This window comes from Leopardus geoffroyi, chromosome B2 (assembly GCF_018350155.1).
Source record: "Leopardus geoffroyi isolate Oge1 chromosome B2, O.geoffroyi_Oge1_pat1.0, whole genome shotgun sequence".
In the NCBI taxonomy this organism is placed as follows: domain Eukaryota; kingdom Metazoa; phylum Chordata; class Mammalia; order Carnivora; family Felidae; genus Leopardus; species Leopardus geoffroyi.
Genome location: NC_059332.1, coordinates 18,599,087 through 18,743,265, shown reverse-complemented (window position 1 = coordinate 18,743,265; position 144,179 = coordinate 18,599,087). Strand labels below are relative to the sequence as shown.

At 40.2% G+C, this 144,179-nt stretch overlaps 1 protein-coding gene, 1 long non-coding RNA gene and 1 pseudogene across 2 annotated transcripts in view; 1 reads left to right on the top strand and 2 right to left on the bottom strand.

The window, feature by feature from the left end:
* Positions 1–43,289, bottom strand: part of LOC123609868 — a 225,929-nt gene extending 182,640 nt beyond the window's left edge. The window contains exons 1-6 of the mRNA XM_045500895.1: positions 43,206–43,289; positions 37,189–37,255; positions 36,713–36,889; positions 16,201–16,287; positions 9,241–9,321; positions 5,155–5,300 (exon numbers count right to left, since the gene is read on the bottom strand). Coding sequence (XP_045356851.1) covers positions 5,155–5,300; positions 9,241–9,321; positions 16,201–16,287; positions 36,713–36,889; positions 37,189–37,255; positions 43,206–43,217 — 570 coding nt within the window. The 5' untranslated portion in view covers positions 43,218–43,289. The remainder of the gene's footprint in view (positions 1–5,154; positions 5,301–9,240; positions 9,322–16,200; positions 16,288–36,712; positions 36,890–37,188; positions 37,256–43,205) is intronic.
* Positions 12,282–15,025, top strand: LOC123609349 (annotated as a pseudogene).
* Positions 43,290–79,255: 35,966 nt separating the features above from the next.
* LOC123608055 lies at positions 79,256–139,262 on the bottom strand. The gene is made up of 4 exons (XR_006717066.1): positions 138,985–139,262; positions 138,587–138,795; positions 96,421–96,583; positions 79,256–79,656 (listed from the first exon to the last, which is right to left on the bottom strand). It is a non-coding gene; the product is annotated as an uncharacterized LOC123608055 (long non-coding RNA).
* Positions 139,263–144,179: the final 4,917 nt, after the last annotated feature.

Sequence of the window (144,179 nt, the reverse complement as noted above, 5' to 3'; positions counted from 1 at the left end):
ATAAGTGAAATATGCCAGACAGAAAAGGACAAATAGTGTATGGTATCTCTTATACGCGGAATCTAAAAAAACAAAAACAAAAACAAATTGTCAAATTCATAGAAACAGAATAGAATGGTAATTGCCAGGGGTGGGGAATATGAGAAGTGGGGAAATGTTGCTCAAAGGCACAAATTTCCAGTTGTACGTTGAGTAAGTTCTAAAGGTCTAATGTACGTCATCGTGACTATCATTAATAGTATATTGTACATTTGAAGTTTGCTAAGACAGTAGATCTTAAGCACTCTCATGAAAACAAACAAAAAGTATACCAAATCATTACAGTACACACTTTAAATATACTACAATTTCATTTTTCAATTATACCTCAATAAGCCCATAAGACATAAAAACTATTTTTCTTTATCCTACAACACAAATATTTTTCAATATAATTGAGATGATATGCATGAAAGAACCGAATCCTAACACTCCACATAATGACATTAGACTGTATTAGAGAAAATTAATATCAGAGAACATCTCTATGCTAATGATATCCATGATAATTTTGCCCTATTAGTTATCGACAGCACTCACTCATTTATTCATTCATTCATTTAAAAATAAGAGTATACTGGGGCCCCTGGGTGGCTCACTTGGTTAACTTCTGACTTTGGCTCAGGTCGTGATCTCATGGTTTGTGAGTTCGAGCCCTGCATCAGGCTCTGTGCTGACAGCTCTCTCTCTCTCTCTCTCTCACACACACACACACACAAATAAATAAAACATTAAAAAAAATTTAACAAGAGTATACTTTATGTTTTCTGCCAGGCTCTGTACTTGGTTTTGAAGATTAGAAAAAAATGACCCTCTCTGTACAGGAGATCATGGAATAAAGCATATCTTGACATATTTGTTGAAGTACTATTTTGAGTGTTAAATATCATGTATGGGGTTCCTTTCCTTTGAACATAATGTACTATTCTCATTTCTGTCTCATTCAGCACAAATTTTCATTTGCTGATATATAATTGAAGGCTGAGTTTCTGAAGGAAATTTGGTTAGACAAGGAACTTTACATGAGAATGGGGAGAGTTGGGCAAAGAAAAGAATAGAATTATTAAATAATGTGTCAAACTGATCCTATTTTGTTTTAAAAATAGACATTAAAAAAATCATGTTTTGTGATTGATTTGCATCAATAACTTTGTTTCAGAAATGTTGATCTGTTTTACTACAGGTAAAAGGATATCTGGTCAAAATGCTAATACAGCCACTTGGAACTTGCCTTGAACTCTGAGGAAGCCTGATTGTTATTGGTGGTGGACTATATATTAATAAAAGACAAAGGGGAATGAATGGCTAGAGATGTCAGGAACCACTTTACTACAATTTTAACTATTCGAATGTAGAAAAGGATCTAGAAGATTCATAGAACGTGACAACCTACCAAAGATTATTCAGCTCTCCTACTTTGTCTTTTCCTATGTACATATAGTTGTATCAGCACATATGAACCTGTCCTCCAAATCATGGCACTTTCTCCTTCCTTGACTCAATTCCATACAGAAGTGGAGTGGCTTCCTGTTCTGGAGCATGTCCTAGTAGGCTCCTGGATTTTCATAGGGGCACAGAAACCATACCCTATGACTTACTCGAATACTAAAAGAAACGCATCTGAAATCAAGAATTTTGCACTTTAGATCTGTATACCATAACAGAACCTCAAACTTTCTGGGAGTTTAGAGATGCTAAATTTTCATTTCTAAGAAATTATGTTCATGGGGATTTTTTTTTGAAGAATGACCAGCCTACTCAGTCTCTAGATATCTAAAACGCTATCCTTAGACCATGTCCAACACCTGAGATAGATGTTCGGATCGTCCAATTTTGCCTGATTGCAGAATTAGTTGTCTTTGTCCCTCTCAGGTGGCTGTTCCGCTACGTGTCCACACATTTTTTAATGACATAAATTTCTCCAGTGACCCCACTTGCCTAATAGATCCTACTATTGGAAAGGAGGAAAGAAAAGATGGAAACAATTTTATCTTTTAGTGGGAACTAAAACTAAAATACTATCAATCACAGCAAAAAAAAAAAAAAGGGGGGGTAATATATGAAATAAATCTCCATGAAAAAAAAGTAACAACTAATAACATGTTTTCATTTTGCAAATCTCTTTTCACTTGGAGGTGCTGATGGAATGTGAACTGACAGTAAGTAAATCAACAATTGATTGTGACCGCATTAGATAAAGATTTTTCAGAGCAAAGATGACATCAGTGGAATGTGTTTACTCATTCTACATGGTAACCTGTTTCTCCTTCAATGCTAGTCAGCTTTGACAAGAATGCCCCCATCTGAAACCTTTTGTTTCCTGGGATGTTCAAAAACGTATGCCAGGTAACTAATGAGGAAAAAAACGAAATACGTACAATGGAGGCTAAAGAAGGAAACATGCGAGTGCCATAAATTGGACAGTAAATTTTTCTCATGTAGATTTAACCAATCCCTTGAATTAACATGTGGAAAGTCACCACTGCTTTTTTTTTTCTCACCATGATATGATGTTTGTGCTCTTGTATTGTTTACCTTTATAATTTTATTCATGATATCTTAATTTATATTTAATATAATATTTAAGGAGTGATACATAAGCGACTGTATTGGTTCAAGTAATCATGTAGAAGTTGAGCTCATGTAAATGTCCTTAGAGATTTATAAAAATCCATTTTAGGGGCGCCTGGGTGGCTCAGTCGGTTGAGAGGCCGACTTTGGCTCAGGTCATGATCTCATGGTTCATGAGTTCGAGCCCCACATTGAGCTCTGTGCTGACAGCTCAGAGCCTGGAGCCTGCTTCAGAGTCTGTGTCCCCCACCCCCACTCTCTGCCCCACCCCTGCTTGTGCTCTATTTCTGTCTTTCAAAAATGAATAAACACCTAAAAAAATTTTTTTAAATAAATAAAAATAAAAATCCATTCCATCTCCAAAACTTTTTCCATATTAACTACAGAGGTAAATACAGTCCGGCCTACAGAAAATATACTGGTTAATCTGTTAAAGTGCCTTACGAAATCCGTCTTTTATTTATGGAGATTTCATTATGGATTTTACACTTCTACATTTTTGCTCGTATTTGGGGAATGAGGGTTCAGACATGACTTTCACTCATGCAGAATACTAGATTTGATTCAGTCCCGTTGCCAAATGCCAGTCAGTTGTAAAGAATTTAGAAAAGGGGGTGGCTCAGTGGATTGAGCATCCCACTCTTGATTTCAGCTCAGGTCCTGATCTCACACTTTTGTGATTTCCGGCCCCGTGTCAGGCTGTGTGCTGAGAGGGAAGAGGCTGCTTGAGAGTCTCCCTCTCTCTCTGCCTCTCTCCCCTCTCTCAAAATAAGTCAATAAACTTAAAAAAAAAAAAAGGATTTAAAAAAGTAAGGGTAGCTAATACACCCTGATAAGCTTTTTTTAATGTTTATTTATTTTGAGAGAGAAAAAGAGAGCACCCTAGTAGGGGAAGGACAGAGAGAGAGAGGGAGGAAAAGTCGTAAGCAGTCTCTACACTGTCATTGGAGAGTCTGACACAGGGCTTGATCCCAGGAACCTGAGATCATGACCTGAGCCGAAATCAAGAAGTCAGATGCTTAACCAACTGAGCCACCCAGGCACCTTACACACTGATAAGCTTTTTAGAATGTGCCCCTGGAAGATGCTTGGTTCAAACTAGCATATTATTCCTCCACTACCCCAAATCCAACATTTGATTTATAAAATCAAGCCAAAAACTTAAAATAATTTTCCTTATTATGGCATATTACACATAAATCGTGGCTTAAAACCTCCCGAAAGCCTGGTGACTTAATTGAATAAACTAACCCTACGAATTTTTATGAAGACGTTTTCTATCTCCTAGACATTAGAAAGCTTGTAGGAAAGGCATGAAATGACTTAGGTCTGAGAATTACCCAGCCAGAAACAAAACCAATCAATTAGGTGCATAGCTTTAACAAACTTGATCACAGAAGAAATTCGGGGGCACAACAATACCTTGTTTTTCCAATAAGTATTGAATGAAAAATAAAATAATTTTATTTTTAAACTCTCTTCCTGGACATTTCCTATCATTTCTTGTATATGATGTACCTGTTCTTAATCAGTTGCAGATAACTAGGTTTTCCCCTGGGAAGAACGCCATTCTTTCTTTCCTGCCATTTAAGGAGTACCTCCTTTGTGTTGGATATTTTATGTATGAGTCATCTCCTTCTGGTGATATAACTTGTCTCTGGTGATATTTTTTTCCTTTTTGGCCTGAATCCGCTTACCTTTCACAAACAACAACAACAACACACACACACACACACACACACACACCCCTCTGGAACTACCCATGTGTAACGCTTCTCTCTCTGGTGGATCTGAGCACATATTGTTACATTAGGGATCAACAGAAACACATACAGAAAACAGGAAAGTGTTTCCAAAGTCAACACAATCCCTGGGCTACAGACGGCCTTGTGGGGCAGGAGTCACAACAGTTAAAATGTCCAAGTTCCCTTTTAAACGGTGACTTCACAAATACCGGATTATTCACGTGTCATGCAAAACAGATCCAAGTACTTTCTTAATTGTATCCAACTATGTTGATGCTGTTTTCAGATTTCATTACAGACCGTTCATAATATGCTACCTGTTAGCACGCTTAGCATGAAGTAAAACCGGATGAAGTAAAACTAAATTGTGTGAGGGCTGGGATTGATATTGAGAAACAGCATGAGTTCTGCGTGATACAACGTGTACGAAAAATGAGGGAAAAGATTTGGGTGAGTCATGAATCATGCGTTCTAGACAGGCATGGGTTGGAAAAATCAAGAGACAATGGGCAGGACCGACATTTCAACTGTTACCTTAGAAAAAGATTATCTTTGGGCACCCGGGTGGCTTAGTCAATTGAGTGTGGGACTTTGGTCCAGGTCATGATCTCGGGGCTCGTGAGTTCGAGCCCCACATGGGGTTCTCTGCTGTCAGCCTATCAGCACGGAGCCCACTTCAGATTCTCTGTCCCCCTGTCTCTGCCCCTCCCCCACTTGTGCTTTCCCCAAAATAAATAAATATTTTAAAAAAAGGAGAGCGATTATTTTAACATTTATCGATGTATATTTGAATGCTGACCTGTTCCAAAGAAGAACTTCCAAGCAGAATTGTATTTTTCTGAACATATCCTTCAGATGCCTTGCTGCCCTCTTTGTGGGATTCCGGTCTCTTTCTGGAATTCACTGTCTCTTCAGAATCCAAAATCTCCTCCTGGCGGCTCCCATCTATTCGCCCCAAAAGGATCACACGAAACTTGACTTTCTCTATGTCAATTTAACGTTGGCTTAACACACAGTAATCTAACCACTTTTTTTTTCTTATAGGGGATAAAGCTTGGTTTTCCGTAATCTACAGTTTAAGCAAATTATTTTCTGTCTAATGTACCAGGAAATCGCTAAAGCCCGGAGCAAGTTGTAAGGTTAAAACACAACCACAATGCCAACAACTTTTGTTCCTCTTCCTGTGATGCTCACAAAGTGGGTAAAGTATAGGTTCTGCATCCCAGCCTTTTTTCCCACTTACCAAATAGATCCTGAAGTGTAGATACCCTGTGTTTCTGCGCCTTAATATTACATGTTGTTTACCACAACATCTAGCAGTTCTTCTTGTTTTGTTAAAACCAACTTAGGAGATGAAGAGGTTCAGAAGAGGCCAGTGCACTTGGGTTCATTTTTCTTTTCTTTTCTTTTAATGTTTCTTTATTTTTGAGAGAGAGACAGAGACGGAGCATGAGTGGGGGGAGGGGCAGAGAGAGGGAGACACAGAATCTGAAGCAGGCTCCAGGCTCTGAGCTGTCAGCACAGAGCCCTATGTGGGGCTTGAACTCAGGAACCTGAGCCAAAGTCAGACACTTAAGCAACCGAGCCACCCAGGCGCCCTGGGTTCATTTTTCAAGTGGGGAACACTGAGAACAGTTCCCAAGCTATGCAAACACAGAGGGACTTTATTTGGGTTGCCCTGTTTATTTGCATAGAAATGCCTGCATGTCTATAAACGCTGCATGTACGTTATTTCTCTCTCGATCATCTGAAAACAGTAGCATCTACAAAAGGCATTTCTTCATCTAGCTGGATGGACACTGTAAATATAAAACAAATGTCTCTCTTCCAGGCTCGGAAACAAAAACGCCAGAAGATAAAATATGGGATTTTCCACGCCTTCCAAAGTTAGAATTTTAACAAAAATCTAGGCACTTTTTTTTTTCAACGTTTATTCATTTTTGGGACAGAGAGAGACAGAGCATGAACGGGGGAGGGGCAGAGAGAGAGGGAGACACAGAATCGGAAACAGGCTCCAGGGTCCGAGCCATCAGCCCAGAGCCTGACGCGGGGCTCAAACTCACGGACCTCGAGATCATGACCTAGCTGAAGTCGGACGCTCAACCGACTGCGCCACCCAGGTGCCCCAAATCTAGGCACTTTTAACCAAAGGAAGAGAGCTTGGTTTCCAGCAGGACGTGAGGCGGGGAACTGAAGAGAGAGAGCACTGGACTACAGTGTCCAGAGTCCTGTTGGCCTTTCTTCTTTGTTCACGGATACACTGTCTCGCCTTGCACGAGTCTTTAAACCTTCTAGAGCTCAATTATATCCTTGTGTATAATATAGCTGATGAGGAGCCTGACTATTCACTCTGCAAGTTCCATAAGCCTTTTGTAAGCTCACAAATGATTTCGAAAGCCTGTTAGGTGCTACCTGTAAACGTGTACCTGGGTGGCTTCCAGGATCCAAGTTGCAAAGACGTGTCAGAATCGAAGGGACATGATAGATAGAAAAGTGCATTGCTCAATGTTTAGCACACACACACAAAAAGGTATTCAATATCTATTTGCTGACTCAGATATTAGACTAAAAATATAGAAGTCTCACTTACTCAAACACAACCATTTATGTTTAATTTTATGTGTCCGCTTGGCTGGGCTGTGGCGTCCTGTTCTTTGTTCACATTCGGGTCTAGATGCTGCCATCCAATGTGTTTTTTAGATGTGATTAACATTTAAAAGGTCAGTAGACTTTGAGCAACATAGATCACCCTTCATGATGTGGGTGGGCCTCACCCAGTCATCTGAAAGCCCTAAGACTAAAAGATCGGGGTGTCCCAAAAAGGCAGGAATTGAGTCTCAAGACTGCAAGCTAGGAAATGTGGCCTGAGTTCTTGGCCTGCTGGTCTGCTCTGTGGATTTCCATCTCACGACTGTACCTCTATCTTACTTGAATCTCCAGCCAGCTGTCCTGTGAGATTATGACTCAAGCCTTCAACTCCTGCCTGAATTTCATATCAACTCTTACCTGAATCCCCACCCTACCAGTGTGTCCTAAGGATTTCAGACTTGCCAGCCCCCATAAGTCTCTCTTTCTATTGGTTCTACTGCATTCTGCTTTCTGGGGGAGTCCTAATTGATTATTCAAGTTAGGATTTCTCAAAACGAGGGATCAAGCTGGCTTGAAAAATGAGTTTGTTTGGTTTATAAAGAGAAAATGAAATAAAAAGTTACACAATCTGATCATTAAAAAGCAAAGGGGATGGGGCGCCTGGGTGGCGCAGTCGGTTAAGCGTCCGACTTCAGCCAGGTCACGATCTCACGGTCCGTGAGTTCGAGCCCCATGTCAGGCTCTGGGCTGATGGCTCAGAGCCTGGAGCCTGTTTCCGATTCTGTGTCTCCCTCTCTCTCTGCCCCTCCCCCATTCATGCTCTGTCTCTCTCTGTCCCAAAAATAAATAAAAACGTTGAAAAAAAAATTTTTTTAAATAAAAAAATAAAAAAAAAAAGCAAAGGGGAGATGTATCTAGGCAGGAATAAAATTTTTAGGGGATGCTATTCTGTAAATGGGGATTTAAAAACGGGGCCTAACCTTTAGGATTGTTATCACATTTAAACAAATTAATATTTACACTATTTAGAATAGAATGGTCTTAAGACAGTGCCAGGCACGTAGTAAGAACTCAGTAAATGTTTAGCTGGTGTTAATATTTTCATTATCATCAATTATCTTCACCATCATTTCATCAATTATCAGTTATCATCAGTTATCTTCATTATTATCTGTATGTGCTTATGATGTCTGCCCACATAATAATTAATAATTTAATCCCCGTAGCTACCCCATTGTGGCAAGTATGATATGTCCGTTTCACAGAAGTGGCAAAGAAATGTTAAGAAATTGGCCCAAGGTCACACAGTAAATGGTGAAGATTAAACATACAGTCAATAGAAAAATACCATAAAATATAGAGGGCTTAACCATGAGTCTTGCCTCCTCACATGAATTTTAAAGAATTATTTAAATAAGAAAGACAAGGGGCGCCTGGGTGGCTCAGTCGGTTAAGCGGCTGACTTCAGCTCAGGTCATGATCTCGCGGTCCATGAGTTCGAGCCCCGCGTCAGGCTCTGTGCTGACAGCTCAGAGCCTGGAGCCTGTTTCAGATTCTGTGTCTCCCTCTCTCTGACCCTCCCCCGTTCATGCTCTGTCTCTCTCTGTCTCAAAAATAAATAAACGTTAACAAAATTTTTAAAAAAAAATAAGAAAGACAAAATGATCATTTGAGAAGAACTAAGCAAACACTAAAGAAAAAAAAATAGAATTTTTCCCCATGAATTTGAATTCATGTGTATACAACTGACACTTAATGCTTTGGTAAAAACTCCAGTGTGGTTCTGGCACGAATTTGTATGTGTTAACCTAAGAATTTAGATTTTAGTTTTTAAGGGATTACCTGTAAATTCCTAGATTAATACACATGAGAATTACTTACTTAAAGAGCCTAACATTCATAAATATGAACTCCCATGTTAAGATTGAAGACAATATACTACTTGTCTTCTATCACCCAAAGCACTTACTTAAAAGCTAAAACACACTCTTTAAAAAGAATGGCTTCATATTAGAGAATCCAAATATGCCATATGCCATTGTAAGATCCCGCAATAGTAAGTAAATCATTTTTGCCATTTAGGGTTATAAATTCTATGTACTTATAGAAAATAGGGCCATGTTTAGCTTTCCCCCCAACTTTAGCTATATTTAGGGATTTTCAGCCATCAGAAGCACACATAGGTCACCAATCAATGGTTATATTTAGAAAATACAGATTAGCTTTTGCAAGAAACCGTCTTAATGAATTTGCAACTAATGTTAATACAAAAGGTTGAAAATAATTAGTTTCTTACCTTGGGCTTCTCCTTGTCCTCTCTCCTCAAACAGCTTCATTAATCGATCACTGAGAATTCTAGTATCAACTTGCAGGGGTGCTAAAAGAACATATTTATGGTAACTTTCTCATCAGTTAATTTAATTACAAAAAGAAATTATCAACCATTATGGCTATTTAGTTATTTATAGGTCATAGACACAAATTCTATCCAATATGCTGCCTTGTTCTGAAATTTAAAAAAAAAAACCTTTAGTAAATCAATGATAACTGGAACAAGGACTTTTAAATGTATATCACAGGCTATTCATAATAGGATACTTCTTCTCCATTAAAAGTGATCTAATATTCAATGGAATATGATATATACTACACAAGAGTCATGTCAGAACAAGCCATTATGGTTTGTCAAATCATAGAAAAGAATATTTAAGCAAAATGAATATTTTCTACTAATACTCGCTGTATATCTTATTTTTTACTGAATATATATAGGAAACAACAAACTTGGGTGGTGTTAGGTGGTCTTAGATTCCCATATATATGCTAACGCAATATAATAGCAAATACAAATGCTACTTAGTTCTTTTGTGAACCTAAAGTAACAAGGTTATGTCAGTACAAAAAACACAAACAACCAAAGAATCAAAGAAAAAACACATAATCATAAAAACACGACACTGGAAGAGGGTTTGAAGAATCATCCAGGTAGATTTGCTGCTGGAAAGAACCAAACATAAACGATGCCAATGTGGATGACCACCCCAGTCTTAGAAGTCGAATATACATACATACATCAAATATGTTCCCCTTCCCATAGAAGGCAAGTGAACCAGCTAAACTGTGGTTGCACTTTTACAGTAGTAGTTTTAATCCAGCCCAAGTATTCCTACTACTTATCTCTCTCTTTGCACTCCATGGGTGAGCCAATGCTGAAGATGGTCATTAAACTCTACAACTCACACCTGAAACTCTACCACCAAGTGGTCTAGAAGAGCCTTGAGGGGTCTTCCCTGAGCCAGTTAGAAGCTCCTGAAAATTCCAGGTCTCCCCTTTCTATCCATGCCTATGATCTTTTGAACATTAGTGTTGGGGAAAAAATCCAGTGTAGCCTATACTCATAGGCTTAGGTTGCTGGAGCCAGATAGAATGGTTGAAAAGGCAACCTAAAAAGGTCTTTAAAGTTAGTATCTTCTGCTCATTGAATCCTGCAGATGGCTTTCCCAAGTAGCAGTTGACCTGCAAGCGTTCTTTTCCTGACAAGGGCCAGCACAAACCTCCTACCACCCCAACACTTTGGGAAAATGGAGAGGGGCCATTTCTGGAAGCCATTTTGCAAATTTTGCATCAGGGAAGCATGAACTTGCATTCCAGCATTGCCTGGATCTTTATAACTCTTAGTGGAACAGTTACAAAACTTACAAAGCTGATATATGGCTCATAAAAGAATCTTATTTGGAAGTTAACAGTGAGCAATAGCAAAGGCATAGATGGGGAAATACCTACAGATGTAATAAAAGCTTCAATATAAGGACTTGGTGGTCCTGACACACCGATGGGGGTCACAGACAAGAATAAATGAACATGCATTTGGATGTTAAAACAAATGGATAGCCAAAAGGTAAATGGGATCAATACAGAGATAACATCTTTAGAGAGAGGCAAACCTACGTCCAGATCCCAACTCTGCCACTTACTTGCTCTGTAACCTGAGGCAGATTCTTAGAGTCCCTGAACTCGAATCTCCTTGCCCCAAAGATGAAATGGTTGTGAAGGTTAAGAAGATAACACACATAAAGCACCTCGTTTCATTCCTGGCATAGAGTAGGTACCCAGTAAAGGGCAGCCACCCCCCCCCACCTTTACTTGTTTGTTAACCATTTAGCAAGTGTATGAAGTACATACTTTTTTCAATAGTTTAGATTCTGTGATTCTGAATTAGTGTTTGTGTTTTCACTATGAAGTAATGAATTCTAGACCACTTTTGGGGTGTTGTATGAGAGAAACCTGAATAAGAGACCCCTAACCAATAATTGTTATAGAGGTTCTGGTTTCTTTCCTTACCAGGCAGACCCGGTAGGGAAACCCCCTCAATGATGTCCCAATAAAACCCTGGAGAGTCAAACAGGTTACATAAGACAGAAACTGAAAACAAGAGAATGTCCCCTTCAAACTCAAATTCAACAATTTGGATGAATCTGCTTATTTTCCCCTCCAGAAATTTTCCCAAAGGGAAAGGTAGAGAAAGCCAACAGCACAAATGTAACTCCCAAGGGGAAAGAGAACAGAGAGAGCCAAAGAGGGGGGTCCCCTCCATGCTTGCCAGATCTCTGTGATCTTAAGAAAAATACTAAATCTTTCTAAGCTTGTTTCTTCATCTTAAAAGTGGAAATAATAACAACTACTTTGGGTGATTTTGCATTGGTTGGTCAGAGCTACTATACCCAGCTGAAGACATCCCTTGAGCACTCAGTAAGTCATAATAACCAATGTTTACAGAAGACTTGCCAGGTTTTGGATATTATGCTTAGCACTTCACGTTCATTTAGTCATTTATACATGAACTCAACAAATATTCCTCAAGTCGACTCATATTCTATGCCGTCTGCTGTGGTAAGATTTAAAAATTCATCAGCATGGGGCACTTGGGTGGCTCAGTCGGTTAAGTGTCCAACTCTTGGTTTCAGCTCAGGTCACGATCTCACAGTTTCGTGAGTTCAAGCCCCTTGTCTAGCTCTGTGCTGGCAGGGCAGAGCCTGCTTGGGATTCTCTGTCTCCCTCTCTCTCTGCCCCTCCCCTCACGCTGACTCTGTCTCTCTCAAAATAAAAAAAAAAAAAAAAAACTTAAAGAAGTTCATCAGTGAACAAGGTAAGCAATATCTCTGCCCTCTGTGATCAGAATATGGGGAGAAATACATATCACAGATAACCTCACTAATAAAGAGATTAGTGATCATTCCGTATGAGTGTGATAAAGAAGGTATACAGGGAAACATCACCTTGGTTAGTCAAGGGAGTTGAAAATTGACATTTAAGCCAAAACTTCGGGAAGAGAGTCCAATGGCCAGTAAGGAGGCTGCCCCAGCATCTGGTGAGTGTCTGGTGTCCAGAAAGAGCTCCATGAATATAAGGAACAAAAAGAAGTCCCACGTGGCCAGAGCGCAGTGAGCACGTGGCTGGAACCTGAGATGAAGAAGGACAGTATATCGGTCTTTACTTTGAAAGCAATAGGTAACAATAAGAGAGCATCAACGAGGGAGTGGCGAGACGCTGTGTAGACAACAGATTAAAGGAGAGAAGGCACAGATGTGGACAAAAGCAGTCCAAAATATTCCAGATAGGAGCTGGTGTTCACTCGAGACTGGGTAGGAACAGCAGAGATGCTGAGAGGCAACAAAGAACGAGATCTCATGTATCTTGTGATTCCCGTGTCAGCAAATAAATATTAGGTGCTATATATGAGCCAAACATTACGCTGGAGTCTAAGGACCTTTAAGGTTTAGTGGAAAAGAAAGCTGCTAAAGACATAAGTATAGCGATAAATATGTAAATAATAACTAGGATGCATGTCAAAGGAAAAAAAAGAGTGATGAGAGAAAGAGAAGCATACTTAAAGTCTGGTGATCAGGGAAAACACATTTCGGGTATCAAATCCATGGGCCTCAACACTCTGTAAGGTATTATTATGAATTAGTTATTATTAAATAAATTCAACATGTGATGGTTAACTTGATGTGTCAACTGGGGGTAAGCTGTGGGGCCCAGTGGTTTGGTCAAACGTCTGTCTTGATACTGCTGTGACAGTATTTCTTAGATGTGATTGACATTTACGTTGGTACACTTTGAGTAAAGCAAATTACTCTACAGAATGTGGGTGGGCCTCATCCAATCAGTTGAAGACATAAGGGAAAATGCAGGTTTCCCAAAGAAGTAATTCTCCTCAACACTGCAAGATAGAAACTATGCCTCCATTCCAGTCTGTTGCCCTGATGAATTCAGTCTCAAGACGGCATATCAATGCTTGCCTGAATTTCACATCAACTTTTACCCGAATCTCCATCCTACCAGCCTGCCCTACTGCCCTGCAGATCGACTTGCCAGCCCCCACAGTCACATGAACCAATATCGGAAAATAAAAATAAATCTCCCTTTCTTTTTGTCACTCTTTCTCTCTATCTCTCCCTCTGTATGTGTGTGTGTGTGTATACACACACATATATATATATACATAAAATATAGGTATTATATACATGTATATTATATGTATTATGTAATACATACAAACAAAGAGAGCCTATTTATTGGTTCTGTGCTCTGTTTCTTTGGAGAACCCTGATACGTAAGCTAATATTACCTACATCAAATCATATACACGTGTAAAATAATAAAACGCTGTGCAGCTTTGGAGTGGATGGTATATAGAAGGACTGAGATCTGAAGTCCATATTAAGTAAAGTGTATTTACCAAGAGCCAAGAACCAATTGTCCATTGTTTCTACAATCTTTGTTACATAAAAATTAACATACTATCCTGCCAGGACTTATTGCTAAAAAGAGAAAATGGTGGTGGTGTTGGCAGATTGTTGACACTGAAAAAGAGTCATAAATTCTACGAAACATTGAACGTTGTCTAACATATGTCCCTTTATATTTAAATTCCAGGAAGCACAAAGTAAGATAAGTGCTTGAATATAGGTATAATACTGTCCTCTATTTCTCATACATTTACTTCTCCCTTTTTTGGTGCCCCCAAATCCCTCTTTCATCTATATTTGAACTCTGCTTTCACCATATACACTTACATTTCTATTATACGCTGCCTCAAACTGTTTTGGAAGTAAGTAGAGAACAAATTATAAATAGCTTTGCCACACCTACTGCAAGAATCAAGACGATTCTCAGCAATGAGACTGACAACCTTTCAGAAAATGTCGACATCACTCTGAAGGGAAGCACTGATCTCATGAAGGGCCCCGGAGGAATCCTGTGAAGGGACTTAAATCATGTCAATACAGAACTCAGTCTCTTTGGAAAGAAAAGGAAGAGGTTCTGACTTGACAAATGGTGGGAAACAGAAAAGAACTGGCAGGGCACCTGGGTGGCTCAGTCGGTTGGGCGTCCAACTTCAGCTCAGGTCATGATCTCACAGTTCGTGGGTTTGAGCCCCATGTAGAGCTCTGTGCTGACAGCTCAGAGCTTGGAGCCTGTTTTGGATTCCGTGTTTCCCTCTCTCTCTGCTCCTTTCCTGCTCACACTCTGTCTCTCTCTCTCTCTCTCAAAAATAAAATAAATATTTTTTAAAAATTTTTAAAAAAGAAAAAACTGGCTACTGTTTGCAGCATCCGTAGTCACATACAGACCACGGTCAAGGGCGTTACACTGGGCTTCCGTTACAAGATCAGGTCTATGGATGCTCACTTCCCCATCAACATTGCTATTCAGGAGAATGGTTCTCCTGTTGGAATCCGGAATTTCTTGGGTGAGAAATACATCTGCTGGGTTTAGATGAGGCCCGACATTGTTTGTTCAATCTCTCAAGCCCAGAAAGATGAGTGAATTCTTGAAGGAAACGACATTGAACTTGGATTGAACTCAGTTGCTTTGACTAGGTAAGCTACAACAGTTAAAAACAAGGATGTCAGAAAATTTGGGAATGTTATCTATGTTTCTGAGAAAGGAACAGTTCACCAGGGCTGATGAGTAAGATCTAAGTCGTCCAGCTACAGAAACAGCAAGATGCCGGTGATTTTTCAGACTTATCTGTGATATTTTCAAGATGCGATAAAAGCTGTATTGACTCTGGGGGAAAAAAGCAAATGATAAACAAATGAATATGAGAACAAAGCTGAACCAGGGTGAAGATAGATGGCAAACGATGTAAAGATGGCCACCTGCTTGAAAATGTAGGACCCAGAGGGAAGTACAGGCATTGGACAATCACTGCAGACTAAGGAAGAGTGACTCACAATATTTTATTCTATTACACTTACTTGTCCATGGTTAGAGCCATTCATATCTTATCGAACATCTTATTAAGTCAACTTTCGTCCTTACATTACAAAAATTCCCCCAATGCAACTATATATTGTGATCTCCGAGGAATTAAAACAGACTTCAGGAAGAATCCAACCAATAACTCCTCTCCAGAATTCACTGGGATTACCTTTCATCCCCCAAGTGTATTGGGCAAATAAAAGGCTCGGATTTTTTTTTTCAGTTTTCAGTTCACCTTGCTTTGGGCTACTGCTAAAAACTATCCTGAGAGTAAGTCCTCGCCTTCTCTTGTACATGTCTCTTTTGATGATATCCGTGGATTCTGTATCGTCTAAAATTAGGCATAGTTACTGAAAGCTGTCTTTTCAAAAAATGTTTGCACTGTGTTTGATCCCTTTTATCGGAGGATTTACCCCTCTCTTTCACTAAAAAGTGCAGATTCACTGACTGGCGCCCAACGGTGAAATACGGTCTTTGTTATTTTACAACTGCAACCAGACTCGAGGTTACAGAAGAAGAAATCAGAAGAAGTCATATCACTGCACCTTGTGGTTCAAAACTTAAGTGGTGGTTCCATGCGTTCCAATGAAAGGAATTCAGTAGTCACTAGGCAAGGAAGCTCCATATGCTAGATGAATTTTGCACTGCATCCAAGAATGCTCATTTTAAGCTCAAAGAGCAGAGGCGGCATTTGTAAAGGAATGATGCGCCTCATATACATAACACAGGCCTCATAATGACACCAAACTGCTTAAGGCCCCGTGTCAAATGAAAGCAAATTCTTGCTGCTTCTATCTGACCAGCTGGCTGTCCTTGATCAAAAATTACCTTCGCTGCCCATCACGTTGTTAGTGGTTAAAACTTACCATTTAAATTGTAAGCTGCAAAATCTAAACGGAACTGCATGTGTGATCTTTGTCACCTCATTTTCATGAATGGAAAAGAATATTCTGACACAAAAATTACATACTTAATTCTAGCTCACCCTCTCTGCTGACCTCCATCCCACACTGCCTTGGGTTTATTTCCTCATCCATCAGTGGGTCAAAGTAATTTCTGCTGTATTCATTTCCTGTGGAAAGTACACGAAGTAAGGGTCAGTGATTATTAGAAGCACATGAACCAAAATGTTAATTTTGAAATCGACACCAGCACAGAAGGGCCATTTTAGCTACTTTATAAGCTTAATTTTTGTACAAGTCCTTCCAGGCCTCCTTTTTTGTAATTATCATCTTGCAAAAGGTCAGAAAAGGTAATTCAAGAAACAAGTTCATGCTATCTTTCGGTTGCTAAAAAATTAATGAGAAAATTATCAAATGTAGACTTTAGAATAATAATATAAAAAACTTAAGCAAAATTATGTTTAGGATAGACTCAAAAAATGGACACTGTTGGATTACAGTGATGTTTCAAGTTCACCGATCGTTGTGTTTGCCTGCTTGTATATCGTTCCCAAAGTAAACTGTGTTGTTGTTTCCGGAATTCTGTCATCGACTTACTAGTACCTTCATTATGAGAAACTGTAGAAAATTTCCATGTTGACAGTTGACTAAAAAGAGAGAGAGAGAGAGAGAGAGAGAAAATAGAGAGAGAGAGAGAGAGAAGGAAGGAAGGAAGGAAGGAAGGAAAGGAAGGAAGGAAGAAAAGAAAGAAGGAAGGAGGAAAAGAAGGAAGGAATGAAGGAAGGGAAGGAAAGAAGGAAGGGAGGAGGAAAGGAATGAAGGAAGGAAAGGAGGAAGGAAGGAGGAAAGGAGGGAAGAAAGGAATGGAAGGAAGGAAGGAAGGGAGGAAGGGAGGAAGGGAGGAAGGAAGGAGAAAAGGAGGAAAGGAAGGAAGGAAGGAAGGAAGGAAGGAAGGAAGGAAGGAAGGAAGGAAGAGGGAGAGAGACAGAGAAAAAGAAGAGAAAGTGAGAGATGGTATTGCTTATAGGTCTTTTTTGTTCTGTCAAGTTAAGTTACATGAAGGGAAGGTACCAGTGATGCAGTCAGAAATTTGGTCAAAACACATCAACGCTCTCAACAAACCAAACAAAAACTCTCACTTTATGTTTCCCACTTACCTTTGTCCTTATCTCGATAATCAACCTGCAGCATCGAATATGACTTTGTAAGAGAGAAAAGAGCCTGTTATCAATTTTCCAAATCCAGTTTCATACTTCCTGCAGACCAAAATGTACATGTCCGTTGCTAGTAATTTGAACTCAGTAAAATATAACCTACTCTGACGATAATTCAAGTTGCCTCCAACACTGTCCAAGAAATAAAGCATCATAGTCTGAAAACAATAGTACTTTTGAAAGTATTGTTCACAGGAAAGGGTTAACATATACTAGGCACACGGTGATACTCCACGGTATATTTGATTTAGGATCAAAAATAATCCAACCAGCGTTTCCTTTTCCAAGACTAAATGGAATTTTGATATGAACCGAGGTTTAATTTATATTTCTGGACTGGCACATTTTTGCTGTCAGTCTCTGTTCCATCAACGTAGTAAGTACAAGAACTGAAAATCTGCTTTTCCTTGAGGTCTCAATAAAGGAAAAAAATAAATAAATGAGTTTCATTTTTGTTACTTTATCTGTCAACAACTACTAGGCTGGTATGAATCTTGGCAGTATGTAATCAAAGTCTTGTGTACTGCAATAACACAGCCGTTCTCCCTCACTCACTGTGATTGTTTTTGGTTTTTTTCCCCCTCTACCACAAAGCACTGTGGTACCCTAAGCTCAGCCTTCCATATGCTCGCAAAATAACTCGCCTATATGAGAGCGCAAGGGGTGGTCTATTTCTTACTACTAATGGAAGCGACAGCCGTCAACAATCGGTGCCCAGATCCTGCAATCTCCCCCCACCAAGTACAAAACTCAATTCTTTGTCTCCTGAAACGACTTAGTAAATAACACCGAGAGAATCAAGACCTTGGAGAAAGAAACAGAGGGAAGTCATTTTTAACCAAAAGTCTGGAGAAGTTGATTTGCTTTGTAACCAAATGTATTAGCCAAATTTATTTGGTTCGTAACCATTTTCAATCCCTGCTGTCAGTGGAAAGATGAGGGTCCCGCCCAGCTGTGCCAGGGGGCCTGCCCCCTGGGATTGCTGGGAGACTCCATTTCCACCCCCCCCCCCCGCCCCGCCCCGAGGGTCCCCTCAGGGCTGGGTGCTTCCGCAAGCCCCTGGGAGGTGGGCCCCTCAAAGGTCCACGTATGGTTTTGACATCTATGCAAATCGTTCCTCCCACATTCATTCTGGGCAGAGGCACACATGTAAGTTATAAATGCCATGCCTGGAGTGATTTATGTTGTGCTCCGCATTCTGGGAGAGGACAGGTAAACGCTAATAAGGAATCTTTACAAAGTAAGACAGGCAATCCACGGGTTCCCTTTTAGCATCCCCAAATTTTAGCTTATCTTATCTTTCTTATCTTATGTTATCTTGTTATATTAATGTTATGTAACTCATATAGTTTATATAATTCATATCTTTATATAATTCATGTATTTTATATAATTTATATATCATTATGTAGTTCATATAATTTATGTAATTAGTATATTTTTGTATATTTCATAACTTCATATATTTTGATATAATTCATATACCTTCATATAATCCACATATTTTATGTAACTCATATATTTTTTGTATTTCATATATTTTATATAATTCACATATTTTTTCATATATTTTATATAATTCATATATTTTATGAATATATATTTCATGTATTTTATATATTTTATAGAATTCATTATTTCTATTTCATATATTTATATAATTCATTTTTTATATAATTCATATATCTTAATTCATATGTCTTTATAAAATTCATATATGTTGTATCATTCATATATTTTTACAATTTGTGTATTTTCCACTATATTTTACATCATGTTGTACATTGTGTTACATATACAATATAATATATAACATATATTATACTTGATCTATGATATTATGCTTGTTTATTGTCTGCCTCCCTTACTAAAAAAAAAAAATCAAAACCTAAAGAACATGTTTTCAGACTAACCTAAAATAAAATTGTTCCATGGGGACAATGACATTATCTCTTTGTTTACTGCAGCCCCCTCGGGGTCTAGAAGTGTGCCTGGCACACAGAGGTACTCATAACATCTGAATTCATTTGTTAAATCAACCCTTCTCGGAAACCTACTGCAAATTCTTCCCTGTCTGAGATGATTTGTCTTGATTAACTGAACGACTTTTTTCCCACTCTTTATTCGTCTCTTCCTTTCTATTCCCCACCCCCTCTATCTTTTCTTCCAAGATCCCTCTTCCCTTTGCTCTTTAACTAAGTGCTTTCTAGGAACAAAATATTATGTTTGTGGATTTTAATAAGGAGCAAACAAAGCACCATGGCCTCTGCCTTCAGAGCACAATGAGTTCAGAGAACAAGGAAGGGAAACTATGCAGTCTGGTAAGATTTAATACTGTGGTAAAGGAGTTCTGTTCTAGCACATAGCAGGAACATCTAACCCATAACACTGGGGACTTAGAGAAGACTCCGGAGAAATTGCTACCTGACGTTAAGTTTCAAAATGTGATCGGGAATTAGCCAAATCTAAAACTACAGGGGAAAGGAATTTTTCATGGAAGGGGAAGCATGGGCAAAGGCGAAAAGATACAAAGAGCGTAAAGACGTGAGAAGCATGTTTCGTTAGCAGATGCTGTTCGATTTTGCTCAGTCCCCTGAAGTTACAATATCGTAAAGTAAGTAATGGCGTCCAGACTTCCTTGCTAGTCCCAGAATGGAGTTTAACTCATGTTTTTGTTCAAATGATTATTACGTTTTTGCACTTTCTGCTGGTATGATGTTTCCTATCTATTCATTCGACCAGTATTTATTGAGTGCTTTTTATGTGAATATGTCAGTAAAGTAAAATGCTCAAATATCCTTCCCCTCCCAGAGCTTACATTCTGGGAGTGGAAGAATAAAGGCAAACAAATATGTATATTTTATAGGTTTTGTGGGGTTTTTTTTTTTGATGGTGATAAGTGTCATGGGAAAAAATGAGAGCCAGATAAGGATGATGACGCAACTCAAGGACGAGTAAGGGTCATGTGTTTTGCATATGCCTTTGTTTCACACTAAGAATTACGCTCAAGATCAAATCACTATATTCTCAAGACTATAGAGATAGTGAAGCCATACTGCAATACTTATAACCTATTATTTATAACGTCTTATGATTTTGCCAAGTTCTTGCTATACAATAAATCAGCCTATGAGTCAGATAAGAACCTACACTTAAATGACAGAACAATTCCTCCTCTTTACGGTTATGTCTTGCCCTGATAAACCACTAACCTGAATACAGTAGGCTAAATCCAGTAGTCTAACACAGTAAAGCACAGCAAACCTATGATACATTCGGAAACAACAGACTTCATCCTAACACTACTAGCTCCTTTGCTCGAGTTTCATTGGATAGTGTGAGGATATAATAAAGTGGGATGGCTTTTGAATAGGGTGTAAATTACCAGAAGGTAGGTTGCTAATAGGATAAATTTCTGAAAGTGCCCTAGTCATTCAGAATATGCATTTGGATATATCTAAAATCATCTCACAGGAAAATTAATAGACCCACTGAGAAATTCAAAGTAGGGCATCTAGCAACATACATACAACAGATTCTAATTTCGCTGGCATTTAACTGTTTGTTATATTCAGATGAGTAATCTGAGAGCCCCACGTGTAAATATATATCTTACAGGATGCATTGAAGCAACTGGATGTGATACATAAATTAATAAAGCAGGACACTGGTCTTACAGGTACTCTTGGTACTCTATTTTTGTTTCCAACTTCCTAGAATTAGCCGTTCAATGTTTAGAATCAGCCTCAGTTGATTCATTTCTTGTGCTATTTTTTTACTGAACGGGGGGTGGAGAACACATGTACTTGCCTCTGCCCTTCCACACATATCAGGTTTTCCTATCATTTAACTCAGAGCAGCACAGAATGTAATCAGGGCTTTTACTTAAATTACAGTGTACATGAACTTTGGTCAGGAAATACTCCAGTGTGCACCCATGCAGTTCCTTGGGGGCTGTAAGAGCGAGAACGAAATTGCCCACCAGAGGAAGGTTAGCGTGAATCATGGCAGTGTCTTGGCTCAACGAGGCAATCACTTCCTTTCAAATCAGCTCCATTAGCTGCCGAGGAAGAAAATCTGAAGGCATCTATCTGTTCCTTGGGAGGTTTTTATCGACTCCATTCTTGTCCTTTTCCTGTGAATCCACCTGTTTCAGCTCAGCCTTTTATCACCAACCATCATGTTTTCTGTGATATACTGTCAGTGAAATAAAAATAGGAGAACTGCATGCAAACTAAATCACTAACTAAACGGTTTACATTCTATGATGCTAGCCATGCACCAAAATTTCACAAACTAGGATATTCTCCCGAACACTATTCCTTTTAAAGGCATGAAGGCCACGTAAGGATAATGAAACTGAATTGCTATGCACTTTATGAATACATTTGGGAAACCTTCCTAGTTTCCCCTCTTTGAAAATCCAGTATGAAGAACTCAGGTTTAAATGTCCACAATGCCAGTTTACATATACATATGTGGAAATCAGGGGCTGTAATAGAATATAGAAAGTGAAAACTATGTCCAACTTATACATGCCTTACCATACTAAATCAATCCAAATACTGTTTTATAAGGTTGATTTACACACATTTTATATATACATATACATATATATGTGTGTGTGTGTATATATATATGTATATATGTATATATTATATATGTATATATAATATAAATAATAAATATAAGTAAATATATAATATCTAATATTGTAATATATAAATACAATATTATAATATATATTATGTATATAATAAATAATATAATAAAATATAAAATATATGTGTGTATATATATATATTTTTTAAATAGGCTTCATGCCCAGCACAGAGCCCAACGTGGGGCTGAGATCAATGCCTGGGCTGAGATCAATGCCTGAGCTGAGATCAAGAGTCAGATGCTTGGGGCGCCTGGGTGGCTCAGTCCGTTGAGGCTGAGTGTCCGACTTCGGCTCAGGTCATGATCTCGCGGTTCGTTATTTCGAGCCCCCCATCGGGCCCTGTGCTGACAGCTCAGAGCCTGGAGCCTGCTTTGGATTCTGTGTCTCGCCCTCTCGCTCCCCCTCCCCTGCTCGCACTCTGTCTCTCTCCCTCTCTCTCTCTCTCTCTCTCTCTCTGAAGAATAAATAAACTTAAAAAAAATTTTAAATAAAAAAAGAGTCAGATACTTAACAGTCACACAGACACCCCCAAACATATTTTACATTTAACTTAAAGGTAACTAAAGATACAAGAATACGTCTTACTGTGATAAAGCATAGTATTATACTAAATATTTAAACAGAACAACACAACCCAAATAAACATCCAAAAATAAAAGTTAATGACAAGAACTCAAAGTATGATTCAGATGTTCACTATCAATACTATTATTCAGCACTCTCTTAGAAACCTTGGCCAAAGCAGTTAGAACAAACATAAAGAGGGGCGCCTGGGTGGCGCAGTCGGTTAAGCGTCCGACTTCAGCCAGGTCACGATCTCGCGGTCCGGGAGTTCGAGCCCCGCGTCAGGCTCTGGGCTGATGGCTCAGAGCCTGGAGCCTGTTTCCGATTCTGTGTCTCCCTCTCTCTCTGCCCCTCCCCCGTTCATGCTCTGTCTCTCTCTGTCCCAAAAATAAATTAACGTTGAAAAAAAAAAAATTTAAAAAAAAAAAAAAAAAAAGAACAAACATAAAGGGGTAGATGAGCTCAAACTATTGAAAATCATTATATCTTATGCAATTATTACTTGAAGATGATATGCTTCCCTACCATGAAAACATAAGAGATGTAACCAAAAAACTTTTAGAACAAAGGAGATATTATTGGCACAATAGCTTGAAAATAACCAGAAAATCGTTAAGAATCATTAACTTTTCTAAATACCAACAATAGCCACTTAGAAGACAAAATGAGTATAGAAAAGAAAAAGAAAACACCCGGGGGCACCTGGGTGGCTCAGTGGGTTAAGCATCCAACTTCAGCTCAGGTCATGACCTCATGGTTTGTGGGTTCGAGCCCCACATCGAGCTCTGTGCTGATAGCACCGAGCCTGGAGCGTGCTTCAGATTCTGGGTCTCCCTTTCTGCCCCTCCCCCCCACACACTTTGTCTCTTTGTCACTCTCAACGAATAAACATTAAAACAATTTTTTTTAAGAAAAAGAACACCCAGAAAAGCTCCAGAGCGCTCTCAAAAATTAAATTATTTATATTAGATTTTGCATAGGAGTCCGTTGGTCGTCATCAAGAGTATTCATCTTACTCAGAAATTCAAACTGAAAGGCATGAATTTCTTTAACAGCCGGGTTAAAAACAGCAAACGGATAATAGTTCTTTTTTCATCTTTACAGAAAAGCTAGCCTGTGCCAATTACTTGACCACTAACCCTGTATTCCAGAACGGGTGCCCTGTTGGGCAAATTCGCCTTCTCAACTGCTCATTCTTACTTCCTTTCCACATCTTGTGGGTATTTGAGATATCAGTGATTTGAAAATCTAAATAGGGTAACAGTAGAAGTTTGCTAACAAGTACTAATTAATTGAGCCATATTCTTTCTTCCCCGAAGGCCCTCCCTCGTGGTAGATTATGAGGCATCTTAACTTTCAAACCACCATAGTGCCGTTGAGTGCGTAATTCCTGCAGGGCATTATCCCACAGCACCTCGAGGCATTAATGCATCCTGTGCTCCCCTGGACCTCAAATCCGCAGCGGTAGAGTGTGTCCCTAAGTAGCTAGCTCCTAAACAAGAAGATCTTTCCATTACTTAAGTAATGGCGATAATTCAAAGGTGAAGTATAAATATACTATTTTTTTTACACATGTTTCAAAGTCCTTCCAAAAATATCAAGGTGGATTTCCTTTTTTTTTTTTTTCTAGCCTGAAGCCTGGCAGCATGATTCTACATGTAAATAAATTGATGTATGTAGCGTGCAATATTGCCTTTCAAATTAGGACCTACCTGAAATTAAACATCAATCACCCTCTAATCTTTTTTTTTTTTTTCCAGAGAGAGAAATAGGGAGAGAGAAAGTGAGCAGGGGAGAGGGGAGGGGGGCAGAGGCAGAGAAAGAATGCCAGGCAGGCTTGCATTGTCAGTGCAGAGCCTAACACGAAGCTCGTTCCCACGACCCAGGGATCATGCCCTGTGCCGAAATCAAGAGTGGGACGCTCAACTCACTGAGCCACCCAAGAGCCCCACCCTGACCTTTTTTATTGCGCCATCATTCATTTAATAATACGTCTTCCTCATGGATCTAAGGCTACTTGTATTTATGCACTATATTTAAGACTTCATTTAGGTAGTAATGTTTTCTTAATTTTTTTTTAATGTTTATTTATTTTTGAGAGAGAGACAGACAGAGTGTGAGCAGGCAAGAGGTAGAGAGAGAGGGAGACACAGAATCCAAAGCAGGCTCCAGGCTGTCAGCACAGAGCCCCATGCGGGGCTCGAGCTCACAAACTCTGAGATCATAACCTAAGCTGAAGTCGGAACCTTAACTGACTGAGCCACCCAGTCTGCCCAGGTAGTAATGTTTTCATCACAGTGCAGCACATTTCAATATGGAAGCAATCAATACCATGGATTATTAGATTTAGTTTAAATAATCTTAATTAATGTTCCTTTCTCTGAAAACTCTGGAAATTTATAGACGACTACACTTTATCTCCTAAAGCAAAGGGTTCAGGACTTCCCCTGGGTTGTTTTTGAAATAAGGTTTTTGGTCAATTTGCTGTTAAATTCTCTCTAATAGAAAACAAAAGTGATCTGAAAGAAACTCTAAATGGAGTTATTTGGAGATGAAGGACTAATTTATATTTAAGAGCATAAAATACTAAGGTCACGAAAAACTCTTCTAACAAAATTGTTCTTAAGATGGAAATGCAACCATTGACTCTAGTCAACATCATGGCTTGCAAAGTTTGAATGTATATGAAACTGCATTGGTATGGTGTAACTTCTTATTCTGATAGGAAGTTATGTCTTTTAAAATTTCACCAACTATTTCAGAGGATGTGGGTAAACAATCCAGTAACACATCCAGCTGCTAAGACGATGATCGCATCGCTAATGTGGCAGAAAACATTGTTCTGTCACATTTTGTTCTGTCCTTTTACTGTGCAGCTGTTTATATTAGGAAAAGACTTGGACTTCTGCAATACCAGCTTTGTGATTTCCAGTCTAGCATTTCCACGATTCTAAGATTCTTAACCATACTTTCCACCCTCGTATACATTCTTATGCTCACATTTTTATGTTAAAGCTATATAAATTTCACCAGCGTATAAATAGATCCAGTGGTTGTAATGTGTGAGCCCATTTCTCATCCATGAACCAGAGTAACAACGCAACATCTCTCAATGTTAAAATCATTCTTAAAAGAATTCTTATCCCAACCAACGATGTACGAACGATTTTATAAAATATTATCTTACGAACACAGTTATCCATTAGGGGTTTTGCTAACATCAACTTGAAGACAACACAGAAAATAATTGTGCTGAATGGTTGGTAAAAAGTGTTACCAATGGTTTCAATTTTAGCATTAACAGAAACAGGAAAAGATAACTCAAATAGATGTTCTCCTAATTTCCTGGGCAAATCTGTCTGATTAACTGTAAGCTGGCAGTTCTTTCTGAAAGGACAATAAATGAAACTTTTCTTATTCAATTGAAATTCTCAAAACTCAAATATCTGATTAAAATGCTCTTTCCCAAACTGAATGTTGTTCTAGAACTCTTACTCCATTAAAAAAAAAAAAAACAGGAAAGTAAACTTAAATTGATGTGTGTTGATTTGTATAAACTGACCAAATATTTTATCTTTCATGTATCTCCATAAAATATTTCTTCATTTCAGAAAGAAGGATACATTCCTGAGTGTTTATTTTTAACCTTTGAGGTCAATGAAGGAGATTCAACTCACTTAGGAGCCAAATGGGGTCTACAGACACAAATCCAGGTCAGTTCAATAAACCTAAAGCAAATGATTTGCCTGTCTATTTCCTTCATCTTAATAACAGTTGAAATGTCTTAAAGCAAAAAGAATATATATTTTTTAATGTTCTATAAATTTAGGGGTGCCTGGGTAGCTCAGTCGGTTGAGCATCCGGCTTCAGGTCAGGTCTTGATCTCATAGTTTGTGAGTTAGAGCCCCGAGTCGGGCTCTGTGCTGACAGCTTGGAGCCTGGAACCTGCTTTGGATTCTGTGTTTCCCTCTCTCTCTGCCCCAACCCCACTCACACTCTGTCTCTCTCTATCTCAAAAATAAATAAACATTAAAAAAATTTAAGTGTTCTATAAATTTCATATAACACTTGTTTCCCATCTTAAAGGGAAAATAGCCACAAGTGAGAGTGATGTAAACAGTTTTATACAACATGACTTCTAAAATAACCTAGGCTATGTGCACTATGGGGAGAAACAATTCTCATCACATATTTGCTCAGACAATTTGAATTATGCACTTTACATGTGCACTACAAGTTATTTTTATTACAAATTTTTGTGTGGGTGTAACTTTAATGGCTACACCAATCTGAAATTAGATTTAGAGTCACATTTATAACCGTAATCCATGATTTCTTTGGCTCAGGCACAACTATTATGGATCTCCTACCCTTATTTCAAACTACCCCTCATCTCTGCTGGAAGGATCTAAGGCCTTAGATCATATATGCCCAAACTAATTTCCCTCAGTGTCTTTAGAACATTTGCCATTTTCTTTCTCTACCGCTCTGCCTTCTGCTTTGCTGCTGCCTATGTAAAGGTTTTTCTACCAACAGAGGAGTTTTTCAAACCACTCTTATCATGGAATCAATGGTGGTGCCTCCATTCTATGAAGCCACAGGAAAACCACTTGTTGTCAATTCCAGAGCTGCCGTTGGGGCCACCTCCAGTGACCACTGTTGCCTCCAATACTAATATTTGCTGGTACCCATTCTAGGCTATGGCACATTCTCTCCAACATCTTCTCTTGTTCTGATCAGACCTTAGACTCGTGCCTCCATCCATCCCATGTGCCATTGTCAATGTCAAGTGAAGGGATATACATAGTCTTTGCCCACAAGGTACTCCTCCACATTATACAAGTTAGCAGGTAGAACCATTGTGGTTCTTCAACAACTGACAGAGATCTCAGTTCTTATTCCAAGACCCTCTCCCAAAATACCAGGAAGAAATGCCTGGGGATTAGATCATGGGATAAGATGATTGGCAAACACTACTGTAATCAAAATTTCCACACCCCACTCACAGCAATGGACAGACCATCTAATCCAAAAATCAACAAGGAAACAATGGCTTTGAATGACACATTGGACCAGATGGACTTAACAGATATATTCAGAACATTTCATCCTAAAGCAGCAGAATATGTATTCTTCCCCAGTGCACATGGAACGTTCTCCATAATACACCATATACTGGGACACAAATCATCCCTAAGTAAGTACAAAAAGATCAAGATCATACCGTGTATATTTTCAGACCACAATGCTATGAAACTCGAAATCAAGAAAGAATTACAAGAAAGAATTTGGAAAGGTAACAAATACGTGGAAACTGAAGAACATCCTACTAAAGAATGAAGGAGCTAACCAAGCTGTTAAAGAAGAAATTAAAAAGTATATGGAAGTCAATGAAAATGATAGCACCACAACCTAAAACCTCTGGGACACAGCAAAGGCAATCATAAGAGGAAAGTATCTAGCAATCCAGGCCTTCCTAAAGAAGGAAGAAATATCTCAGATACACAACCTAACCTTATGCCTTAAGGAGCTGGAAAAGGAACAGCAAATAAAACCCCAAACCAGCAGAAGACAGGAAATTATAAAGATTAAAGCAGAAATTAATGCTATTTAATGCTATCGAAACCACAAAAACAGTAGAACAGATCAATGAACCCAGAAGCCGGTTCTTTGAAAGAATTAACAAAATTGATAAACCACTAGCCAGTTTGATCAAGAAGAAAAAGGAAAGGACCCAAAGAAGTAAAATCAAGAATGAAAAAGGAGAAATCACAACCAACACAACAGAAATAAAAACAATAATAAGAGAATATTATGAGCAATTATATGCCAACAAAATGGGCAGTCTGGAAGAAATGGACAAATTCATAGAAACATATTCACTACCAAAACTGAAAAAGGAAGAAATAGAAAATTTGAACAGACCCATAACCAGTAAGGAAATCGAATTAGTAATCAAAAATCTGCCAAAAAACAAGAGTCCAGGGCCAGATGGCTTTCCAGGGGAATTCTACCAAACATTTAAGGAAGAGTTGAAACTGTTCCAAAAAATAGAAATGGAAGGAAAACTTCCAAGCTCTTTCTATGAAGCCAGTATTACCCTGATTCCAAAACCAGACAGAGACCCCACTAAAAAGGAAAACTATAGACCAATTTCCCTGATGAACATGGATGCAAAAATCCTCAACAAGGTATTAGCCAACCGGATCCAACAATACATTAAAAAAATGATTCACCACAACCAAGTGGGGTTTATACCTGGGATGCAGGGCTAGTTCAATATCCGCAAAACAGTTAACGTGATTCATCACATCAATAAAAGAAAGGACAAGAACCATATGATCCTCTCAATAGAAGCAGAGAAAGCATTTGACAAAATACAGCATCCTTTCTTGATAAAAAACTCTCAAGAAAGTAGGGATAGAAGGATCATAAAAGCCATATACGAGCGACCCAACGCTAATATCACCCTCAATGGGGAAAAACTGAGAGCTTTCCTCCTAAAGTCAAGAACAAGACAGGGATTTCCACTCTCGCCACTGTTATTCAACATAGTATTGGAAGTCTTAGCCTCTGCAATCAGACAACACAAAGAAATAAAAGGCATCCAAATTGGCCAGGAGAAGGTCAAACTTTCACTCTTCGCAGATAACATGATACTTTGTATGGAAGACCCAAAAGATTCCACCAAAAAACTGCTAGAACTGATTCATGAATTCAGCAAAGTTGCAGGATATAAAATCAATGCACAGAAATTGGTTGCATTCCTGTACACCAACAATGAAGCGACAGAAAGAGAAATCAAGGAATCGATCCCATTTACAGCTGCACCAAAAACCATAAAACACCTAGGAATAAATCTAACCAAAGAGGTGAAAAATCTATACACCGAAAACTATAGAAAGCTGGTGAAATAAATTGAAGAAGACACAAAGAAATGGAAAAAGATTCCATGTTCCTGGATAGAAAGAACAAATATTGTTAAAATGTTGATACTACCCAAAGCAATCTACATATTCAACACGATCCCTATCAAAGTAATACCAGCATTCTTCACAGAGCTAGAACAAATAATCCTAAAATTTGTATGGAACCAGAAAAGACCCCAAATAGCCAAAGCAATCTTGAAAAAGAAAACCAAAGCAGGAGGCATCACAATCCCAGACTTATACTACAAAGCTGTAACCATCCAGACATTATGGGACTGGCAGAAGAACAGACACTCAGATCAATGGAATAGAATAGAGAACCCAGAAATGGACCCACAAACGTATGGGCAACTAACCTTTGACAAAGCAGGAAAGGATATCCAATGGAATAAGGACAGTCTCTTCAGCAAGTGGTGCTGGGAAAACTGGACAGCGACATGCAGAAGAATGAACCTGGACCAGTTTCTTATACCATACACAAAAATAAACTAAAAGTAGATGAAAGACCTCAATGTAAGACAGGAAGCCATCAAAATCCTCGAGGAGAAAGCAGGCAAAAACCTCTTGGATCTTGCCCGCGGCAATTTCTTACTCAACATGTCTCTGGAGGAAAGAAGCAAAAGCAAAAATGAACTACTGGGACCTCATCAAAATAAAAAGCTTCTGCACAGCGAAGGAAACAATCAGCAAAACTAAAAGGCAACTGACAGAATGGGAGAAGGTATTTGCAAAGGACATATCAGATAAAGAGTTAGTATCCAAAATCTACAAAGAATTTATCAAACTCAACACCCAAAAAACAAATAATCCAGTGAAGAAATGGGCAAAATACATGAATAGACACTTCTCCAAAGACATCCAGATGGCCAACTGACACATGAAAAAATGCTCAACATCACTCAACATCAGGGAAATACAAATCAAAGCCACTATGAGATACCACCTCACACCTGTCAGAATGGCTAACATTAACAACTCAGGCAACAACAGATGTTGGCGAGGATGCAGAGAAAGAGGATCTCTTTTGCATCGTTGGTGGGAATGCAAGCTGGTGCAGCCACTCTGGAAAACAGTATGGAGGTTTCTCAAAAAACTAAAAATAGACCTACCCTAGGACCCAGCAATTGCACTACTAGGCATTTATCCAAAGGATACAGGTGTGCTGTTTTGAAGGGACACATGCACCCCCATGTTTATAGTAGCACTATCAATAATAGCCAAAGTATGGAAAAAACCCAAATATCCATAGATGGATGAATGGATAAAGAAGATGTGGTTTATATATACAATGGAGTATTACTCAGCAATCAAAAAGAATGAAATCTTGCTATTTGCAACTACGTGGATGGAACTGGAGGGTATTATGCTAAGTGAAATTAGTCAGTCAGAGAAAAACAAAAATCATATGACTTCACTCATATGAGGACTTTAAGAGACAAAACAGATGAACATAAGGGAAGGGAAACAAAAATAATATAAAAACAGGGAGGGGGACAAAACAGAAGAGACTCATAAATATGGAGAACAAACTGAGGATTGCTGGAGGGGTTGTGGGAGGGGGGATGGGCTAAATGGGGAAGGAGCATTAAGGAATCTACTGAAATCATTGCTTCACTATATACTAACTAATTTGGATGTAAATTTTAAAAAAATAAAAGATAAACTTAAATCAAAAAAAAAAAATTTCCCTTCCTCTCTGGTCCTGAGCTGTTGGCATGACATCAAGCTTGTGTGCCTGACTGTCTCTTACTTGGAATTAACCCTTTCCTAGGAGTCATCTTACTTTTTTCTTAAATGGAAATGCAATAAATGAGCCGGCCAAATGGCAGCTAAGAAAAGCTTAGCAACGTTTGAATTTAATATGGAATTTCATTGATAGAGTGTAACTCCTTAATCTGATGGCTAGAAAGTATTTTTTAAATTTCCACCCAATATTTAAAGGAAACTAGGTTTTTAAAAAATGGCATTTCTGTCCAACTGCTAAGATATTGACCAAATCACTGACCTATCAGAAAACCTAAACTTCTGTATCAGTTTTGTCACTAAAAGCTATGTTCATTTTGGGCTCCTTTAAACCACAAATACTCAGACATGCACTGAGTCCTAGACTGAACATACTTGAATCAGCTAAACTGGGATTCCACATACACACACACACACACACACACACACACACACACACACATACACACACTGAGTGGTTCTCTGCCACTCTCCATCTTCAATGACTATTTGGGGGGGTGGTCAAGGGGCAGAGAGGGAGGGAGATAAAGAATCCCAAGCAGGCTCCACAATGTCAGCACAGAGCCCAATGTGGGGCTCGATCCCACTACCTGAGATCATGACCTGAGTTGAAATCAAGGGTTGGACACTAAACCAACTGAGCCACCCAGGTGCCCCCTTTGCGAGTACTATAATTCTGAATTTCCATGGGCTCATCATCATCAGATCAGTGCATAGCTGGCAATGAGCAGAGAGGATGAGCTGGGATTGGAAAAGCAGTCCACACACACAAAGCACAAGTTCTGGGCATGATGGAACAGAGGACATGTGGCCAAAAATAATACCATAAGTCTTACTAATGTTTTTTGTTAAGCATCTAAAAGGTGGAAATACACTGATATTTACTTATAGGATGATAATTTATGCTCATTGTAATAATACCGTGGGGGAAATATCTAATTACCCTTTTGCCTAAGTAATCACATGGGTAGATGATATAAAATTTTCTTTTTTTTAATATTAACAAGAAACACTGTGTTCTATAATATCTCAAGTTTCTAAAATCACATATTTCTTCTTCATTCACTGACCATAAAATTGTACATTTCATTCACAATTGAATCCTTTTTCGGAGGGTCTCTCAAAGGCAGGCAAACAGGGTGGGTTTGAATAGAGATATAGCAAATAACTTGTTTCTTTCTTTTTTTGATTTTTAAAATTATTTATTTATTTATTTATTTATTTTTGAGAGAGCCAGAGACAGTGTGAGCAGGGGAGGGGCAGAGAGAAAGGAGGAAGAATCCCAAGCAGACTCCCTGCTGTCAGAGCAGAGCCTGACACAGAGCTTGAACTCATGAAACTGAGATCATGATCTGAGCCGAAACTCAGACTGAGCCACCCAGGCACCCTGCAAATAATTTTTTTTCTAAATGTTGACCATGTTCCAGAAGACAGATGGTATAACCCCTACCTCTGCAATGCCTGCCTGATTGTGTCAGGATGATAATACATCATTTCTGGATTTTCCATCTAAAGTTTCTTCTTTTTGTTCCTTCCACTCTGCTCTCTCTACCTTTGAGTCACAAAATTTTCTCTCTCCTTCCATCTTCCAGAACCAGGCCAACTAACTGTCACTCATGACAATTACTACCTTCTATCTCCCAGATATGGGAAGAGGCCCATAGTGGCAGGTCTCAACCCACGCAGTCCATCAAAATGCCTTGTAGAAAACTTGGAATGTAGACCTACTCAACAACCATCCTGAAGGTTATGACTGCCAAAGAATCTCTCACTTCTAGATAATTCTCATATATAGCCAGGGTTGATAAACACTAACAGAGGAACATAAATTCTAATTTTAGGCATATGTAAAAGTGATAAAGCAATATATGTTTACCTAAGCAATTATACTCTTCTCGTGGAAACTCCTACATACAAAACCAGCATCAAGGAAGTTGGCCTTTGGTATAGGCCTTCTTTAAAATCATGGAGAAGCTACTATTTCCTGGCACGCAGAACTCACTCAGCCTATGTCCGGGAATACCCTTTGTGTTCAGACTTCTTTAATATCATAGAACTGATATTAGAAACAACAAGTACAATTGAGACCATGTTGGGAATATTATATTCTGGGTCAATATTGGTTAAGCGGCATTTGGGGTGTTGGGATGTTATAGCTCTCTAAGAGTTCTTGAAAATCTACCATGCAGATTTGCACAGCTAAACTTCCAGAAATAGTTAGCTACAATCACATTGCTTAGTATGAGACACCAGCCACATACACCCATGGAGTACTTGAAATAAGGCTAGCCCACGTTAGGATTTGTTGTCAATGTAAAACACACACAGATTTCAAAGACTTCATACCCACCCCCCAAAAGTGAAGTATCTTTAAATGTATACATTGATTATAACTTGAAATATAATATTTGTAGATATTTGTAGCTATTGTTTTAAATAAAATGTATTATTAAAATTAGTTCACGGGGCGCCTGGGTGGCGCAGTCGGTTAAGCGTCCGACTTCGGCCAGGTCACGATCTTGCGGTCCGTGAGTTCGAGCCCCGCGTCGGGCTCTGGGCTGATGGCTCAGAGCCTGGAGCCTGTTTCCGATTCTGTGTCTCCCTCTCTCTCTGCCCCTCCCCTGTTCATGCTCTGTCTCTCTCTGTCCCAAAAATAAATAAACGTTGAAAAAAAAAAAAAAATTAAAAAAAAAAAAAAATTAGTTCACTAGTTTCTTTTTATTAATGTGAACTATTAGAAAATGTAAGGTTGTGTGTGTGGCTCACATTATATTTCTACTTTATAACGCTTACCCATAATTACTTCCGCCCCAACACTTATCACAAATGTCATCCTTTTATAGACCTCATCCTATCCTCTCTCACCAACACTTACTGTACCATAAATGTAATTATTCTCCATGACTGGCTTTATTCAGCTTCTATCAGCCAAGCCATCAAGTTGGTACTCCACTTCTGAATATTCATCAAAAAACTTAAAATTCGGGGCGCCTGGGTGGCTCAGTCGGTTAAGCGTCCGACTTCAGCTCAGGTCACGATCTCACGGTCTGTGAGTTCGAGCCCCGCGTCGGGCTCTGGGCTGATGATGGCCCAGAGCCTGGAGCCTGCTTCCGATTCTGTGTCTCCCTCTCTCTCTGACCCTCCCCCGTTCATGCTCTGCCTCTCTCTGTCTCAAAAATAAATAAACGTTAAAAAAAATTAAAAAAAAAAAAAAAAAAAACTTAAAATTCAAGGTTTCCACATAGGCTTCTAGTCTTCTGGGATCACAGAGAATAAGAATTCCTACTGAAAAAACCCGAACACCTCTGTTGAATATAAATTTGTAAAACAAAACAAAACAAAAAAAGCCTGCTCCAGCCTTCATTTGTCCTAAGGGACACACCTCTCTCTTGCGGTGAAACACCCTAGCTCCATAAGAAAGACTAATTTCCCACCACAGGAACCAAAGACCTAAAAAAAAATCTTTGCACTGAAGGTACCAGAAGTTTTCCTTCAGAGTCCGGGGTTGAACAAGAAGAAGCCAGACGAATGCCATGGGTCCCTAAGTCTCCTTCATGCTGCTGAACATCTGTCACTCTGCCAGAATTTTCTTTGCCAGCTTGGGAGGTCACTGATCTTGAATGTCGGACCCAGCTCTAGAGTCTCCCTTTTGAATATGTCAGCAACTTCTCAAGATGTTGTCTTGATCTTCCTGCACAATGCCCTGTGGCATGTCCCATAAAAAAAGAGGGAAGGTATATGGCAGTGGGGTGAGATGTGGAGATCACGGAGTCAAACAAGACTTGGCTTAAATCCCTTATTCCACCATTTCTTCTCTTTCTTACTTCAGTCAAGTTAAAACCTAGATTTCCTCGTCTATAAAATGAGGAGAGTAATAAAATATCCTAGATGTAGACTCTACCGGTTGGATACAATATACATTCACGAACCCCCCAATTGCAACTGGAAACTCAACTCCCAGGTAACAACATCTTCCGGTCTCTGTGACTAGACTTGTCAGGTGACCGGTTTCCAGCAAGAGGGTTATAAACAGAAACAATACATGTAATTCTGGGTCTGTGACCTTCAGCTTCCTTCCCAGAGCTTGGAAACATGGAGCTGATATCAAGCCATGTTGGATCATGCAGGTGGGAACGAGCTTAAGGAATCCAAAAGAACGAAACAGAAGGTACTAGAGCAAGCCTAAGCCTCTGTTATTGAGGCTTCTATTGCATTAGCTGATATGTATCCTAATATGCCCAAGGAAGTACAAGATGAGAGAAGAGAGTGCACATAAAATGCTTAGCATAGTGACTAACTGATACTAAGCACTTGCAAACGGAGGCTTTTATTTTCATAAGCGATAGCCCTCCATCTAGCCACTTTTCACAGACTTCCAGAAAAATACACACAGACACATGCAAGGAGAATAAGCCAAACCAAATTCACTGATTAGAACACGCATGATACGACGTAGAATGCAGAAATCTAGAGGCTGGTAGAATTTCCCCCGAGCCTTAGGGATCAAAATTGTACAATAAATGCTCTGTACACCGTGCTAACCCATGGGGATCTGGATTGCCTGCTCTGTACAGGTGGAAATCACGATGAGGCTGCTAAGTGGGACCAGCAGAGAAACACATCTGTGCCAGCTCATGCTTCATTACTTCAGACAGCTCCCTTTCCAAAAGCTATCTGGTCATTCAATTCTGATGTCTTTTGTCCTGTTCGATGGATGAAGACGAGAGCAAAGACAGCAAGTTTTAATGACTTCCTTCTCGATAGGTACAGAATAAACAATCTTTCCCTCTTGGCAGCAAAGAGGCCCAAGCTTAGAAGAAGAGCTGTCTCTCTCCCTCTCTCTAGGAGTCCGCCATCTTGTATCAGCCTGATGCTAAGTATGTACGCATTCCCCTTGCTTGGGTAGAATCTTTTAAATAGTTAACTATTGGAAATAGCCCTATGCCAGAAAACGGAGGAAACTGTGGGTGAATGTGGATTCCTGCAGATAAATCCTCACTACTAAGGCATGCTTTCTGCATTTAGCAGATGTTAAGTGAAGCTCCTAGCACAGATGTCTCAACCTATAGAGAAACTGTCCTTTTCCAAAGGAAGGGACCATTGAGGTCTTAAGGCCCCAGAGTGAGAGGCCCGCATCGTTTACGAACATACTGGCACCATGGGATCCTATAAATGGGAGTGTCAGCATTTCATCCCCTATCTGCCCCAGAGTGTGATGTCCTGAGATTGAACCCGTTCCATCTCAGCACCCCGAGACACGACTGGATTCACTGCTCAGCAACCTTCACATATGAGATTATGGCCTGCATACCAATGGCAAAACAGATCCCGTGTGCCCTCCGTGTGGCATCCAGAGCCTCTCAGGAAGCCTGTGCAGACACGCTGGGATGGAATGCCTGATGCCGGCTCCAGGATGCCCAGGTGAGATCAGAAGCACGGCAACTGTCAGCGAGTATGAAGATAATCAGGACTGAAGTCACACCTTTTGGTTCAGCAGAGGCCAGCAGCCTGTGTTTTTGTTGGTGAGCTGCAAGGGTACGATCCAGCGTGTCACGTCTAATAACTTTCCTGTCTGAAGTCTGATGTGCTAAGAGACCCGGGCTGCTCACGCTAAAAGCTGGGTTCCCAATGCCTTCCGTAGCCTCTCTATCTTCTTTGACTAGAGCAAAACAAGGAGGTCAGAAGATCAGTCTAAAGCAAAATGTATTCCAATGACAAGCAGAAAATTCCTCCCAGTAATTCTTGTGCGGAAAGACTCAAGTGTATCATCCTCAAATGTCACCAAAACAGAATTAGGTTAAAATTAACTCTTAAAAAAAAAAAAGAATAAATGATTAAAATAATTACAAATTGCACCCTGACAAGCAAGAGCAAAATTTCGCCCACAGCCATTTGTCTGTAATTAGTTAATTAATCCTTACACAAATTATGAGCAATAACTCATCAAGCAAGGCTCACCCATCAGAAATTCAGCCGACTTGGATTTCTTCTGCTTAGTTTGCTTCAGAGCCTTCTGCCGAAACTTCTGGAGGGAAATTGTTAAATGAATAAATTAGCTAAAGAATGAAGATCATCATTTATGATCCACAACTAACACAGGATTTTAAATATGGGATGGCATTGAAATGTCATTTAATTTACATCTCTCCTAAAGGGGTCAAACACTAATTGAACAACAGAAGTGGAAGAATTAAATAAAAGAGGATAAGAAAAGTTAATACAAATGCCAAATGAAGGTCACGTTCAAATACTTTGTTTTTATCATTTTTAATTAATGCAAAGGGCCCTCAACAAATTAAGGACACTAGCCAATTTGCACAGAGAAGCTTGCACTGCAGGAGTGACAGGAATTCGGACAGTGCTATGATGCCATTTCATTTCGGCGAGATAGAATGATCTTGTAGAAAACGTGCTCAGCGTTGGTGCTTGCTTGTGTCCATATTTGTTTTAAACCGCTAAGTTCCAGCGTGTGAATTAATTCCTTCTTGAAATCTAACCAGGGATAAATATGATCCAACATTTCAGCAAAAGTCAAAATGATGTGAAATGCCAAGAGTTTCATAGTCTCCTGGGACTTACACAAATTTCATAAAATGCCACCTCACTGAAAACCAGAATTCATTACGTGACTGGGAAAGCCATTAATATGAGAATGCATAATAAATGTTCAAAAATGAAAATGAATAGCCAGAAATATTATTAGAGTCCTCAGACTCCTACAAGTTCCAAATGAATCCTTGATAACTGTCAGACTAAATTTTAAAAATATCCGTGGTGGAAATGCTCAAGTTTCAGATTAAATTATAAAATTTCGGTTAGCCATAAGCCAAAGAGCCAGAAAGATAAAGCATGGAGAAATGAGCAAGCCACGGTTACATGTAAAGATGGCCTATCAGACAACACATTAAATCAAGTTTCTGATGACTGGATTCAGAATAACAAAATGTCGTGTCCATTTTACAACCCTGTGTCATTGCTTTTACTAGATCTCCTGGAGCTTCTAACATTGCCATTTTGCGTTACAGTGTTGGGAAAAAACCTGACTTCTTTTTAAAAACCTCTTTCCTTATTCTTATAAATATCATAAAGCAATTAAATCGTAATACAACAGGTTGCATAAATAGCCTGGTATCATAAAAGCATGTTAAAGATTTAGGAGCAAATAGTCCACGTAGCCAACCCAAATGCAGGACCTGTTTTTCTGAGAATCTCCTCTTTGAAACATAAGGCAAATAGTGTGCAATATGTTTAAAACAAAATGTATTTAATGTGACTGTAAACGAAATCAAGGAAAAACATGTACTCCAGAGATCTTTTTTCTAAAAAGGTGGTGAAGAGAGCCCCGCAGGGGTAAAAATCACAATCTCCCCCACCAAAAAAAAATGTCTAGTATTTCGAGATTTTCTTTTAAAGGAAATGCATAATGACTCTTATTTAGAGAAAAGTCCAATAATGGTAAAGACTTTTTTCTTGCTTTCAGGAATTCTGATATTTCTTTTTAACATCCACTGTCAAAGTAGCACGATGTATTCTGTGCAATTGCTCTATTTAAAAGATAAAAATAGCATCGCAACCTGATAGAAATCCTAAGATGTGTAGTATTAGGGTCGTGTATGAAAATGTACGCTGAAATCACAAGAGACAATACATTTCACTAATTTACATCCCTTCTCAACTTTTAAATTAAACGCAGAAGACGACAGGCACTAAAAACTCGATAAACTTTTACAAACAGTAGTTCAGAACTGCAAGAATGTTCCCACATTTAGTAAGACAGGGGGTGAAGTATGATTTTTTTTTTCACAGCCTCCATCTAAAGTGGCAACAGATAGGAGTCTTCTTGACGTGGTTCAGTAATCCTGCGACTTCAACTCCTTTCAGATCCAGTTAAACACGCTTTTAAGTAGATGGATGTGGCCTATTAATAGACCTCATTTCCTTACTAAGGGCTTCAAATGAAATTATGTGCTTTCTCTCGAATGTTTAAAAAGGTCTCAAAGATATTTTTTTCACGAGTTCACGTATTTAAAAGGAAGGCCAAGTCTGATTGTACACACCAGAGATAAATTCTTGGAGGGGATTAGCAAGTGAGGGATTGTATTTTGTGACCTCTTTACTACTAACACATGTTCGAGAGGAAACGGGCAGTGATTTCCCAGTGCTCTCCTTGGCCAATTCCTTTCCGCTTTCCTCTCTACACATGGGCACCTTTAAAGGGGGTAAATTGCACCTTCAACCACCCCACCTCGATTCAGATGCCCTCCCTCCTGATGAGATTTTCTCTCCTCAGCTCCTGCAAAAGAATCTTTTGCTTCTATTTCACATCAATGCCTTCATTCTTTGCCACTGGTTAAGTTAGCTTATTTATGGAACCTTTAATTATTTTTAATAAGCTCACATCAACCTATTAAATATGTATATGGCATTTCAAAAATCAAATCGAGAAACAAAATTTGATCATCAGTACCTTCCTGCTTCTCACTGATACCTACTTAGTCCAGAAGAAAAGCAGAATGTTTAGAAATCTTGACCAAACCAACACAGATAGGCCTGATGTCTTTTATTTTTCCGCCCTTTACGTTGCTATTTCATTGCTATAACCTAACTCTACATCAAATCAAAGCAAGCAGTTTCTGGGAACACGTTTATTTTGCGTGTGTGCTTAAATAGTGCTGAATCTGGTCTTTCAAACATGTTTTGTTAAGGTTTTCCCCCTAAATATGGAATACGTACTGTGGAAGAAAGCAAGAAATACTTTGTGATTTGAACAGAGGGGAAAAGAAAAAAAAGAAGGGAAAAAAAAAAAAAAAAAAACCTGCCTGGAATTGGTAAGACCTGACAGTGTTTTGGACAATACACATCCTCTCCGTCCAAAAGAACAACAAATGCCTTTTCATGCCACATGGTCAACTTGAAAAAATAATAATTGTAATAATACTGCGACAGAGTCGAGAACATGAGCAACAACAAACTCATTTATAACCAGTGGCGAGCCACACGTAGGAAGTTTTTAAAAGAATATGATTGTCGTCGGGAGGAAGGGGGTCCCCCCCCAGCGCAGCGCTCAGCTCGGCTTGCAGTCACAGCCATGGCCGAGGGGCGCGGCCAGCCTGGTGGGCACAGACCAGCAAGAAAGTGAATACTGCATACTGCACAGATCATCGCTCGGTTCAGGGCAGTCAGATTGCATCTGGGATCAACCGATCGTGCGTGATGAAACTGTCAGCCCTCATTTGTGTCTAGCTGTTTTCCTCTGTCCGGCTGTAAACAAGGCCGGCTGGGGGTTGTCGGCCTCCCCTCGCGTGCGCGGGGAGACCTCACAGTCAGACCTCGCCAGGGGCCTCTGCGCGCACCAAACAGTTCCATCTTCCGGACAGCGGTTCCAGAGCACGACCGGCAAGTCACAATGTGAGGCCACTTAGGAATGACAGAGTCAGGGCCTCCTTTCAGAAACATGCCTTAGATTCCTACACATTCTGGCAGGGCACGTCTCTTCCATGAAATTAATTTAGGTGTTCCTGATATGAACAACTGTGTTTTTTCATTGTTGTTGTTGTTTTGTTTTGTTTTGTGTTTTCCAGCAGACTAGCTCAGCAGATTCATCTTGTTGGGGAGGAGGGAGTGGTGGAGATTGTTTTAGTTGTTTCACTGCTGTGGGGCTTTGCTTGGATCAGCCAGAAAACAAAACCAAAAAAAAAAAAAAAAAAAAAGTAGACATGGATAGAAATACTGTGGATCTGGTCCACCTCCAGGAACCTAATCATGCCTGAATTGCTGGGAGGAGTGTAATGATGGTAAACAGGAACAGGTATGTTGGCTTCTGTTCTCATCCACTTGGGCCACATTGTTGCCTTTGCAATAAAGCAAAAGACTGTCTTGAAGGAATGGCATCTCAATCATAAAAGGCAGGGGCTGTTATTGAAGCCATTTTCCTGGGCAAGTGGCATAAAGGTAACATTTAGTATTCACTACACTGAGTTCTCCTAGCCAGCTGGTCGGTCCCTGTTAAGACTTTCATTTATGCAGCTTGAGCTGGAACCCTTTTTGTTCTCCCGGTCTATTACTTTGTCTATTTAAGGGATAACAGCCAAAGTGAAACAGCTTGCAATTTGCACCTGTCTGCTCTGAACATTCCATGTTGGATTATATAGAGAGCAAACTCTTCATTGCTAATGAGAACAAGACTGGGTAAGGCTGAATGCAGTTTTGTTGGGGGACCTAGAGGATATTTTAGTGGGCTTTCTCCCCTTTTCTAAATAACTTGATAGGAACCACCATATTCTCGTGCTTTAGAATTCCTAGAGTAAAAAAAATGCAATTCAGAAAAAAACGCAGAGAAGTTGTGTATTCTTTAAAGGAAAATTTAAATGTCATGTAACTAAGAATTAAATCAGCATTCAATTGTCTCAGATGAGAGAGAAAAACTTTAAACGCTAGGTTATTTCCAAATTGTTGTAAGCACAAAATACCTAGAGAGACCTTTAATTTATAAAATTGGCCATGAAAAAAAAGTTGATAAAAAAAATTGGGGGATGTTACAGGAGAAGGACTGGTTTGGGAAATAATATTGAGTGTCTGAAAGTGAACCAACGCTCTCTGCTTGTATTATGTTTGAACTTTTAATTGACTGGATGGAAAATAAAAATTCAAGTGACTGAGTTCCAAATCATACCTAGATAGATGTATATGTGATATCATCTTGCAAATCACAGAGCACATTCTCCACAAATGCAAAAGTGCCAGCCCATGATTCTCTCCAACCTTTTCTGGAAGTCCTCTGCAGCCCCCTTAGCTCTGAGGAGTTATATCAGTGAGGCACCATCTATTTTTAAAGAATGTAAATTAAGTGAAAGAACTTGAAGTAAGGCTTATGACATTTTCCCAAACCTTGTGGATATTTTTTTAAAAAAATCATAATAATAATGTTCAGATAATTTTCCAAAATATCCTTGAAGACTCTCCAAAATTTAGTAAAATCTATATATGTATAAATTAAATATATACATGCACATATATACACATACACAGAATATATACTGAATATATATGAGAACAATGTAATATGCTGAATATATATAAACTATATATATATATATCCACACACACAGACATATATATATATATATATATATATATAGAATATATATTGAAAATATATTGAAACAGAATAACAGGATATATATATACACATTATATATATATATATACACATGATATGTATATATAGATATATAGATATATATATTTGTGTGACACTTGGATTCCAGAAATCCCTCACATTGGCACCTTCTGTTACAGTGCTAACTGCTACGGCGACAAGCTTAATGAAGCCAAGGTGGTCACAAATATTGTCTCACTCGTAACTTCTATAGTTTACTGTGGCTGCTGGCCCACATCTTGCCTGACAGATAACGTCCCAGCTCGTCAGTGATGGACCTCTCATGCGACTTTAGGAGTTCTGTCAGCCATGGCCGAGTCTGGTCAGGTCAAAGGGTTGAGCCATGTGTAATTCAGAACAGAGGAGGTCCCACGGTCTCGCCACAAAAACAATTACACTACTTATTTCGCTCTAGCCCTTGCCCCAAACTCACAAGCCTCACATTTTCAGGGCAGTCAACCTAATTCTGCCCCTGGGCGATAAGCCACATGAAAATATGTGCTGCTGTGTTTATAAATCTAATCAAAAATAGAAACAGTGGACGGGCTCAGTGAGGTCCTATTATGGATCATGGGAATCCCTGGAAATTCTGAAGGCACTTTTGTTTGACTTCCGTAGACTCTCTTTTGCTATTACATTGTCTGCTACACTTCGTTAATCATCCTCTTTACTCGTGAGTGCTACCAAGGAGGCTAAATTTCTGCTCACTCCTCCTGTACTTTTCAAGTCCATGGGTGATATTATGAAAAATAAAGCTCGAAAGGCTGCTTTTAAAGGGAAAAATCAGAAGAGGGAACTACGGTTATAGCCATCTTACCTCTCTATCCATGTTCTCGGCCCCTTGCCCTTGGCGATGCACAGATTTAAATCAAGTCCCCCTAAAAAAGACAAATAATATGTAAAAAGTAGAATAGGGGCGCCTGGGTGGCTCAGTCAGTTGGGCGTCCGACTTCAGCTCAGGTCATGATCTCATGGTCCGTGAGCCCGAGCCCCGCGTCGGGCTCTGTGCTGACAGCTCGGAGCCTGGAGCCTGCTTCCGATTCTGTGTCTCCCTCTCTCTGGCCCTCCCCCGCTCACACTCTGTCTCACTCTCTCTCTCTCGAATATAAGTAAACATTAAAAAGAAAAAATATTTTTTTTAAGTAAAATAAATTGGTCTGACCAGGAGGGATATGAAGCAATTTGGGGCTGGAGAGCTAGGATGTTAATGGCCCCTTAAACACTCCGTGTCGAGCCAACAGATTTTGATTTGGGGTCCTGTTTTTATTGTTGTTCCAGACTTCTACTAAACTGAGAGTCAGTGAATATTCACAAAACGGTTTACGAAGGTAATGTGTGGGAAAAATTCAGACTTGATTAAGACAGTCCAACCTTCCTGTTGTATGCCAAGAGGTGACTAACTCAGACTGCCCTGAAATTATGCTAAAAATGTGCTGTTGAGGCTTCCGTTAGCTGTACTACATTATCTCTTTAAAAAACAGGATCCTGGGGCGCCTGGGTGGCGCAGTCGGTTAAGCGTCCGACTTCAGCCAGGTCACGATCTCGCGGTCCGTGAGTTCGAGCCCCGCGTCGGGCTCTGGGCTGATGGCTCGGAGCCTGGAGCCTGTTTCCGATTCTGTGTCTCCCTCTCTCTCTGCCCCTCCCCCGTTCATGCTCTGTCTCTCTCTGTCCCAAAAATAAATAAACGTTGAAAAAAAAATTAAAAAAAAAAAAAAAAAACAGGATCCAGGGTCGCAACTGTCAAAAATAGATAACGTCTGATAAAGTCCATGATAGGAATATGCACTTAAGGACCAAGCAGATTAAATTCTGAGAACTTCATCCATCAAAGATGGGTACACAAATTTTCGTGAAAGGCAGTGTGGTATAAGTTATCAGGTTTAATCTGCCAGCGATTACATTTGATATTGTTTCAGTTGAGAAAAATACTGCCCTAGAACACAGTCTGGGACCAGATGATTATAAAAATACGTGGAAATAATAATAAGTGAGAATTTTTTTAACGAGCAATGTAGTCCCGGCATTTATTAGATTATCATAAGCATTTGCCGAAAGAGCCTTTTAAACTTGGAATTTGCCCTTTCAAAATGGTTATCAGTATTTGGCAGTAAAACAAAGTACATCATGTATGAATGATACAGGGGACACATTTTGTTTTTTTTTTTTAATTTGGAGAGCTCTCAATCGTAGTTTTAAAAAGTCACTTCACAATGTGCGTATGAGCTCTTATATGGCTAACAATGTTGAAAAATGAAAGATCTCAGTCCTTCCAGTGTTAATTGTAAAACGTACTCGTTTATGTCTGAGTAACATAAAAGATTCAAAGATTATATTGACTACGTCCTAAAATGAGGGAAGTGCGTATAAAAGTTTTTAAAGGAAAAGAGTCCGCCTCAAAATGAGGAAATTTTAGCCAAATAGCAGAAGTTGGAGTTTGATTTGCTTATTTTTGCCACCGCACAGGGACCAAAGTGTATTCAAAAGCACATATTTCCGAGAACATATGTGGAGTAGCGCTGTTATTCTAAGGGTTAAGATTTGTCTTTAAGATACCTGTGATTTGTAAATTGTCTCATGTTATTGTCATCATAAATGTATCTTGCAGGCATACAATCCAAACTGTACGAGCCAAAAAAACACAAGGTGCCTCTACTCACGTCAAGATAGTGCTCAGGAAACTTTCAAGTAAGGCAAACCTCTTCTCTCCCTTCACAGCAGGCTGCATTTTAGACATCTTTATGCACAGATACTTAGAATGCGATAGAATACAGTACGAGTCAGCAACATCATGAAATGAGGTCAGAATCTTTACATTGTCTCATGTAAAATTATGACGTTAAACCCGGAAAGTGGTTTGATAGGACCAAGTCGTGTGTCACATAAAAAGCAGCTCTCTCTGGAGAAGTAAAACTGTATATTCCCCTGTCTCATGAGAAAAGGGTGTGGCCTGGCATTTCTCTCTGCTTGGGAATCTCTGGGAGCTTAGATCAAGCATGATTTGCAATAAAGAGTCTCAGTCTCTGTGTATCCACGAGCTGGAATGTGGGAGTCAGATCCCTCACAGCTGGGTCAGATCCCTTACAACCTGCAGAATAGAGGCATTGAAGAACAATCGTCACCCCCTCCCCACCCCCCATGCCCCCCGCCCCCCCCAACCCCGCACCAGAGACCTATCAGTGAACATGTGACCAGGCTGTAGGAGATAACAATGATGTGGGCAAGGTGTCATTGCTAGTCTAAATACTGACACACAAATGCATGTTCCCAGTGCAATTTCTAGGAATTTAACTCGCAGGCCTCCAAGATGGGAAGGAATTGTCCAAAGGTCGGTTCCTAAGTGCTGTGGCAAAGGCGGGGGGGGGGGGGGGGGCAGGGGGGTGGTTAGGTGAATGGAGAACTAGGCGTGAGGCAAGTTCTAGGGGCCCCAGATGCTGAATCAGTGAGAAAGATGCTCAGGCAGCAATAATGGACTCTGAGGAACAGGCAGGATTAGGAGTTAAATAGAAAGAGAGAGTTGGAAAAACACTATGAGCACAGAATGGTAAACGAAAGTGAGAATAAGTCCGTAGAACAGCGAGTAGAATCTGTCAGCAAATAATCATTTCAACAAGTTAGTAATTCATGAGTCGCCACCACACCCTCTAAAAAATTGATCACTCGTGTAAGTGGCAAAAAATGGAGCCAATCAAAGAACTGATGTATTTGCTGAACTGTCTGTATATCTACATTTTCAGGAACAGCCCAAAACAGCTTCCTTCTTAAGAGGAAAGGAGAATAAATAACAGTTATAAATACTAGGCATTTACCAAAAACCTTGGATTAGGCCTTTCAGGGGCGTTGGATTTAATGAACTAATGGACGCCATTACAAACTTCTCACGGTGACTACAAATCTGGACCACGGTGTAGCATGTCAGTTGCAACACAAGTGAACGACCGTGGCAATCGATTTAAAAGCCAGTCTCAAACTTGCAAGCAGGTTTATAACTGCACTGCCACCTGCTTATAAGGAACCTGTTGGCTACCTTCTGTTGAGCCTAGGTTAATAACCACCTGCTAATTTGTATGGTCACTGGTGGGTTTTTTTGTTGTTCGTTTGTTTAAGTGCTGATTTTAAAATGGCTTTCCCTGAAATTGTTGACCTTGTATTGCAAATTAAATCCTGGAATTGCCAAATCTCTGACAACTGGTTCATTGCTTCCAGAGAAGGGAATTAACATGGCTACAGCTGTCATTCCATTGCATTTTTCTTCTCAAGCAGACCAGCAAGGGCAAAGATGGTGTTAGACAGAGGTCGCAAGCCAGATTCTGTCTGCAAACGTGTTTTGTTTGACCTCCACAGTGATTTAAAACATATTGAGCCTCTATTTAAAAAATAAGAAAACTGCCGTAAAAATCTGACTCCTGGCTTCTCTTGGAAAATTAAAAAATTTGGCAAGCGAGGGTCAACGTCCATGGTGAGCCGTGGAAGCATGCTCTCTAGGCAGTGCTCTCCTGGTCTACAGTCCACGTTCTCCCTATTGCAATCCACAAACCAACATGTAAGTTCCATAAGGTCAGAACTTACTTAATTCATTGTTACATCCTCAGAACCTAGAACAGAGCCTGGCAAGTAGTGCGTGCTCGAGAAATATTTAATGTCAGATGAAATGATCTCTGGACACACAGGTAACTTGAGTGGGTGGCATTAAAACGATATGCACGTTCCTACGGGCACCTGGGTGGCTCAGTCAGTTAAGTGTCCTGCTCTTGATTTCGGCTCAGGTCACGATCCCAGGATCAGGGCAGTGAATCCTGCATCAGGCTCCTCACTGAGCATGGAACCTCCTTGAGATTCCCTCTCTCTCTCTCTCTCTCTCTCTCTCTCCCTGTGTCCCTCTCCCCTGCTCACATTCTCTTTCTAAAAAACAAAAATAATAATAGTTAATTAATTTTTAAAAAGACAATGGGCACGTCCAGGAATTGTCACAATGCATGTCTCAGTTAAAAACAAAAATCTGTAGGGGCGCCTGGGTGGCGCAGTCGGTTAAGCGTCCGACTTCAGCCAGGTCACGATCTCACGGTCCGTGAGTTCGAGCCCCGCGTCGGGCTCTGGGCTGATGGCTCGGAGCCTGGAGCCTGTTTCCGATTCTGTGTCTCCCTCTCTCTCTGCCCCTCCCCCGTTCATGCTCTGTCTCTCTCTGTCCCAAAAATAAATAAACGTTGAAAAAAAAAATTAAAAAAATATATATATATATAAAAAAAAAAAATCTGTGGGGACACCTGGGTGACTCAGTCGGTTACGCATCTCCTTTGGCTCAGGTCTTGATCTCACAGTTCGTGAGTTCGAGCCCCGCGTCGAGCTCTGTGCTGACAGCTCGGAGTCCGGAGCCTCTTTCGGGTTCCTTGTCTCCCTCTCTCTCTGCCCCTTCCCTGCTCATACTCTGTCTCTCTTTCTCTCTCTCTCTAACAAATAAACACTAAAAAAATTATCTAAAAAATATATGCAGGTCATTGGGGCGCCTGGGTGGCTCAGTTGGTTGAGCGTCCAACTTCAGCTCAGGTCATGATCTCACAGCTTGTGGGCTCAAGCCCCACATCAGGCTCTGTGCTGATGGCTCAGAGCCCGGAGGCTGCTTCAGATTCTGTGTCTCCCCCTCTCTCTGCCCTTCCCCCACTCATGCTCTGTCTCTCTCTGTCTCAAAAATAAATAAATATTAAAAAGATTTTTTTTTTTTAATCTGTGCAGGTCAAATAAATTCTGCCAGTGCTCGGGCAGAAAGACACAAACTACCTGCCTATCATTCTGCTCACCCTGCTGTTTTTCTTATAAAGAAATATTTCTCGGGGCGCCTGGGTGGCACAGTCGGTTAAGCGTCCGACTTCAGCCAGGTCACAATCTCGCGGTCCGTGAGTTCGAGCCCCGCGTCGGGCTCTGGGCTGATGGCTCAGAGCCTGGAGCCTGTTTCCGGTTCTGTGTCTCCCTCTCTCTCTGCCCCTCCCCCGTTCATGCTCTGTCTCTCTCTGTCCCAAAAAAAAATAAATAAAAACGCTGAAAAAAAAAAATATTTCTCTGTATCCCTGCTACTATCAAAAAAGTAGGGCCACAAGCATCAGGGCAAATGAGAGTGAACACAGACCCAGCACATTTCACTCATTTATATTTCTTGGTCTGGCGCCTGCAGGCATCTGGATTTGAAACTTCTGGAACAGAGATAGGAGGAGGTCTCCCACCCATGATACCAAGCTGCTCTTACCACATTCTCCCCTCATCCTGCTCAGTAGGTTCTGCACTATAGCCTACATCTACGTTAGAGAATAAATCAAAAGTGGAATACAAAACCTTCCTTGGAAAGTCACGAAACCTAAAACACACTATTGCTTTAAATAGCATAACAGTGTGGCATGGACTTGTGTTTACAGCTCGAAAGGCATTGGTTCAGCTTTCTTGCTCGTGGAGAAGGTGCTTAACCTCGAAAAGTCTCCAATTACTCTGCATAATGGTTGAGAAAATTTAAAAACTATGCATGTCCGACTTCTGGCTGCCACTTAGGGTATAGAAAGCTGGAAAGGTGTTGCTCCCAAACATAAAGCAGGATATATCTTGAATATCTACAAATTGACAACTTTTCTGAAACCCACCAGAGAGCTGAAGTCATGGCATATGCTCCTAACCCAAAATCTAGGCAAAGGCAGGTGCTCTGAAGGAGTAACAGGATGTGGGTATGTGCTTACTGAGGCACATGCAAGGCCCCCACAGAAGCCGGTAAAAATTCAGCTGCCAATCGCAAACAAGTCTCTAAAGTCTGAATGTGACCTAGTGTGAGAATATAGAACTCAAGGGATTGAGGGATCATCAAACACAAGGGGCATTCACACCCATTCACAGACACTTCTCCGTGGACCTCCTGGGTTCTCAGAAGAAACACTGGGAACAAGGCAAGAGTTCAGAGCAGTGGTGCTAAACGGGGAACAATTATACCTCCAAGAGGAAATTATGCAACATCTGGAGACATTTTTTAAAGTTCATTTTTTTTGAGAGAAAGAGAGAGTCCAAGTGGGAAAGGAGTAGAGAGCAAGAGAGAGACACAGAATCCCAAGCAGGCTCCAGGCCTGAGCTGTCAGCACAGAGCCTGACGTGGGGCTCAAACCCACAAACCATGAGATCATGACCTGAGCCAAAGTCTGATGCTTAACCGACTGAGCCACCCAGGCGCCCCAACATTTTTAATTGACATATCTGGGAGGGGGGGGTGCTCTTTGTACCCTGTGGTTAGAGGCCAGGGATGTTGCTAACCATTGGCTGTGCATAGACTAGCACCCTATTACAAAGAACTACCCAATCCAAAACTGCAGTTGAGAACCACTTGTCCCGAGAAATTCTCCTTTGTTATGGAAAGAAGCCACTGCAGAAAAGCACTAAGCCCCACCTGGATACTCCACCTTTTTCTCCTCTCAGACACAAAAGCCTTACCTTCTGGGAAACAGCAGCAAACGCTTTTGCCCCCCACTTCCCAACAAGGTTATGACCCATTGCAGCTGGGAGAAGAGAACACAAAAATACCCTCTTGCCCTGGGATGGGGGCAAGAAAACATCCTGGCCCAAACTACTAGAAGTGTCCTATCGCAGAAAGAGGGACAGGATCTGAGATGGCCCCACCCTTGGGACCCAGAGACACAGCAGCTTCCAGGGGGGACTACTCACCGCCCCCCCCCAACCCCGACCATCAGGCGACCGGGTGTTGAGCCGCAGGTAACATCAAAGCACAGCGGGGAGACCAGAAAGGATATGAATAGAGATGCTCCCTTGCGTGCAGTCACAAGGGAAAGACTTCGACTTGAAGCTGGAGGAGACACTGAGCAAATTTCAAAAACCACCAACCATTCTAAGCATAAGTTAAGGCCAGAGGAATCCCAAGCCTGTGGGACGCTGATGATATAACCATAACGGCAAAAAAAATGCAAACCCAGTTCAAGTGCTGGCTAGACCGACCAAGCCTCCCACATGGAAAGACCAGCAAAATAAAAGACAGGCCGTTGCCGGCTGCGAATAACATCTGCCTCACTCTCTACCGTCCCGCCCAGGATGACCTACTTTCAAGTAACATTAGGTGGCAAACAGAGAAGCGAGGGAAAATAAGATAAACACTTCTGTCCAAAAGATAAAATGATCAATAAAAAAATGGACTCAGACACAACCAAGATGTGGGATCTGTCAGAGAATTTAAAATAATTGGATCGGGGCGCCTGGGTGGCTCAGTCGGTTAACCGTCTGACTTCGGCTCAGGTCATGATCTCACAGTTCGTGAGTTCCAGCCCCGCATCGGGCTCTGTACTGACAGCTCAGAGCCTGGAGTCTGCTTCAGATTCTGTGTCTCCCTCTCTCTCTGCCCCTTCCCTGCTCATGCTCTGTCTCTCTCGGTCTCAAAAATAGATAAACATTAAAAAAAATTTAAAATAATTGGATAAAGTGACGTCACTGAGATGGCAACATGGGTCATCCCTGACTTCAGTCCCCCTCAGGAAAAGAACAACCAGCAACCTCCGTAGGCAAGACACCATTGTGAAAATCTTAAAACCCAGGGGGTGAGGCCAAAGTACACCCCAGACAACAGAGCCCAAGGATGCCATTAGAAAAATAAGGCGACTGGGTGGCTCAGACGGTTAAGCGTCCGACCTTGGCTTAGGTCGTAATCCCACAGTTCATGAGTTCAAGCCCCACGTGGGGCTCGTTGCTGTCAGCGCAGAGCCTGCTTTGGATCCTCTGTTCCCCCCTTTCTCTGCCTCTCCCCCATGCTCTCTCTCTCTCTCTCTCTCTCTCAAAACTAAATAAGTATTTAAAAAAAGATAAGAGGAGTAATTTCATTGACTTCATCAACCCTCCCCCAGGTCAGCCTAATGTCTAACAGACAGGGATTTCCTGGGCCTGCAGTTTCTCCAGTGGGAAAAAGAGAACCACGGTGGACATCAACTTTTCAAGCATTGAGGGATGTTTCCTGGGAGGCTCACTTAGGTCTCACCTAAAGAGCATCCCTGGGGGAATCTGTGGAGTTCAAACACTGGGGAAATCAGACAGAGATGGAGAAGGGGGTGAGGCTTATCGTCACCATCGCCCAGGTATCAGTGGACTGTGTCAGTTGTTGTATGTTGTTGGATCCCTGTTATGTGTTGTGGATCCCTGTGGCTCCACCTTCCCAGAGATCTCAGTTGGCAGGTCTGCCTGATTTGAATCCGCAGCCAAAGGGCTGTGCTGCCGTGGGGCATATCCTCTGGCCCAACCGGGCAAGGGTGCAAACTTGCAGGCCCACCCAACAGCTGAGCAAAGCCTCCAGTTCTGCCCCACAGGGAAGCATGGCCACAGATGCCTAGAAGGAGCAAATCACATTCTAGGACCTGCCTGGGCAGGAAGCCAAGCCAGCAGCCTTGCCCAATTTTTATTTTTTTAATATGAAATTTATTGTCAAATTGGTTTCCATACAACACCCGGAGCTCATCCCCACAGGTGCCCTCCTCAATGCCCATCACCATCCCCGCCCCATCAACCCTCAGTTTATTCTCAGTTTTTAACAGTCTCTTATGGTTTGGCTCCCTCCCTCTCTAACTTTTTTTTTCTTTCCCCTCCTCCACGGTCTTCTGTTAAGTTTCTCAGGATCCACATAAGAGTGAAAACATATGGTATCTGTCTTTCTCTGTATGGCTTATTTCACTTAGCATCACACTCTCCAGTTCCATCCACGTTGCTACAAAGGGCCATATTTCATTCTTTCTCATTGCCAAGTAGTATTCCATTGTGTATATAAACCACAATTTCTTTATCAGTTGATGGACATTTAGGCTCTTTCCATAATTTGGCTATTGTTGAAAGTGCTGCTATAAACATTGGGGTGAGCATAGCTTCTGGCCCTGCATAATCAAGGAGCCTGAACAGTACCCCCAAGAAGTCGAGAGCCCAACCCACAGTAATACCCAGCCACAGAACCCAGCCTACAATCTCACCCAACAGTGAAGCCCAGCGTATAGTCCCACTTGATTGTTGAATATGAACTGTGACCTTAGCCAGGCAGAGTCCAGGCAATGACCCTGGCCAATCACGGAGAAACACCTGTGGGCCTACCCAACCAGGCATCGCAGACAGTGACCTTGCCCAACTGTAGAGTACAGTCTCCAGCCCCGCATAACTGGAGGTTCCATCTGACCGGAGAAACTGACCAGCAACCATGCCCAACAGCAAAGTACAGCCAGGGGCCTGCTTGATCCCAAAGCCCAGCTTGTAGCCACGCCTAACTCCAGAGTACAGCGGGTGGCCCCAGCTGATCACAGAACACTGCCTGAGGCACCATCCAACCGTAAAGCCTGACCTATGACCCTGTCTGAACAGAGTACCCGTGGTCCCATTCAGTAGAAAAGCATAGCCTGAGGCTCTACACAACCAAGATGTTGGAGCACAACCCACAGCCTTGCCTAGTCTTGGATTCCAACCGGTTGCACTACCCTCTAAGGGATTAGAGCCTGTAACCAACCCAATCAGAGGTAATGCAGAGCCAGGTAGGGGCCCCACCTTACTATAGAAATAGCTAGCAGCTACATCCAACCAGTGACCCACCAAGTAGCCTGGCTTGAATACAGAGCTCAACCCATGAAACCCAGCCAGCGGCACCCCTCCTCCACCCCCCACCTCAGACTACAGACGGTAGGCTTGCCGAACTAAAAACCCAAATAGTATGGCTTGCATGCCCATGTATGCTAGCAGCTGACCAGCCTAGTACCCCAAGCTGAGGTAACAGGTGAAGATCTTTCCCTACTAAAATAAACCTGTAAAGTCTGGAAGAAGAGACTCGTTTATCAAATATGCAGATACTAATGCAAAAATAAAAAGATCTTGGAGAATCAGGTAAACGTCGTGCCACCAAAGGAAACTTAAAAAACTTCAATAACTGACCCTAAAGAAATAGAGATGTATGAACTGTTAAAGAATTCAGAATGTTCTTCTAAAAGAAGTTTAGGGAGACTATAATAGTACACAGACAACTAACTGAAATTAGGAAAACAGTGCATGAATAAAATGAGAACTACAACAAAGAAGTAGAAACCATCAAAACCAACCAAACAGAAATCCTAGAGCTCAAAAATATGACTGCCCTGAAGAGTTCGATGGAAAGCTTCAACAGCAAACTCTACCAAGCGGAATAAGGAACTGGTGAACTCCAAGACTGATCATTTGAAATTATCCAGTTAAAAGAGCAAAAAGAAAAAAGAATGAAAGAGTGAAGAAAGCCTGTAGGGCTAATGAGAAACCAGCACAAGGAGCCATGGACTCATTATGGAAATCATGAAGGAGAAAAGAAAAGGACAGTTTATTTAAAGAAATAATGGAGAAACACTTAAACATGGGGAAGTAAATCGACATCCAGATTCATGGGGCTCAAAAGATCCCAAATAAGTTGAAAGGGCTACACTGTGACACATTATTATTAAATTGTCAAAAGACTGTGACAGTTTTGAAACAACAAGGAAAAAAAAAATAAGACATCATCTGAGAGGGAACCCCCATAAAACTACTGCACAATTTCTCAGCAAAAACTTTGCAGGCCAGCAGAGAGCAGGATGAAATACTCAAAATATTTAAATGAAAGTAAAGCCTGTCGGCCAAGAATACTATACCTGAAGGAGCTATCCTTTAGATATGAAGGAGAGATAAAAACATTTCTCAAAAAACAAAAACTGGAGAGTTCATTACTACGAGATCTCCAATCAAGGAAATGTTAAAGGGTATTCTATGAACTGAAATGGAAATATGTTAATTACATCATACAACATGAATATGTAAAGCTCATAATAAGGTTATAGCTGAAATCAGGTTTTCTAATATTGCAATGGGGATACATAGGTCACAGCTCTAGTTTAAAAGTTAAAAATTGACGTATTAATAATCACCAAAGCTATAATAATTTATTATTGGATACCACAATGATAAAAATTACATAAACTGGAACACCAAAACCCTAAAATGTGACAGGGAAAATAAAAAATATAAAGTTTCTGTATTATATTAAAGTTAAGTTGTTTCTAGCTTAAAATAAGATACTATAACTGTGATATATTTTATATGAGCCTCATGCTAATTGCAAAAGAAAAATCTGTAGTAGACACATTAAAAATTATAATAAAGGAGTCAAAGAATACCACCATAAAAAGTCATCAATCACAAAGGAAGTCAGCTAGGGAGGAAGGAAGAAACAAAGGATCTACAAAACAGTTCAAAAATAACAATGAACAAAATGGCAATAGTAAGTCCTTACCCCTCAGAAATAAAATTTAACATAAACAGATTAAATTCCATAATCCACAGATATAGACTGGGTAAGTGGATTTAAAAAAATAAGATCCCACATCCTGCTACCCACAAGAAACTCAATTTAGTTTGAAGGACATACATTGATTTGAAAGTAAAGGGATGGAAAAAGATATTCCAAGAAATTGGTAAACAGGATGCCTGGGTGGGTCAGTTGGTTAAGCATCGACTCTTGGTTTTGGCTCAGGTCGTGATCTTGCAGTTAGGTGAGTTCAAGCCCCGCCTGGGGCTCTGCACTGGCAGTGTAGGGCCTACTTGGTATTGTCTCTCTCTCTGCTCCTCCTCTACTCACGCTGTCTCTGTCTCCCTCAAAATAAATAAATAAAACCAAAAATTAAAAGAAGGAAAAAGAAAATGGTACCAATAGAAAGACAGAGTAGCTATACTTATATCAGACAAAAAAAAGTAGCCATTAAGCTAAAAATCGCCACAAAAGACAAAGAGATCAGACAATCAATTCATCAAGAAGATATAAAAAATATATTTATGCAGCCAAAATCAGGGCACCTAAATATGAAGCAAATACTAACTGAACTGAAAGGAAAAATAAACATCAATACAATAATAGTTGAGGACTTTAATACTCCCTCTCAATGCTGGGTAAATCGTTCAGACAGAATATGAGAACAGTGGATTGAGCACCACTGTGGGCCAAATGAACCTAACAGACATGTATATAGCATTTTATTTAACAGAAGCAGAATACACATTCTTCCCAAACATACATAAAATATATTTCAGGATAGATCATAGGTTAAGCTATTGATTGTAGTTATAGTTAAATATATGCATTTGTCAAAACTCACAAAACTTTACACTTTCTAGAAAGGGTGAATTTTATTACATATCAGTTATATCTTAATTTAAACGAGAAACACCAGGGCACCTGGATAGCTCAGTTAAGTGACTGATGCTTGATCTCATTTATAATTGATAGCATATTTATATATTATAGGAATATTAAAGAGTAATAAGGTATTGGAATTAATTATATGTTTCTTCATGTTGTTTTTATTTTATCTTTTGACATTTACTCATTTGTGAGAGACTGAGACAGAGCACGACCAGGGGAGGAGCAGAGACAGAGGGAGACACAGAATCCAAAGCAGGCTCCAGGCTCTGAGCTGCAGCACAGAGCCCAATGCGGGGCTCGAACTCAACAAACCATGAGATCATGACCTGATCCAAAGTCCGATGCTTAAACAACTGAGCCACCCAGGTACCCCTCTTTATGTTGTTTTCTTAATGTCGCCATGTGTTATGGGTTGAAATGTATCCCCTCAAAAAATGTTAACATTCTGGGCATCTGGGTGGCTCAGTTGGTTGAACAACCGACTCTTGATCTCGGCTCAGGTCATAATCTAACAGTCCCTGGGATCGAGCTCCACATCAGGCTCTGAGCTGATGGACAGTGGATAGCCTGCTTGGAATTCTCTCTCTCCCTCTCCACCCCTCCCCCCCCCACTCTCTGTCTCTCAAAATAAATAAACTTAAGATAAAAAGGTTAACATTCCAATTCCCCGTAACTATTAATGTGGGCTTATCTGGAAATAGGACCTTGATCCAATATGACTGGCAAATTCATCTAAAAGGGAAATTTGGACACAAAGAGAGATACACACAGAGTCAGGAGGATGTGCCAAGGAACACCCAAAGCTACCGGAAGCTAGAAGAAAAGGAAGAACATATTCTCCCTCCACACCCCACCCCCAGCCCTTAGAACGTACCAACCTTGTTGACACTTGCATCTTGGACTTTTAGCCTCTACAAGTTTGAGAGAATAAATTTCTCTTGTGTAAGTCACCCAATATATGGTACTTTGTTATGACAATCCTAGTAAACCATACACGGCACATAATTAATCTCATTTATTCTATTCCCCTTTTTCCCTTCTCTCTTCATCGCCTCCAACTGGAACTTTAATTGGATATCACCCTTGTCATATATTCTAATGGTTGTATTAAATAATATTGAACATCTATTATTTCATAACCTACAGAAAGAATCTTCTCACTTCCTACTTTTTTTTAAGATGAACATTTTTAGGGTCCACACTCTTCCCACATCTTTCTTCCCATCTTCTGTCTCCAAATCTCTATCAACCGTACCCCTACTCTTCTTTTAATTTTCAAGCTTAAAAATATACATCTTGTTATAATAATTATAAACATTTTGTGCCTTGTCTGTAAACTGATTCTAACAACGAAAGCCTGAGAACAGCTTTATAGTTATGACATATTAATAAAACTTATGGCAAGAACACGCATGTAGTTTGCTAAGTTCTTTTTCTCCTTATTTCAGTGCCATGGCCGTTGTGGTATTTAAATGAGAATGAACCAAGCCTCATTGAATGAACCTTGAGTGAAAATCAAGGTTAAATGGCCCTTTCATCAATTTTCTTTCTTCTTTCTCAATGGAAAGTCAGTTCATCAAATGTTTGATTCCCTGGGTCAAATCTCTACTTCATTTAACTCTCTCGTATCTTCTGAACCTTTGACATTTTTTTTCTACATTCTGGAACATTTCTTTAACTTTGTCTTCTAACTCTTTCATTGACTTAAAGTTAGACTTTTAATTTCTTTTTTTTAATTTTTTTTAACATTTATTTATTTTTGAGACAGAGAGAGAGCATGAACAGGGGAGTGTCAGAGAAAAAGGGAGACACAGAATCTGAAACAGGCTCCAGGCTCTGAGCCGTCAGCACAGAGCCCGACGCGGGGCTCGAACCCACGGACCGCGAGATCATGACCTGAGCCAAAGTCGGCCGCTTAACCGACTGAGCCACCCAGGAGCCCTTAGACTTTTAATTTCTAAGAGTTCTTTTTTGCCATCTGATGTTTCCTTTTTTGGCACCCTATTATTGCTTTAGGGATGTCATACGTTCTTTAATTTCTCCAAGAGGAGTTTGAGTTTTTATTTGTTTTGTTATAATTTCCCTGCTATCTTAAATACCTCCATTTCCCCAGAGTCCGTTTTTCAGTTTGCTTACCACGGTCTTTCTATTTCACGTTTCTGTTTTTCCTCAAATATTTGATGATCCTCCATTGACCATTCGTATTTAACCATAAGAGTATCGAAAGGCTAGCGAACTCTTGTGTATATGAGGGAGTCTTCTTTTTAGGGTGGAAAGGTCTCATTCCAGGTTGAGAAGAAAAGAAATCACCTGCTAACCTGTCCTCCTCCCTGTGAGAAAAAACCACTGGAATCCATAATACGCGCCTAAATGGTCTCAGACAGTTGTTTCAAAATTTTTAAATAAGAAACTCCTCAGTTTTTGCCTTTTAGTAAACGCCTGGCTCTTGGTCATTCTAAGATTTTTAATTATTTTTTGTTCACATATCCCCCCAAAAAGAAATTTGAAAAATAATCTATCTTTAAATGACTTTGAGTTGACATGCAAAATGTTCTATTATACACAGTGGCTGCAAGCATGATTTGTAAATACTTTAATTTTACTTAATCCTTTTACATCACTGTTCCTCTTGTAAATATATCTAGTGGAAGTTAAATGCAATAGTATTTGATACTTCTATTTTCCATTTTCAAAATATATGCCCTAGCTCTTCGTGACTGTTGATCATTTGTAACAGTCTTCTTTTATTTTTTATTTATTTTTTTAATTTTTTCTATGTTTATTTATTTTGGAGAGAGAGAGGGATGCAGAGCATGAGCAGGGGAGGGGCAGAGAGAGAGGGAGACACAGAATCCGAAGCAGGCTCTGGGCTCTGAGCTGTCAGCACAGAGCCTGACACGGGGCTCGAACTCATGAACTGTGAGATCATGACCTGAGCCGAAATCAGACGCTGAACTGACTGTGCCTCCCAGGCACCCCTCTATTGCATATGTCTTATTTCAATCTGATATTTATGAAAAAATGTCCCAGGTTTTAAATGTTGGCAACAAATTCAACCAGTTAAAATTCGTAAGTAGAGCCAATAATGTGGGTCAAACAAAACCCCTAACATGCAGCCGCTGTTCTTCCCCAACCCTCCTTTCATTCTGTTACCCTTATTCATTTCTTACCCACTGATACTTATCCCTGTTAAATGAGTGGGGAGCCTTGGATATTTTCCTATGTCTGGAAAGGGTTTATACATAAGAATTATCTTTCTTTGAAGGACTGGAAGAACTCACTTATAAACCAATCTGAATTTGATGCACTTTTTTTTAACTTCTTTTTTTTTTTTTTTATTTGTCATTGAGAGACAGAGAGAGACAGAGCGTGAGCAGGGGAGGGGCAGAGAGAGAGGGAGACACAGAATCCGAAGAAGCTCCAGGCTCTGAGCTGTCAGCACAGAGCCTGACGCGGGGCTCGAACCCACAGACCGTGAGATCATAACCTGAGCCAAAGTCAGACGCTTAAATGGGGAGCCACCCGGGCACCCCAGAATCATCAAATTACTTTAATAACCTGTGTGTGGCCCCTCAGAATCGTTGCTGCTGCTGGCCTTCCTGGTGATATTTAGCACCAGGACAAGTGGCTACGGGAAGGATGGGGACGGGAGAGGGAGACCTGGCTTCTGAGAAGCGGCTGTGAACACAGAGATGGAAAGGACACCCAGTGGGTTCTAAGATCAGCCTTAGAAAAACAGTACACATAGAAGAGGAGGATCTGGAAATTAATTACTTTAAAGCCATCTGTGCCTGAAAACCTCCCTTCTCTTTTATCTGTAAGAATGATGTCGTTGTGCGTGTGGTGGCCGCGGTGGGAGGGACGTCTGGTTTTGTTCTCACCTTTGAAATAAGCCTTGCATCTGCACCACCCTGTTCTACTGGCCAGCTCTCCAGGGTTGTGCTGGGTCTCCGGGCGCCCTTTCCCCTGCCCGTCCCTCCCGAGCTATCGCTTTAGTTATCCTCCTTCATCGACCAGTCTTAGTTCAACTATTTTTCATTTTCCAAACATTTGTGGTCAGCTTTTAGCAGTGGACACCTTCCCTCTCATCCTACGTGTTTGTTTGTTTGTTTTAACTTTGTTTATTTTGAGAGACAGAGAGAGTGTGAGCACAGGAGGGGCAGAGATAGAAAGAGAAAATCTCAAGCAGGCTCTGCGCGGACAGCCTCCATGCGGACATGGGGCTTGAACTCACACACCTGAGATCATGACCTGAGCCAAAACCAACTTAACCGATTTAACCGACTGGGCCACACAGGCCCCTCATCCTACATGGCTTTATTGGTCTTTTACCAGCCTTTTAATAAAAACTCAAGAGAAATATGGAAAAAATATGTAGCCTGAACTGAAAACTCGTAGAATGATCTTAATCAATGGCTGTCTAATTCACCAGCTAATGTAAACGGAGCATTAAAATCTGTTCTACCCAGAGCAGCAAAGGTCCCGTCAAGTGCCTCTTTGGGGGCAATCAGCTGCTTTCACCAGCGCTCAGCTTTGCCATTTTGATCCTTAAAATGAACTTTGTCTGACGCAAGCTACGGAGCGTTACGCTGATGGTCTGGTTTGTGACTGAAGCATAGTGTTAGGGTCACTGAATAGAATCCCGTTCCCTGCTTTATCCAAGCAAGAATGCAACTTGCAATTTTCCTACCACCGGACAGAAGGGCACTTCCAAACTGCGTTTATGAGGTAGCACCAATAGGGGGGAAATAATTGCCTTTAGCAAGCACAGGACTTGAGAAAACACACCTGTTACTTTGTTATTGATAGCGTGATTAATCGATCCCTAGAATCTGATTGAGAACATTGGGGTATAAATCATGCCATATGCACGGCTTCAGAAACATCACAGTCAGTAATTCAAAGCATATTTCAACTGCCCGTGGCATGTATTTCTGGATTAGTGTCACATATGGGTTCGCAAGAAACAACAGGGGCTATTTGTTTATATGGTCACATTTCTATCCTTCATTTTACTTCACATTCAACTTGACACTGGCTATACATATCAATACACACATCAGTGTGGGTTTACATTTCTTTGTCAGGTGTCTGGGAACAAAACATAGGTTGATTCACAAGTAAAGGGAAGTTAACATCACGAACGGATATTTTTGTTACCAAAAGAAACAAACATTATGACTTATTCAGTGTGCCCCCTACCTGAACTGTTGCTCTAAGCACAAATGTTCTCAGCCAGCAAGTTAATTGCTGGGATATGCTGTATTTATTTCCAAGGTCCACACTGACTTGTCTAGTCTCTCAATCATTCAACACATGTTTATTGAGCACCTACCATATGAAAGACACAGTTTTAAGTGCAGTGGGTGACGGGGATCCCTGTCCCTAAGGCAATTACAGACTAAGATAAGGAAATGACTGGTACACAAAAGACAGGAATATCAAATAGAAAAGCATAACTGATGAGATAAAATTTGCACAGTTCATCACCAAGAGACTACTGAGAAATTGACCAAAGCCTAAAATTCTACCGAGGCAGGGAAAAAAAAAAAAAAAAAAAAAAGGAAATTCATTGGAAGGGTATGTATCAACATCATGGTGAATGACTAGGGACTGAGGTTTTGCATATATGATATCATTTCATCCTTACCACAACCCATGAGCAGGGCTACATTATAGCCCCATTTTACAGATGACGAAATTGGAGCTCCAAGAGGTTAGGTGACATGTCCAAAGCCACCCAGTAAGCAGAGAGCCAACTGCCTAGACTAAACTCTTAGCTGAGTGGCTCTCCCATCACTTCTGGTCTTTGACTGGCATCAAAGCCTATCGTTGCTCCAAATGAGATGGGTAAGAAAAAAAAAAAAATGAAAAGCTTGTTAGGACTGCAAAACATACTGTCATCCTTCTATATAACTGACGGAGATCTAAAACCTCTTACATTGATTCCCGAGTGAATTTTGACTAATATGCATGTTTCTAAGTTCCCCAGTAAAAGTTCTGAACTGGCCCCAAACATTGTATGTGTTCACTGAAATTAGCCGCTGAGAATTCCATGGATTGTAAGGAACTTAAGGAAGTTTCCAGATCTTCCTGGCTCACATAACTTTGTATTCCAGCAGCCAACTGGGAAAACAGGAAAGGCAGTTCACAGCTATTTAAACTGTCTCTTTCTAGTTCTCCAACTATAAAATATTCAGTTTGATTAAACTGTTTCTTTGGTTGCTATTTTGTTATTCCCAAGATTATAACTATACACACACAAATAGATTTTCACGTATATAGATTTTTCACACATATGTGTAGTTTTTTGGTGGCTTGCTGTTAACAATCATGGTGAGGGAAAAGCAGCATTTTTCTATCCTCTGAATACTATCTAAAGGGATATTATTGTCTGAATACTATCTAAAGGGATATTTTTGTTTTGTGCTGTGTTATCTACTTATATCAAAGGATACAACCAAGATCTTAGAATTGTATATATTGTATACTGCATATATTGTATATATAATTGTATATATGTATATATATTGTATATATATCTTAAATACTTTTTTGAATCAATGAAAATCATAAGAATAATGTAACAATGTAACCTTCTCCAACTGTGCTTAATATTTTACACCCACTTTCTATTGTGTTGGTGTCTCCTGCGTCACAGATATTGGCTGTTTATTCTAAGCCAGTGGTTTTCAACTGTTGGTATGCATCCAAATCGTCCAGAAAGCCATTGGGCCAGCCCACGGAATTGACATTACTAACAAGTTTGAAGATGATATTAGTGCTGCAAGTTCAAGGACTAGCATAGGAGAACCAGTTGTAAACCAATCTGAATGAGAAAGAGTGTTGGGCTAAGAGTCAAGAGACACAGCCTCTGATTCTCGACCTGCCACCATTGGCTTGCTGTGTGACCCTAGAAAATTCATTTGACTTCTCTGAGACTCCATTCCCTCATTAAATGACATACTGAAATAATTATAAAAATCTCATAGCATTTTATAATTCTGCACCTGACCCAGAAGTTAGAGTCTACTCTACTGGGCATACAAAACAATTTGAGAGTTCAGATCTTAACAGCTAATACAGTCACCTGTTTCAAGACAAAAAAAAAATGCTATTACCCCACACTGTCAGCTCTGCAATAATGCCATATATGTGTTCTTAAAAATCATCACACTATGCTAAATTGTGAGAAAAACAAAACAAAACATGACTTATGGGGAAAGTGGGATTAGGAATTCAACACTCAAAAATGTCATCAGGGACTCAGAGGGGGGAAAAAAGATAGGAACATAATAAAAACAGTGGCAGAGCTTCATACTTGTTCACTGGTTAAGAAACACATAAATACGTACAAATGATGTGGCACGTTACCTTGAAAAAGACTGGAATTTTGCTGTGGAAATGGGCTGGGAAGAGTCGCAGCTTGTGAGTTATTGCAAAGCAAAGGGAAAAAAAGTGATTTGAAAATAGGCAGGAAGCTGTAACAGCAGATGTGGGTACATGTGGGTCCTCGGTCTCCATTGAGCGTCAGCATAAACATCACAATTCAGTTCAGTAGTCTTAAACCCTGGGACATGTTTTCCTGAATTTGAGATGTTGGTCCTTCAAGACATGCAATTTTAACAGAAACCTGTTCATCAAAATTGAAAATCGGATCCAATGTGTAGGCTCCTTCCTCAATCAACCTCTATATCACTGCTGGAAATTCTTGGGTGGCTTTGTCGTCTGCACTCACAACTTTGCCTAACTGCTGAGGGCTTTGGAAATTGTAATGACATTTAAAACCACTATACCAAGCCACCACTGGCACCTAAAGGGATCACTTCTGCAGAATTAGACAATTTCTGCTTAAGGTCTTTGAATACAAATCACGTTTTCCTGTTGGGTGCACTGCTTGGCAATTTGAACCAGAACATTTAGATTTTTCTGGGATGTTGAATGAGGTGGGCTTTTCTTTTTCTTTAATGTAGAAGAATGTTACAAATGTGAAGAGTAGGAAAAGATAACTAACTTTCAAGGATAATGCTAGCTGGAAGATATTTGAGGTGGGTGCACCTGTGTGTTCTGTGTATTTCTATGTGACTTCATCGCAGAAGAAATGTGCATGAGCAAACTCAAAATTCACTCTGTATTCAAATCATCCCCTGACTTACTCACACTCAATTCCCTAATGTATCATTCATTCCAAAACAAGTGTTTAGCAAGACAATTGTACTCTTTTCTTCTTTTAGGTTTATTTATTTATTTTGAGAGAGAGTAACAGAGCGCTTGTGCGCGCACACAAGCAGAGGAAAGGCAGAGAGAAGGAGAGAGAGAGAATCCCAAGCAGGTTCAGTGACATCAGCAGGGAGCCCAATGTGGGGCTCGAACTCATGAACCGCGCGATCATGACCTGAGCCAAAATCAAGAGTCTGACGCTTAACCCACTAAGCCACCCAGGCACCCCAAGACAATTGTACTCTTGAGGGCAAGTATTAAAGCTTTGATGTTAGAGTTACTAGAGTTGTAGTTAGTAACTACAAAGTTACTAAACTTTGATGTTAGAGTTACTACCAGATGTAGAATATTGGAAATCTCCCATAGTTTCTCACAGATGGGATTGGATACATTTAGAAGTGACGTCAATTAGATGGGAAACGATCCAAGAGAGTCATGATTTTAGTACAATTAGTCAACAGCATATATGAGAATGGAAGGGATACCCTGGACTGTCTTCAAAGGAAGGTGCCAACCCAAGTATTTATCAAGGCTGTGACAATGTTGCCTGAGATAGTTTCTAATGATGTTCAGTGATACAGAACCATGTCCATGAAATCTCCAGTTTTCAACAAAGTCTCCCCCTTTTCTTCTCCTCAGTTACCTATCAGAGAACACGGTGCTTATCTCTTTCCAAACTTTCAAACATGGAAAGCAGTTTCCCACGGATTACCCTTGGGTAAGACCTTTATCAGATTTGTGTCCCTACACTTACTGTAAACATTTTAATAGAATGTAAGAAAAAAAAAAAAAAAAAGAAGAAAAATATGAAGATTTTCAGGAAACAGCCATAGGAAATATGAAAGACGTGGAAACATTTTTCTACAGGTGTAGGAAGAACTTGCTGGGGTAATCGCAGGCACCCAGAAGAAAAGCCAAAAAAAATTTTTTTTTAATTACACTAGAATTTTTCTCGATTCCTCTCTTGCACTTACACCTCCCACTCTGTCCATCAGAAAATCCTTGTTGGCTCTATCTTCAAAATACATCAACATCCCAAAACTTCTCACCACTTCCACTGTCAATACTCTGGTCCAACCCACTGCCGTCTCCCCGCGGGAGTAATAAAACTAAACGGTCTCCCTGCTTTTCTCTTGACCCCTCTCCAGGCTATTGTTGAACAAGCAGCCACTGTTGTCCTTTTCAGCTATCCAATGGCAGCCCATTTGATTCCAGATAAAAGACCATCTATCTCTCCTGCTCCCATGTCACATTGGCCGGTCATGTTCCTGGAACACGCCAGGGACGTCCCACTTCTGCCACAAGGCTGTTGCTCAGATGTCACCACCTCAAGGAGACCCACCCTAACCAACCTATTTAAAAATTGTAAGGTGTTCTTCAACACACACACACACACACACACACACACATTAGCAATTCCATTTATATTGCTTTTTTGTCCCCCACAGCATTTATTTCCTTCGACCGTGCCAGATAATTTACTTTTAACCATGATTATCCATGCCTGTCATCTGTCTTCCCCCTCATAGGTACTCGCGCACCATGAAAGCAGGCATCTTTGTTGTCTCACTAATGTATCAAGAACAGTACCTGGCATATTACAAGGTCTCAATAAATACTGAAGGGACGAACCATTTTTAAGTCAACGGAAGTTAATATGAGAACGAAGTTGGCTGGCTATCCTCCATGAGAGAGAAAACAAGAAACAAAAGGAATGTATAAAAAGAAAATAAAAAATTAAGGAAAAGCTTTTTAGATAGTAAGGGGGAACAAAACTATTAAAATAAGCTACTCGAAGGAAGCTTCTTTGGATTATCCAGGTGCTTTTTGAGAGACAAGAGGGCTTCATGGTTAGGAATCAGCTGGAAAGAAAAAAAATAACAAGCAACATGGAGTAAAATCCTCACTTCTATTTTTTAAAAAAAACGTTTATTCATTTATTTGGAGAGATAGAGAGTGAGCAGGAGAGGGGCAGAGAGAGAGGGAGAGAGAGAATTAGTGCTGTGAGCACAGAGCCTGACGTGGGCCTTGATCTCACGAACCGTGATCATGACCTCAGCCAACATCCAAAGTCGGAAGCTTCCCCAACTGAGCCACCCAGAAGTCCCCTTAACCTCTATTTGTAATGAAAACTAGACATTGGGCACATATTTCTACGAGACGTCTGCTACTTACCTACCTCTCTTTTCCAAAAGGATGTCACTGACTCAGTGGGGTTACGACTTCACGATTAAAGGATTTTCATCAGTCCTGTCAGGGTGGGGCTTAACAGTATTTATGGCATTGTATTTTAAGCCTGAATTCTTGAAAACAGCCTGTCCCAAAAAAACTAAATGGCCAGTTCAAATGCACTGATTATTCACCTATTTTTAGGATGAGGGGGAGATCACTTTTCTAATTACATAGAAATCAAGTAACAACTACAAAATTCCTTACCTTAATGTACTTAAGAAGTCCCCAGTTGAGATTCCAGAGACACATACAAAGATTCTCCCTGCAAATATTCTAAATGCTCAAAAAGAACAAAAATATCAACAGAAATGCTTTGATTTTAGCAGCCATTTTCTAGGCTAAAAAGGAGAAATTCTGCATCAACTATTATCAGGCTGGTGATGAATAGGCCTCATACGACAGAAAGATAAATTAATAACATCAATTATCATCTAAATTGCCATTTTAAAGAATTATAAATAATCAAATGAAAAATTAAGAAAACCAAAATGAATTTCCAAGATTATATATGGCCTTCTTTTTTGAGTGAAATTAATGTGGAAATTCAGATTTAGATAAGTAAATAAGCATAAATAGGCAATCTGAATAATTCTGCCAAACCAACATTTCTCTCATAAGAAAATAGCTTTTAACCGGTAAGGTACAGTTATGTCTTTAGGTTTCAAATAATCTTGGTTGGTATAAAGCCATCCTAAGTGTCTTCAGAAATCAAAATATATCTAAGGGAAGTAAATTATATTCTACAAAATTTATACAAACGATAGCAATGTGGATTTTATTATTTTAACACCTATTCAAAGCAACAACTGTCAATTGAAATAAATAATTCAGGGAGCCTGTGTGGCTCAGTTGGTTAAGCCTCCAGCTCTTGATTTCCACGCAGGTCATGATCTCACTGTTCGGTTCATGGGATGGAGCCCCCATGTTGGGCTCTGTGCTGACAGCTTGGAGTGTGCTTGGGATTCTCTCTCTTCCTCTCTCTCTGCCCCCCCCCCCCCGCCACCATGCTCCCACGTGAGGTCTCTCTCAAAATAAATAAATAAACTTAAAAAAAAATAACTCAAAGCCTATTTCAAATGTCTTTTTTCATAATTTTTACATTTTAAATATAGAAATCTAGAGAGCAGGGGAAGCCATATTACAATAAACTACCTGATTCCAATTGCCCAGACTAAGCAACTGTTAATATTTTGCCATATTTGCTTTATCTCTGAGTGCATCTGTATGTATGGATATTTTTATGTGTAGATTTCAGTTCCAGGTGCGAGTGCCACAAACAAGATGTTTTCCTGCACTTAAAAGGCTTATGATCTGCTGAGTGAAGAGACACACAGAACTAAATGAAACAAAACTTGACGTCAGGAGGTTCTACGATAGATTTGTGTACTGGAAACATCTATATCTATATACATGAGGGTACAAGTAAGGGGTCAATTTAACCTTGGTGAGATAAGGAGGCTGTATCACGGAAGAGGCCTAGGAAAACCCAGCAGAATGCCAGCTGACTGGTTTTGCATGTTCGGCTTGGCAATGCGCATGTTCGAGTGAAGGAAGTGGTTCTGTCATTCCCTGCATCATCTTCCCTGCTTCTGCCGTCTCTTCACCTCCCAACTGGATATACTAATGTCCACTATGGATGTCCTGAGGTTCACAATGTGCAACTCCAATGCCTTCCTATTTCCTGAGTCATGGCAACCCAAGCCAAGAAAAGTAATAAGCTTGAGTATACTGTTGCAAGTTAAATTCTAGATCAGTGGTTATCAGAGTCTTCTGCATACTGGATTCATCCAGGGAGCTCTTCAAAAATACGAGGACTAGTACTAATATTTAAAATTACTGAAAATAACTAGTACTAGTACTAACAATGGGCTCCACTCCTAGAGAATCTGATTTTATTACTATGATGTGAGACACCATGGAAAACTGTAATACGAAACCAAGACTAAGAACCATGAGTATGATTCTCCAACTTTAGAATTCATGTAAATAATCTGAAGATCTTATTACAATAAAAGTTTTGGCTCTAGAGTGAGGCCTGAGATTCTACGTTGTTTTTTTAAGTTTATTTTATGTATTTATTTGTAGAAAGAGAGACAGAGAGTGTAGAAAGAGAGGCAGAGAGAGGGGTAGAGAGAATAGTGCAAACAGGCTTCGCGCCATCAGTGCAGAGCCTGACATGGGCCTCGAACCCATGAACCGTGAGATCATGGCCTGAGCTGAAATCAAGAGTTAGACGTTTAACCAACTGAGCCACCCGGGCACCCCTTAGAGTCTACATTTCTAACAAGCATTCAGGTGACTCTGTGTTGTTTGCCTGAGGACTCCAGTTTGACTAGCAAGATTCTAGATCATAGCACTGACCACAACGGCTATTCCCCAAGCTGTCACAACATCATTTGAACCTAAGGTCTAACTAGTGAGCCAATTATGCCTGTACTACCCCCAATTGTAAATCCACCTTCCTCTTCTATGGTGTACCTAGTCTAGTGGTACTTAAAATGTGGTCCTTGCTGGGGCGCCTGGGTGGCTCAGTCGGTTAAGAGTCCGACTCTTGGTTTTGGCTCAGGTCATGATCTCACAGTGTGTGAGTTCGAGCCCCGCGTCAGGCTCTGTGCTGTCGCTTGGGATTCTCTCTCTCTCCCTCTCTCTGCCCCTCCCCCACTCACTCTCTCTGTCTCTCAAAAATAAATAAATAAAACTTAAAAAATTAAAAAAAAATAAAATAAAATAAAATAAAATGTGGTCCTTGGACCAAGAACATCAGTATCACCTGGAAACGAGTGAGGAATCAAATTCTCAGAACTTACACCCCAGATCTAATAAATCAGAAATTCTGAAGGTAGGGAGAGCAACCCTGCATTATAATATCCAAATTATGTTGATGTATGCTTGAATTTGAAAAATACTGACCTAGACTGTATGTTGGGGGATCTTCCTTGCTCCCCTTTTTATACTTCTGACCAGCTACTCTAGATCAGCGATTTTATCTGATTGCACACTGGAGTCACTTATAATATGCTTATGCCCCTCCCTTGAATCTCTAGAAGTTTCCGTTATGAAAATAGTCTCATAAAATCTCCCCAGGTGACTCTAAAATATACAACTGGGGCTGAGAATCATTATTCTGAATAATCTCCAGGGAGTTTCTCATATGAAATCTTATCTTTTGGCCAATCTCAATCTCTGAAATCTAAATACTCATGATCAAATTTCCCAGATTATCAAATTCGCCCGATTATCCTCCAATATTGTTGGCTGATATCTGAATCCCATTTTATGGTATTCCCGGTGAATATTACTAGGACATGACTCAGAAACACTCAGAGTCCCTTCTGCCTTATTTGCTTAAGATTAGGGTCTAGTAAGTAGAGTTTTTATATACAAACCTTTTGGCTGGTTTCCTGAAGGCTACATCCCATTAGATTTCCCTTTGTATTGTCTATGAATCCTTTTCTTCCCTCTCTTAATGCTTACTTCTTCCCAAGCTATCTTCCTTCAGTTGTCTTAACACCGCATGGCTCCATATCCTTCGTTTGTTTTCCTCCCCTTCAAGGATGTAAACCATTTGAGTGAACGTAGATGTCTTTTCTAGACCTAGGCTTACACCATACCTGGAACATAAAAGTTGTATGGAATAGAAAATAAATATTCCAGTGCTAAATCTTCCACACAATCTTCATGAAATGGTTAGCCTTCAGGCTCTGTGCCTGATTCATCCACTGCTCTTCTTGAGTTGGTTTCAACCGGTATGTTTCTCTATCCCCACTCCCTTGGCCCAAAGTATGAGATCAATTTTGGCCTTATTTCCTTTATAAATGCACTGATTCTTTCAGGGCATCCAGCAGATATCCACCTTCTTAAAACATTTGACCTTGCATGCGTACTGTTTTCAAGCGATTAGACACATGACCAAGTAGGTTTTCAAGAAAAGAAATAGAATTACTATATTTTCTTTCTTCTTCCCCCAAAAAATCAGTTTATATTCTGCAGTTACGATGATTGATATGCTCATCAAGACTACTGGATTTGCTAACTTAGGGCAGCCTTTCCACTTGTTTTGGTATATACAAATTCTGTTCAATCCGATCCAGAAAATTCTGCAAATGCATGCCTATTCATTTAACTGATCATTTGTGTCTCAAAATACTGTATGTATTTTGGATGAGAGCTGTCCGATTAGGGGCTGTCTTTCTAGTTGTCAGGGTGGGGCTGCAAACAAGTTTCGTTTGTTTGTTGCTCTGAGTAAGTTGGTCTTCACACAGACTAGTAATCCATGGGAAAAACAGCCAACACGTGAGGTCACCTCCTGGCTTGGCCTCCCTGGGGTGCCTGCAGATCCGAAGGAGATGGGTTCTACCTTGAACAGCCAGAGGATGCATGCTGTGTCTTGACAAGTATGATTGTGGCTGCACAGGCCTCTCTGAGATAGGTAAGTGTGGTCCTGATCCACATCGAGGGTGACCAGGCTTTCGGCAACTGGACTGACCAGGCGTGTGCACACATGCGCGCTCACGTGCACACACACCCAGAGCTCAAATAAGAACTAAGAGTCAATCTTCTCCTTTCATTTCAAACATAACATTGTATAAACTCAAAATGCTCTGCTACATCATGTTATATCAACCAGCTCTGTGGTGAAGGCCTGTAGCCTTTAATCACTTTTAAGGGGAAACGCTGGTGTCCAAAGAAAGTCTCATTACACACCGGCATTTGCTTGGGGGTGGGTGGTGTGGAGACCCAGGAATGAGGCTGTCTTGGGGATCCTTTCCCAAACCAAATATCTCTTCATCTTGCAGAGTGACGACACTGGTGACCTACATAATTCATATAAGCTCACGTAAAAGTAAACATGACATGATTAAACAGGAAGGCTTTAACCAGGCACCGTCAGGGAGGAAGGTAGAGAGAAGGAATTAAACGGTAACAGAGTCTTAGAAACAGGGGAGAGTAGTACACGTCATTCTTAAACTAATTTTTGTTCCTTGTCTAAAACCAAATGGGTTTAAAAAAACAGAATAAAAATAAAGAACACTCAATGGGTTTAAAGCTTCCCTCTCCACCACAGCCCAGACAAGGTGGTTTGGAGCAGGTGTTATACACAGAATATTTAATCGGTGGCTGCGGTGGCATAGTCAGCCATATGGGAAGTAGCAAAGTGAAAAAAGAAGGATTCCATAAAGACAACAGGGAAAAACAGCAGATAGAAAGCTTGAGAACCCACTACTAGTGGCATTTAAACAGCAGCTCTGTTGTGGTGGGAAGAGGTAGTGAGGCTAGGGGTCTTTATTTACATTTATTAAGTCTACTCAGGACCAGGCACCATGCTAAATGTTGTTAATCTCATTTAACACTAACCACACCCTTTTATATCCTCATGCAAAACATGCAGGGCTAGTACAAGGGAGAACCCTTAAGCAAAGCGAAGCAAGATACCTATGTCCCATGACCAAACTAATCACTTGCGGCAAGGTTCGAGAAAAACGTGCATCCCGGCAGTATCTCTGGCTTTAGCCTCCTTGTCCAGAAATTGTGAAATTTTATTTGCCTACTTTGTCATGGGTCAATTAAGGAATTAAGTTAAAAGGAAAAACCAACCTTTGCCCTGCAGTTTTCTGCATCAGGAGAGCTAGCTGTGTTTGGATGTCAGCTCTGATCCTGAAGTTAGTTAGATGTCACCAAGGGTTCGCACTCTGGGCTTCATTCCCAGGAAGAGCAAATCTTCTAAATCTCAGACTTCACCATAGAGCGTGCCTGTGTGCTGCAGACAAACTCCCTGGGGGCCACCATGGCCACCCAGTGGGCCTTTGTAGGTGTCTTTCCCTGCCCAAGACAGGAAGAATCACATTTTGCCAAAGCACTGAGGGCAGAGTGAGTAATACTGTATTTCACAGGCACTTTGAAACAAACACCCCCAATCCTTTGACTGTTGTCTGTCTCATTGTGTCTTAGAACGTTCATTGTCATATTTTTTGTTTGTTTGTTTTTAAGTTAAGCAAGACCCAGCACATAGGGAGGAGGCAGCTGATAACTTTGCTGTTGTCCTAAAACACAGGCCTTGGAGGAAGGTGCTAAATGACAGGTATCCCCATGTGCTCAGGTAAAGAATCACAAATCAGAAGAGGCTGACATCCTTCTCTATCACCACAGGGAGTGAATAGAGAATCAGAGGGTGAATTCAGGCTGTTCACTCCGTGTGTAAGCTCTTTGCACTTCCCGGAGCCCCTGTCATGGGGGTAGTGCCCATCAAATAAATATTGATGAGTGTAAACAGTCTTTGGTCAGGAGTTCAGAAACATACCCCAGGCCAATGGAAAATCAGAAAGATGGAAAAAGAGAGGGACTCAGGACAGTAATTCCTAACAATATCGTAACAAATAATCAGAGGGGAAGGGACTGTTTTTCCAAACAGAACCTGGCTGGAGGGATGCAGAATTGGGAAATCATTCCTTTCTCAAATGCCAATCATTACCAGGTATTCTTTTCAATTTTATTACGAAGTATTAACAAACACCGGAACAACTGGCGTCTTCCTTCAAAATCCTAGCGCACATCCTGGAAATATCAGCAAGCAACACTTGAGAACTGGGGCAGGACCGCAGCATGAACTCCTTAGGCTTAGTGCTGATGGACAGTCTCCCCTGCCTTCCCCTGATCCCGAGAAGTAATACTAACCACAGAAAGAGCCTAAGGAGAAGGCTCATATTATTTGAATTTCATTTTCATGAAGACTTCTGTCTGACAAGGGATTCTGGGACTCCTTTCCACAGACAAGTGCTTGTATTTTCTCATTCTGTGATAAGGGAACGGTGTAAAAAAAAGACACGGAAGGTAAGTATAATACCATGAGGAAAACGTGGTGTAAATTTTGAAACCTGGAGGGGATCGCGCAGGAACATCCTGCATTTTGAAAGCTCACGGTCTTAGCTGCAAAATTAGGAAAGCATGTCTTGTTTTCTGAAATAAACACAATTCGTTTGTGTAACTATAAAACATTTTCTAAAGTCCTTTCAAAGGCTGGACAAGTTTTGCCAAACTTCCTAAAAACCATTCTGTCACCCAAGGGCAGTGCAACAGAACAGAGAAACAAAATGTGCATAAAACGTTTCATTAAATGAGCTCAATTGGCAAGACCCTTTAACCACCACCTCACGGCACCAGGCACGCCCTCCAAACCAGGCAGAGAATAAATAGGAACAACATGGTGAGGCTTTGCTCCTGTAACACATCTGCTCACTTAGTTGGATCGTGTTTTCTATTCGGGCATAACAAGTTTGGATTGTCTTTATGTACAGTGACAGCAGTGTAATGAATGTTGTTTGAACTCTGAATTGTATAAATACAGAGACATGTTGATTTGAGAAGAGAAAACAAGGCATGTGAAAATTGGCAAAATACCCATTTTAGGCATTATAGATACTCTGCTTAAAAAGAAAAAAAAAAAAATCAAGAAGAAACTCAATTGGCAGACCACCCACGAAGTACCCTTAAGATCTAAACAACATGGAAAAAAAAAAAAGGCGTTCTCTAGCCAGTACAATTGTTGAAAGCATTAACTTTAAAAAGGCTTTAGTTTAATCCAGCGAACTCAAAATATTTCCTAAAATTACAGACTTCTTTTGTGTGTTCAGCAGAAGCCCCCTCGCATATATGAAATGAATTGGGATAACTAGAAAAGGAAAATAATAACGATAGTTGCTATTGTATATAGGACACCCTATACGAATCAAACAGAAGTATGGTATGTATCATCCTCTGTGATCCTATAAAATAAATATTCAATGAGATGTGCCCTCATTCATCAGATAAAGAAACTGAGGCTAAGAGACTAAATAAATTGAATAAATACTAGGGTAAGCAGAAGTTGGATACAAACTCTGGCCCATCTGTTTCTAAGACGTGGGGTCCTGTCACCACCAATGCCCTGACATTCAATAACTCCCGTAGGTATAATTAGTTTACAATGAATCAAACTCATTATTAACAGTAAAAAAGAACACATAACCCTAAATAAGGACTCCATTCTTAGAAGAAATTTCATTGACCTAACCTTCCAAGGAAACAAGTAAGCAATTAAATCCGCAAACGTGCACTCAATTTAAAAGAAACAAAAGAGGAAGACATCCAACAATAATTCAAAATAAATCTGTCTCAAGCAATGAACAAGTAAAGAATAGAGGAATCTAGTGTTTTCTCTGTATAGAGTGAACTATCTGCAGAAATAATAAGCCTACCTGACTTTAAAGAGTCTAATTTAGTATGGAGAAATGGCCCTCGCCTCTATGTTTCTCTGATGATCCCAGACACCAATCATCATTCTTTTTTTCTGCTTTCCTACTGCACTTAATACCTGGATGATTCATCGGCCACTTGTGTTATAAATATCCTTTTATATACATAAATCTCTACTAAGAGATTTAAGTTCCTCAAAAGAGGCAACTGTATCTTGCACCTCCTGTATGTCCCATAATGCCTTGCACAAAATAAGTACTCAACTCATTGTTGGTTTAATTCGTGGCAAGACTTCTGCCACTAAGATTATCTAGACTCACCAAATTTGACCGAGTTAAGAACTAGAAAGTGGTTCTAGTTACCTGGGCAACCGGGTAACATTTTGGTAATATTTTGGCAATGCAGCTCACATTTTCAGCTAAAAGTATTCATTACTTTTGAAGTTACCTTGTAGGTCGATCACTGTGTTTGAGAGCAACAGGTACAGGTGAGGCTCGCTTTTATATAAATTATGGTTTCCAAAGGTTGTATTTTTTTTTTTTTGTATTTCGTTTTAATTTCTGCCATCTGAGAATTCATCAAGGAACCTCTAAGGAGCACAGCAGCTTCCAGAATCCACCACAAAACAGAAAAGATCACGGATGGATTGGTGTAAAGAAGGGAGTGGTTCGGAGCTTGAGAAACATCGCCATAAAGAATAAATGCCTGCGTCGCTCAGTCGGTTAAGCATCTGACTCTTGATTTTAGCTCAGGTCATGATCTCATGATCATGGGATGGAGCCCTGTGTCAGGCTCCGAGCTGACTGTGGAGCCTGCTTGGGATTCTCGCTCCCCCTCTCTTTCTGCTTCTCTCTCTCTCTCTTTCTCTCTCTCAGAATAAGTAAATAAACTTACCCCCCCTCCAAAAAAAGAATAAACCCAGGAAGCATAGGCCCTTCAACCCATAAATCAGAGCCGCTAGAAAAGAAACGACACACACAAAAAAAGAAAGAAAGATGAGGCAAAGGAAACCAAAACTTGAAAATCTGTGAGTGAGAGTTAAGGTTTAAGACATTCTATAAACTGTTATTGAGTGACTGAAGGAATGGATGCATAATACCAGAGTCCCTGCACGTCGTTGCACTTGAGAGAGCAGAAGCATAATGATAGACGGTGAGAGGGGATTGAAGGTCAGAGTCAAGAGGCACTTAAGAGATACAATTAAGCTGAAACAAGCAAGAGTGCTTTGGGAGCTGTACTGAAACACTGAGCATGTTGTATTGCTTTTGAAAACTCCCAAGAAGTTTGGCCAATGCATTAAAGAGTGATGGTCACATTGTGCCTCTCAGAATCATCCAGGTGGCTAGATGAAAGGGGGGCGCACCACTTAGCAAACTATTTCACCAGCTGTCTCTATGTGTGAGTTTCGACGCTGCCAAACTGCACATGAATGGCACGTTGGCCCCTACAGTGGCACCAAGCGCAGTGAGCCACCGACGACAGCAGATGTGCTGGGTCTGACAATATCCACAGTGGCTAGAGGGCAGCTCACTTCCTCAGAGGACGCTGGGTGCACCAGCTGCTGGTGACAGCAATCGAATCAGATAGGTTCTGCCCTGTAGTTTTTAAGTGCTGCCTGCTTTTAAAAGGCAGAGCCTCCAAATAATGCAGGAGCTAACAAGTTTGCAAAGGAAATGCACTTGCAATATGAAAACAAGAGCAGCTGGTTATCCAACTGTGTAAAGAAATACAGAGGGCTCTTCTTTTCCCTCAAACTGATATTACTCACCCGGGTTTTATAGAGTCGAAAGCATATGCTTAAGTATAATTACTCAACAACTCAGACCAATTTCCACATCGCAGCCATATAAATAAGATATCAATTCCACCTAGGCAGTGATTATGTGACTCTTTTGCCTAGGTATTCCAGATGAGAGTATTATAAACCCGTTGGCTCTGGAGGTAACATTTAAAATTAATTTGTAAAATGAAATGTTTCATATGGGCAAATATGTGCAACGCGATACATAAAGTATATAAAACAAATGATGAGTACTCATCACCCAGATTGAGAAAGAACATGACCAGTACAACTCAAGTGTTCCTGGGCAACCCCTTACATTGCTACCCTCAGGACTGGCTACATGGTTTGAGGAACCCAACGGAAACTGACAATGCAAGGTCTCTTGTCCAAACTTATCAAGAATTTCAAGACGGTGAGATCAAGCATAAGGCCTTCCAAACGTGGGTACCGGCACAGCAACACTGGTCACAGGTCCATAAAACTGGCCCTGAAAACTCATCTCTCACCACCCACACAGAGAAATCACTGCACTAAATTTTCCAGGTATGAATTCCATAGTTTCGGGAGGCTTTATTACACAAGCATTAAGTTTGTTCTGGTTTTGTATGTTTGAAGTTTATAAACATGCCTTATGTCCAACATCGTGTTTTTTAAGATTCGTTCACGTTGATCTGTGTTGTCGTTTCTTTCCATTACCTGCATTGTGCCAACTAATTCATTTGTATTTGAAATGAATTTATACATTTTCCTATTGAAGGGCATCTGGGTTGTGTGCAGTTTTCTTGTTTTTTATTTCGTTTAGTTTCATTTCATTTATTTTATTTTATTTTTTTTATTTTTTTTTTTTTTATTTTTTTTTGCTTTGTTTCTAGAAGAAACAATGCTTCCGGGAACATTTTTGCAGCTGTCTCCCAGTGAACATGTACAAGTTCCATATGGTTTAGATGTATTTCTTGTAAAAAGCAAGAACCACGTCTTATATTTATCCAGTCTGACAATCCATCTTGTTGCTGACGAAATTGGTCCATTTACATTTACTGTGTGGTATATTTTCATTCATGTATGTTCTGTTCTTCTGTACATTCTATTTGTCCCTTCTTTTTTCTTCCCTCTATCTTACAGTAATTTTTAGTTCAAATTTTCTCTACTGCTCTAACAGAATTCATACCTGTTCTGACCTTGGAATTTTAGCATACCATATCAAAGTCACAAGTCTTAACACATTGTCTTAACTGTCCAACTAAACAAGGCAGGAACCATAGAATGTTTTCACTCTTGTCACCCATCCCCCCAGACTTAGAAGCCATTGTCACTCAGTATTTTAGTTCTGTCTTGTTTTTCCCCACAAAGTACACATCATTAGTATTTTTTTTTTATTTTGCTGTCAGTGATTAGGCTTAGCTATATGTTTATTAATTTCTTTGTGCATCTTTCTTCTTGTAGCTCAAACATGCCTTCTGGAGTCATTTTTATTCTTGCATGGGAGTATAGTTTTTAGAAGTTTGGGTAGAGCCTTATGATGGTAAACTCTCAGTTTTTGTTTATATAAAAGTATGTCTTGATTTTGGTGTTTGAAATACAGTTTCACATGCTGAACAATTTAGGATTGACAACTAAATCTCAACACGGCATCCATGGTTGCTATCAGTCTAACTATTGGTCCTCTCTTTTCCCCCTGAATCATTTGAAGATCTTCTCTGTCTTTGGTGCTACAATGTGCATAGGGGTATAGGTTTCTTTTTTATTTTTCTTGCTTGGAATCATGTGTGCTTCTAGTTTCTGATGATTCAAGTGTATAATCAACATCAAAAATATATCAGTCACTACCTATCTACGTATTTCCTCTCCTCATTCTCTTTATTATCTTTTTCCAGAACTCCAATTTGAAATGCTACATCTTCCCATGATATGTTCCATGTCTCTTAGCCTCAATTTATATTGTCAATCTCCTTGCTCTACTGGAGTTCATTTCTTCATGTTTTTTTCAAATATAATTTATTGTCAAGTTGGCTTACATACAACGCCCAGTGCTCATCCCAATATTTCTTCATGTTTATCTTCATGGTTACTAATTGTCTCTTTGGCTCTGTTTAGTTACTGCTAAAGTATTCATGAAATTTCTTTCATGAATTTATTGTCACTTCAAGAAGCAATATCACCAAAGCTAAAAACTAAGAGAGATACGTGTTTATTTCCCCCGAGTTCAGCAGCTAACCCCAGTCCAAAAGGAAGCTTCCTGAAGCCTGGATTGCTGAGGAATGAGGCCAAGTGGCCCCCTTATTTGTCCTCCGCTCACCCAATTAGTGAAAACAGCGTTCATCACCTTGTGCTGATGACAATTCTATTGTCTCTGTGTCACAGAGGGACGGGATGCCCTTTGTGCGGTGTGAGCATGATCCATGGTTCTTCTGGATCTGCTTTTGCTTCAGGAATCCCTGAAAACCGGCCAGTGCAGAAAGGACAAGGAAGCAGACCATTGGTGAGGTCTGGGCAGATACAGATAGGTGCTTGTAGATGTCAATATGGATTAGAAAAAGATGTGGACTTCATATAGCCAGGCAACGCGGAGGAGGAAGAAAAGAATTGAGGTGGGACAAAGTGGTGCGCCATTGATTCAAACAACCCAATGACTTTTCCCCATGGTCAGGAAATGAGTCATGGAGTCATTAAACTTAAAACCACCAGGCACGGACTTTTTCGGAGACCTCTCTGTCCTTTTTTTTTTTTTAATTTTTTTTAATGTTTACTTATTTTTGAGAGAAAGACAGAGAGCAAGTGAGAGAGGAGCAGAGAAAGGGCGAGACACAGAATCGGAAGCAGGCTCCAGGCTCCGAGCTGTCAGCACAGAGCCTGATGTGGGGCTTGAACTCACAGGCTGTGAGATCATGACCCGAGCCAAAGTCAGATGCTCAACCGGCTGAGCCACCCAGGCGTCCCTCTGTCCTCTTAGATTGTGTGTGTGTGTGTGTGTGTGTGTGTGTGTGTGTGTGTGTGTTTTATAACCCATTTTATACACATAGCACACATATTTTAAACCTAACCTGTAGGATATACCTCAGTACCACATTTGATATATAATAATACTATATGCTGTGAATACAGTGGAGACAAAACTTGCCAATTATATTTTTCGCAGTCATACAAAGAGTGAATATTTCATGAGAAGCGTAAAAGGATTACTGTTCCACTTTCTTCACCGGGGAAAAAGGCTGTTGTCTGAAGAAGCACCTCAAAAGGGCTGTCTGTATATTGTAAAGAGCGATCGAGTTTCTGATCCATGACATCAATGGAAACTTTTTCAAGTGGATAATGTCCTGACATAAAGGGTTCCGGTTAGGACACCAGACTGCAAGGCAAAAACACAAAACAGCTGCTGCAGCTTTGAGTCTGTACTTAGTGCTCGGTTATTCACAAGAATGTGAAGATCCACCTCACGACCTTCGAACTTGCTGGAGACAAGTGGCTCGGATGATTACGGGCCTAGGGAAGGGGCTCAGAAACAGTCAAGGGCTGACAGCGAAGGCAGAAAGTGTCCAGGGGACACAAGCCTCCCCTTTATGACCAAGTGAAGCGTTGACCCCACAGACCAGGATATCACTGAGGAAAACACGAGCAGCCAACCTACGGAATAAAATGAAACCTTCAACCATAATGCAATCAGCACTCGCGTTGCAGCACAAAGCGGTCCCTGGTGAATCAATAAACAATTTGGTTTCCAGAGAATAGGACTGCAACTTGCCAAAGAGAATCAGAGGGACACGTGTTCTTCTCTCTACCCAGCTTCCTGCTTATGTGTGGTCTAGCCATCCGTCAACATCTAGATCAGCTTCTACTCATCCAGAAAAATCTTACCTCGTTAGCTCCTTTCACCTTCCCACCGCACCTCGAGTGTATCTTTGTTTTCGGTTGTGCCTTTCAATTAGGTGGCACATAATTGCTTCGCTAGTCAAACTTGTCATATAATTAAGTCCGTTAGAGAACTTCCTAGAGATTGCAAGTCTCACGAACATACCACGTCCCCTTTACCATTTTAACCATTCAGTGATGCCAGTGGCAAAACATCGTTGCTGTTACCTCATTGCACGCTCGATACACAGAAAACAATCAGTAAATGCGAGTTCAATGTATTTCCACTTCTTGGACAAAGAAATGAAAGTCCACGGATACTTTCAAGGCTGCACAGTTCAACCGTAAGACCAAGTCCTGGCGTACACCTAGATTTTCTGGCTCCCAATCCAGAATTCTTTCCATTCGCAGGGCCGCCTCTGAGTGCCCGCCTCATTTTTACACACTCACACACACAAGCACATTGCGCGCACACACACGGAGTTTACCTATGGGATTGAGACCTCTTACCTACAACACTGAAACCGAGCTACGTGTGAAAGACTAATGAGAACCAGTTCCTCGCCTTCCCACAGTGAGGCTCACAAGCGAATTGTTTACTGAATTGAAATAAAAGAAATACCAATTCAACGACAATAAACATGCCGCATGTTTCTTATCCAGTGCGGTTATTTCAGCAAACTATACTAAAGGAAAGTCTCTCTTTCCCTTCTTAACGCTCCGTGGTGTCCTGATGAAGAAACGAACAACAAAATAATCAGAGGCAACCAGAAAGGAGGGTATAAGGCAGAAGAAAGAAACCTTTGGGAATGTTCAGCGCACTGCCCTCTGTGCTTATTTGGGAGAATTTTCACTTCCTTCTATGCCAAGTCTTCACAGCTGCAGTCTAAACAGTTGGGGACCACTAAGGGGGGTGACCTTACTCTGAAAAGGATCAGATAAGTTGAGGAGGCAGTGGGGACCTAATGGCATTAGAATGATCTTTCCAACCTCTCAAATCTCCAATCTCTGAATCCATACCACACCCCTGCATCGGGGAATATTCCACCGCCATGGGGGGTGTCACTCCCCACTACACTACCCTAGGAGGTAGCAGGGAATTTTTTTTCCCGTCCCCAGACAATAGCACCTTAAAAAATTAACATTTAAGTGTTTGTTGGTGACGCATAGCATATTGACATCAAAATGCTCAAAATGCACTCACGGTACCAAATCCTGCTGGTTTTCTCCCTGAATTTCTCTAGCTCTTTTGACCCTGGGTGATGAGTATTTTCACAAATATTATTTCTGAGTTGCCAGTTAAATCAACTACTTTGAGGTATCCCAGTCGTCGAACTAGCTGACTGGAGGGCGAGGACAGGTAATGACCCGTTAGGAGAAAAAGGGCAACAAAAGAAACGTCGCCAACTGCCAAGTCCGGAATCAGAACGTTTATGAGGTTCCCCAGGGGTGCACTGACTTCTCCCAAGTGCAGTAACATTTTCCACAACAAAATAAATTAATTAGAAGTGTCCACAGAGCGAGCAAGCGTTACAATTGTTTGTAGGTTTGTTTGCTTTTTTTTCTAAGAGTTACTTCATCACAGACTTGCGTTAATGAGCTTGCAAATACATAAATAAAACAATCCCAAGTTATGAAAGCCCTAAGTTTTTATTCTAACATGTAGCAAATGAATGCCACCCCTTTTTATTTTCGACATCAGAAGCCCCTCACGAGTGGCGTTTATTAAATCAAACTGTGATCCTTCAGGACCACGGGAAGAACCGAAAAGTTTGCAAGATTCATGCCCAGTGGCACCCAGGGTTTGCCCATGAACATGCTTGAGTACTAATCACAAATATCACATCATAAAAGCACTATGACGAGGGATTTATCTCAGTTGGTCCTCACGACAGCACATGAGGTTATTCCCACTTTAAAGCTCAGTTTTAAATTAGTTGTCAATATTTAAATTATTTAAATATTCTTTATTTTATTTTATTTTTTTAACGTTTACTTTTATTTTTGAGACAGAGAGAGGCAAAGCATGAATGGGGGAGGGTCGGAGAGAGAGGGAGACACAGAATCTGAAACAGGCTCCAGGCTCTGAGCGGTCAGCACAGAGCCCGACGCGGGGCTCGAACTCACGGACCGCGAAATCGTGACCTGAGCTGAAGTCGGACGCTTAACCGACGGAGCCACCCGGGAGCCCCTCTTTTTTTTATTTTAAATTCCTCTTTGAAACTCAGCAAATTTGAGAGGCTTTCCAACAACATGAGGCCAGTATGTGACAGAGGCAGCCTGGACGCAAACCATCTGGTCATTTTACATCAAATGTATCTTGGAAGTGATGGAGGGATAAATGGAGTCCCTCCCTTAACCCAGATCTAGTCCTCTATACACACCGCATAGCTGACCAATTAAACGTAGGATCCCCGGGGGGTCATAGATGAAAATAGTGACAAAGATTTTCTCAGGAACAAATGCCATCTCGTTCAAAAGAAATCATAAGGCCATCTCATGTCTAGTCACTTAAGTGTTAGAGGCAGTGGAGGGACAGGAATACTTTCTGGGCCAGATTTGGATCTAAGTATCGGATGCTTAGAGTAGGGTTTCTCAACAGCAGCACTGTTAAAATTTGAGCTAAGATAGCTCCTTGATGTGGGGGAGGGAAGGAGGGGAACTCTCACATGCTCGGATATATTGCAGCATCCTGGCCTATACCCACTAGATGCCATTGGTGATGACCGATAATGTCCCCTGCACTGCCTCCCTGGGCGTCTAAATCAGCCTTTCTCCCCACTGAGAACCACAGACTTAAAGGAAGTAGGCTTTTTTTTTTTTTTTCTGTGCCTCCAAGTTCTATTTTTTCTTAATTACTCAGTGTGCTGAGAAATGTTCCAAACTTCCTTCCGTCATAGAAGAAACTCAAGAGCAGATTGTTCTCCCACTGAGTGTGAAAGAATTGCCTCAATAAATATTACCAATAACGTCTCTCATGTAGCTGATCGTGGCGTCCTGCCCTTTGAGTTCCACCACCGATAAGTCATTCACCACAGAGCATGTCCTGATGACACAAAAGCATGCTGGGAGCAGTGACACACTTGAAAGATGTTGAATATTAAGGGAAACCTTTGTCACTCAATATTTGTAGGTAAAATGTGGAAAAACATATGAGATGCAGTGCTACGGTCACCAGGAAATAGCACTACACATGCGTTAGATTGCCTGAAATTTTGAAAATTGACCATCCAAAGTGTTGGCAAGGATGTAGGGGAACTGCAACTCTCAGTGCTAATAAGAGAATGGGACAAGCACTTTGGAAAACAACGTGGTCGTTTCCTAAAATGTCAAGCTTGGGCAAGTCTACCATGTGACAGAGCCATTCCAATCCTAGCCACCGACCCATGAGAAACAAACAACAAGCAGACAAACAAACGAAAGTCTTCGTGTCCAAAGACTTTTACGTTTCTGGGTATAGCAGCTTTATTTCCAAACACCAGAAACTGGAAACAGCCCCAAACTACGACCTCTCCATAGAGGGTAACACCCAGCGACAAAAAGGAGGAAACTGTCAATATACTCAATACCATGGATACATCTCAAAATCATTACATTAAGTGAAAAGGGACAGTCAAGAAAGATTACGTGCTGTATGATTCCATTCGTTTGAAATTCTAGAACACGCAGACTACTCTGTAGTGCTGGGAAGCGAGTCAGCATTTCCTGAGGTTGGTGGGAACAGCAAAATGGAGAGGAAACTTGTGCTACCCTAATCGTGACGATGACTTCAAGGGTGTGTGCCTGTGTCAAAAGTGCTGATACTGAAAACTTCAATTAGGTGTAGTTTATGGGACTTCAATTATAGATGAATAAAATAGGGGGGAAGAAACACATTGTAGGAAAACACAAAGTTTTATCTACCTAGCAGAACCTGCGACGGAAGATAAAATTCAACCCCCAGCTAATGACCTTAGTAGTGTAGTGACTACTAAAGACAATTTTGGTAAAGTTATATGTTGCATAAACAGCAAATCCATGACATGATATTACTTAGGAACCAGTCTAACTAGTATATCTTGCCTTTCGGGACAGAATTTAAAATAACACATGCATACACACACGCACACAGGCACACTTACTCACCACACAACCATGTTACAAAGCAGAGTTGCTGCATTACAATTATTTCATTCCGTCATCCTTTCTTTATTCGAGGCTATCATCTTGCTCTCATTCTTTGGCTCAAAAAAAAAAAATAGCTAACCTTATTTAAATACGCGATACCATCTGTACATTATCAACTATTTGTGTTGGTATTTGTATTGATGCTTCAACAAATACCAAATGCTACAAAAGTGTAAAATTCTTGGAAATGCATAAGTGAGGCAAATTCTGTGTTTTTATGATTTATGAAAGGAAAACCCCAAACCAATACAAAGTGGTATTAACTTGGTTAGGTGTACGTTAGGTGAAGTATCACATCTTTAAGCAAAGTCAAAGAATACATGCATAGAATATTATCTGAGTCACACAAAAAAGACTAATTAACAACCAAGAGATCACATGTATGTCTCTCTCTGATATTTGATCACTTTGAGCATCTTTCCTTTTCCTGAAGAAAAACCCATCTGTAGGACTTGAATGTATAGGTTAGATGAATTGCATCTTTGAGCTCAGAAAATATTTGACTATAATTCTGTGGTTCACAATCGCATTTTGTGTATCCCTTCGCTTCTCTCTAAGAATGGTAAGTTATATATTATTATGTCACAAATTAGACATCACACGAATTTAGGGTGAGCTGCCTGATTCTGATACGATCTTAGGCTCTTTCTTCAGAAGCTGAGTTATACTACACCTGGCCATATATATTCAGAACAATATATATTATTATTGTCATTGTTGTTGTAATTATTGTTGTAATATATATTCAAAGACATTTTGCCATTTTTATTTTTCACTCCAAGACCAGTTAATGCCTTGATGCAAATAATGTTATAATTCAGAATGGGAGTTAGCATCTAGGAAGCAAAATGAAGCAAGAGAAATAAGACAGGTCAAAATGAGGGGGAAAGAAACATAATACACAAGCAAGTAAGAACCAAGATAAACTTAATGAAAAACTAAATTTAAAACGCTTGCTCATGGATTGGAAAAACAAACATTGTTAAAGTGTCTATATCACCCAATGCAATCTGCACATTTAATGCAATCCTCATCAACATACCACCAGAATTTTTCACAGAACTAGAACAAACAAATCCTAAAATGTGTATGGAACCACAAAAGACCCTGAATAGCCAAAGCAATCCTGAAAAAGAAAAACAAAACTGGAGGCATCATAAATCCGGATTTCAAGCTATATTACAGAGGTATAGTCATTAAGACAGCATGAAACTGGCACAAAAACACATAGATCAATCGAACAGAATAGAAAACCCAGAAACAAACCCATGACTATATGGGCAACTCATCTTTGACAAAGCAGGAAAGAATATCCTATGGAAAAAAGACAGTCTCTTCAACAAATGGTGTTGGGAAAACTGGATGGGAACCAGCAGAAGAATGAAATTGGACCACTTTCTTACGCCATACACAAATATAAATTCAAAATGGATGAATGACCTAAATGTGAGATAGGAAACCATCAAAATCCTAGAGGAGAACACATGCAGCAACCTCTTTGACCTCAGCTGCAGCAACTTCTTACTAGACACGTCGCCAAAGGCAAGGGAAACAAAAGCAAACACAAACTATTGGGACTTCATCAAGATAAAAAGCTTCTGCACAGTGAAAGAAACACTGAACAAAACTAAAAGGCAGCCTACAGAATGGGAGAGGATGTTTGCAAATGGCATATCTGATAAAAGGTTAGTATCCAAAATCTGTAAAGAACTTATCAAATTCAACACCCAGGAAACAACCCAGTTAAGAAATGAGCAGAAGACATGAATAGGCACTTTGCCAAAGAAGACATCCAGATGGCCAACACACATGAAAAATTGCTCAACATCAGTCATCATCAGGGAAACACAAATCAAAACCATAATGAGATACCACCTCACACCTGTCAGAATGTCTAAAATTAACCACACAAGTAACAACAGGTGTCGGCGAGGACGTGGAGGAAGGGGAACCCTCTTGCACTGCTGGTGGGGATGCCAACGGGTGCAGCCATTCTGGAGAACAGTATGGAGGTTCCTCAAAAAAACTAAAAATAGACCCTACAATCTATCAATATCACTATTAGGTATTCACCCAAAGGATACAAAAATGCTTATTCGAAAGGGCACATGCACCTCAACATTTATAGCAGCATTATCAACAATAGCCCAACTATGGAGATAGCCCAAATGTCCATCAACTGATAGATGGGTAAAGAAGATATTGCCTGCGTGTGTGTGTGTGTGTGTGTGTGTGTGTGTGTATGAATATTACTCATTCGTCAAAAAGAACAAAATCTTGCCATTTGTGATGACATGGGTGGAGCCAGAATGTATTATGATAAATAAAATAAGTCAATCATAGAAAGACAAATACCATATGATTTTACTCATATATGGAATTTAAGAAACAAAACAGATGGCAAAAGGGGAAACGTGGTGGGGGAAGAAAAGAAAGAAGCAAACCACAAGGGACTCTAAATGATAAAGAACAAACAGAGGGTTGGCAGAGGGAGGTGGGTGGGACATGGGCTAGAGGGGTGATGGGCATTAAGGAGGGCACTTGTTGCGATGAGCACTGGGTGTTGTATGTAAATGATGAATCACTGAATTCTACTCCTAAAAGCAATATTGCACTGTATGTTAACAAAGCGATTTTTTTCTAAATAAATAAATAAATAAAAATTTAAAAAGCAAGTGGTCCAGATGCAAGTAGACTGAATAAAGATAGAAGTACAAATACCAAGAGTCTGAACAAATACAAATAAATTCACTCTATTTTTTAAATTGTAGTAATGATAGCCAAAGTAAGGAACATACTGTATTTTATTTTATTTTTTTTTTAATTTTTTTTAACGTTTATTTATTTTTGAGACAGAGAGAGACAGATCATGAATGGGGGAGGGTCAGAGAGAGGGAGACACAGAATACGAAACATACGAAACAGGCTCCAGGCTCTGAGCTGTCAGCACAGAGCCCGACGCGGGGCTCGAACTCACGGACCGCGAGATCGTGACCTGAGCGGAAGTCGGCCGCTCAACCGACTGAGCCACCCAGGCGCCCCGGAACATACTGTATTTTAAATACACATACACACACACGTGGACACATCCACACATCATGAAGCAGTAGAGAGATACTTGTTTTATAACTTTCTAGCTCTGTGATCTTGGCCAAGTCCTTGACCTCTGTTCTGTTTCCATTTCCCCTGTTAAGTGGAAAAAACACAACACGGCAAAAGGACTATTACCGTATGAATTAAGTGAGATAATGCTGATTGAGCCCTTCACATAGAGCAAGAAACACTGTAAATACAATAATTTTTAGATGTTATCATAAACTTAATTCAAAGCTATGATGAGGAAAAAATAACACGATGGAGTAACCTATTAGTTATGCTAAAGACAGTTAAAGCACCACATCCCTACATCACAAGTATTTGCAAAAGTGGTAGTAATCATGCAAGGGAAACTGAGAAAATGATTCTAAATAACCCACAATGATTTACTTGATTAAAGTGATTCCTCATAGACACATTACATGAAATGGAAGGGACCTGAAATAAAATTAAAACCTATTTTTCCAAATTGAAAGACTGTAAGAAAGTTGCAATACTGTAAGAGATGGTCCAGAAATCCACCCAAGAACAATTCCAAAAGGAAGGCATCACCTTTTTGCCAATTTTTTAACCTAAAGTATAAAAATCTTACCAGTCGCGAATAAGAGGGAAAGCCTTAAGAATTCAAACATAAAAGTAACGTGGAATTTATTCGCTGAGAGCTTTGAAAAGAAAGCCAAGAGAACTGAAGCTAAGGCCACAAGAACAGTGACTGAGGAAGGACATCTCTGTAAGCACAGGGGCATCTCTTTCCTTCTAAGCCCAATGCGAAACAATGGAAAACAATAGCAAACCAGCAGCAGCAAAGATGAATGGACATCTGAGGATACTTGAAAATTCTTTAAGACAAATAAGAGATGTTTAGGACATTAACAAAAGGAAAGTTAATGATATAACTTTAATTTTTTAATGTTTATTTATTTTTGAGAGAGAGAGAAAGAGAGAGCAAGTGAGTGGGGGAGGGCCAGAGAGAGAGGGAGACACAGAATCCAAAGCAGGCTCCGGGCTCTGAGCTGTCGGCACAGAGCCCGGCGCGAGGCTTGAACCCGCAAACTGTGAGATCATGACCTGAGCCAAAGTCAGACGCTTTACCAACTGAGCCATCCAGGCGCCCTTAATGGTATAACTTTAAATGCTTATGTCAATCAGAGATTAACATAAATTGACAAAAACTGTGTGCTACATGCAACAGAGGACCAGAGCATTCCATAAATCACCTCGTGTCACATGCATTTTGCCCTACTCATTTTTCATTCCATCCCATGACTCTTTTCCTTTGCCCTTTTCCCAGTTTTCTTCTTGTCTTGACCACGGTAAGCTCTCTTCCCACTCAAAGCCTTGAACTTGTTGATTCTTCCACTCTTCTCTCAGACCTTCCCATGCTTGACCCCTCTTTATCCAGACCTCAACTCAAGTTCACCTCTTATCAAGGTTGGTTTTGGTTACCCAAACTGAAGTGCCCTCGTCTCTTTTCTTTGGTTCATAGCACTTATTTGAAATTTCTTGCTATTGTATTAATTTATTTATTACTTTATCATTTTTACTTTAATATTATTTTTAAAGGCTTCTTTAGTGCAGTATTAGGTTCACAGCAAAAGTTAAGAGGAGAGTATAGAAAGTTCCCATAGACTCCCTGCCCCCACACATATACCGCCTCCCTCATTATCAGCACCCCCCACCAGAATGGGACATTTGTTCCCATTGATAAACCTACATTGATACCCTGTGGCATAACATCTTGATTCTACCGGTGCTTTCTTTTTTTTTTTTTTTTTTTTTTTTATTATATGAAATTTATTGTCAAATTGGTTTCCATACAACACCCAGTGCTCATCCCAAAAGGTGCCCTCCTCAATACCCATCACCCACCCTCTCCTCCCTCCCACCCCCCATCAACCCTCAGTTTGTTCTCAGTTTTTAACAGTCTCCTAAGCTTTGGCTCTCTCCCACTCTAACCTCTTTTTTTTCTTTTTTCCTCCCCCTCCCCCATGGGTTCCTGCCAAGTTTCTCAGGATCCACATAAGAGTGAAACCATATGGTATCTGTCTTTCTCTGTACGGCTTATTTCACTTAGCATCACACTCTCCAGTTCCATCCACGTTGCTACAAAAGGCCATATTTCATTTTTTCTCATTGCCACGTAGTATTCCATTGTGTATATAAACCACAATTTCTTTATCCATTCATCGGTTGATGGACATTTAGGCTCTTTCCATGGTGCTTTCAATTAATGAGATAAACATTTGTTAAGAATCTATTATAGGTTAGGCACTCTGTTAAAGATACAGGGGTGAATAATAATTTGTCTCCATCTTCAGAGTTTTTAAGCAAACACATTATTGCTAAAATCATGGTTTCAAAATAAGGAACCCAGTAGTGGAACCAAAGTGAAATTTACCAACTTTGGAGAGTGCTTCAGAGAGGTTTTATAGAGAAGGAGATCTTTCAATCCAGATACTAGATTTCACATGTGGATATAGATGTGTGATTTTGTGTGGAATTTCAAGTTCACTTACTTGCTAATATTTATTGCAAATATATATATATGTATATATATATATATATACATATATATGTATATGTATATATATACATATATATGTATATGTATATATATACATATATATGTATATGTATATATATATATATACATATATATATATAAATACAACAGGTGTATTAAAATACATAAACATTTTTAAATGTTTTTAAAAATAAAATTAATTTTTGACCTAAAGGGAAATGAAGAATTTAATATCCATTATAAAAATGACATAAGTAAAACATTTAGTAAAAGAGAACAATAAAAAAAATTTTAATGAAAAAATTTAAATAAATTTAAATAAAATAAATTTAAATTTAAATGAAGGATAATAAACTTAAATGTAAACAGATTGAAATCCCCCCAAAAAGATGGGTAGAGATGATTGAGCTCAGTTAGGAATCTGACTATATTAGAAATTTGAAGAAAGAATTTTGGACAAGAAATCCTAGGAAAAGGAAAAAATAGAGAATATTCAATATTAAAATATTTGTTTCTATTATAAACTCCAATGGCATTTGGAAGTTTAAAACACCTAACACACACAGAAACTAAATTATTCTATCTTTGGTAAGCAGAATCCAAAAATGGCACCAAAAATTCCCTACTCCCTTGTGTGAGAGACCTGTGACCCTAATGAGTCCTCACTTTTACAGATAGGTTAAGTTATATGGCAAGGGATAAGGGATCTGCAGGTAATTACAGTCCCTAACCAGCTGAGTTAATGAAAATCCAAAAGGAGATTATCCTGGGTTGGACGAACATAATCATGTCGGCTTTAAAAGACAGTCTACGAGGTGTTACAGGAGAAATCAGAAAGAGCTGAGCAGCAGAAGATATTCTCCCATTGGCCTTGAGGAAGCAAACTTCCATGTTGTAGAGAGGGCCCTGTGGCAGGGAACAGCCAATGACCTCCAGGAGCCGAGTGCCTCAATGTAACAACCACAAGGGATCACTGGTCTGCCCACGACCAGTGAACTTGAAAGAGGATATTGAGCCTCTGATGAGATCGCAGCCCCAGTGAACACCTTGAGTGCATTCTTTTGGGATGTTGAGTAGAGAATCCAGGTACCCGTGCCCAGACTCCTGACCCACGGAAACCATGAGATATTAAGTGTGAGTTGCCTTACTGCACTCTACCTGTGGTAATTTGTTACACAAGAATAGAAAAGTAAAGCACTCTCTTTAACACAAGGAGGCTTATTTCTGTTTCCTGATTATATTTTTACTAATCTGCTTAGAACGACGCTTCCTCTTATGTGTTCTTAGCATAAATGATCATTATTTTCTGACTTTAATTGATTAGTATAGAGATTAATATCACGTGAACTAGAGAGATAACATTATTAAGTCACATGAAGCATGCTCAAAGGTAGCCCCCAAAAACTCCTACTGCAGAGCTCAGGCAACTTGCTTTTAGCTGGGACTCATTCTGAGTCCACCAGTCAATAAAGGCCTTTGCTCCTCACAAAATCCCTTACAAAGACCCCTTGAATTACGAAGGTGGAAGTTATGAAAGAAATAGAAATATATATGGCTAAACCTTACAGACATTCCATTAGCCTAAAAAATCAGAACTATGAACTTGGTAGCTTCCTCTGAACTCCTTTTAGAGTCTTAAAGCCAGCTACCCACAGGATCCACAAACCTGACCAAAAGACTACTTGGTTCAACTACTTGGTTCTCCAAATACAGTACTTTGTTCTGTGAGTCAAAGCTTCTTAAGGATTTCACTGACACATTCTCTGTCTTTTGATTTTACATGTGTCACTTGGGCTCAGTGGGTAACTGGATAATCTGTTTCTCATTTTTAAAAGAAGTATAATATTTATCAAAGCATCTAAAATATTTATGAGGCAGAAAAGAACTCAGGAGATCTTTTCTAGTCTCTGGTCTTCAGAGGACTGCAGGTAAACCATCAGAGTGTAGATACTCATCGTCTTTCAAGAAATTTCCACTAAACGGGGCGCCTGGGTGGCGCAGTCGGTTAAGCGTCCGACTTCAGCCAGGTCACGATCTCGCGGTCAGGGAGTTCGAGCCCCACGTCAGGCTCTGGGCTGATGGCTCGGAGCCTGGAGCCTGTTTCCGATTCTGTGTCTCCCTCTCTCTCTCTGCCCCTCCCCCGTTCATGCTCTGTCTCTCTCTGTCCCAAAAATGAATAAACGTTGAAAAAAAAATTAAAAAAAAAAAAAAAAAAAGAAATTTCCACTAAAGAAGATAAAACACAGCTCCATAGAAATGCTGTGTCACAGAATTTACTATCTAACACTCAATTCTGTATAAACTAGTTTCTCAACATTGGCACTACTGATATTGAAAGCTGAATAATTCAGGGGCACCTGGGTGGCTCAATCGGTTAAGTGCCCAACTTCTGCTCAGGTCATGATCTCACAGCTCATGAGTTTGAGCCCCACGTTGGACTCTGGGATGACAACTAGGAGCCTGGAACCCTTCGGTTTCTGTGTCTCCCTCTCTCTCTCTCTCTGCCCCTCCCCTGCTTTCTCTCTCTCTCTCTCTTTCTCTCTCTCTCTCAAAAATAAACATTTTTTTAATTAAAAAAAAAAGGAAAAGAAAGCTAAATAATTCTTTGTTAGGGGAGCAACCTGTGCATTATAGGGTGTTTTGCTACATCCTTGACCTCTAGATGACAGTAGTAACCCCCTTCCCCAGTGATGACAACCAAAAATATCCCAGACATTGCCAAGTGTCCTCTTGGAAAGTAGCCTCCGTCGAGAACTATTGGTAAAAACTCACCAATTTGGTGGCCGAGTCCCCGCATGTACTTGAAGTCATGAGTGATGACCATTTCTATATCTATAGCAATACCCACCTGCTTTCTAGGATCGTGCTTCTCAATATGGTAGCCACTAGCCCCATGTGGCTATCGGCACTTGACACATGGCTAGTCTGAACTGAGATGTGTTGGGAGTGTGAAAAAAATACAAAACCCCAAAGACTTTGATAAAACAAAAATTGTTAGGCATCTCACTAAAAATTTTACGTTGATTACATGTTGACATGAACATATTTTGGATATATTAGGTTAAATAAAATATATCATTATCATCCAGTCCAATTTTCTTTCCACTTTTTTAACGTGGCTCGGAGGGAATTCGAAGTTACAGCTATGGCTTGCATTATATTTCTGTTGGTCTGTGCTGTTCCAGGAAGCCAAAGCGCTTGGCGTGTGAAGTACTTTTGCTCCTCATCAAGCCACCAGTATTTAAAGAATGTCCACTGTGTGTGCCTAGGATTGCATTAGTTGCTTTTGGCTACATCTATCTGAGTTAAGTTCATTTACGTGAAATGGTGTCATTTCGTCTTACAGATAGAAAAGGAGCAGCTCCGGAGATAAATCACCTAAAACCACTCTTCAATTGCAATGCCAGAACCGATTAAATACAACCTATCACTCCTGATCCCCAAATAGTTTTTAGTCACAAGATCTATATGTCCCTAACAGGACAGTGTGTTTCTTCTATAATTATTGTAGAGATAAAAATCAGATTCCAAAGAAAACACTTTCCAGACACCTTTTAAGACAATAAAGCCAGCGTTTGTTTGAAGAGAAAGCAGAAACAAATGGGGGCCTCAAAAGGCATTACTTTGTATAATAATTTAATTAATAGCATGTTGAGAAAAGAAAAACATTTTCCTTTACGTTCTCCGTCACTTTCGATTTCCTTTTGTGGACACTCCTGCAATCTGTTGGGTTTGACGCGAGTCCCTGGCTTTTCTCTGCGTGTTTGATTTGCATAATGGGCCAGGATGCCTCATGGGCACTCGCTTAAGATCAACTGAGTTAATTTGCTTTCTTAACTCAGGTTTAAGTGTTTCATGGGCACTAAAGTCGAGATCAACTGAGTTAATTTGCCGGCTTAACTCAGAAAATTAGAATCACCGTTGCCTCAATTTCTTTTAAGCATAATTGTAATCACGGTCACTTGGCAAAGGAAGAGGTCCAAAATGTGTGCCTACTCTTTCCCGGCTAGACGCAGAACGAAGCACACAGGACAGGAAAGCCCCACAAATGTTTTACCTGTGAACAAGAATGATAAAACTAGTAAATTATGTTGGAGCAGTCATAGTCCAACATTTTCCTAATCAAATGAGCATAATCTGCGAAAAGACTTACCATTTTTTATAGGAGGTCACTATTATAGCCCTTCACAGCACACAGGGCCTCTGAGAAATGCTGCGTGCCTTTGAGAAATTGAAGACAATTCCCCGAGACAAGAAAAATGCAACTGAGATCAGCAGGAAGCAAGACAGCATGGGAGGGCTCATTTTAGAAGAAGGGAGGAGTTTGGGAGAAGCCTCCTAGGACACTTGAATGTGGCATCTCTAAGAGAGACATTGTGCCATCGTCCAGAGCATGCAATTTAAGTAGAAAACAAGACTGCCAGCATGGGTATATATTTACTTATTTATGCTCATTTATTTATCCATTTTTTCTCTCTCTATATGTGAGTGTGTGTGTGTGTGTGCGTGTGTGTGTATCAGGCACTGTGTTAAATGCCCTGGATTTCCTGGTAAAAGGAAGAGACAAGTGGGCAGCAACTGGCAACAGTCAACACCAGACAATTATTCTCTTAAAAAATTATTTTTCAACTTGAATTTGAGCATCTACAAATGGAAACGCTGAGCTATCTATCAGGGCATTATGGTGCAAGTTTTTCCAAATGTCCCTTCACGCTAAAAGAATTATTATGTCCAGCTCCTTGCACTCCAAGTACCAATGATCTAATTCCTATGCCATTCATGTATTCATTCATTCAATAATTCTTTAATTCGATTTGTTTTCCTGAAGATGGTTAAGGCAGTCAGTGTGTCTTCCTCTTTGGTTTTTATACAAAATTCATTAGTAGGAGGCCATCTGTAGGAATTAATAAAAACTCCTTCTTGCTTTTAATGTATCAATTGGATGAATCACATTAATTCATAAATTTGATCTTTTTCACAGTACATTTATGAAAACATATGAGAACTTGATGAATTGTGCCTACTTGAAATTGAATGGTTTATATCAACTCATAAACTTAATTGTTTTTAACATCACACACTCATAGAAACATATGAGAACTTGATGGCATATTTCTAGTTGAAATTCCTAGGGTGTGTATCAGCTTATGTTATGTGTTTTCCGTCAGGAAAGCATCTGACCAAAGTCAGATGATAAGTCAGTGAGTCCATTCCTATCCATCAGATATCTCAGCTTTGCAAACTCGAACAAAAGAGTTTCTTCCACACTTCCTCACAGTGCTGACTTCTCTTTATTCCAATATCCGCCAAACCATTTAAAATTCCATAAATGTTCAAAGAAGCATGTACCCCAAATTAGAAACACTATTCCAGTTTCATTTCTCTAGCAGGCATTTATGGAAGCCAGATTTTACTGTTGTGGTGTTTGTAATTGAGCGTTAGTAATAAGCAATGAAACAACACCAAGTCAAATAAGTCCAAGGTAAGATTTGATCTGCAGGCACAGTGCTTCTTAGAAGTGGGTTCTAGTGAGAAATGTGACTCATGCCAATAAAATTAACTCCAGAATTCAGTGCTCAAGGCTCTACTGCGCTAAAATTCCATTTATTGCAAATTGTACTATTTCCAATTTCTTTTAGTAATAAAATGCATGAATAGCCCAAAAAAAAGGCTATAAAGAGTCAACAATGCCAAGAGCTTTTCATCAGAAGCTCTTGTAGAACGGAGGGACTAGAGCTCTCTGATCCTGTTCTCTCTTCCCTTGGGCGATACTCCACAATAACTCGCTAATCATTAATAATTCCTTTGCCCATTTATTTCAATGAACACATAAATCAACTATTTACTCTAGGATGAGACATGGGAAACTATTTGAAGCCAAAATTCGTTTGGGCATCAACAGTATGTAAATTACATCGTCTTCTGTTTGAACCCTAAGTAAGTGAAGGCAAGGAAGGAGGAAAGAATAAGACTGAATGGTAGGTAATTTGCTCTGTGTCTTTGCTTGTCTAACGCCATCCTTCTAGATGGGTTCCATACTGTGTTGATAACGCAAAAGAAAGTGATACCTACTGATTTTGATGAGGTTGAGTGGCATGGCATGCCATGCGAGAGCAGTTTCTGTGTTTGTCTTTCTTCATTACGCTCTCCCTTTACTTAGGCTGTTCAGTAATTCATAGATTATTTAGATTATTTAGTAGACAGAGACAGCAGATATTGTTTTACTTCCTCAACACTACACTGAACCAACCTAAAAGCATGACATTTGGTAAACAAAAGAATATAACGATTACTTAAGCTTCAGAGTCTCACGATCACCATGGCTTTCTCAAAAAAAAAAAAAAGGTTATTAGAAAGAAGGCAAGATGCCACTGATAATAAAACAGGCTACATAACACCATATAATCTAAAATTTTTAAGGAGAATGACTACTTGTCCCTTCATAACAAACCTAATGATTAAATGACTGGTTTCCTGCATACAGAACTGCAAAATCGAGATTTTTTTCAACTTCAATGCAATGTTAGTGCTACTTTCTGATCTCGGTGGCTTGTAAAATGCCATCTTCAACAAGATCTAACATAGTATAATCCTTTCTGAAAACCCCAGGGGAATTAGGTAATATAAGCAATTCAGAAAAGTGTCAAAGTTTAATTTCTTCTACCCCTAGGCAGGTTCAAAAACGATTCTTAAAAATTCCTCACCGTCACCAAAGTTTAATTTATGACTGAACAGTTGTAGAAAAAACCTACCTGTCTCCCAGTTCCAGGCAGAGTTTTCGTTTTGAAACTGTATCCCTATCTTTACTGTGGTTTCCATAGTGACAATTGGGTTTGAGTTTCATCGTGAGATGGTGTTTTCAATAGAAGCGGAAGTAGCTTCACTGTGGCAATGCACTTCAAGCCTGATAGGGTCCTGTGACATGAAAGAAATAGATGATCTTTGGAAATTATGTCCCTAATTAAACCTTGCTGGAAATGAAAACAGGTATGACTTAGGGAAAAAAAGTTTAGAATACATTTGAATATAAGTTATGTTTCTCTTGAAGGAATAAACCCTCCTTTCCGCCCAAATTATATATATATATGTCTATAGACATTATATATGTATACATATACATATACATTATACATGTATACATATATACATTATATATGTATACGTATACATATGTATATACATATACATATATATACATATACATATGTATACGTATACATATATAATGTCTATAGACATATACATATATAAATTATATATATATAAATATTATATAAATATATATATGCATACACATGAGGTAGTATTTTAGAAACAAAAGGTTGGGAGATGTCTTCAAGATTATCTAATCTGCTGTTGACAAATACACAGTTAAGCAAAGAGAATGTTAAAGAAAAAAAGAACACTTCTTGCTTCCTGAGAATATGCACTACAGAAACATCAACACTACCTACATGAGAAATAAGCAGAGACAGGCATCAAGGAGGAGAATTTTTTTTTTCTCAGTTCCAACACATTGGAGATAAAAATTAATAGGCAAAGTGTATCAAAAAAACAGATGCTCTGCTGAAAAGCCCTTCAGGCAGAATTGCGTCAGCTGGCTTTCTCCGGTGAGGCAGGACTTTACCGACTCACAGAATAATTGCTACATACTCCAGTCAAAGCATTTTACTGTACCTGGCTTTATGCTCAAGCAACCATCCATTGATGGGGATAGGGAGTCCGTGGGGGCTGGAGTGACAGCCAGAAGATGCATGTGATTTTAGATTATGTTGCTTTTCATTTGAAAAGTGCTATCTCTCGACTTCCTAAATGATTAGAAGGCTCAGTAATTGTTTACCTCGTTTCTTAATCTAAGCAAAGCGGTAACAAGCATTATTTTTGCATCTTAGGACTCAAAGAAAAGGTTCACACCTTCACACTTTTAAATATATCATAGGTGGATATGTCAGTAAAACACACACATGCACACACACACACACACGCACGCAGAAGCAACCAGAACGTTGTAGGTAAAAAGAAAATAGATATGATTAAAATTATCTGCACGTAAAGAGAACGTATAATGAAATTAACAAGGCAAGAGAATGCAAGGATGTTATGGAAATTATTTTAACCTAAAAATGACATATTCTTCGTGCCTATCACCTTATAGCAGCATTGCCTGGCACAGTGCTTCTCAAAGTGTGGCCCCTGGACTAGCAAAGCCAACATCACGTGAGACCCTGTTGTAAGTGTGAATTCTCAGTCTCCACCCTAGACTCCCTGGATGAGAAACTCTGGGACCAGCGATCTGTGTCATAACAGATCCTATAGGTGAGGCCCTTGCCTGCTAAATTTGAGAAACTTTGGCCCTAGTACAGTTCTCAAATCCTGGGTGTGCCATAAAGATCACTAGATGCACATTAATAACTCTGATTCAATGAGACTTGCTCCCCAGAAATTTTAACTCAAGAGATATTTTTAATTCTACTCTTGATGATTTTGATGCAGCTGGACATCTGACTACAATTTGCAAATACTGGGTTAATGCTTCGGAGTGTGGTAGTTCCCGTTAAAAGCACAGTATGACCATTTCTTGTCTTTAGGCAAGTCACCCTGAGTCCATTTTCTCATCCATAAATGATATTGCCTATCTCAAATAATGGTAGTGAGGTTTAGGTGAAATAAAGTATAAAATTTGCACAGCAGAGTGCCCAACACAAGTTAAGTGCTTAAGAAGTGATCATCTAAGATGGCTTATCACTTTCCATATTGCTGGGAATTTATTTAAAAACTTTTTTTAATGTTTATTTATTTTTGAGACAGAGAGAGACAGAGCATGAACGGGGGAGGGTCAGAGAGAGAGGGAGACACAGAATCTGAAACAGGCTCCAGGCTCTGAGCTGTCAGCACAGAGCCCAACGCGGGGCTCAAACTCACAGACCACGAGATCATGACCTGAGCCGAAGTCAGACGCTTAACCGACTGAGCCAACTGGGAATTTATTTTAAATGTCTAATATTATCAGTAGTGTCTAACTTAATCCAACATTAAAACACGCCAGCTTATGTAGACATCTTTGGTCTTCCATGAAATTCAAAAACAAAACCGATTCAATACACATCTACCAAGGAACAAGAACTTGACTCCGTCTCAGAAAAACATACAGGTTTCTATTTTTGTGTGACTATTATAAAATATTTATTTCAAATAAAATAAAACAGGGTAGTACGTAATAGCAGAAACTCTGGTTCCAGACTTCCTAAATTCAGACCCTGGTTCTGTTACTCTTTGGCAGTATGGCCTTGATTTAATCCCAGGGACCTCAGTTTTGTCATGAGTAAAATGAGGATAATAAAAATTTCTTACCTCATAACATTGTGGGGAGGATCAGATGAGTTAATATGTGCAGTGGCTTCTGAATAGCACTAACTATAAACCTTCCACAAATGCTCTTATTATTTAACTAGAAAACCACTGAAATGAGTTCTCTATGTATTGAGTATGATACATTTGGAACCAAATTTAAATGTTTTGTTTATTTATTTTTGAGACAGAGAGAGACAGAGCATGAGCAGGGGAGGGGCGGAGAGAGGGGGGAGACACAGAATCCGAGGCCGGCTCCGGGCTCCGAGCTGTCAGCACAGAGCCTGACGCGGGGCTCGAACTCATGGAGCGTGAGGTCACGCCCTGAGCCGAAGTCAGACGCTCAACCGACTGAGCCACCCGGGCGCCCCTTTTTGGAACCAAATTTAAACCTGAACTTTTGTCTCAATGATTAAATAGAAATTAGCAATGCTGTAATTCTGAATAAAAGTAGATTTTTAAATTTACATTATTAATACTGAGTACAGAGGTTCAAAATGAGAGCAGCTTCTTGTTTGCCTTGAGAATGAAGATTTGAGTACAGCCTCGGGTCAAGGGAACTATAATGTTATTGCTTTATCTACTGTTGGGTACTCAAGAGTGATTGGAGTCCCGTTAGCAGATCTGAATAAAGTGTAAAAGCAATTCCTCTCTAAATATATGAGAAACCATCCTGATGACCTAGTTTTTAATTAAAATTTTATTAGATATGTAAACTCTGGGAGAATCAAAGGCACAGTTTAACAACTGAAATAAGTCTCTATTTGATATATTTAAGATAGCTGAAATTTACTGAAATATTCTGACAGTATGCCAACATTAGTGGAAAACAATTTGTAAGAAAAGCAGATAAAGAGAATTGGCCATTATCATGCACTTGCTGAAAACACTATATAAGAACCCACACAACTTAGAAAAAGTTAACCTCACTGTAGTCCAGAAACCCACACAATTTTGAAGGCCTGGCTTGCCTTCAAATACTTCAGACTGCAAAGTCAACATGGTAAATTCTTTCCACGTTTAATTCATAAAAAAAAAGATCCATATTATCCTTGAATTTGTTTCTGATCTTAAAGAAGATATATGCTTAACCTTAAGAAGCTTAGTTCTTTGGGGTTCTTTCTAGAATCAAACAGAACTCTTGCATCATATGCTTTTGGATACACACGAAGCAATACTATCCCAACACCCACTTCCCCCAAAACTCAAAGTCACATTTCATTTCTTTTTGTAATTGATAGCCTTAGAAAAGATAAGATACAAGCAAAGCCTTTCTCTCACCTTTTGCTGAGAACATTGCAGTCATAGCGTTACTTAGGTCTTAATTACTCCGGTCTTAAAATAGGTATATTATGGCCTTTATTGCACGATACAGATTTAGAAAATGCAGCCCATCAACGCTAGATAGCCCACAACATCCTACAGCAGATTCAAAATGAAAGTTAAAAAAAAAAAAAAAATGCAAGGAGGTTTTTATCGACCGGTGAAGTTAAAAAGTTAAAAATAAATATTTGCCTAAGGTCATTTTTCGCTTTTATGGAAGGGTTAGGATAGAACAGGTTAGGATTGGGGACAATAAGAGTATAGATGGAGTCTAGGATAATCCTAGGCAAAATTTCACAATAATTTAAATATCCAATTCCCTTCTTTGGGTTGAACGATAAGGGACTGACATTTTTGTGGGTCAAAAAGAGCGAATACGGCAATTTTACAGGATTCAACCTTGATCTTTCTGGTGCTCTTTCTCTCCCAGCCCCAGGTGCCAACCGCCTTTCTACAGTCCAGACCCCGAGAGCCCAGCTGCATGAAATCACGCTGGTTTGCTCTCCTTCAAATCCTCCATACTCCAAAATCAGCTTTCACCCACTCCAAGTGAAATCTTATGTAGAGGAGTTCAGATAAAGTAAAGGAATTTAGTCCATGAGGGAAATACTTAGGGATAGATGGGCCTTCCAGGACTACTTACGCCAAAACCATACACACAGCCAAACTCTCTACCCCACATACCTATAAAAAGAAAAGAAAAGAATAAAATGAAATAAAATAAAATAAAATAAAATAAAATAAAATAAAATAAAATAAAAAACTTTGCCACAAATACTAATAAGCCTATACAGTAACGTTATTCAAACACATAGCTCTAGAGATCACTTCTTTTTCACCTGAAATCCAGAATGATTGTTGGCCGTTAAAGTACTTAACTCAAGTGTTCTCTGAGTGGTCTTTGTTCCTTTCAGACCTATTTTTCCAAGTGAGCCCAATTCAAACTTATGAACGTGTCATGGATGTAATGTTTTTGACGTCATTCCAAGTCTCCATTTCCTTATCAGTAATCCAGTTCCTCTCTGCCCAACCCTATCTGCCATGATTTTACGTGAGAGTCAATGTAGCATGGCGTCTGGAAGCCTGGAAGCCTGGACGCTGGGCCTGCCAAGGTTTAAGTCTTGGCTCTAACACATAGCAGCTGTGTGGTTTTGGGCAAGTTGCTTAACTTCCTGTTCCTCAGTTTCCTCTTCTACAGAGGAAGGGTGATATTACTTATCTCACAGAGATGTTAGAAGGATTATGTGAATTCAACAAAAGGAGCTCATATTTGTAAGTGCCCAAAAGACTGGCCTACCCTTCAACATTTGTTAAATAAACTGTAGCCACAGGGAAAAAGGGAGAGGACAAGGAAGCTATGATGTAGGCAACTGGTCCACCCCAGCCAAAACATGAAGGGTAAAGTTCACCCTTTCTAGAGGAAAGAGGCCAGACACGTAGGAAAACCCTGTATCATACTGGATCCAAAATCGCGGAAAGGAGAGGAATTTCCTATAGGGTGAGAGAAAAGAGAAAAGCAGAAAGCTGTTTACTCCACTTCCTGTTTGGAGCTCTAGAGGACAATAACCCACCTGCCTAGTGTTACCTCAACAACTTAGAGAAGCCATCATTAGGCATAGAGAAAGCTTAATTTAGCCTTCCTGGGTCAGACTCGGTTCTCAGGAGGTATGCACACACCCTGAAATTTCTGATTGTACCTTTCTGGGGGTGGAGTGCCTTAGTAATGGGGTAAAGGGGCCCTGTGGACATGGGTGATCAATCAGCAATAAATGGGGGACAGGGTATGGCACAGTAAGACAGCACAGTCACGGGAGTTGACCTGGAGCCACATCAACCAAGCACCCTAGTCTTGACCAAGTCGGGAAGAGAGGCCACGAGCCACAATGACAGCGGGAAGCAACTTGAAGAAGACTCAGGAATGCAACCAGACAAACTACACCGCAGTGGATACCAGCTCTCAGACCCCTAGAGACCCTGAGATCACTCCATCTCTCCAAAAACCCTAAACCCAGATTAAAGATGAACAAGAGGACAGGAAGAGCATGTGAAAAACTAAGTTATCCCAAAGCGACTGGGCTATTCAAGAGGTCGTTTCAAGTTTTGCTAAGTTTACCAAATGGAATTTAATTTCATTTTCTCCACTACTTATAGGGTGGGGCTTGTAAGGAATATTATAATAGCTATGAAAAATAATGAAACTGGATCTTCTTGGTACTTTGGAGTGTACCAAAAGTAAATCAGTCATCCTGCTAAAAATGCAATGGAAGAGGGGCACCTGGGTGGCTCAGTCGGCTAAGCGTCCGACTTCGGCTCAGGTCATGATCTCACGGTCCGTGAGTTCGAGCCCCGAGTCGGGCTCTGTGCTGACAGCTCAGAGCCTGGAGCCTGTTTCAGATTCTGTGTCTCCCTCTTTCTCTCTCCTCCCCCGCTCATGCTCTGTCTCTCTCTTCTCAAAAATAAATAAACGTTAAAAAATAATAATAATAAATAAATAAATTTTAAAAATTGAAATGCAATGGAAGAATAGCACATTTGAGTCAAAGAGACTAATTTTGACCTTTTAAAGACTCTTTGGTTTTATGAAACAGTCTATAAAGGGGATGATTGTATAAAAAGATGTCCAGAGCAAAAGCACAGGCCTTGGAATCTGGTTGCCTTGGTTCAAATTCTAATTCCATCCTTCTCTTGAGTGGGCGCCCCAGGGCAAGTTATTTAATTTCTTGATGTCTCATTTTCTGTAAAAAGAGTACATTAACCATTCCTACCTCAGATGGTCGTTATGAGATCACATTCACACATCATGGTATTTTCCATTACTGGATCAATTTCCGATGATACCGTAAAGGCAAAAACTCAAAACGTGCCTGATAACATAGTACGTGCTCAGCTAAATTTCGCAGTAAATACACCACTCAGTAGAAGTCCATATTCAACCAGTCGAACCCATTAAAAAAAAACAAAACAAAACATTATTCCAAACTGTCATAAACAATACAGATAGATCTCTAGCCTTACTTTCAGTGGCATGCCTGTGGTTAAACTCATATTCTAAAATGATCTTTTCATTACCATGCCCAGTGTGTGCATCTAGTCTATATGATTTTTAACATTGAATTTATGCTGTAATTTTGTAGAAGTGAGCAAGTAGGGAGATTCTTTAAACCAATTATCAAAATTAAACTACCTCATGGAACCAAACGACTCATGGAATAATTCGCTGTGGACTTAGCAGTGTAGGAAAATGGGATTTTCATTAATTATTTACCTTTGATCTCTCTAACAATTCGCCCGATGGTATATGCATAGTCTGCTGAGGGTAATGGAAACAAACAGGTTTAAATGACAGGTAGCTGGAAGAATTTTATAGACTATTAGCTTTTTTAAATTTTTGTTGCCATTTGATAATTTGTTTGCTAATTTAACCACTTGGTAAGCATTTATTGATTTCTTATTTATTGATTTATGGCTGACAAGAGATGAAGTGCATTGAGATGGTGACGGGGACAAGGAGATTAAGGAGTCATAAAGAAGCAGAAGATGTATTCTCTATTCTCCAAGACCTCATAGCTTAGTTCTAGACGCCTTCTACACATCCATGAGTCACAAAGAATAATCATAAAACAGTATATGCAAAATAATATTGTAAAAAATAGGTATCTCAATGCTGAGGGGATATGACCTACAGAAATAAAGGGGCAGAAATTAATATCGAGTCAAGATGTTTATCAAGTATATATTTTCTTCTTTAATTTTTTAATATATATTCATTTTTTGAGATACAGAGAGAGCATGAGCAGGGGAGGGGCAGAGAGAGAGGGAGATACAGAATCCAAAGTAGGCTCCAGGCTCTGAGCTGTCAGCACAGAGCCTGACGTGGGGCTCGAACTCATGAACTACAAGATCATGACCTGAGCCAAAGTCAGACACTGAACTTACTGAGCCACCCAGGCACCCCTAAAGGGTATATTTTTTTAAACTTTACACCAATTTTAGTGAAAAGTGGAAAGATTTATATTTTATATATGACATTATATATATATATATATAGATAGATAGATAGATACACACATATATACACAAATATATACACACACATGTTTTTATATCATGACAATAAATTGGGCTTTTATTTTTTAATGTTTGCTCATTTATTTTGAGAGATAGAGTGCTATGAGCATAGAGTCCAATACGGGGGCCAATCTCACGAACTGTGAGATCATGACCTGAGCCGAAATCAAGAGCTGGACGCTTAACCAACGCTGAGCCACCCAGGTACCCCTAAGTTGAGCCTTTCTGTTTTAAAATGTATCATCTGAAGCAACCTCCAGAAGTATGAGCCTCATTCAGGAAAACTAACTGAAACCAGTGCTGTGTAACTTAACTTCAGTAATACAAATACAAATCTAATTTCCGCCTTATTTTTCTTAACCACAGTTTCTCTCTTTAACCTAAATTTACACCTTGATGTTATTTGACTCCTACGTCAATATATAAAACACACTACTTAGGCCAAAGAAGCAATGAACAAAGAGGAAAATTGAGTCCCATACATGAATATTTCTAAATTATGGCATTAAAAGAGAATATTGAGAAGCATAATAAAATCACACTATCAATAACCACTTACTTAGCAAATAATTATTGCATTTTGTTGGTTTAAGATCTTGTTTCATAGAGCATCACGGCTCAAACTCTTTCTGAACACATTCAATCACCATGTCCACTATCTTGAGGGGTGACTCGTTTCATTATTTGCTAGCTCTCATTGTAAGAAAATATGTTTTTATACCAAACTCACATCCCACCCACCCCCCAATATCTATTCATCAATTCTCTTTAGCCAAACATCATAAGTTGAACTGTCCTAAAATAGCAGCCAACACAATGGACAAGAAACAATAAGAAAATTTCACATTATCGAATGCTTACTTATACCAAGTACAGTACTATTTTACCTATATCCGATTACTTAATTCTCAGACGACTGCATCAAGGAACTGTGACTATCATTCCCATTTGCCATTGAGAAAACTCAGGGGGCACCTGGGGGGCTCAGTTGCTCAAGCATCTGACTCTTGATTTCGGCTCAGGCGATGATCTCATGATGCGTGAGTTCGAGCCCTACATCGAGCTCCATGCTGGCAGTGGGACCTGCTTGGGATTCTCTCTCTCTCTCTCTCTGTCTCTCTCTCTCTGTCTCTCTCTCTCTCTCAAAATAAATAAGATAAACTTTAAAAAACAGAGAGAGAAAAAACTCAGGAATAGAGATTAAATAAATACATGTGGCCAGTTTATAGCACACCATGCTCTAACCTCAGACAGTCTGGTTTCAGAATTCATGCTTCCACTCGTTAACACTGGACTGCCTTGCCAAACTGGTGGGGCAATAAGATCCACAGCATATTGAATAGTAGTGCGCAGGAAGTGTTACCAAACGCATTGCTCTCCCTGCGGAGGAGTATTTTGAAGGTCAGCCCAAGTCTGGACTCTGTCCTATCTGCCAAAATAAAACAAGATCCTAAACCAAAATTTTTACCAGCATGTGGGGCAGAGCAGGAGAAGCTGAAGCAGAGACACCACACAATCCAAAGGAAACAAAGCTGCTTTCCAAAGGTGATAACTGACAGCAGTTAACGCAAAAACTGCAGCCTTTTTTACGTAGGGTTGATGAGGGCATCTTAATTGAAAACTGGGCTTTGGGCAATTGCAGCTGCAGAGTGTAACAATGCCCCATAAACACTGACAGGAGGCTGAAGAGAAGGAAGTGGCCATCTCAGCACAGACCAAAGAGACACAGGAAATGTCGGCTGGGACAAATTTGATAAAGTGTCAGCAGAAAGAACTTAGAAGCTGAAAGGATGGAAACCTGAAGCAAGACAATCCCTTTAAGCTACATTAGTCAAAAATCTTCAAGTTTCTGGTGAAACGAAATGGAATCGGGTCCCACAATACAGTTTTTGTAATTGGTTGCATATGTATTTACGGTAAAGATAAATGCAACACCGCCCTTAGAATCAGGCAAGCAGTGCCCTACACCGAACTCTTCAGAGGTTCCAGTTCTGGAAGTTTCTGGCTGTAATTCCCTTTAGGCAGAGTTCTGGAATGAAGGTGTAATAGAAATCTACAGCCCACCTGCGATAGCCATATGCGAGCAAAAATAAACCTTGTGTTTGCAAGTCACCGAGAGACAGGGATTGTCTGTTACACAGCATTACTTAGCTGACTGATACAAACAAAAACCTCACATACAAATGGTGTGTGGATCTAGATGTGAAGGAGGAGAGAAGTAGGAAAACTTTCCTTTCCCCCTTTTTACTTTTTCAAACTACCTGAAAATGTTTATTGTTATTATTTTTATGGTGTTTTATTTTTCTATCAAAATGCTATTTTTATTCTATCAAATGTGGCATTCTATCAAAATGCCACATTTTTAAAATGTGGTGTAGATTTAGATATGCCCAGTCAACCCTTTGCTTTCTTTACACCCTGCACTAAACAACCATTTTAGATACTATTATTTTGCTAGCCATCTAAAACAAGAAGAATCTACTTGAGTGAAAAAAATAATAATTCTTCCTTGTTAAAAAATAATCCTGGTCATAAAGAAAAAGTAGAAAATGCAAAATAACTTACTTAAGCATCATTAATGCCACCTTCTGGAGATAATGACAGTTTTGGTAAATTATTGTATATATATTCCTTCTCATATAGTATATATATGTATATATATATATGGTGTATATATATATATACTCATATAGCATAATACTCATATTGTGTGTATATATATATATATATATATATAGAGAGAGAGAGAGAGAGAGAGATATCTGGAGATAATGTCAATTTTGGTAAATTATTATATATATGTTCCTTCTCATATAGTATATATATGTGTGTGTGCATATGTATATATATATATATATATATATATAAAGATGCCATATAGTATATATATATATATATGTACATATATATTTGTTATATATATACACATATATACAACATATATATACTATATGGCATCTTTCTATAATTCAATTTTGCATTCTGCTTTTTTACCTAACATTATACTGCATTTTCCAAAATCATACAATCATACAATATTCTTTGAAAAACATACTTCTAACGTATGCACACACCACTATTCAATGCACATGTGATTGTTTATTCAACCATTTTCCTATTATTAAATGGGAAAATAATGTGACAGGACCCTTAGGCAAGTCATAAATGATGATATGAACACAGATAAAGAGGCACCTAATTCTATCTGGGAGAGTAAAAGGCAGCTTTAACAAGGTGGTGGCTTGTTAGACAAAAATTTCAAGTGTAGACCAGGCAGGCAAGGGCATCGCAAGCAAAGGAAACAGGTTGAACAAAATTGCAGACACGTTAAAGTACATGAACATTTTAGTAAAGTCAACGAACAAGTACACCTAGGGCATGGAGTGAGCAATGGTGAGGAAGAGAAGTTCTGAAGGAACCATGAAGGCAGGTTGTAAAAGTCTTGCAAAGCATTCTGAGGAATCGAGTGTGTCGTACAAGCAAGAGGGAGGCACCAACACTTGTAAACAGGCACGGATTACATCCCTGTTGTGGATGTTTTAGAAATACGTCGTAAAGACGAAAAAACACTGCTTTTGGAATCAAGGGACCAGCTTCCCCTGCGGCCCATTTCCCCACATGTGAAATCAGATTCACAAAGAGGCTTTGAGGATTAAATTATATAAATTAGTAGGTGCCCAGCAAATGACACTTCAATGTGTGAGTTGGCTACAAGAGGGGGGCTTGTTCTCAAGGAGAGGAAAGGTAAAGCAAAGTGTCCTGGAAACAGTCATCGTCCAGGCCAGAGGTGGGGAGCGACTAAACCAGGAAAATGGCAGTAAAGGGGTAGCAACTCACCAAAGGCTTCAGAAACATCTCAGAGATCTAGAGGAAGGGACTTGACAACCAACTGGATGTGGGTTGTTGCAACAATGAAAAAATAGAAACAAAATCATGGAGTGTCACTAGAATGACCATGGGGCAAGTTGAAACAAGAATAGAAACAGAAGGCAGTTCAACAAAGGGAAAAACAAAAAACAAATGCGTGTCGAAACCTGGCACAAAAGTAAAGAATTGACCATGCCCCCATGGAGGATATGAGATGGGAAGTAAAATGTTGCAATTGGGCGAATTTCATCAACATCAGTAACATGCATAATTTGGATACTAAGCCATTTGCTGTCCACCATTTCTGGGATTATAGAGTGGGCAAGGGCAGTAATTTATCTGAAAAATTATGTAGGTGGCTTCTGGATTTTGAGGTGAGGTAAAAAAAATGAAGACCCAACATCCCCACCATGTTTTACAAGAGTTCAGTATTCTTCACTTTGATCCTCCCTTCATTTACCTCTTGTGGAAGGTATTTAATGTATTTGTATGAGTACCACAATAATACACACACATACACACACACACACACACACACACACACACACACACACCTACTGTATAGACCAACAGAGACACTATATATATTTATATGGTGTGCATATATTGTCTAAAATATATATGTATATTCATGAGTTGCCTTTGAGTTTCTTGAGTACAACAGTAAAGCAGTAACAACCATGAACAGATATATACATAGGTATATACATACATACAAATATACATATACGCACATATACACAGTATGTAAGCTAATATGTATATTTATATGGTATATACATTAGTTTAAGATATATGTGTACATATATGTGCTTCTATGTGTTATTATAACTAACTTAATTATCTTAAACTAATGTATATACCATGTTAATATACATGTTAAAAATTGCATAGACTCAAGGCCAAGGAGTAAAGAATTGATTTCCCCTTACTTCTGTCTGTGCCTGCAGAAAGGGGTAAAGAAGCCAGATTTAGGAGACTGTTCTGAACATCTTGAAGCTGCTATTCTAGAGCAGCTGTGTCCTTTACACAAGGGAAGCTTTCCCCTTGTATCCTAATTGGGCATGAAATCTGACTCACCAGCACAAGTTATATTGGAGCCGGCCAACAGAGCAGCTGCCTGTGAACCCCTTGAATAACCCACATCCAGTGACTGAAATTGACGTGGGATGAAACATGGGCCCACGTTAACCTAGCAGATGCTCCACAGAACTCGAGTCACCTCGGCTCTCGCCACGCACTGCAATGAATTGTCCTAATTTGTGTGTCCTCGTAGTTTCTCAAAGTGAAACGAGAGCCCAGGTATTTTTCTCCCGATAGTAGATTTCGTGACATCCTCTTGGCACAGTGAGTTATTCTTTTTATACACTCATTGTGTTAGCGATGAGAGAGAATGTTCCTTAGTGAAGTCTGGCGATCCACTGAAAATCTGAAGATTGCCACCTTCCTAAACTACCTGTGGTTAGTGCCTACTTCTGCAGGAGTCCCTCCCAGGTCTGGGCAACCATTATATACTGAAGACAGAATACCACGGTGCTTAAAATCACAGGCCTTGGAATCAGTCTAGGATAGACGCGGGTCTAACAATTATCTCTGGGTGATCCTGGGTAAGTTACTTAACCTCTCTGATCTACAGTTGCGTATTTTTTTATTCTCATTTTTTAGAGAGAGAGCAGGGGCGAGTGAGGGGCGCAGAGGGAGAATTTCTTTCTTAAAAATTTATTTATTTTGAGAGAGAGTGAGTGTGTGTGTGTGTGTGTGTGTGTGTGTGTGTTGGGCGTGTGCGTGTGCGCAAGTGGTCTTCACGCTGTTGTTAAGACTAGAGCAGTTACAATTTAGTTTTCACCCTAGCCCGTGACCAAGAAGTGGCGATAGGGTTGAGGAGGTGGGGATCCAAGTGCTAATGGCAAAGGTGAGCACGCAATGCATGTTGAGGAAAGCAAAGAACCCTGCCGGTGGGTGAGAAGAGAAGGGCTCTGCTAACGAGGGGGTGCCCGCACCCCTGCACGCCGTAGAAACCACGGCTTCTGCCCCTGAGACTCTCATGGCACCCTCCCCACCCCCACCCCCAGGAGCCCTGGCGTAGGAAGGACCCCCTGTGAGGAAGAAGTGGTTAAGAGTAGGAGACACCTGCTTGCAGAAAATGTTTTTTCAACACATAGTCCCCAGAAAGCGCAAGGAAGAAAGGCATTGGGAGTGTATTAACTGGTACAAGTCGTCAGGGCATTACCATAGAGTAAAGCCAGAAAGAAGGAGAAGTTTATTACCTGGACTCTCCATGGGACCGGATTCCCCCCTCCCTCTCCCTTTCTCTTCACTTTTAGGAGGAAGAGACAAACAAGAATGTAAACAAATGGCTGTCAGAGAATTAGTATATAACCTGGGCATTTCAGACTGAACGCAGTCCCTGGTCACATCTGTCCTGAACTCCTGAACACATGTTCATAATCCAGATGCCTAACCGGAAACCAAAGGCTTTTCAACAATTAGGGATCTTTAAAGAAAAACCAAAGCAGGAACACGATATAGGTAGCATGAGGAAACTTGAATTCAGACTGTTTCCTCGGTTATGACACAGCTGTGTGAGCTCCCACAATTGTTGGGCTTCAGCCTTCTTGGCCATAAATGAGCGATTGGAGTAGGTATTCTTTTTTTTTTTTTTTTAATTAATGTTTATTTTTGAGAGAGAGAGAGAGAGACAGAGAGAGAGAGAGACAGAGAGCGCACAAGCAGCCAAGGGGCAGAAGGAGAGGGGGAGACACAGAATCCAAAGCAGGCTCCAGGCTCCAAGCTGTCAGCACAGAGGCCCACACGGGCCTCGAACTCACAAACAATGGGATCATGACCTGAGTCGAAGTCGGATGCTTAACTGACTGAGCCACCCAGGAGCCCCTGGACTGGGTATTCTTTGAAGTTCCTTGGAGCACTACGATTTAGGGAGCATCACTAAGATATATGTGCATATCCTCTGTGTTTAATAAGGTAGAAGTTATTTTCAGTATAACAACAATTGAAAAAAATAAAATAGCCCTCCTGTAATCAACTCACCAGAGTTCCCTATTTCCTCAGTGATTCTAGTGTTCGGGCCATGGATATTTAGTCTCTTGAATAGTGTGCCCTTTCTTACCATGGTGTCCAGAATGAGCATATGTGGCTCCTTAGGGTGTCCCTACCATGATAAGTAGTTTTGAGAGAAGCTGGGTCATTAAGTTGCATTAACTCTAATTAGTGATCAGAAGGGAATATAAATCAATAATTTTCATTAGACATCATGAGATATGTCGAAGTCCATTCCTTAAAGTCCAAGCTTTTCCTCTGGAACAAAGTAAAATTTCTTTTTGTAAGGTCTCTGCAATGCAAATGAGCTGATTTTTTAATTTGAGGTCCATAGAAGAGAGGTTTATCTTGTGTGAATGAATTCTTAAGGACTTACATATTTTCAAAAAATGAAAAAAGGGAGCGGCTAAGTTTAGAACCTAGTGTCAGCAGGTTGAGATCGTTTTATGCAGGAGACACCCTTGATTTTGTCCCACTGTATTCCTAAAACCAGTCTTGACTGTGTGACTGTTTAAATGTGAAAATGCTATCTATCTAATACCTTACATTATTGAGCTCTTTGAACATAGCAGGCACTTTTTATCCACCAGGTTAATCAACTTACACAGCAATGCCATGTGTTAAAAATAATATACAACCTCAGGGGCACTTGGGTGGCTCAGTAGGTTGAGCATCCGACTTCGGCTCAGGTCATGATCTCGTGGTTCATGAGTTCTCGCGTTGAGCTCAGTGCTGACAGTACAATGGCTGCTTGCGATTTTCTGTCTCCCTCTTTTCCTGCCTGGTTTGAAAACTACCCGCCTCAAAAGAGAGCCCAGAAAAAAGCAAGTGTCCACAGGTAAGAAAAGGAGAGCACTATCAGCCTGCGTTACAGATGGGGACCATCAACGATGATCCCAAGGGGCAGAGAAAGTAATTACTGGCCAATGGTTTGCACAGGAAGCACTCACACAGGCACAGACACCACATCACATACACTGACATGCGATCGGGTTGCTTGAAAACGGTTGCTTTTTACTCCATTACATAATCTTCCATGGCAGAGAACCCAGGGATTCCTTGTTATGAACGACATGATTTCCCAGGGATAAACAGTAAAGGCTTACTTCCAAAATTTAAGACAAGCGTCTTGCCATTAAAACGCTATACTCGCAGACAAGGGCAACGACAAAACTTTCTTTCTGCAAAGCAGCTAACAAAAGCATTCAAGCCCGGGGCCATCGGTACGCATATTCCACTTTTCAAATGCCTGCCCTTGGGAAATTCTCCTGGTCCTTTTGAGTAACTTATCCATAAAATTCTTTTCCCTTTTCTAGTCATTCGTTAACACAGCTTCAGAAACGGACTGACAGCCCTCCTAAATTAAGTACTGTATACTTCAGGCTAATTTTCTGTGTTTTTTTTTTTTTATCACAATAGCAGGGGCCGTATCAGCCCCTATTATTTTGTCAGCTTTCTCATTTAGCCAAGCAGCTTCAATTTATTAGCAGTGAGGAGTGTGCATGAATCAATATGTTTCATTGGGCAATGTGTCATTTGTTAATCGGATATTGATGAGATTATTGACGCACAGCTAATTAATCTCAAACCCAGTGCTAGCCTTCATATGTTTCCTTAATTATGTCCTTCCTCCTGGCTTTAGCGCCCAGACGCGGGACTGGAGACAGTGAGTGAGGTAAGCTGTCAGGGGCTCTTTTCACACATTTACAATCCCGTGGCAGTGAAATTATTTTCTTCGTTGTAAATAGGTATCAGAGAGATATTTAATAACATTTGTCAGCAGATTGATATTGATTGGTGTGGACTCGCTTCAAATCCAGCAGCCACAGAATTTTGCCTCAGAAGGAGGCTATTAAAACAAGAAAATGCTTAATTAGTATACAACAATTTCATGAGTCAGTTGTCATCTGCCCTCTGGAATTTCAAAATTGCTCTTCTCTGGACATTGTTTCTATACCCTTGGTTCAATATTTCAAGGAATTTTGTTTTCTTTTTGCTTCCACGTTAACTCTTTGTGGCCACCTTTCTTAGCCACGGACAACATTCGCGTGAATAGAAAACTTGAGGGGGACTTGGGGCGCCTGGGTGGCTCCGTGGGTTAACCGTCCGACTCTTCGTTTCCGCTCAGGTCATCACCTCACGGTTTGTGCGTTCAAGCCCCGAGTCAGGCTCTGTGCTGAGAGTGCAGAGCGTCCTTGGGATTCTCTCTCCCTCTCCCTCTCTCACTGCCCCTCCCTGCCTCTCTCCCTCCCTCTCTCTCTCTCTCTCTCAAAATAAATAGGTAAACTTAAAAAGAATTTTTTTAAAAAAAGAAAATTCAGAGGGACTCAGAGTTTTTTTAAATTAATTCAGCCATAATTAAGTAACACAGTTACAATTCTGCCACCTGCACGTGCCTGCACTTGTCTGTGAATCCCACTTTCTTATCTCATTTAAGTCTTCCCACACTTCTGAGTCACAGTGGAAAGGACAAGCTCTAATCCTGTTCATTGGCTCTCTCACTCTTTTACGTGTGACAACCAGTCTCCGCCTTAATTTACCCATCTGCAAAATGGGGACCATAAACCTGACGAGTAATTCACAAGATTGTTGTCACGACACATAAGGTAAATACGTGTGAGAACACTTAGGATTTCGACGCTGCCATCCAGTTACTCGGCATTATTTGTTTTGGTACAGGTATGTGTTTGCAACTCTTGTAAGAGTTCAAACCTGTTTGATTTCAAACCTGTTTGAGACATGCAATAGATATGTGATAATAATAAGGTCTCTTCGTTGCAGCAAAGATAGCAAGTTGGTATCAGGTGTCAGGGGTGGGACACGGGCCCCGTCTCCACCCATGGCTTTCTCATGTCTAACACAAGAGAAGGAATAGCTCACCGCGAAGCTCCTTTAACAAATCAAACACGAGACATCCTTTCCTAGAAATGTGAATCTTAATAAAGAACTCCTATTGAAAGCAATGTTTTTTTTTTTATAATTTCAGTATCCTTGTACATAAAAGGGTCTTTAAATAATCAGTTTTGAATGCAGAGCTGGTACTCAACACAACGCATAGATTGTGTACTTAGTGCTCCCTCCTTGTGAACATTAGATCAATAGTTTCCTCTTAACTGAAAGAAGGTTGTTGAGTCTAATGGGGAGTAATTTCAATATTCTGTGATTTGACAAAAAAACTTTCATTTTCTCCACAGCGTAAGTATGTATGAGAACCCTGAGATGATTGTTTTTAAAAAGGACAAAAGAGGGGCGCCTGGGTGGCGCAGTCGGTTAGGCGTCCGACTTCAGCCAGGTCACGATCTCGCGGTCCGTGAGTTCGAGCCCCGCGTGGGGCTCTGGGCTGATGGCTCAGAGCCTGGAGCCTGTTTCCGATTCTGTGTCTCCCTCTCTCTCTGCCCCTCCCCTGTTCATGCTCTGTCTCTCTCTGTCCCAATAATAAATAAATGTTGAAAAAAAAATGTTTAAAAAAATAAAATAAAAAGGACAAAAGATGAAGATTAAGAAATAGAAAAAAGAAAACAAGGGAGATGTGACCCAATGAGAACTAATTAGGAAGTCCCCCTTCTTATAGAATTACATGAAGCAGATCTTTCAAAATGTTAATGGTCACACTGATGGCACCAAATGTCATGAATAGCACAACAATAGACTTTATAGTGTAACGTTGGTTCAGAGTGCAACTCTAGAGTCTGTACGTGGAACTAAATGGCTACCGAAACTTGACTTACGTGCTCTCTCCAACACAGAGCTCAGCATATAGTAGGTGTTCAATTAAGGTTTTTAAAAATCGATCATGCCTATCTGAACATATAGGGAAATATTATTGTTGATAAGAATGTAATGGTCAGCATATTAAAAGCAATTCCAGGACCTTCTTGTACTGTTGGTGGGAATGCAAGCTGCTGCAGCCACTGTGGAAAACAGTGTGGAGGTTCCTCAAAGAACTAAAAATAGAACTACCCTACAACCCAGGAAAAGCACTACTAGGAATTTACCCAAAGGATACAGGAGTGCTGGTTCGTAGGGGCACATGTACCCCAATGTTTATAGCAGCACTTTTAACGATAGCCAAATTATGGAAGGAGCCCAAATGTCCATCAACTGATGAATGGACAAAGAAGATGTGCATATATATATATATATATATATATATATATGCACACACACAATGGAATATATATATATATGCACATAATGGAATATACACACACACACACACACTCACACACACTGGACCACTACTCAGTGACGAAAAAGAATGAAATCTTGCCATTTGCAACTACGTGTATGGAATTTGGAGGGTATTATGCTAAATGAAATAAGTCAGCCAGAAAATACAGATATCATATGGTTTGAAGTCGTAAATGTAATTTGAGAAACTTAACAGAAGACCACAGGGGAAAGGAAGTAAAAATAAGTTATAGAGAGGGAGGCAAACCAATAGAGACTCTCTTAAATACAGAGAACAAACTGGGCATTGAGGAGGGCACTTGTTGGGACGAGCACCGGGTGTTGCGTGTAAATGACGAATCATGGGAATCTACTCCTGAAGCCAAGACGACACTGCACACACTGTATGTTAGCTAAGTTGACAATAAATTTTTTAAAAAATAAGAATAAATTTTAAAATGTTTTTCAAACAATAAAAAAAAAAAGCAACTCAGGGATGACTTCAGGCAATTATTGTACTTTATCCCATTCATACAGATCAGGGTGAAGAGAGAGAAATCAGCAATGAAGTGTCCTGAATAGATGTTTAATATCATTATATTCACTTGGTCTTCCCTGGCACAACACCAATCAGATGGTCTGCCTTTAAATGCTAGTGTTTCTTGGGGCGCCTGGGTGGCGCAGTCGGTTGAGCGTCCGACTTCAGCCAGGTCACGATCTCGTGGTCCGTGAGTTCGAGCCCCACGTCAGGCTCTGGGCTGATGGCTCAGAGCCTGGAGCCTGTTTCCGATTCTGTGTCTCCCTCTCTCTCTGCCCCTCCCCCGTTCATGCTCTGTCTCTCTCTGTCCCAAAAATAAATAAACATTGAAAAAAAAATTAAAAAAAAAAATGCTAGTGTTTCCTAAGCTTTTCAAATTTCCTCCCATGGTCTGTTTTTTTTTCACACCACACACTCTCCAAGAAGGACTTTACCCATAATTCTGGCGTCAAACACCATTCCTGTGGACACTCAAACCTGTATGTCTACACATAACTTGTCTGTGGAACTCCTGACCCATGGTTTCATCTTCCCCTAGAAAAATGTCTGCACAGATATTCTATACAGAAGCACCCCGAAATCCTTCTCACTCATCTTTAACTCCAATCAGTTTCCAACACCTGTCACTTCCACATGTTATCTGTCTCTCAAATCTTTGTACTTTCCTCTCTCCTTGGTCAGTTGCCTGCATTATCCCCAATTACCTCCTGCCTACACTACTGGCCACCCCCCTACACTCTCCACTAATCATGCCTCAACCCCCTGCCCAGTGTGGTCTCCCCAAGATGGGCCAAATGTTACTCCTGCACTTAAAACACCCACATGGCTGCCTATTACCCTTAGGATAAAATCCAAATGTCTTAGCTCCTACACCCTTCATGATACTGTGATCAAGCTCATTTCTCATCTTTGAGCTCCAAATGCTTGATCCCTTGAAATCTAATCCACAGTTATGCCAAATGTCTTTCATTTTCTTCAGTTCCCTTAGCCTCCAACCATGCTGTTCTGCCCAGAATGCTCATCACCTTGACTCGGATACACCTCCTTGTCTTTGCTCTTGAGATCATTTACTGTGTGTTCAGTGATACCGTGTCCATAGCTTCAAATAGACTACGGTGAGAACATTTGCACCATAAAAATTAACAAATGCTACAAGTCAGAGCTTTTTCTTTTCTTGTGGACAGAAGGTGTTGCCCATTTAGTGCAGTGTACCACTGCTTTCATGGATAGTGATACCCAGCCAGACCAAATGGCCCCTGTTTACAGTCTACCCAAGTCCCTTGCCTGCCCCTCCAATTAACTCTCCGTAGCTTCTCCAAGCTATGATCTCCTCTGCTTAAAATCTTACACTGTTGCTCCCCACCTATATATACAAGACCCCACTCCTTGGCATGGTTCATAAGGCCCTTCAATGACCCAGGCCTGCCTTTCAAGCTTCCTCTCCCACCCTTCCCTGCCACATATCTCAGGTTCTGGCTACTCTCTATCTCTTGCAATTGTGATTTTTTAAACCTCTCCCCATGTTATTCCTTCATCCTAGATTGTGCTCACCTACCTTGCATGCTTGGCAGACTCCTGGCCATCATTTTAGACTCTTCAGACATCAAGTCCTTATTGATGTGGCACTTGTCTTCTTCAGGCAGAATGACCATTTCTTTTCACATGTGCCCACCATCATTTCGTGAACACAGTAATCATAACACCTGTAGTATTACTGTATTTGTGGGTTTTCATGTGTCTTCTCCATTTCACTAAGTCCCTCGAGGGCAAAGACAATGTAGCTATCACCAAGACTAGTGAGTTGTCAAAGCAGACATCATCCAAGAACATTCCCATAAATTTAGAGGTGTATAGGTCTTGCCCTCTCCCCACAGCACATCTTTGTGGCGATTAAGTCAGGTTTAAATTACCCACAGGAATCTCAAGGAGAAAATGAAGTCCTAAAATGCAACCTCCATCCTGAGGCATGCACACAAAAAGAAAAGTGTACTCCTACTTGCATTGGTTATTCACAATCAAAAATTTATAGACAATTGCATAGGAGCTGCAGGTCATTTGCTACAATTGTTATCTTTTTCTCTTGTGACACGGTGGTCTTCAACCCCAGTCAACAGCAGGGTGACCTCTAAACAAATGCAGATCCTTTCACAAAGACCCAATTCACTGTACAGAGGTACTCTTATGGCATCGCATTAAGTTTCATTTTCTCCCTCTGCTGATCCTGCCCACTTTATGATTGGCAGATTCCGGTACTCTGAGCTCACTGTCATTCCTAGTACTTCCATTTTAATCTTTTTTTTTACATGTATTTATTTTGAGAGAGAGTGTGGGAGAGGGGCAGAGAGAGAGAGAGAGAGAATCCCAAGCAGGCTCCATGTTTACAGGACAGAGCCTGACACAGGGCTCAATCCCATGAACCACAAGATCATGACCTGAACCAAAATCAAGAGTTGGCCTCTTAACCAACTAAACCACCCAAGTACCCCGTTAATCAAGATGTATAATCAGTCTACTAATTCCCTCCACTAAAAAGAAAAAGAAAAAAGACTATCCCAAGTTTTCCGTCTGTAGTTTCATTGGTCAGTTGGCAGAGAACATAAAACATTAAGAAAACATGTGTTCAAGGAATGTCATCTATTCATTGGGGTTCATCCTAACTCTAGCAAGGACAACAAAGGTTGTCTACCCACAATCTAAACAGAGTGAGAGACTGAACTCAGAGACAAACCAAGGATAGATCTCTTATTTCCAAGACTTTCCCAAACCCCAGTGCAATAATCTCTACAAATGATCTACAAACTCCCCTTCAGACTATTGATCATAGACCTAAAAGCAAGCCCTGTCAACCATTCTCGGCTAACACTACGCAGAAGACACACGGAAAACTGAATAGTTGAGAATTTATGGTAAATCGAGAAATGATAGGTGGTCAAGGCGAATCTATTACAAATCACAAATGACCTTTCCATTTACCGTGATAGAGATGAAATTATGGTCGTTTTCATATACTTACATTCAAACACTCAACTAAGTAGAGAGGGATAGAGTTTAAATAACGCAGTCAAGCACTGAACCAGGTCCAGATATGCTCATCAAAGACAAAACTCGCCAGTGGTGCTTAAGCATCTACGTCATTTCGGTGTTCAAACACGACCACGATATTAAAAAAGTTTTACAGGTTTGGTAGTCTACCTAAAAGCACTAATATGGTATAAAAAAAAAAAAAAGCAAAACAGATGTTATGGGTATATTAGTAATCTCGTTGGCACCTGTAATACATGGGTTAGGCTGATTAAGAATGGATTAGGTAATTTTTGCAGGCTGAATACCGTGTGAAAGACCCCTGGGATGTCTTCTTCATTGAAAAAGGAGGGATGATTTTTTCATGAAACCAACCCTAGACATCAATGTAAGTAAAGACGAATGAAGAACGGTAAGATGTACTTAGATCAGTACTGTCTACCAGAAGCGAGATGTAAATCACAAATATAACTTTAAATTTTCTGGTGGCCACATTAAATAAAAGTATAAGGAAATAAGTCAAGTAATTTTAGTAAGACATTTCATTTCCCCAATATTTCCAAAGTATTACCATCGCAGCATGGAATAAATACTTAAAAATAACAAGCTATTTAACATCCTTGTTTCGTGCAAAAATCTTCAAAATCAGATATGTGGTTTACACTTCTATCGCATCTTACTTTTCATATGTAATACTTGAACTGTATTTAGATTTCATAAAATTTACAATTGGGGTAGAGTCACATAATCCCTTTGTTCCAAACATACTTAACAGTTTCCCAATAACTGAATCGACTACCAAAAAAAGATCATTTTCCTATAGCACTCGAGTCTACATTAACAAACGTGGTCTGGTTCAGCTCTTTTGGAAGGGCTTATCTAACTGAAATCAAAAGCACATTAATTTAAAATTATATCTGTCAAGTGAAGTAAACCCACCAGTTCCTGTGCCAACTTAGTATTATTAACATTGAATTCAAAAAGATACAAACTGAAAAGCAACTTTAGTCAATATCAACAAAGCATTCCTCAATTTTTTGTAGTTGCTTCAGCCAATTCATACAATGCTGTTGATTACAGCTAAGGTATTCTGCATATTGATTCTTTTGGAAGAAATGTATAAAATCATTATAATTGATCATAAAATAATTATTACTGATTTCAACATAAGTTCTTGTACTTGCCTACCAAAGTCACAAATAAGCTTTCTTTTCTTTGGAAAAGAATCAAATTTGGCTCATTTTTAAAAATTATTTATTTGGGGTGCTTGGGTGGTACAGTCGGTTAAGCGTCCGACTTCAGCCAGGTCACGATCTCGCGGTCCAGGAGTTCGAGCCCCGCGTCAGGCTCTGGGCTGATGGCTCAGAGCGTGGAGCCTGTTTCCAATTCTGCGTCTCCCTCTCTCTCTGTCCCTCCCCCGTTCATGCTCTGTCTCTCTCTGAACCAAAAATAAAATAAACGTTGAAAAAAAAATTTTTTTTAATTTATTTATTTATTTTAAGAGAGAGAGAGAGCACAAGTGCACACACATGAGCAAGGGAGGGACAGAGAGAGAGAGGGAGAGAGGGAGAATCCCAAGCAGGCTCTGTGCTGGTAGTACAGAGCCCAACGCAGGGCTCTGTCCCATGAATTGTGAGATCACGACCTGTGCCGAAACCAAGAGTCAGACACTCAGCCAATGAGCCACCCAGGCACCCCACATTTGGCTCATTTTTATGCTGTGCATTTTGGGTGAGAAAAATAGCACTGCATTGCTATTTTTGCTATTTTTGCTGAGTATTGAATACACCGAGTGTTCTTGATGTTGGAGCTAACAATGCAGGAAACATTTGTAAAGCTCTTCTATGACTCTACCAGTAAGCATTGGAAGAACATAAAAATCATTAAATTTACTGTCTTCCATTTCTTTCAGCATTTCTACAAACTAGAGTTAATTCATGACATTTGCATATCTACAGGGAATGATTTTCATAACGATATCCATGCAATTTTTTCATAGAATCTGTTTTGGAAAATCCTGCACAAATATTTTCTTTTTTTTTTTTATTTTTTTTACATTTATTTATTTTTGATAGACAGAGACAGAGCACAAGTGGGGCAGGGGCAGAGAGAGAAGGAGACACAGAATCCGAAGCAGGCTCCAGGCTCCAAGCTGTCAGCACAGAGCCTGATGCGGGGCTCGAACTCACAAACCATAAGATCATGACCTGAGCCGAAGTCGGACGTTTAACCGATTGAGCCACCCAGGTGCCCCTGCACAAATATTTTCTATGTGTTATACAATGAAACAAAGAAATAAGAGAAACATCAGTCTCTTGTTTTAAAATTCCAACAACACTTGTTTTTTGGTCTAACATTGCTAGAACACTCTCCATCTTTATAAAAACAAAACTTTTTATATCTTAGTGAAAGTCTTTGACAGATGTAGCATTCAAAACTATCTGTATCATCAGTTGGATTTTCTTTAAGCCATGAATTGACAACATTTCTTCAGAAATCTGGAAGTCTTTGAGACAAATTACTCCCAAAGTATTGAAAGGGCAGCATCTCCTTCCTCACATCTCATTGAAAGCTTAAAAATAGTACTTACAGATTTTTGTTTAAATTTTGAACAAATTGATCTCTAATATTGTTAACAAGGTCTTATACTTTACAGGCATTTATTTGATAGCTTAACTAAAGATCCTTTACTTTGTATAAGATATTGTTTAGCCTTACCCTCCTCATTTTCTAACAAAATTTTTGTAACTAAAATAACACATTCTTTTATCATCTCTCCAGCTAAAAATGGAGAGTTTTCTCTGTGTGTGTGAGAGTCCAAGCTGTTTTATAGCTTGCCAATTTTCCAAGCTCAAAGGGTGTTAGAAAACTAAAAATAGTTTTCTGGACATTTAATTTTGCTTTCAGGCACCTAATTTCATCAATTCTTTTTGACCATTGAGCAATTCACCATGTATTTCACCATGTATTTCACCATGTATTTCATTAGCAATTCACCATGTATTTCAGAAAACGGCCCTTTTACGTTGCCAACTTCATCATCTTAAAAATTTGTTTGCGCAGCAAACAAACCAGCATCTCCAGTTTGCTCTGCTGTGGTAAACCGTATTTGCTGTTCCTGGTGAAATTCATGACATCTTCTTCTGACCTCTTTTTTTCATCTGCTATTTCAATCTTCTCACATCTCCACTCAATTCTGCATCGGTGGTAGGCCATTGCTTTGAATCTCAAAATGCACCCATACTTCAATTTTTAATGGTAATATACTTTGTTATGAGATAATTAAATAATAAGTACATCCATGTGATTACCAGTTATGATTTATATGATTTACACCATTATCACTGTAATTGGTGCTGTCTTCATAAAATATTCAAATAAATACAATGCAACATTACTTAGGTGACTAGGGGAAAAATATCAAATTGAATCCATCCGTTGACATTGACCAGGTTGATCACGTGGCTCTGAGTGATAGTGAAACAACACCTGTGCCCCAAATACTCGTTACAGTGCAATACTGAGATCTCACGCAGTTCAGCAGTTGAAGAGAAATGGAGTCCTGCCAAACAATAGCGTTGTGTTTAGCAGAGAGTATTCTAATCTGCTTCACTTTTTCAAAAATTAAGATTGGGGTGCCTGGGTGGCTCAGTCGGTTAAGCATCTAACTTCGGCTCAGGTCATGATCTCGAGGTTTGTGAGTTCGAGCCCAGTGTTGGGCTCCGTGCTGACAGCTCAGAGTCTGGAGCCTGCTTCGGATTCTTTGTCTCCCTCTCTCTCTGCCCCTCCTCTACTCGCACTCTGTCTCTATCTCTCAAAAATAAATAAACAAATAAATAAATAAATAAATATTAAGCTTGGATGAATTAAAACTAAATACAATTTAAAATTTAGTTCCTGGGGCGCCTGGGTGGCGCAGTCGGTTAAGCGTCCGACTTCAGCCAGGTCACGATCTCGCGGTCCGTGAGTTCGAGCCCCGCGTCGGGCTCTGGGCTGATGGCTCAGAGCCTGGAGCCTGTTTCCGATTCTGCGTCTCCCTCTCTCTCTGCCCCTCCCCCGTTCATGCTCTGTCTCTCTCTGTCCCAAAAATAAATAAACATTAAAAAAAAATAATAAAAAATAAAAAATAAAAATAAAATTTAGTTCCTCAGTCTCACTAGTTACATTTTAGGTGCAGGATACTCAAAGGTGGCCAGCGGTTGCCATCTTAGTGAGGGCATAGATGATTCACCGTGAGAAAGGGGGGTGGGGGGGGGAAGAAAGGAGGGAAGGGAAGTTCTTGCTTTAAACACTAGAAGAATTAGGCTAACACAAATTCCTTCACTCATATAATCATTTAGTGCAGATCTGGTGAAAGTTTAGAATATATGTGAATATCTTATTTCAAGCAACCACAATTTTTCCTTTATCATCAAGTTAAACATAATTGTCAACTGTTCTTGAATTACCTACATAACAGCAGGAGTCAACTAACATTGTAAATTCACATACTGAACACTGTCAATTTTTTCCACAATTGCCTAGAAAGTATAAGTTCTAAACTCTTACGAAAGGTACTAGATCTTTACATATTATCAGTCAAGGATCATTCTGAATGCCACCAATTGACCCAACGCTTCTGGAAGTTCCCCAGAAAGTGAAAGTACTATGTCCAAAGTGCAAGTCATTATGTCTCCCTCCTCCCAAATCACCCTGTTCCTCCTTGTGGTTCTTTATAAGCAGTGTCCCGCCCACCAACGGATACATATGGGATTCTCAATTAAATACATGGATTAAATGAATGTAATTGCATTTGTAAGCTGAAGTTCTTAAGCATTTCTACAAATTGGTAAACTCGAATTTTATACAAAGTTTTAAGTATAAATTTTTTTTAATGTTTATTTTTGAGAGAGAGAGCACAAGTGGGGGAGGGGCAGAGAGGGAGACACAGAATCCAAAGCAGGCTCTAGGCTCTGAGCTGCCAGCACAGAGCCCAACACGGGGCTCAAACTCACGAACCGCGAGATCATGACCTGAGCCGAAGTCGGACGCTTAACCGACTGAGTCACCCAGGCACCCCCAAAGTTTTAAGTATATACAAAAGCTAAGCTGTCATTTTAAGTTAATAATGGAGGAGAAGGGAAAAGACTACAAAAATAAATTCCATAGTAAGCCAAGAAATCTGATATCAACAATTGCTTAGCACACTGTAACGGCCAGCCAATCAGATAGGGTTCTCAAACACCACTATCTTCGAATATATTGCTATGAAAATCAGATCCTCGCTTAGTTTGTACACATAATATTTTACAGCTTTGTTAAAGAATAAGTGAGAAGGCATCCTGATCTCTGTTTTTCAGATAATTTGCAGTGCTTGTTTAAATTTAGCTTAAAGTTCATAAAAAAAGAACTTGATATTACTTTATGGAATTGGTCACTTGATTCATACCGAGAACCTCTTCAATGTGATGCATATAAGATACAAGAAAAAGAAGAAAAGAAGATAGTTTCTTTTGGAAGTAGTGAAATGTTGCCCCCTTCTTAGCTCCTTTCAAGGTAATTAATCAATGCAATCAGTGAAATCAGTATGGGTCAACCTCCATGAAGTGAACCCCAAGCTGCATTTTTTTGGACACATTCAAGTTTCAGTGTGCCTTTATTAGATGCTCTCAAAACTTTTGCGAGGATAGGACAGAGAGAGTTAACCCATCTGTCTAGGGAAAAATAAAGGCACAAGATTTCAGCTGACTGGCTTAAGATAGACAAGGATTTATAGAACCCTGGTCTCTCCCCAAACCTAGTACTCTTTCCCTGGGGGGCTCCCTTTATGGCAGAGTCTGCTATTGATAGATTTCACGGCGACAAAAGGAGAACGTCTTTCCCAAAGTAAAGAACCTTGATAACAAAATGGAGACCTAGGGTGGGGGCGGGGGGGTGGGGACTGGAGTTTTTGAGTTGTCTAGAAAGAGAGTGTTAGAAGAGGGTGAAGAGCAGTTCTCAGAGAGAGAAAATCCAAAATTCACTGGTAGCACCTTAGAACCTTTAAGCATTTAACAAAGTCGTGAGGGGAAGAAAAACACGACGTGACCCAAATGAAACCGGTCTCACTTAATGAATTTGGACAAGGCATATTTCCTCAAAGCATTCCATTAACCATGTTTCGTCCCTTCGCTTATGTAAAAATATCATATTATATAAGCGCCTGTGTTTGGACATGTAGATAATTAAAATAGAGGTTTAGCGTCCATTTGGCTTTACAAAGTTATGACATTTCCTATACAAAGTCAGGGGCTTATTTCCTCCCTAATTCATCTGATAACTTGCATTGATGGTAATGTGAGTTGTGTGTTTTAAGATATTATTTGTTTAGCCTAGGGGTAATGTAAATTCTGAAATTTAAAAGCTACAACTCTAACAATCTGAATAATAACACGCTATCTTTATACGTGGCCAAGTTAATGCCCTGTATACTTTGTTTTCTCTATACTTTTGACCGGAGCATTAACAACAACAACAACAACAACAACAACAACAACAAATTCCAAGGAAGAGACCTCCAATGAACAATTTTCTACATGCAATGTCTACAACGGGCACCCCGCGAGCTGTCTCCCCTGCGTCTCCCCGAATCCATTCTGTATACCCACCATTGGAAAGTAGTTTTCTATTTTACATTTTCTTAATTCTAATTAAACAAATCTTAATCTTGACTTTAATGGTTGCAATTATGATACTTCATTATGTTAAATGTTAGCTGCAACATAAGAATAAATTGTAGAAACAGTTTAGCCGCAATGGCATGGAGTCTCACTGTACATTACTCATTAACAAGATGTGGGTAGCAGCAATTAGAACATTTCCTCCTAATGTCCCCATTTATTGAGTCACAGCGGCAAGCCCCCTTTTCACAACACACACTGATTGACGAGAGCAGCTTTTATACTCATGGAAAACAGGCACTACAACCCGCTGTGTGTCTCCAACTCGCATCGATGAAAGTGCACATTAGCTCTTAGCCTCACAGGCCGGAGTTCTTGAAGGTCAAAATAGCCATCAGCATCACTGTAGGGTATAAAAATCATTTCACAAACTGTGAACAAAAACAACACAACTTGCTTTGCAGTTTGATTATTGTTTATAGATACAGCAAGCCAGAATTAAAGCATAGCCTTGGGGCAGCATAATTATTTACAGCTGAAGACTCATATCATTATTAGCGTTCTCCTAATTGCTTGAAGTTATATCAATGTTAGTTGATTTAACACATTTTTTATAACATGCATGGAAATTGTTTCCTCTGCATATGGAGTGTCAGTTTAACTGGTAGATGGTTTCTTAATTTATCAAGGTTTTTTTTTTTCTTCTTCTTCTTCTTCTTCTTCTAATTGTTCATTTTTCTTTGAGGGAAGATTTCCCCTTACCCGTAACAGGGAAATAAGTCGAAGCTGAGTTTCAATTTATCTACTGTATCTTCATGCTACCAACACTACAATGGTTTTATTTCATTTTCATTAAAAATTGAATCCATAAAGCCACAACAGCATCTTCAATTACGAAGTGACTCAAACTTTCCTCCAGGTGGTTTGTACTCGTCCTTTTTTCCCCTGGGTATCTAACCTGAAATTTGGTTCAACATGAAGAGTGAAGCCATGTGGTTAATAGAAGTCTTTAATAATACTGAAGTCATGAAATTTTTCATACATGGTAAAAATCCCAAAATCTAGATCCATCGGTCAAGCTTTTACAGCATACGGAAGGAAACTAAAGCTAACTGTGTAGTGATAACATAGATTGAAACCTGCAGTAATATTAGAAGGAGAAAAAGAAAAGAGAAACACTTAGGATTATGGTGGTAGGTGGAGTTGGGCATTTGTAGGGATTAAAAAGAATTCCTATTCTTTTTTTAGGGTGTTCTTGACCAGGATATGGTCCTTCTCTTTCGCTATTGTAAGTATATTTTCCACCTATAGGTGGCGACACTTGTACTGTCTCCTATCGAAGTGTCCCCTGATTGTGTCTAGGAACAAATGGACTACTACAAGATATAGACCACGGTGTCAAAGGCTCTCAAGGCTAGAAAAGATCTTAGCAACCAAGTGGTCAATTACTCCAACATCAAGCCAAGATTTGGCTAAATACCCAAAATCACATGGCCTGTTAGTGACAGAGCTGGGAAGATAAAGAAGAAACTAGGCCCAGAAATAATAAACTGGGACACAGTATAAATATAAAATGATAAATCCTTGAGAACGACATTTGCCCAGTATCATATAGAGCCTTATTTTCAGGACCAGAATAGTCCCATTAAGTGATATATGTTAAAGCCCAAATTCCAGCTTTCATTTTGTTTTTTGTTTTTTTCTGGCTTCACAATTAATGGCCATCCACAATATTATGATAAAAGAGCTCAGGTCTTTTATTTGAGAAAATGTAAATGTTTATGAAAATGGCTTCCAAAGGGAAATATCAATTTAATGGCTAATGTATGTTTTTACAACATTGATCACCACTTGCAAATATGAAACTACTTGAGACTATCCGAGAAGATTGCTAATGGAGCTTACTGTTTGAAAGTATGTGAAAGCAAATACCAAAGACTTTGATTCTGGGTCATGACAGTTACCCAGAGATCTTATGACACTGAAGCTGTGATTGTTAACCTGCTAAAAGTTACCACATTACTTAACACTTGTGATCTTATCTAAGAGACATATGGTAGAAATAGTTCCAAAGATTTCTCAGGACGATTTGGTTTTAGCCAAGGGAATATTATTTAACAATTCACTGTATTTTATGGGCCTTTAGTAAAACTGTCGCGGTTGCCTGGACGGAACAGAAAAGTCTAAAATGGTATTTTAGATTAATCCAATTTAGATTTTCTCTAGAGCGACCCTAGTGGATTGCTTCTGGAGTCTGAAGTTGCCTCAGTCCCAACTGCCCCATAAACACGATACAGTGGACGTGGGAAGAAGGTGAGACGTGGCCAATGGTTTATAAAACCCATCATTGCTGATATGTGATGGTGGAACCATCTGAGATGTAGCAAAGATTTTCCTCCTACAGACAAAATTGAGCTCAAACGGGGAAGATCAGGTCATGCATGGACAGGCCATTTTATATGGGTTTTTAAAAAGTATATCTTGATACCTAATTTTACTTTTTTACATTCTCTCTTGGTTTATTTTGTCTATATTTAGGAAAATGTAAAATAATCAAAATTAATTCAACGAAGCAATAAATACAAGCACGAAGGCAAATGAAACGGCTTTTCAATTAGCACTCTCACTAGAATGCCACATTATTCTCTTCTCAGAGATGTCTCATTTTATAAAACACGAGTGCACTTGACATGGGGGGGAAAAAGTGTCTTTCAGTCCATTGCCTGGAATCAAATTCCTTAAGACTCATAAGATAAATATTTACTTTTTCAACTGTGTCGCAACAGCTCTCATCAAATAGGGGTGGCAATAAAGCACAGTCTGTAGCTCACGCTAACGTAAGAGACCTACCTCTTTTTCCTTCCCTTTTGCCTGTCGGTCCGTCTCTCCTAGTGTCAAGGGCTCCCTTTGGAAGGACCAGGGCCCCAGCACAGAGGGGTGAGGGAGGGGGAGTGCAGCAGGGTGGGAACAAGTCCCAGAATCTCATAGGTTACAACATATGCTGGGCAGATAACATCTGCAGATAATGACAGGGCAGGGGTGAAGGGTAGAAAGGCCAAGCCATGCAAGAGTGATGAAGCACGGGGGAGAAAAGGGGAAGCTGTTGCAAGAGTTCTGCAGCATGCGCTATTTCCCATTGAATCATTAATTTGCAGCCCCCTCATTTAACCTGTTCAGCGCAGAGCGGCATTGTGTCTCCAACAAGTGGAGATTGTTGAACTTTTTTTTTTTTTTTAACTTGCCGGGTTGAGGGGGGAAGGGGGGGGGACACTGATCGCAACGACATCGGATGTTTGAGCAATTTGATATGTGATGACTAACACGTCTACTACTTTTAACAGTTTTTGCTTTCCTCTCCCTAACTGGAGCTGCGTGGCACTGAAGTGAGAGAGCTAATACAGTAAATGGAAACTGCTGTCAGTAGGAACCAGATTAGTCAATCCTTATAGCAAAAGTGAATTTCAGATCACAGCTCAAGCATGACGACTCTGATCACAGCCTAGTGTTTATGTATACAGAGGAACAATGAAGTGGCCTGGCAATTACTGGAAATACATTCCTCAAGCTTTCAGACGATGCCAAGCTTAAAATTGTGGTCAACTCATGTGGGAGAAGCAAGATCAACTCGGAATTCATCGCGGCAATTGTAATTAAATCGCATATTTTGTCTCTCTCTCTCTCTCTCCCTCCGTGCTAAGTGCACGGCTATTTAAACCACTGTGAACATGTCAGACCATATGACTGGAATTCTCTTAGGTAGACTCTTTTCATTTCGTGTCGTAGAATCAAGCCACGAAGAGGAAACAATGGCATACTGTCCTGACTTTGCGTAAACCCACGACAATCTGTCCAGAGATGTTATTTGTTGCTTACAACGTTCGTAAACCTACAGTTTATACAAGTAAGAGAGCAGGACTCATAAACAAAAAAGGAAAAAAGTTAACTTCGTTAGTAACAATTGCCAGATGCGATTGTAAGATGCAAACAGCTACCTTTTCACCTAATAACTTTAAAACACTTAATGATTATGCCCGGTGCCCACACTGTTGTGAAAAATCACCACATGGCATTTTAATAACAATAACAAGCCTTAGGATGATCTGATCTGCCTGATTTCACATCCTACCAGTTGAGTAACCTTGGCCAGGTCACTTAACCTCACTGCACCAGTTCCCTCAATGGAAAATGAGAGCAATGATTCCGTCAGCTTCACTGGGCCTTTGTGAGGATGAAATTTTAAAATGCAGGCAAAGAATTTAGGGGTGCCTGGGTGGCTCAGTCGGTTAAGCATCTGACTTCAGCTCAGGTAATGATCTCACAGTTGGTTAGTTCGAGCCCCAAATCGGCCTCTGTGCTGATAGCTCGAAGCCTGGAGCCTGCTTCGAATTCTGTGCCTCCCTCTCTCCCTGCTCTTCCCCAGCTCATGCTCTGTCTCTCCTTCAAAAATAAATAAAAACATTAAAAAAGATTTAAAAAAAAATACTGTGGCTGCATCTTACAGGCCTCACCTCACTGAATTCTCCAACACAGCTCAACCCATGTTAAGACTACAGCCATGTCAAAACGCGTCTCTGGCTATAAACAAAGAATGGAAGAAAAGTCACGTGATTAAAATTAGTCAAGGTTAAATCACGAGACAATGATATTTTTCTCTTTTAAAAAATTACATTATTATATTGTTGACAAAGGGGAATAAAGTTGTATATGCAATTCTTATTGCTAAACAGGGTTTACTATATGACTTTTATTCCCTGACAGACTTTTTAAAGAAGGGAAATAAATAGGTTTAGAGGTAAGAGCATAAGACAACAAATAGCATGGGCAGCACCTTAAGCAACCTCCCTGACAATAAAAAACAAAAACAAAAACCTCAAAACATTCTACCCGTTAAGACTTGATCTGCTTAAAAATATGCACATTTTCAGGAGCAAATACCCATTGGTGGATATTTCCTATTAGTCATTCACAGCGAGCTGAATCTGCTAGAATTACAGCTAGATTTAATCTGCTAGATTAACATCGAGCTGAAATCAAAGGTAATCTGTTGATACCATTTTTGATCAAAGAATAAAAAAGGAATTTGTAAGAGATCCCCAGGACTTGAAAGATAGTAAGCTTGTTTTAAAAAATTAAAAGTTGGGGCGCCTGAGTGGCTAAAGTGTCCAACTTCAGCTCAGGTCACGATCTCACGCTTTGTGAGTTCAAGCCCCGTGACAGGCTCTGTGCTGACAGCTCGGAGCCTGGAGCCTGCTTTGGATTTAGTGTCTGCCCCTCCCCTCCACTCGCACTCTCTCTCTCTCTCTCTCAAAAAAAATAAACTTTTTTTTTTTTTTTTTTTTTTTTTTAAGTGACAGGGGCGTCAGTTAAGCATCCAATTCTTGATTTCAGCTCAGGTCATGATCTTACTCAGGACTTCGAGTCCCGCATCGGTCTCTGTGCTGACAGTGCAGAGCCTGCTTGAGATTCTGTGTCTCCTCTCTCTCTGCCCTTCCCCTGCTTGCACTCTCTCTCTCAAAATAAATAAACGTTTTTTTTTATAAAGTAAGGAATTTTGGACAGCGAGCAGTTTCTGTGAGTGCCATGCTGTTTGAATGCATCATTACATACACGTGTACCTCTTACCACAAAAAAATAGAAATAAACAAATGCTTCTATTCTTATGTGACCCTGCAATAGTCATCATCCAATTATTAACACTTCTTCATATCACACGCTTTTCGTGGATTTCCCTAAAAATATTTCCTCAAGAGTGCTGAGGATCTCCTTTATCAGGGAGTATTAAGGGGGATTAGAAAGACAACCAGTAACATGGTCCCTGACCCCAGGGTCAGACATACTTAGGTGTTCCAGAAGTTCTGCAGATGAATCATAGTAAAGTCTAACGTAACACGTTCTAATCTCTTATCCTGCCATATAACCTTGAATACGCAGTATTCCTGTTTTGTGTCATCATCAAACTCAGTCAAGGCTAATTAATCTTTTTCCACTTGTTACACTTTAAAGCTTCCTGAGTTATCGGTGGCTGATCTTTCTAAACTGGTGTCCACATTTAAAGAAAAGCAAAAGATTTTTACAAGAGCTATGGAGATTTCCGATTACGGGAAATCTCCGTAAGTAATGTTCCCGAAGTAATGAACTCTACCCCTGAGAAATATGAATAGATTCTTATTAACAAATACACACCAGTGGAAATTAACACTGGAGAGGGACACTCACAAACCCGGCCCAAAGGAGGCTGCTTATGTTTAATCGTGAGAGTGAAAGATAAAGGTCGCCTCTCTGATCCGACGTGGTTTTTTTTTACTTAGGCATTTCCTGTCAGTGCATTTGATTTCCAAAAGTTTCCTCCCCCTCCGCTCTGATATACATAGAGATTTAGCTGTCTGCGGTAATAAATATCATCTCTGTCATCCACGGCTATCAATAGTCATAGAAATTTCTGTTTTCATCTCATGTGGTTGTGATGAGCTTTCATATTTAGCTCCAAGCACACACTTCTCTTTTAAGCTAGATTCAAATGCTGTAAGACAATAATAACCATTAACTATTACTTTAACAGTATCTGAGACATAGCGATTAGCCCTCTAGCTTACTAGCGATCAAAAAGTGCATCATCCAAGACAATGCTTTTCATCTTCCTTCCATATCCCACCACTGTGCTCAGCTCCGCCGAATGTATAGATCGTGTCACCCGAGTGCCACCTGTCCAGCCACAAAACTGCGATGTTTGGGGTTCACCACCGTCTCGTACGGGGACAGCCTGTACCTCGTGCATGATTTTTTTAAATTCTCGGCCCTTTTATATCCATCGGTCCTTCGCTGTTGTCTGTACTTTGTAGCGAACTGGCACTCATCCCAGGAGGAGCGGCTGAATTTCCACCTGCCTGCCACTTTCTCTGGGCGTCTCTTCTGGGTCTGCGGACTACCCCCCGGGGGTGGGAGGGTGGGTACCTCTGTGCCCGGAGCCCACTGCCAGCTTCGCTATCAGCCCGTCCCGCAGAGTTAAGGGGACAGGACCTCGCTCCATCGGGTCCCATATCTCTAGCACAGTAACTGCCTCTCGGTAAATGTGAATTTTTCATTGAGTTACTCAATGACTCAGTGAAAGGGGAAAAAAACCTCGACCTGCGAACTAGATCTCCGGCATCCCCCCCAAAATCTCGGCGGAAGCGGCTTTCAGGGCCAGCCGGTGTGCGTGATTCCAGTACTGGAAGCATGGGCTTAGTACTTGTGCCCGAAGGAGGCGGTGTGCCCGAAAACTGGATTTGGGGTAGAGCGGAGTCTCGTGCGGGTGACAAGCAGCACGCGTCACGTGGTGCCACTTGCAAAACACGCTCACCAACGTGGTGTGCGTTGTCTGCGTCTCTTATTCCGACGAAGCATTTGATCACATCGCCATATCCCCTTGCAAGCTTTTCCCAAGCCGCACTTAGCACCTGGCGCCGTCCACAGGCCCCACTTAGTCCTAAATTCTCTTGCTGCCATCATTCAAACAGCTTCTGAAGCCTGATTTCCTCCACGAAGCTTCTGACTAATTGGAAAAGAGGTAGCAATTTCCCCTGAGGAACAGCCCCCCCCACCACCCCCTGCACAGGACTTTCTGCCAAAGGCCTGATTTCCTCTGGACTCTGACTCACTGAAAACTTGTGCTGCACACAGAGCTTTCTGTCTGAAAAGCTAAGTTCAGAGAATACAGAGGACTTTGAACAATCCCTTCCCCCCACCTCCCGCCCCCAGACCGCTAGGGCCTTCAGAGCTGCTTGCTTTAAGTGAAAAAGACACGCTAAACATTTCAAACTGCAAATTCTTCCTTTGGTTTAGGTTCACCTAGAGTCAATGGTTCGATAACAGAGACAGTTTTTAAACTTTTTTCAACGTTTGTTTTTGATAAACAGAGTGAGACAGAGCACGAGCAGGGGAGGGGCAGAGAGAGAGAGAGAGAGAGAGACACTGAATCTGAAATCCGAAGCAGGCTCCGGGCTCTGAGCTGTCAGCGCAGAGCCCCATTCAGGGCTCGAACCCACAAACCGTGAGATCATGACCTGAGCCGAAGTTGGACGCTTAACTGGCCGAGCCACCCAGGCGCCCCAACAGACAGTTTTTAAAATGAAATACTTTTGGAGCATCTGGGTGACTCAGTCGGTTAAGTGTCTGACTCTTGATTTTGGCTCAGGTCATGATCTCACCGTTCGTGAGTTCGAGCCTGAGGTGGGGCTCTTCTCTGATGGTGCAGAGCCCTCTTAGGATTCTCCTACTCTCCCCCTCCCTCGGCCCCTTCCCTGCTCACGCTGTCTCTCTCTGTCTCTCAAACTAAATAAATAAACTTTTAAAAAAATGAAGTACTTTTGATGATCTCGCCTGATATTACTTCGATAAGGCACGATTGATAGCTGACACTCTTCTTGGCCACATCGTCTAATGCTGTTAATTCATAAGGAACGAGAAGGTCTAGGACATGAGACATTAGTCTTACACTAAAACGTGAAGTTCCGTTGTCTCGTGAATGTGCACTTCTGACTCACATTGTACAAGCGAGGAGACTATGACAGCTAATCCAGATCAAAAATGTCCCATTTGATTGCACGGTAGATCCCAGACAGAAAGCCGGTAGCTCTCTCCAGCTTTTAGACTTTCAACTTGGGCACAACGTCTCACCTCAAAGAAGTATATTAGGAGTAAATGTGTGAGGAAGAATTTGCATAGGTCGTGTAATGTTTCCTTCGTTTGATTTGTGAAGTTGGAATCACTCAGCATCAAAACAGCCATCAAGACGCTAAAGTTGGAGGGCATTTTGTCTGTTCAAAATACAACTGGATCCATAAAAAGACCGACATCGTGGATTTCAATGTCTTTTCAACACCTTTCCCGAGGACACACCTTTTTTTTTTTTTAACAAGATGCCATTATTCTGCACATCTACAAATCCAAGCCACTGACATGCATTGATACTCTGTGTGAACGCTTCTTTGATCCTCTGCAAAATGTTATAGTAACCGAAAAGCAAAAGCAAAAATGAACGGAGGGAAGCCCTGCGGAGCACTGTTTTATAAATCAGGATTTCCATGCAATTTATAGACGAGTCCCACTGAATACCATGTTAGAATATGAATGCGTATCAACAGAAGTACCATAACTCATGATGTTTATGTATAAAACGTGCCACAGAAATCATTTATCTACCTGTAACATATTGATATCTCCTACCTACCTGGACGCATTGAGGCACAAACTCCTTTCGTTTAAGGTACCCCTTGATCATATGCTGCATGCCATTTGTACTGTTGTATTTCAGGCCACCAGATGAGTACAATGAAGTCTATTAGTACACAGAAAACAAGTTCTACAACTTCTAGAAGAATCAAAGCATCAGGCAACGAGCAGTTACTGGCATTTGACATCATTCGATTCTAAAAACTAAGTGTCTATCCTTCATTAAATGCTTGGTTAGATTTAGTGGGTTTTCTCTGTGTCTTGTGTCAGCCATGGTAACTTTGAAAATATATATCTCCTTTATTGAGATATATTTCACATACGGTACAAATCGCCCATGTTAAACTGTACTATTCAGTAGATTTTAGAGTATCCACAGACTTGCACACAGCCAGGATGACATTTCATTTGGCTATTTTTAGAGATTGGTAAAGTCAGTATCGGGATAAATTGAAATTTTAGGGAATTCATTTAAACCATGTTAAGGTTTAACTACATGTGGCAACCTTTTTGCTCCTCTTTTCCTGGTTGACGAAAACCATATTATGAAGTGAAGAAGAATTAGCACATCCAGTTATATGAATAATTGCTAACATTTTTTTTAATGTTTTTATTTATTTTTGAGACAGAGAGAGACAGAGCATGAACGGGGGAGGGTCAGAGGAGACACAGAATCGGAAGCAGGCTCCAGGCTCTGAGCCATCAGCCCAGAGCCCGACGCGGGGCTCGAACTCACGGACCGCGAGATCGTGACCTGGCTGAAGTCGGACGCTTAACCGACTGCGCCACCCAGGCGCCCCTGAATAATTGCTAACATTTAAAGAGCATAGACTCTTTGGCACGAGCAATGTTAAGTGTTTTACGTGCATTATCTCATTGCATCATCGGGACAACCCTATGAGGTAAATACTATTATTATCCCCATTTTAGAGATAAGACAACCAAGACTTAGGGTGGTCACGTTGCTTGTCCAAGGTGAGCTAGAAGGAGGTGGAAACCGAACTCCTCACGTTTGTATTATCTTAACCTACCAAGCCCATACCTCTTTCTCCACATTCTGCTGCCTTTACTGTTGCTAATTAAGAATCTCCACAAAGCACAATGATAAGCTTGCTCATCCAATGCGCCACAGAATTATTTAATACATCAGAAGCAAAGACGTGCATTGTGGTGTTTATAAGTACAAGCCCTGGTATCTGGCTTCAAAAAGTATGGTTTTACCAGTTACTAGCTTTGTGACTTTCAGACAAGTTACCAACTACTAAGTTACTCCGTGTCTTCGTTTCCTCGTTTGTAAAACGGAGTATTAGTATTGATATTAGACTAATATAGTTAGAGATCAGCACATCAGAGGTGCTCCATACATCATTTACCTTTTACCTAGTCGACAAAAGCCTACCTGTTCGCAGAAGAAAGGATAACATGTCCAGATGAAATCGTATCATCTGGTTTTGCCAAAGAATGTGATAACTTCTGGGAACCAGGACCCAGCTACTCTTTCTCTATTTGAAATATGACGCAAGCTGGGGTGCCTGGGTGGCTCAGTCGGTTAAGCGTCCAACTTGGGCTCAGGTCGTGATCACACGGTTCGCAAGTTCGAGCTCTGCATCGGGCTCTTCCCTGTCAGCACAAAACTTGCTTCAGATGCCCTGTCCCTCTCTCTCTCTCTCTCTCTCTCTCTCTCTATGCCCCTCCCCCACTTTCTCTCTTTCTCTCTCTCTCTCTCTCTCTCCCTCTCTCAAAAATATATAAAAACACTAAAAATTTTTTTAAAAATTAAAAATTAAAAATATATGATACAAGCTGTAGAAACATTAAAATTATTCTAGCAATGTTCCAAGGGCAGTTGTAATGAGTAATATTTTGAATTCTAAAGCAGTGGCTCCTCTTATCCTTCTGGAGGTTAAGGCTCCGTTAAGGCTCTGATGAAAGCTGTTATGAACTTCTTTCAGAAAAATTCAAATGTGCACATACAGGTAAGTGTTTGCATATAATTGCAGGGGTCGAGAGATCCCAGAGGCTCAGGCCCCACAAAAGAGCCCCTGCCTCTGAGGGAAATGATTGAAATCTACCTTCTGTGCCTTTGCCAACCAAGGGGAAGATCTTGAAAAAACTTTACAGCATCTCCAAATTAAATATTCTTCCTTTCCCCTTAAAATAAAAGGATTTGAGCAACTGATCTCTAAAATTCCTTTTAAGTCTAATTCCGTAATCCTAACTTCTGAATGACATAACAACTTCAGTTAACCAACCAATTTCGGTAATTTATTATTCTTCTCCCTGGGTTTCTTAATTAATATTGATCTCGCTTTACTTAGTGCTGCCAATTCTGGAGGAAATGGAAAATTACCTTAATCTTTATAGGCATCTTCGAGATTTTGAATTTCTAATTTGCTGCCCAATTTCATCCAAGTTTGTATAAGTGAAATTAACATATTTATGTACTCTATCAGTTATTTGGTTACTGATACACAAATCATGATCTGAGCCGTCTACAAGTAGATTATATGGATAGTAATTCAATTCTTCCTGAAAAATCCTCATTACTTTGAGGGTGCTGGTCATCTAGAACCCCAAACATCAGTTATCAGCCCAGTACTTGACTATTAATATACTTTGTGGATCACTAAGCGTTAAATGTAGTTATTCTAATAATAATAATACTCTCCACATTTTTAGAATCCTGTGTGTCCACAAATTCCCGTCATGTACATCAGCTCAATTATCATGACCACTGTTTTCTTTTTCTTTTTCTTTTGGAGTAAATTTGGATTATCAGAAAAGTCACCGAGATAGCACAGAGAGTCCCCACAGACCCTTCACCCGGCTCCCTGTAGAGGTTAATATCTTTCGAAGAGTATGGATTAGGCAGTTTATAGAATGACCCTTAATTTGTGTTCAATGTCAAGACTAGGGTTATGGTTTGGTGGGGAAGAACACCAGAGCGAAGTGCCCGACTCATGACATAATCTCACTGGGTATATACTATTGACGTTACTTATCATTCGTAATGTTGGCCTTGATCACTTGGTTAAGCTCATATTTGCCGCTTTTCTGCACAATACGGGTACAAATTTTCCTTTTCCTTACGCTTCACTGGAAGCAAGTCATTAAATACAGTCCATCTCCAAAGGGAGAAAAATTAAGCTCTAACTCCTGGAGAAGGGGTGTATCTTCATTCGGTATTTGGAACTTTCACAGACAACCACTTTTAAAAGCACATACAAGGGGTACGTGGGTGGCTCAGGTGGTTGAGCGAGCAACTCTTGATATCGGTTCGGGTCACGATCTCACGGTTCATGAGACTGAGCACCACATCAGGCTCTGTGCTGTCAGTGCAGAATGGGCTTCTCTCTCTCTCTCTCTCTCTCTCTCTCTCTGCCCTTCTCTCTCTCTAAATAAATAAGTAAAACTTTAAAGTTAATTAACGAATTAATTAATTAAAATATAAATGGCATACAACGGTTTCCCTTTGTTTAGCTGAGGACTGGGCTCACGCTGACCAATCACACAGCTAGTAGAGCTAGCTTGCAGAACCAGCTTTTCTAATTCCAAGCCCGTCCATTTTTCCATGACACCATAGCATCTCTATGTAAGCAAAGGTTTGTCCCGTGTTTTAGTGGGAGTCCAGCAATATGCACTTAAGCTCTATTTTGTTTTGTTTTGCAACTTACATACCTCTTAGTTGATATCACTTGAGTGCAGCCAAAAAAGTCAATGTGGTTTCCAAAATCTGCTGCCGTGTGAATGGTGTGATCCGGGAGATCCTGGTTTCCTCTGGATCCACTCTCTTTTCGTTCTAAGTACTAGTCAGTCTGCTGTGTTCGCAAATAGATCTTTTTCCACTCCACGGCTATTCAATTAATCAAAATAGGCACTTCCTCTTCCTATAAAGTTAATAAAAGGCAAAGTCAACAATTCTAGACCCTGCCTCAGATAAAATCAAGATTTGTTGTCCTCAGACTCAGTTGGCAACCTGCTAAAATAAATATCCATCGAAACGGACTTCCAGAACTCCGCAGAGTGATCTGGATTATCTAAGCAATCCAGACAAACGTATGGATCAAGGTCCTTACCTGCCCGGCGTCAGCAACATTCTACACGTCGCTTTGGTTGCAGACATCAGGCTTCACAGAGCTGTCAGCTGGTAATGATTTTCAGTCCCAGCAAAGGGAAGCCAAATTGTAACAGGTGACACAAAGGGGAAAGATTCTGTATCGGATTACTAATTCCCAAGAGCTACCCCAGGTCACTGGACTTCCCACGTGTGAAGTTCAGGAATTTAGAGACATTTTAAAATTAGCATTTCTTCTGGCGCAATTACTTGTCTTATCAGTCATTCAAGTTTAATAAGCACACCTCGGCTTGCAGTGATTCACTAAGCCCGTGGGAGAGTTAATCCAGAGTGACAGGGTCCCCGCCCACCGGGCACTCACATTCTAACACAAAGACAACAGACCCACACCGAAATGGGAGACATTCCATCCGAACACGAAAGGGAGGGTTTGTTTTATGTCGGTTGTGTTTGGGGGTTTTTAGCTTTTGTTGTCTACTTTCGAGGTGTGTGTGTGTGTGTGTGTGTGTGAAGAATGAGAAGCAAATCACAAACACTAAGGGTTTAAGAAACCAGGGGAAGGAAGCAGAGTTTGCTGGTTATTAATTTAAGGTTCCAATGTTACATGTAATACACTCTCTCAGGTGTTGCTGTGCCTAACAGCAGAAATACGGAGATTTGCAAAAATGGAAGCATCAAATACCCAAATTGCTATGGACTGACCCTGTATACAGCTCCTCACAATCCCCATCCTCTGTCTTTTCTGCCCTTCCGTTCCCTGACCCCTTGTCCTGCAAATGTCTTTAGTCTGCCTTCATGTGAGGAGTCACATTCCCTAAAGAGGTGGCAATTCGGGTGTGGTGCTTCTACTGGTAAAGTTTCCTTACGGGAGCTATTAGCATGGAGTCGGTGACTTATCTCTACGGGATATTTTCTCTCCACCTTAATTCTCTAATCTGTCAAATGTGGATAATGCTTATAAGTTTGTCCTGAGAATTAAAAAAGAAATAAATTTATACCTAAAAGCATTTTGGAAACTGTGCAACCCTATTCACATGTAAGAAAACACTAAGGGATCTTTTATTTAAGAATATATGTAGTTTCCGGGGCGCCTGGGTGGCTCAGTCGGTTGGGCGGCTGACTTCGGCTCAGGTCACGATCTTGCGGTCCGTGAGTTCGAGCCCCGCGTCGGGCTCTGCGCTGACGGTTCGGAGCCTGGAGCCTGCTTCGGATTCTGTGTCTCCCTCTCTCTCTGGCCCTCCCCCGTTTGCGATCTGTTTCTGTCTTTCAAAAATAAATAAATGTTTAAAAAAAAAAGTTTAAAAAAAGAATATATATAGTTTCCAATCAAATGGCAATCATCATTTTCAGGAATCACCTCTGTTCAGGAATTATCTCAATTTCAGGCCATTCTCACGAATTAAACTACTGACGTATTGTCAGAGATCTTTAAAATTGACTACGTTAAAATAAAAACGATGTATTATCTGTAATAAATAAAATGAAAGGCTTGCTAAATTGGAAAACACATGGGTTTATTTCCCCTTTTTTTTAATTGTGACTAAATATATATAATATAAAATTCGCCACTTTAACCATGTTTTAAGCATACAGTTCCGTGGTTTTAAACATAGTCACACTGTGGTGCAACCACCATCACCATCCGTCTCCAGCACGTTTTCATCTTTCTCAACCAAAACTCTGCATCCATTAAAAAATAACTCCCCATTCCTTGGGGCTCCTGAGTGGCTCAGTCGATTAAGCGTCAGACTTCAGCTCAGGTCATGATTTCACAGCTCAGGAGTTCAAGCCCCGCATTGGGCTCTGTGCTGACGGCTCAGACCCTGGAGCCTGCCTTGGATTGTGTGTCTCCCTCTCTCTCCGCCCCTCCCCTGCTCTCTCTCTCTCTCTCTCTCTCTCTCTCAAAAATAAACATTAAAAAAAATTTAAAGATATTAAAAAATAACTCCCCATTTCTCAAACCCTCAGCCTCTGGAAGCCCCTCTTCCACTTTCTATCTCCATGAATTTGACTCTTCTAGGGATTTTGCATAAGTGAAATCATACAGTACTCGTCATTTTGTGCCTGGCTTCTTTCACTTACCATATGTCCTCAAGGCTTATCCATGTTGTAGCATGAAACATGGAGGGTTTTCAGTGAGAGATTCCAAAGGTTGAGTTCCACCTCTACCACTTGCTAGCTAAGTGAAAAAATCATAGGTGATTTAAGCAAAAAAAGAATTGTCAAGGAAATAATTTGGTCAAAACAGTGAAATGAATCAGGAAGAATACATGAACACACACACACACACACACACACACACACACACACATATATACACTTACCAGCAAAGCTGACTTAATGTAAACAAAGCGTTTCACTCTGGAGAAGCAACAAAAATTTTCTATCTGGTGCCATTCACTGTTTAGAATGTTTTTATGCTTTTTTGTTTATTTGTTTGTCAAACAAACATGTATGTATCTATATAGGAATGTGTGTACACATACATATAACAACGTCAAACTCAAAGGCCAGAAATAAATTTGCATCCTAATTCTAGCTTTTTACATGCATAGCTCAACTTTGATCGAGTTCCTTTTATAAATTGTAAAACGGTTACAAGTTCTTAGCAATCGGGGAGAATCCAAAAATGAATAGAGAATCAGGGACAAGAGATAAATTACACTTGTTAAAAATTAATTGGGAAAAGGGCATAAAAATTCATGAAAGAAAACACCTCAACGAGAAGAACCCCTTCTGAGTCCTCTGCTGTGTATATTTGGGATTTAACATTCTTTGGGAAATAGCATAAAACATTTAACAAAAAAAAAAAAAAAAATTAAGGCTGGAATGAATACATCCAGGGAAGCCAATAGTGAAATGCATACTTAAAAGTGTATTTATTAAAAGCGAAAACACTAGGGGGGCCTGGGTGGCTCGGTCGATGATTAAGCGTCAGAGTTCGGCTCAGGTCATGATCTCATGGTTCATGAGATCGAGCCCTGCGTCAGGCTCTGTACAGACAGCTCAGAGCTAGAGCCCGATTCCGATTCTGTGTCTCCCTCTCTCTCTCTCCCCCTTCCCCACTCACATTCTGTCTCTCTCTCAAAAATAAATAAACATTTTTAAAAATTACAGAGAAAAAAGCAAATGCACTAAGGACAAGTACTCACCACAGATACACTTACAAATTCTTGTTGCTGTTGAGTGGCAGACTGTTTCTTCCTAGAAGTCGGGAAGGAGCTAAAGTCCACGCAGATTAATACACGAGCGTGGCTGGCTGCTTTCTGCCTAACAGGGTTTGGCTCCCATTTCCGGCCATTGTGAGATCACCCCATTTGCGACAAGCAGACTTTCCTCGTCAAGTTCAGCCAACAGTGATTCTAGTACTTTGAAGGTAGAACAAAACTGTCCTTTCCCTTCATCTGCTGGGAGGAAACACTCGAAGATAATTGTGTGAGAATCATCTTTTTTGTTTTTGTTACTTAAACCAATCATTTATACTAAAGCTGAGGTCTCAATCCTGTCTGTATGGGAGGCTCCTGGGTGTGGAGTTTCTTAAAAACACTGATGTCCGGGTCCCAGCCCCGGAGATTCTAGTTGATGGCCTGGGTGATGCTAACACACCAGTACTTTTAAAAGCTTCCTCAGTGATTTTAAATGCACCCGGGTATAGGGCGTCTGGGTGACTCAGTTGGTTAAGCATCCAACTTCAGCTCAGGTCGTGATCTCGTAGTTTGTGAGTTCAAGCCCTTGTATGGGGCTTTCCGGGCTCAGCATGGAGCCTCCTTGACATCTTCTGCCTCCCTCTCCCTTTGTCCCTTGCCTGTTCTCTCTCTCTCTCAAAAATAAACAAAAACATTTGAAAAAATTTTAAATGTATCCAGGTTTGGGAATCACGGCACTGAAGCTCCCCATACCCATATCTTTTCGTTTTGGTTTTTTCTTTCACGTTGCTGCTTGTCTCCTTGTGTCTCTCACCAAGTACCCCAATATCCCAATCAATTATAACTGGTGCTTTCTGTGTGGCGGCTGTCCCCAAGAATGTTATACCAATTCCCCTCACTGATCTTCAAACTAGACCCTCCAGATACCCCCGGCCCCTCTCTAGTCACCAACATGGGTTTGATCCCACCAGGTCAATGGTTGGCTCCTCAAGAGTCCTCAAATCTGCTCCTGTCACTTGTGCTCTACTTATCATGAGACGATCGGATTTACGTATTTATTGAACTAAATATGAGTGCAAAAAGAGAACGTGCTTTCAAAGAGAACTGAGATGAGTACTTTGTTCAAATCAAGGCAAGTCATTAGGGGGAAGAAAAACTGTCAAAATAGATATGGATGAAAAGATTGTGAAGATGGAGAAAACAACAAAAATCAGAGAAAATAAATAAAATCTAGATAATTTCTGTACTTACCACGTTCCACTCTAAAGAAATATAAGCTGGAAATCATAAGTGAAGCATTAAGGGGGTAATTCATTAAAAAGAGAGAAAGAGAGGGGCGCCTGGGTGGCGCAGTCTGTTGAGCATCCGACTTTGGCTCAGATCCTGATCTCACGGTTCATAAGTTCGAGCCCCACACCGGGCTCTCTGCGGTCAGCACAGAGCCCACTTCAGATCTTCTGTCCCCCTTCTCTCTGCCCCTCCCCCATTTGTACTCTCCCCCAAATAAATAAGTGTTTTTTTATTTTATTTTTTTTTTATTTTTTTTTTCAACGTTTATTTATTTTTGGGACAGAGAGAGACAGAGCATGAACGGGGGAGGGGCAGAGAGAGAGGGAGACACAGAATCGGAAACAGGCTCCAGGCTCTGAGCCATCAGCCCAGAGCCCGACGCGGGGCTCGAACTCACGGACCGTGAGATCGTGACCTGGCTGAAGTCGGACGCCCAACCGACTGCGCCACCCAGGCGCCCCAGTAAGTGTTTTTTTAAAAAGAGAGAGAGAAAGAGGAAGACAAAGGAAAAGAAGGAACAGCAATCATGATCAATAAAGAAATTAGCATCTCTACCTCAGCTGACTCACTGAAAGGAACACATTCAGATGTCGTTGTCTATCTCCAGAAAAAAACAAAAACAAAAACAAAACAGACTTGGCGTGTGCGATAATGATGTTGAATAAATCAGGAACAGCAACAAAAACCACTCTGTCTCCTCCTCCACTTCCTTTTCCTCCTTCTGTGCCATAAATGATGCTCTGAAAACTGAAAGAAGTAA